Below are 137,686 nucleotides of genomic sequence, written 5' to 3'. Positions count from 1 at the left end.
CCTGTGAAGAAGGTGTTGGGGACAAACAGTCCTCCGGCCAAGCCCTCCACCTCGGGCCGCACTCACGTGCCAGCAGAGCTGGCGGCCCAGGGAAGAGGTCGCTCCCCAGCGTGCCTTCGAGTGGGGAGCGAGCAAAAACACCGCTGTTCACCACAACGCATGAGCCCACAGGCCTCTGCTGCCTCTGTCTTTCATCATCTTTCTGACAATGGGGTGAGACAACCCAGCAGAGAGAGGCTCCCAGTGCTTCAGCAGCAGCTGGGGAGCATCCGACCATCCAACCATCCACCCATCCATCCGTCTGTCCGTTTGTCCAGGGAATGGGTTAAACAGCCCGTGCCTCACCCCACAAGGCCAGCCTGGGCTTCCAGGCATGGGAGGGAGAGGTTTACAGCTGAGGCTCATTATGGGGCAGCCATAAAGAGGGTGGAGACACTTCCTCCCACACTGATCAGACGAGCTTCACAACTGCATGCCCTGGAGCCAAGGGATGAGGTCCAGAGCTTGTTTACCACCTCCTGTGAAACAGGGGAGTTTTTTCCATGCCAAGGAGAAAGCTGGCTGATCCCACCAAGAAGGAATGTGCTACGTGCTTCCCCAAAGTGAGGGGATCACTTCATGACCACTCGGTCTGTTTTGGTCAACTTCTCCAAACCAAAAGGGCCTGATTTGGCTGGCCTGCTTTGGGTTATTTATTCGCCTAATATTACCCGCATCAGGAGGCAAGAGGGATGCTGTGTTCCATAACCTTTTACTGAGGGTCTCCTGCTAATGGAGCCTGTTGACAAGCCACAGGGACAGATGCAATTCTGCTGCGTGAAAACATAAAGCTGAAGTGGCAAAAAGTTCAATTCGCTGCTGTCCTGTGTGGGACTTGCAGAAATCAAAGGAGAAGAAGAGACAGCCTTTCTGGCTTGGCCACAGTGCACTGAAGGATTGACATCAAAATCTCCAGATGCTGAGCTCTCTCTGTTCAGACAGACTGTCTAAAATACTTGGAGATCTCAGAGGAACTTAGCAAAATCCTATGGGATGCACTAACAACAGAGGAACTAAGAAGCAGGCATTTTGTCTTGGGGATGGCACGTTGCCTGGCCATCAACAGATGAATGGAAACCCACGCGCCAAGGGATGCCGGAAGCACGGCCTTTTCCCTTGGAACGACAGGGAGCTCCACATGAAAAATGGATGATTCACTTTCCCGAGCACCGTAGTCAGACATGGAGGGGAGGAGGTTGTGGTACTCCTCCAAGCTCAGCCCCCGCCCCCAAACTTGCCAGATACTGAAATGGGATGTTATGAAACGTGTGGCTGGTCTCCATGTCTCACACCCTTGAGCAACAAAGCTGTGCTGGCTGGTGGAAACCAATAGTGTAGGCACAATCCCCTTTGGTTTCCAGTGAAAGCTGGGAAACCCTGAACAGCCATTTGTAGCTTCTAACGGTTGCTGAGATGGTTGTGTACCTTTTCATCCAGCAGAACTGAACCAACTGCTGGTGCAGTTTTGTCCTGGCTGAGCAAGACAGAGAAAGTACTTTCCAAGATCCGAGCTGTGTTATCCACTCTGACCCCTTTCTCCCTGCTTCCAAGCACAGGGGATTTTGTACTCCCTGTGGGATGGCCTTACCAGCTATTCTTGAGCTGCAATATGATGCCTTGGAGGAAGCTATTCCCCTTGGTTTCATCCTGCACCATTACACAGGGGCGACTCAGCCAAGGAGTTCGGAAGAATTATTTCTTAATGGGTCATGAGATCACTGAAGTCACTCATCTGTGAAACCACCGAGGAGCTGAAAACAGATCATTGGCCTCAGGTCCTTGAAAAATCATATAAATGTGTGGGGAATATCTCTGCTCCAACCCTCATCTGCTCTTGACAGATGTTTACACCATGGTGGCCTCTCTCATCTCAGTGCTGTAATCTGGGCAACGGTCAGCCCTTTCATTGCCAATGCCTCCTTTAATGCGTGTGGTGGGTTGGCTTTTCTGTGTCAATGAGGCTCAGGGTCTAGTTTTTCCAGGCAGCCTCCACCCAGCCCCTGGGAACATGCTTACCCTCTGGCAGAGGCACCCATTTGCTTGAGCCAGCCTTTGCAGAGCATTTGTTTGAAGGGGCAGTTTGCACGCTTCAGCATGGGGCTGGACCAGCACAGCCATAGAGGATTTCCCATACAGACTGTGGCACCAGGCCTATGTAAAAGGGAAGGTAGCCAGGCCCACTCTGAATAGTCTTCTGCAGAAGTCTGGCACAGCTCTGAAGGACTTGTGTGGGTTTGCTTTCTCACTGACCCCTTGGAGAACTCACCAGCTTTAGTGTGTTCTCCTCCTGAAGGACTGCTGCAAGGTCTAGTAGAGACTAATCTTTCTTTCTCCTTCTGTCATGAAAGCTCATTCAAGGACTGATGACTATTCCACGTATGCATCTTACCCTGGATTAGTGATTTAACTTCAGCCACAACAAAGTGTAGGCTTCATCCACCACTTCTCTAAATCTCTACCTGTTATCCAGTCAGCACCACATGAGGGACCCATTCAAAAAGTCTTCTCATCTGTTTCCTGTAGATAGAAATGGGGTACTGAGCCTTTCTGGTTGACCCCCAGTTCTGCAGAGTTAGGAGCCTCCACAGTGCAAATAAACCACTGCATTTCCCAGCAAGAAGTGACAGCAGCCTGCTGTCCTCTGTCAGCTGAAGGGTAGGGTTGTCTGAACAGTGGGTTAAGTCTCTTCTGGGCAACTGAGAGCTTGCTGCTGGTGTTGTGCCAAGTATCCTGCAAGGCTATCCACTTTTTGAAGGAGGGAATATGGTGTGGTATCTGGACAACACGGCAATGTGAGGGGAATCACTGTTCATTGCTTTTCAGAGATGCCCTTCTTGTCAGCCTGGAAAGACCAATTCACTTCTGGAAATGCATGGCTGCACCTTGCCTCGTAATGGTGCATGTCCAAAACCAGTGCACCTGAGAGCTCTGCCAAGTAGGGATACCACTGACTAACACCTTGATTTTGTAAATTTCTAGAGAAGGAGATTGTGTGGTCTCTCCAAGGCACTGTGTCCTACGAGAACAGGAGCCCTTAAGGGCTTAAGGAGCTGAAAAGTATTTCTGGATGTCTACCCTTATGTGTCCTGAAGATGGAGAACAATCCATTCTGTTGCTTTTTCAGACACTTTTTACAACTCTAAAGGTTGTAATCTTTTCCCTTTCCTCTTCTCCTAAGCAGACTAAACAAATGCATTTCTTTCAACCTTTACTCATAGGTCATGGCTACTCGGCTGCTGACCATCTTCCATGGACTGTAATAGGTGTAAGCCTTTCTTGAACTGCATTGCCCAAAACTGGATATATCCAGAAAGTATGAGGCTTTCCTAATGCTGCGTAAAGTGGAATGATTGCAGCACACATAGTGCTTATAGCACTCCTGTTTATACAGCCTAGTGGGGACATTTGTTTTTCTTCACATCTGTATGTTGTCAAGTCACTCAGTAATGACACCCATCACCACTATGACACCCACGTCCCTTTCTGAAGGCCTTGTTGCACCCTTGTATATTCATACAACAAATTATCCTGCTAAGAGCTGTGGCTTGCATTTGCCCTTATGAATTGCATCCTATTTATATCTATTTCACCAATGGCACAATCTGCCTGAACTCCCATCCCAATCTACAAAGTGTCTGCAACTACCATGTGGCCGATCATCAGCAGAAAATGTAATACACATATTTGAAACCGATACTCAGGCTGGCCATGCAAGTAGTTCACAGCATTAGAGCCAGGACACACCTTCCTTTTCTTCTTGCCCTCCAACCCTGCTGCAGAAGGAAATTAGTCCATCACCAAATCCGTGTTGGCTGTTACTTCTCACCTTACTATCATGGTCAGTCTTTCAAATAGGGCATCTGCTGCAGGGCCCTTTTTGGTGTTGAAGGCAGCTTGGTAGGTCCACTGCCCCATGGATCCATTCTCTTTACTCCTTTAAGAACAGGTACTCTCTCTCTACCGTTTTCCCCTAGTCATCTGGAACCTCACCCCGTCTTCATAAGATAATTACTACCACATTTGAGACCGTTTCAGCCAGGATTTCAGCAGGGCCAACTAATCTGAAAGGAAGAGAAAGACTCATATGAGGTCCCTGTCAAAAGGATGAGGGAAGCGGTGACTCTGCCTCGGCTGGGGGACACATCGCTCCAAGGTCTCTGTCCAGCTCAGGGAGCCCACAGGTGTGAGTCCATCACCTCCTGCAGCATGAGGAGGGTACGTGAGCCTGCAGACAGCATCCTGCTGCATCTGGCCTGTTTACATAGCAGGGAGCTTTTGTTAACATCAGGAGGTTGGCCAATGAAGGGAAATTTTACAATTGCACCACAGAGCTCTGTTGACTCGAAAGGAAGAGTTAGCTTCAAAGCAAAACAGGCTCCACGTAGCCAGGCTCACGTAGTCCGGCCAGCTGCACAATGAAGTGTTTCAGTGGAGGGCTGGGAGGCTGCTGGATGGATGCACAACATTCACACGGGGCAGATAGCAGCTCTCACTAGGCAGCTGGCAAACGGGCAGCTCCTGGAGCCAGAGAGCACCCTGGGAAAGGGGCAGGCAGGGGGGGAACAAAGGCTGCAGGGAGGCTGCGGGTGCGATGCTGACATCCTCTCCGTCAGGCAGGAGCTGGCAGCTGCCTCTGGGTACCCAGGAAGGGACAGGGGATGAACGGGCCGCTGAGTTCCCAGGACCCTTGTGGGATGTGACAGTGGTCACACAAAGTGCAGTTCTGTGCATCAGTGAAGGGGGCTGCCCCAGCGTTGTCCTCCCTACCCCAACCGCGCTATTTTCCATTTATTTTCCCAGACAGGAGAGGCCCAGTTCTTTTGTGAATCCTTTTGCCTTGTCCTTACCTTTAGCCACGAATGAATTTATTTTTTGCCACACTTTTTGGTCCAGCAGTTTTCCCAGCCAGGCAGGGAGGCAGGCGGGGGGAACCCTACACCCACCTCTCACTTGCTTCTCCCCTGCCCGCCGCAGAGCCAGGCAGCCCTGCACACCATTAATTACAGGGGACGGAAGTGCCCCGTGCCCGATATCCGGTGGGGCTGAGTGATGACAGCCCACTAATCATTTCCAGAATTTGTGATTGGAATTAAAGGGCTTGGTTCTCCTTCAGCAAGTGTGGGCAAGGCAGCTGGGGGAAGGGAACGGCCTCTGTTTGGGTAGGGAAGAGACCAAGCTGTGCAGAATATTGCTGTGCTGCTGGAGCACTTCAAGCACTGGCCAGCTGAGAGGTGATTTACGAGCCTATGGGACAGCCATAGATGTCCTGTGGGACATCTCATGATAGCGAGCAGTTACAGCTTTGCTGGACACCAACCTTCCTCCCCATCCATCACAGCCAGCACCTCCACTTCCAGCATCACATGGTCCCTCCCCACCTTCTCACGCTCCTGGGAGAGAGCAGGTCCTGCCTCTGCTCTTCCAGCCCTACCAGGCAATCAGTACGGCCTGCTTGCCTGCTTCCCCAACAAGCGCCTGCATGCTCCTTCCCTTCTCACCCACTTGTGCCTGGGAGAGGCTTCTCACACACCCCCTCCAAACCACTTTCTCCACTGTGGTGCTGGAAAGCGCAGGGAGTCCAACCACTTGCTTTATCCCAAGCGGGGACTCACCCCGCTGGATTCCCTGGTGCTCCCCACCTCCCTGGTGGCTGGTGGCCAGGGCTGCTGCTTGGCTGTCTGCTCTAGGAGACGTAGACCCTTGGGAAGGACCCATTCTTCACAGTATTGCAGCTCAGCAGGACTCGGCAGCAGCCCAGAGACTCTGCTTGTACAAGGGGTGCTTGGTCAAAAATGGCCCCATCAGCTCCTCCAGTCCTGACACAAGGTGTGGCCCAGGGGTGCAGGACACCAAAGGCAGCAAAGCCTTTTATTATTATTCATGTCACCAAGAGACAGGCACTCAGAAGAGAAGCAAGCCTGTGCTTGCTGACCTGGCTCATTGGCCTGAAGCCTCCCATCCAAAAGCAGCACTGGGAGGGCCTCTAGGATGCTGCCTTTTCTCAGAACAGAACAGAATTGTTTTCTCCTGGGAACAAGTCACTATCCCCATTTTCCCTCATGCCACTTTTAGGGGCTTCTGACATCTTTGCCTGAAGCTATAGGTCTGGGCTATAAGGCAAGGAAGACCTTCACAGTCTTCCCATACATCTCCACCCTGGGCCTCAGCTATGAAGCTCTTCTGAAGGGAGGCTCAGGGCAAAGTCCTGTGTAGATGAGTTGGAAGGAGCTGTGAAAAAAGAAGCCAGCAAGAGGGTGGGATGCCTGGAGGGCTGCAAAGAAACTTTAAGTAATTGTGTCAGAGGAAGAAGAGATTGGTCTGTGGAAGGGAAATTAATAAGCTGTCTGCAGGGCATGTGCAGGACAGGCTGGAAGCCTTGCGAGCCTCCTGGAACTAGGCAGACAGCTCCTGCAAGAGGGACATCCTATGTAATACCCTTGTGTCAGTGCTACGCAAAGAGCTTTGGTGGTAAGCCCATATATTTTGGGATGAGACTCACTGCCTGACCTCAAGATAAGGATGTGACAGAGATTACTTGCTCCCAATTTCAAACTACTGCACATGTGATGTATTTCCAAACCTCAGGTGGCCACTTTTTCCCAGCTGCCACAGGCAGGGCTGGGACATCCTTTAAGAGAGGTCATCAGTGCGGGGAATTCCTTCCCTGCTTAGCCTGCCGAATGCAGGGTTTGACAGCCTTCTGCAGACCCCGTCTGCCCCAGCTGGGCGAGGGGGATGTTTGCAAAGAGCTCGGGATTAAATCACAGTCTGGGAGGTCTCTTACTCCTCTTTGCAGCCTCAGGGCTAAGCTCAGTGCCCAGCTAGGATCCACTTTATGAGCCATCACTGATGTGAAATCTCCATCCTGAGCCCAGGGCTTGAGATCGAAACAATTAACAGATTTGATGAAATAACCAAGATAAAAGAAGGTGTCTGTTGGATGCCAGGCCAAGCCCTGCCCAGGATCATGCCAACACACACATTTTGGAGAGCAAACATGCATCAGGAGTGGGAATTAATTACCCAGGCTCATTTATCACCTCTCTAGTTCCCTGCCTCTCACAGAGGCTCACACCCTGTCTCAGTGCCAGGCTGCACGTACGGCAGCCGGGCTCTGACTAAAGCTTGCCGAGGGATCTCGGGCAGCGCACTCCCATCTCTGCACCCCGGCTGCCTCCAGCCACGCCAGGCTGGGTGCTCGCTCCCGAGCCTGGCAGGCAGGGCAGAGCCACAGGGCAAGCCAGGCAGGAGGGTGGCAGCCACCCGCTTGTGCCTCTCACCTGCGTGCATGGGACACGCTCCCAGCTGGTGCCAGTTCCTTGCAGGCCGCCATCGGGGATGCAGCTCACTGGCTAATGGGGCCCAGCAGAGTTGGGGGACACAGGGGTGCTGGGGCAGTGCTGGTTATCTTCCAGGAGTGGGATGGTAGTTGCTGACCGTGGGGTCTTTGAGGAGTGATATGAAGGAAAGAGGAGCTGGATCAGCCCTTCTGAGATGGAGAGCAAAGCACAGAGGGACCCCTAAGGACCCAGCAGTGGTGTTGCACTACAGGTGTTGGGACAGGACTGTAGTCGCATCAGCAGGGACAGGGGTGCTCAGAAATCTTGGGGTTTTCTCTGCTCTGATTGCCAGGGCCACACTGAGAGAAGCTTCTTCCCTCTCAAGCCTTTAGTCCCACTTCAGTATGTCCCTTAGCTCACAGCAGAGCTGGCACGTGGGTGCCAGAACAGGACTGTGTGCTTGCGGCAGCGGAGGTGGTGAGGGGTGGGGGGGACCCAGCCCAGACCTCCCGGGATGCAGGCTACCTCCCCCAGGCTAGCCCCATCTCCTGGGCCCTCCCCTGGCTCCTGATGGGCTGCATCTCCCATCACCCCACAGTCGCCTCTTCCACCATTGGCCACCAAGAGCTGAGTCCATCGGTGTTGTTCAGATCAGCCCATCCCAGGTTGTTCCATCCAAGGATGCTACTGAGGAGCTGGAAACAAAGAAAAACCCGTACCACCGCCCAAATATCCCCCGCACGCTCTGAGAGCAAAATCTTTCTGGCTTGTAAGTGAGATGCAGCCACCTTTTGCAGCTTATTTTGCAGACAGCACCCTGTGTTCACCCTCCTAGCACCCCACAGAGGGGCTAGGTCAGAACAAAAACAATAAGGATGTAGTACATTGCTGATGCCTTCGGGCTAAAGAGCCCCACAGCTTTCCGAAACACCTCATGCCCTGCGCACCTACAAACTTCTGCAGGCACTGGCCACGCTGGGACTGCAGCTTGCAGAAGCAGAGGGCCTGGATCTTAAGGAGAACTTGGACAGTGCTAAAATCTTGGGAGACAAAAGACCAGGCTTTGATGTAAAATACTTCAAGGAAGAAAGAAAGCTTGTAACCAGCTCAGGGAGAGCAGCTGGTGGGAGGACAGGGAGCGTGCTCCAAGGGATGGCACAGCGCAAGATCTGCACGCACACAGCACTCGCCTTGTGAACGTGTCCTAAAGCACCCTGCCTGCCACGGGCCCCTTCCCTCCAGCAACACCCACATGTGGACTCAGCACAGCCACAACAGGCAGCCCAGGCACTGGGCAATACAGAGAGCACACGCAAGGCACAGGGACTGAGACAAATGGTGTGCTGCCCCATGCAAAAATGCACCACTTCTCCCCACTCCATGTAAGAATTTATGGCAAATTTATTGACTCCATTGGTATTTCCCTCAAACACATGGCAGAGTACTGATGGAGCGGCTGGGCTCTTAGGATGTTTGTTCCAGACAGCATATGTGCTGTCCTTGCAAATGGCACAGTATGCTGCGAAGGACTCTCTACCAGTCCCAAAGGATGCACCAGCCTAGCATTAAACATAGCTGGCTTGAGTGCCAAGTGCAACAAAGGTCTGGTCCCACAGACTTCAATATGAGTCATTTACCCCCAGCACGGAGCCTGGACCATGTCCTTATGGTGACTAACTATTGGCACCACTAGCTCAGAGGTATCTATATATGTTCTACATGCACCTAGCTGCTGTCCTTTCCTAGAGCGAAGTCATTCTCCCACACAAACAGCCCTTGGGCTCTGCATTTTGTTTTCCTTCTGGAATTCCTTGTCTGGCATTTTGTTTTCCTTGTCAGGGCAGACTACACCAAGCGTTGGGTATTTAAAGAGACACCTCACCAGTCAGTACAAGGTTTCCTTGGCCATCCCAGTCCCACTGACTGATGGCCATTTCACACAATCAATTCACGCTGGTTATTTTTGTTCTGGCCCCAGCTAGTAAGCAGGATGAGTAAAGGGTTCTTCTCCAGGGTCTGCCTGGTGATTTCACCCTTGTTGGTTACTGGGAAATAATATTCCATTGGAAAAGTAAAAGAATAAGTATCCCCGTGTCCCTTCTGTCAGCAAACCTACCCCAAAGACCTCAGCCAGACTGGAGAGACACAGGGGATTCTCACAGCTCTTCCCTCTGGAAGAGAAGTGGCACAAGAGATCTCAGCCAAGCCACAGCTCCCAAAACCCTCCTTCTTCCCCCCTGCTTCACAATACCCACCAGTATCCCCCGCTCCCTCCCTGTCCCTGCCGGGTCAGTCTGTCTGTGCGTGCTGTATGATTAAATCATTTCCTGACATTCAGCCCTGCGCAGGATGACCAGGAGCAGATGTACATGAGAGGAGAAGAGTGGGAGATCTAACACTGCATCCAACAGCATGCTGACAGCGTGTCGGGCGAGGGAAGGGGAAAAAAAAATTTAAAAAAATAAAATAAAAAAAAGAAGAGAAAAAAAAAACACACCACGCACGGCTCAATACTTTCCATGTGCTGCCGCTAAGGAGGAAATCAGGAAATCGCCTCCATTTGCTACGTGCAAAGCCGGGTGTCTGCACAGCCGGGAAGAGAAGGGAGCCTGTTTCCCAGGTGGGGAGGAGGAGGAGGGGCTGCCGGCCGATCCGCGGAAAGGAGGAAGGTGCCTCCCACACCCACGCGGGGCGGGGGTGGCGGGCTGAGCTGCAGGTGCCCGGGGACACACCAAAGGTGGGAGGGTGTGTTGCAGGAGAGCTTCGGGAACAGCGCCAGGTTGGGCGCTGCCTGGATTTCCCCACCGGCTGCTGCAGAACAGGGGAGCGGGGGGAAATCAGGGTGCCCGCTGCACCGCCCCGCTTTCGGCTCTGCCTAAAGGGAGGCAGCCCCGCGGGAAGAGGCAGCCCGGGCTGCCCGGGAGCTCCCACTCCTGCCCGCTCAGCTCCGGGGGCTGCGGGAGACCGGCTCCTTATCCAGCATCCAGTCTTGCATATTGACCTGACCTCGTGGGGTACCGTGTGCTATCTCTCACCCCTCAAAACAAGAACAAGGGGAGGTGAGGACAAATTTTCCACCCCCCTGCCTCCCTCTGAACAGCGGGGAGGGTGGGTGGGACAAGAGCTACAGTGTCCCCCTCCCTTCCCATGACTGCAGCTCTGGTCTCTGCACACCGGGGTGCTGCCAGCCCGGCGGGGCAGCTGCCTGCTGCTGTGCCCCTGTCCCCTCCCTGCACCTCCTGCCCAGCCGTCTCTGGTAGCTCCTGCCCCCACGCCTCCTCCCCGCTGGCAGCCTCCTGCTGCCCTTCCACGGCAGCCTGCTGTGCTGGGGCAGGAGATGGGGAAGGATGCTCCTGCCCAAGGTCCCTGTCAGAGGTGCCCCCAGACTGCTGCCTCCAGGACACTGGTAGAGGATGCAGCATCTGAGAGGAACTAAAGTCCCTCTGGGATTTTGAGGGCTTATCCTGTGAGACACCTGACATCCCCCTCTGGAGCTGAGCACCTCAGAAGATGACAGTCCCCACTGTCCAACCACTCCTTCCTTACTCCCTCCATCCCCACCAACACAGCAACTACCCCTCCTTCACCCACACACTTGTTCTGGGGCTAGTGCCATGGGGTCAACGCTCCTTGCCCTACCCCACAGCACAGCAAGATGTGCTGCAAGCAATCAAACCCACTCTTCCTTGCCTGACCCAGTGCCAGGGTGGGGGCCACCCCACATGCTAGCCTCACCAGGCAGGTAAAGCTTTGTGCCAGGGAGTGGCACCACATCATGTCCTGCACCCAGACCAGGAGGCAAAGTCCCTGATGAGGCAGGGTCTGCCACAATCACACCCAGCCTTTGCAAGCTGGGGAAAGTCCATGGACTATGAGACAAGCAAGGTCAGGCTGGGGCAGGGGGTAGCCCAGGGACCAGGACACAAGACATCCTTCCCCTGCCAGCCCGGGCACCTCAGTGAAAAGCAAGGGGCTCTTTGATGCAGCAGCACCTCTCTCGAGCCCAGGCCCCTGCCTGGCACAGCCCGCAGAGTGCATGGGCTTGACATCTCAACAGGAGACTCCCACATCCAAAACATTTCTCCAACTGTGAGCAGGGACCGCCAGAAAGACTGGGAAAATACCTTCCGCTGTCTGCAGCGTACACCTTGGCTGTAAACTGTAAAGTCAGCCTGTTTCCGCTCCAGACTGCTTAAACACCAGCCCAGACCCCTCAAGCGCCTTCCCCATCATATCTGCAGGCTCCCAGCTGCTGAGGAAGTTACAGCCCTCCCAGCCCCTCACTGGGAAGCCACTGTTTTGTCCTGATTTGACCCACGTCCCCAGGGCCTTGTCTAATCGCGTTTGCACAGGTGTCCCACAGGTGGGGAACCCTTGGAGTCCACAGATCTGCATCCATGCTGGCTAAAGCACAATCAAGCTTTGGGTTGTTGCTGTTCCCTGGGAAAAGACAGGATTAACACAGCCAAATGACAGGAAATCCAATTGGCCCCTTTCAGAAACTGGGTCTTGTGGAGGAAAAGCTAGTGTAGGGGGAAAATATTTTGAAGACTGCGGGGTCTTCATCAAATTCATCAACCATAAAACACAGGGAAGCAAGACTGTGCAGTGCAACCCATACTATTTTGGCTGGTCCACCCCTTTTCTCATAGTCCTGCTTACCCTCAGAAGACACCGTGTGATGGGTGCCATGACCCGTTGCAGGTTTTGGTGTTGCACACTAGCATACAGATCATTTGGCAAAGCCTTCTGTGATATGCAGAGGAAAGCTTCAGGCTGACACACCCAAGACTCCAGCACCCAGTAGAGAGAGGAGGATATCAGTCAAGCTCTCAAAAATGTGTCTTAATTCACCCCCTGAACCACAAGACCCTCTGGGGGTTATGCTGTCTGCAGGGTGCCACAGGAATCAGGATCCTGGGCAGTCCACCCTGAGGCCCTCCCCAACCTTTTGCAAAGAGCAGAACTTACCTCCAAACACCTCCTGACACTTGGGACTCTCCCCATTGAGGTGTCTCACGGTTTCTCTGCAAGATGCCGCAGCTGGAGACCTCCTGTGCACCTACTGCAAGGAAGAAGCCTGTAGGGCGTAGGGTTGTGAGGTTGTCCTAGCTCTGCAGCTGCCAGCCAGCTCCTGCTGGAGGGCCTGTCCAGCTCTGTATTCGCCACCTCCATACTCTATGGGCCGTACCCTGTGGCCAAGAGCTGACGGTGCCTACTGAGGAAGGTCCAGTCCCTCTATCTGCAGGATGGGTGGCCCTCCTCGCCATGTGGAGAGAGCAGAAGCAGCCCCAAAAGTAGCAGAACTGGGTGCAAAACCATGAGACAGTGGCTCGGTTTCTCTTGGGAATCAACATGGTGCCCAGAGGAGTTAGCAGTCTCCAAGCAAAGCACGGGACTTCCAACAGGGACCCCAGTTCATCTTCCAGAAAGGTGTGGCGTGCAGCATCTTCTGCTCTCTGGTGGTGAAGGCACAGTGGCGGTGACAGCACACAACACAGCTTGGGGGGAAAACAGCCCTGAAAGTGGACATCCCCTTCTACTCGGCATCTCTCTTTCTGTTGGTTTATTAATTTATTTTTCATTTTGCCTCCCTCCTCTTCTTCCTCCTCCTCCTTTCCCCCTAATCCATGAACAAGAAAAGTCTCAGAGCTACAAGAGAGGCAAAAACCAGCACAGCTGCAAACACGATCAGCCGGGTGCTGGCAGGCAGCACGCACAGCTGGGAGAGGGGAGCGCGCTCTCACACACACAAAGCAGCACCAAATGGAGTGTGTGGACAAAGGCCAGCAGAGGCTGGTGACTCAGATACCCCAGCCTCCATCAGCTTCGGACAGTGGAACATCAGCAGATGACCAAGGCTGGCAGGAGATACCGCAATGCTGGAGGTGCGCTGAGCACCCGCCACCCACCCAAATCAAGGACAGGCAAACTGTCCTGACCTCAGAGGCTGCTCAACATATCTTGGTGGCAGCCAGATGTAAAGCACCACATTATCTTCTGCAGATCTGAGTCGAAATATTTGTTTCCTCATCCACGTCCTCCCATGTTCTGACAGGTCCCTCCTCACTCCTTCCTTTGCCAAAAGCGTCCATAACACCAGTGGCAAGAGGTGCCTAAATGGGAGAGCACGCTTGGTGCTACAGATTCGGCAGATGGACAGAAAGGACAGCACAGCTTGCTGCTAGCTGAGTGCCAGCCTGGAGAGCCCTTCCCGTGGCAGAGGTGGCAAGAAGGAGGCTGTCGTCGTGAAAACTGCAGCTGCCGCAACACAAGCCCCTGCTCTTGGGGTATTCTCTCCCCTCCCCAAGACACTCCAGCACCACAGTGGGGCCTGTGACGACTGCCAGATTCTCCTTGCTCAGAAGCTATTTAGTCTCCCAGAGAGGAATGACCATCCTTATGGGAGACTGACAGCAGAGAAAAACCAGCACGTCTGAGGACACGCAGCACCTTTGCAAAGGGCAGCACTGCTCCCCAGCCCTGCCTGCACCCACGGCAGCACCACCACGGATGCACCAGCTTCTCGCCTTCCTTGCCCATGACAGCAGTGCCAGGGCACAGCGGCAGTGCCGGAGACAGAGGCGGGGAAAAGGGCCCTGCGCTGATGCAGCATCTATACCCACCTCTCAGAGCATGGTGCTGCAGCAGGTGCTGCTAACTGGGGCCTTCAGGCTTCTTCCATGCTCTTTAACGCTTCCACCGCTGCAGTGCAGCTCTATGCCATTTGCTATGGCCTGGCTATACATCCCAACGCAGGTCTCTTTGCAGTACAAGTTCCTCCCAGCCCTGGGCAGCATTACTTTCATTTGGGATGCTGACTCCCCAGCTTGAGAGAACACAGACGTGCCGCAGAGCACCAGGCGGGAGGCCAGTGAACCACCGTTTCCTCACACTTCACAAAAACGGGAGAGGATACTGTACAGACCTGAGCAGTGGTACAGCCTCACCCAGCCCTGCCTGCCCCTGTAGCACTCATCTGCTGCAATTTCTTCTTGCACAGCCTCGCTTCCCAGCACATGGGTCTGTGCTGTCTGGCTCCCATCTCTCCCCTCCTCCTCACCTTTCCGTGAGGACCACACAGCCTCCTCCTGATGCGGGGTGTGTTGCAGGAGGATACACCACCATTCAGAGCTGTCGTGAGGTGTAAGTTCAAGGGCACTGGAAGGCACTGTGCACAAGCAACCATGCCCAAACCAAGGCTGGAGTTCACAGGTTAAAGACTGGGCACTACCATTCTGGCTTGGGGGAGAAAGAACATGAAGGCAGAAAAGGAGGGAAGTTTTAGGGTTTTTTCCTGCTTCCTTCAGCCCAACCAAACATGATCTCCACTCCAGCAGCTCTGTGAAAGCACAGATACAAGGGAGAGGCGTTGCAGGTAGGTCGCTCCTGCCAAGCACCATCAACATGCTATCACTCTTCCCATGCCAAGCACTGGTTTTCAGCCTGTTTTAGCTTGGCTTTACTTAAACCGTTTGGGTTGAATTTTGTCCCGCTGCTTGGCTGACTAATGCTGAACTATCTATACAAATATAGATATAAAATATATAATTTCAGCCAAAATGATTCATCTGCTTCCAAGAACATTGTAAGGGGAAGTACTTTGGTTTGTCTTGCTTTTGTTACAGAGAAATCTGATGACCTTTTCTTTGAAGAGTTCTCGAAGCTACATGTTTTTGGCATGTGGACTAGAAGTTTGGCAAAAGGAGAAGCAGGGAAGGCCTTTGGTTTAGTCCAGACACACCCTTTGCTGCTGCCAAACGTAGCCAAGTCTTTGAAATATTCCGTTTCACATGTGCTGTGTTAAGTCAGCCTTATAGTGCTCACTGGCTAAATTCCCTGAAACTTTTCCTCTTTCAGGATGCGCCCCAGCCAGGGGCTAGGCCAGATTTCCAGATAAGCAAAGCTGTGGATCACTGAAATCCAGAGCACAAGTCCAGTCCCTCCCTGAGATTAGGCAGCTCCTGCCCCCTCAGACTCCCTGTCCTGGCCCAGGCAGCATGAGCAACGCACACACAGGCATGTGGGGAAAGGAGCCGACCGGACTGAGAGACGAGACCACGGGAACTGCTGGGAAGAGAGAGGATTTGGGATGGGGATTGGGCTGAAGGGAAACTGGCCTGGATCCAGGAGGGAAAAGGAAGGTGAGCCTCCGTGAGGACTCAGCATGAAGAACTGCAACCAACCAAGAGCACAGCATGAGGATGCAGAGGATCTTACAGGATGCAGCTCTGGAGAAAGGCAGGGTATCCCAGGAACCAGAAATGAGGAGCAGGGCGGGAGGAAGGGGGCAGCCAGCTGCTGGGTATCACCAGCACTAAATGAGGCAGGGGCCCTGGCAAAACCAAGAGGTCTTGGACAGCATCACCGGTAGAGGCGACAGCCAAAAGTTGCACAGGGAGCATAACAGCTGATGCTTGGTGGTGTTAGGACAAGACCACATCTGCAAAGTGGTTTCTTTAACACAAGGCATGGAGGAGAAGCTACAGATAATAGCAATATGACCATGAATGCTCATCCTAGTAGGGATGAATCAGTGTGCACCATGACATCAGGGTCCTGCCCTGCAAGTGGAGATCAGCAGAGCTCTGCAATTGTGAGCTGAGGGTCTCATAGAAGTGTGCAGGTTCCACACTCTGAAGACAGAGGAGGGAATTCATTGCAAAGTAAGAAACTGTAAATCAGGACATTACCTCCAAACGAGGAGGGACACGTACTGCTTGGTATGGTTCAAATGAAAACCTCCAGTGTGGCTGAGGCTCAGAATAGCTCCATTTGTTTATTTATTTTCATTGTGATGCTCTGGTTTTGCTTGGAAGCAGCCACACTAAAATCTTCGTAGCTCCGAGGTCTCCAACCTCAGCTCCAGCCCAAAGGAGGGCAGAAGGTTTGGAGACCATCCAGGCAAACATCTGAAGCTCGTGAGCCTCGCTTTGCACTAGCATTAAGAGCCCCCTTCACGGTCATACTTCATTAGCTCTAGGCACCAACGCAAACAGTCTCCCTATGGACGTTAGCTGGCCTTTCATGGGACCGCTGTTCTCCACGGATGAGCAGTCAATGCTACCAGTCTCTGCTTTCACTTTGTTTTTCCCTTAAGGAGGAAAATTTTCTAACCACATTCTTATAACTAAAAAAAAAAAAAAATGAAAACAAAAAACCACCACACAGGAAAAAAACAATCCACTTACACTCACAAAGCAGCAATACCTTTTCCTTTTTCCCCCAGAATCCCACAGGAAGCCCAGGACAAACCCTTCCATCTTTTCTCAGGAAACACATCTCTTCTTCCTTGTTTCATACCTAGGCAAGAGCAGAAAGTTTGCATTCAGGCTGTGTCAGCAGCATAGGGATGACTTGCCCATCTTACAGCCCGGGTGGCAGACAGTGACTCATCTGTGATGGAAATCAGGGAGCATGAAGCAGAAGAAGAATGGAGAAAGCAGTGGTCCATGTTATTCCGAGTGCATCACTCTGCCAGGAGGTATCTTCTTGTGTAGACAGGGTCATGGGCCTTGGCAAACATGATGGGCAGAGCTGGACCTCAAGCTGTGGGGAAACCTGCAGCAGAGAGTGTTTGTGCACATGAGTGTCTTCAAGAAAGGGGGCATCTCTGGGCAGCTCTCCACTTAAATGCTTCCTCTCTGGAACAGCTGGAGATTATCCATTGGAGCTATTTCTTTGTATTGAATCTTGTATTAACAACGGGCTCTGGATTCTGCAGGGAGATTTTACTTTTTAACACAAACCTGAGCTCCTGGAAGCCAGGCAGTTTGGCCAAATGCCCTCCCTCCCCCAGCCCTTCACCCCAAAGCACTGGGGCTGCCTCCTGGTCCCCGAATCCCTGCCTTGCCACGCTCTGCCCTGCCAAATGCTGCTCTGCCTTGCTATGCCATGCTGTCCCCTACCCTGCCATGCCCTGCTGGGCCGGGCTCCCATCCAGCACCATGCTCCTGCCACCACCTTTTGTTAGCAGGGCATCCTGGCGCATGGTGGGATCGGCAGTCCAGCCAGGGTGCTGGGTCTGCAAAAGGGCAAGAGGGCTGCAGCTCCCAGGAGACAGAGCAGCACCAAGGAGTTGTGAGTGTGACTTTTGACAGGAGCTGAGCAGCTGGAGAAGGGGCGATACTTGACCAGCTCCACATTTTAACCTTCCTCCCTAGAGGATGGGCAGGCAGGCATCCAAACCAGGGTAGTCCTCAGAATCTGCACCGAAGAAGTGGGTTCACAGGACCATTTGGCATAGGAAGAAGGACCAGATGAGATTTGGCTGCTGAAGTCCTTCTGCCCTCAACTTCTCCTCTGCAGGCTGGCTCCTGCCAGCTGTTCTTCCATCTCTTTGCCACAGCATTGCCAGCTTTGACCAAGCTGAGAGATGAGTCTTTCCAGCCTCAAAGTGAGGAGCCTGCGGAGGGGAGCCAGATCTTAGCAGAGATCCTTATCCTTGCAAATTGTTCTGAGAGCTCCTCCAAGGGGCAACGGCACCACGGAAAAAACGGTCCACCATCTCTCTCCCACCGCATCCACAGGTGTCTGCAGAGCCATCAGACCTGTGGTGCTCAGTGACCTCGGGCATCTGCTCCACTTTCTCTGGGAGAGATGGCCAGGGCGCTTCCCTGGGCGCGAGCTGCTCCCACGCAGCACGCCAGCACTCGGTGCCAGGGGATGTGTGTGCAGAGCCAGCCGGAGGTAAAATGTGAGCTCGATTTCTCTGAGGCAGCCAGGGCCGAGCTCAGAGGAAGAGGCAAAGAAAGCTTTTGCTGTCAGACCCAGGGTTCACAACCAGCCGTAAATGGCCTCGGTCCCTAAAGTTCCCATGGTGACAGTCCTGCTGGGAACCAAGCTGTGCCTTCTGCCCCGTCCCCACCAGCCCTTCCCAGGTTAGAGGGTGCAGCTGCCTGGTGCAGCCTGGGTGAGAACAACAGCTCCAATACCCCCTGAGATGGGGAACGAAGTGCAGCCCCAGCTCCAGGGGAGCAACAGCCAGGGCACCTTGCACAGCATCCCTCTGGGAGCAGACTGCAAATGCAGCAGCTTTGGGGTTTTCTGCTTCTCATTCGGCTGAGTGCAAGGTTTGATATTTGCTTCCACTCAGGCTCCAAAAGCAAAAGCTCAGTGACAACAGCAGTGGCTGGAGCAGTTCTCCCTGGGACACAGACATAGAACACCTACCACCAAAGCCAAATGCAAGCTTTCTGGAGAGAAAGGCTGTTTGCAACCCAAGATTTTTGCTATAAGTTCCTCTTGAATTCACTAGCTACTTTTATTTGCTGGTGCCTGGCCAACTTGACTTACAACTCTTCCCAGCACATGATATTCCCTTGCTTGTTTTATCAATTTGCTTATTTAATGCATTCCAGTGGGGGAAGGCCCATTGCAGAGGCATCAGTGTGTGATGCAGATCTAGGTTTGCTCCCAGGGAAAGCTTCCCTTTGACCTGCTGTGAGACCATAGGCAAATCACTTGATCCTTCTGTGCCAAAGATTCCTATGCATTAAAAAAAAAAAAGACATAGCTTTTCCCTTACTTTTTCTCTGCCTTCCATGCTGTTAGAGAAAAATCTTGTGGAGACAGATGTACACACCACATCCCACCATGGGAGCTACTCTAGACTCCCTCCAAGTGGGACTGGTCACACCAGATTATCCCCACTGTGGATGGTGCTGCCTGAGCTAATTACCCCAGGCTCCCCATAGAGCTGGTGGGAAGCAAAAGGCATCTTTAGGACTTGATCAAGCTAACCTATTTGAGTTGTCTACTTGAGGATGAAACAACTGATGCCTTCTAAGTGCTGCTGGCTGCCCATGAAGCCCAGGACATCTTGATCACATTAGATGTCTCCACTGCAGAGCCTGAGACGTGGTCACACAACTCGTGCTGGCCACGGCAGCTGCAGTTTAGATGCACAGATGGTGTGATCCCAGTGAGTGAAAAAAGATGACTTTCCCCAGCCATCTTTCTGAGCATAATTCCTCTTAAGGCAGAAGGCCTTGCCTTGGCCGGTTACCGCATCGCTGTGCAACGAACGTGAGTCACTGCTGCAACAGGCTGAATTACGACTCCTTGCTTGCTGAGTTTAAAACAGAGGAAGGCAGCTTAAGCAAACGGAAGCGCCTAAGCATGTGAAAAATGTTCCCTTTTCGAAACTGCCATTAGCCGGTTGAAAATCTTTGTATTTGGGCTGCAAGTCTATGCCAAGTCTCCGTCTGAGGCTGAGTTCAAACACTCAGGCTATATAATCCCTTCCAGTCTGGGCTCATAATGGAAACACCAACAGACCGTTAAGCACAGCGGTATTGCCAGGTTCTACTATAATTAAACACACACAGGAAAGGGTATAAATAACCAGGTTAAATTAAGGCAGGGGTCTGTGACTGAAGGGATCTCCGGGAAAGCCTGCAGCCTGATTGTGTATGACTGGTTCAGGGGTGGTCGACCAGAGACCTGGGGTTTGTGCCTGGCCCAGGTGAGTCCTCTCCAGCAGAGGCTGTGTATTAAAGCAGAGTCAACCAGCTGTGATCATTTGCAGAGCGTGATGTCCCAGCCTCCAGGTCTGTGCTCCTGCAAGCTCATTTCTATAAGGCAAGCTTACAAAAAGCCAGGTGAGGGGCCTTCTGAGCCACGCTCAACCTCGCTGTATTTATCTGCCCCGTTGGGGACCCATGTTTGGTTTTTTGCCACCTTGCCCCCATTTCCACAACAACCAGATGAGGTTGCCTGAGGAAATGATGATGCAGAAGCCATAGACAGAAAAAGTTCAAAATGCAACAAATAAAGAGTGGCAGAGGAGGCAGAGACTTCTTTGGGGAACATTGGTCATCCACAACCCCAGGGTCCTCTGAGGGAAGCACCTCTCTGCAGCATGCAGGTCTTGGAAAGCGGCCAGGAGAGACATGGCAGGTCCCACTCGCCCCTCCCTGCAGTTTGTCATCACTTCCATGTCCCGGCTGTCGGGCAAGAAACTCTCCTGCACCTAGATGCTAGGGAAAGGCAGGACACCCCCTAACAGGACACTGGCCTGGCTGCATCAGCAGACAAGTAAAGACACGAAAAAAAGGTGGATTCACAAGCAAAACATTCCCACACCAGCCTCCTTCCTTGTGCTGATGGGCGCAAGGAGTAACACCACGGGAATGCTGCAGGACTCTCAGGTCAGGCAGTGCAGGCTGCGAGATGCACCAGTGCCACCACACAGCCCCATGCTTGCTTGGGACAGTGGTGCTGGCTCCCGAGCTCCCCAGCAGGATCAGCTGCATGCACACATACCTCCTGGTTTTCCTCTTGTGACTCGCAGCTCAGTTCGACTTGAGTTTTCTGGGCCAACTCTTCTAAATTTATGCAAGTATCCAGGGAGCTTTAGTAAATAACACAGTAAATATTTGTTTTCAATATTTGTCTTTCAAAAAGACAATGAGGCAGCAGCCACACAGCCACACACAAGGACACGGCCATGCGTACGGCCTCGGGTGATCACGGAACACACCACACATCGGAAAACTGAGGCTCACTTTTCTATCTGAAGAAATATCTCCACCACGATTGCATGAAAAAGACCCCCCTTCCTCTGAAACCAGATACACACACACTCCAGCACATATTTATATTTGTGTACATTCGTATATTTTTCTGACCACAGTCATCACGCATCAAATCCTGCACTTTCCAAAAAAAAGAAAAAGCTCATTTCCAGCCTGCAAGACCAACTCTGACCTCAGCCTGTGCTTCCCCAGCTGAGCTAATAATGCTCCCAACCCCCAAAATATGGAGGCAGCTCAGAATGGAAATGTTAAAGAGCCGTAATTCCAGAGGATGTGAATGGCTAATTCTGTACATTCAAATGAAACAGAGGGGAAATATACTGAATGGAGCCCATGTATAAGATCATATGAAATGTAAAAAGACTTGTTGTTCAGCTCACACACTGCCTCTTCAATCTAGTTCTGTTTAAATGCCCATTCTTTTCGTTTGGCATCTCCTTGTCCCTCGATGGCTGAATCAAAAGAGGAATGAAATAATGACACAAAGATTTTAAAAAACTCAGCCCCAGCTGCAGCAGGGAGAAGCCTGAAGCGAAACGTGAGAGCGTACGGCTCTTTGTTAAGGTTTCCTTGGCTATAGAATATGGTATATGAAACGCCTGGCGGATCCCGTTTGGTCCTATGGAGGGAGAGCTCTTAAGGTGGCTCCCTTGGGTTTGGGGAGGGCTGCAGGGGGGCTTCCCCGCATTTGCAGGCAGCAAGCATCCCACCTGCAGAGACCCCAGGGCCTGGCCGGTTCCCCCTCCAAGCACCCCAGGGGCCCAGGGTGCTCTCTCTCCAGACAGTGGGTGGTCCAGCCTTCTTTTTTGTCTTTTTCTTCATTGTAGCTGCCGCTTTACATCAGGAAAACAAACTCAGCGCTTCTTATTGGGAGATGGTTCCAATTTATATAGGTTTCCAGGAAATCAATATTTTTTTCCATGTCTCTGAGATATGTTGTGCGTGCCCATCCCCAGCCAGCAGAGCCGTGCACACACGCAGCTACAAGGTGTTGGCGCCAGCCCTGCACAGCCCACGCTCCCTGGCCACAGCTTTTCCTGAACTCTGCATTTGGACGCTGGTAAAAGAGTTGATGCCCTGATGACTGCAGGGACCCCAGTGTGACCAGCCCAGCAGAATCAGGGCAAGGCTGCCTGTCACCTCCTGACCTCCAGAACCCACGTCCAAGGGAAAGTTCAGCAGGTCCTTGCACTAGATGGCCCCATGACAACCTCCTTGCAAATGCTGCAAGCGAAAACGTCTTTTGGGAGAGGGCATCACCCAGAGCTTCCACTTCTGGGAAGAAAAACCACAATTTGCTCAGCTCTCTGGCTACAAGGAACAACCAGGGAGAGAGTAGAGGAAGAGGCTCATGAGGATGGGGCCAGCTCTCCCCACCACCACCCAGCCACTTGGCCAGTGCCATGAACAGCAACACCAAAAGTAATCTAGTAAGTGCTCAGCTCCCCACAGCTGAGCAGCTTTGAGCCACATTGCTTCATCTAAACAAATGTTCTATGAATGTCAACACTAACTCATTTTCTGTGGGCTGCAGAGTTTTCCTCTCAGAGGCTCTTCCAGCAGCTGTAACTGGTTTCTGCTTGTACACAGCCTGTCTCCCTCAGGATGACCCCCACTTTCGCAGTTACCAAGGTGGTTCTCAGTGTGTCCATTCACGGAACCCAACCCTTGGGACATGCTGGGAGTGGGCTCTTTCCAGTGGTTCCCTGTGGGAAAACCAAGTGATGCTGGGGTGCCCTGAGGTAGCATCAACACTGAAGACCCAGTGGCCAACTCATGCCACCTGGATAGGTACTAAAATTATCCATTGGCTTTGACAGATTCTCTATATTGTGTATTACCTGGGGCAGACTCGGGCTGTGGAGTCCTTGTATGTTGTGCCTAGCCCACCTCACATCTTCTGGGCACCCACCACTGGGCCAGCACAAATGAAGTGCCATGCCCGGCTGGGCAGCAAGAGGCTTCCCCAATGCAAGGAGCACAGGTCTGCTCTGCTCAAGCTTTTTGCCTGGCAGGAGGGTCTTTGCAAACCTCTGGGGAGACGTTTCTGAATGCATCAGGTCACACCAACACCCCTGGATATGTTGGCTAAATCCCAGACACCAGGGGTGCCACAACCACCGCTCCGTCCTTACAGAGCTGCACCCTGTCCACGTGTGCCGCCGGCACATCAGGAGACTTGTCACCTGCCTATCCCCAGGGCTGGTGAAGAGGAGCACGTTTCCCCAGGGCCACTGAAGCCACCTCATGACACTCGCATGCGTGGCTGCCAGGATGCTGGCGCGGTACAGGGGAGGACAGCCAGGGCGGCCATGTGATCCCCCCGCTGCTATTCCTGGTCCCGGGGAGGCTGGAGGACTGTCACATGGAGCAAGAATCACCCGGCTGCAGCATACAAGCCAGGTGAGTCCAGCTGTGGTGACAGCAAATTTCTAATTAGTTCATTGCATCAGACTGGCCAAACACTCACAGTCATTACCCTACGTGCCGGGCAGGGTGTACTCCCCTGATCCCTGCTTCCCAAACTGGGACCAGGAGAGCCAGACTAGCTTGCCCTGGAAAAGGACACGCTGTCTGCTGTGCCCAGCAGGCCAACCAGCTCCAGGGCCCGCAAACCACATGGGGAAAAAACAGTGAGACAAAGTGCCAGGCATGCAGCAAATGGCCTGAGTGTGACTGTCCTACATGGTGAGGTCTCATCCTGCCCCATGCATGGATGTGGAGTGGGTCTCTCCTACCCACAGCCACAGGGACTGGGAATTAGGATGGTGTGGTGCACATCAGTTCTCCTATCCTGCTCCCCTGAGCCTGGGGTGTAGGCAGTCATGACCTGTTCCTTTCTGACGACTTCCCAAGGATGGAGAGCTGGGAGTGTGTTTGGAAGCCTGTCAACACAACGGTAGCGGGGTGAGCTCCCCGCGAGCTTGCTGGCAGCTTTGCAGAGAGGTGCTCTCCCCACGAGCTCAGCCGGACACTGCGTGAGCACTGCTGGTGGGTCTGAGCCCAGCCACACACCCACTCCCAGCAGCATCGGAGGGCAGCAGCTCTGCTGCCTCGGAGGTACCGCAGGCAGGTTTGGCAGGGAAATATGTATCTTGGAGCTGCTTTCCCCGTGGCGGTAGCTGGAGCCGATTCTGAATACTTAGCTGGTTTAATATGCAAACAAAAATCCCTGGACTGTCAGCTCTTCCAAGCAAGGGACCATCCAAGTACTTGGCAAACATGCAGGGTAGGGGGGAGCTGTGGCAGCTGAGCCCCTATAGCCAACGCTGGTCATAGGGTGGAAGTGAGAAACTGCAGGCCCAGCCGAGCACCTTGGGCTGGGCTCTGCTTCATGCTCACTCTGAAGTTTAGCTGTTCTCCTTTGCTCAAGCCAGGCTGGCACAGGGTGGCCCAGTCCTCCCTAGGCTTGTGCCCCATCGAGGTCTGTGCTGCTGGTGGCTTTGAGATGCTGCAAGGTACTGGGCCAGGCAGGGACTTCTTGCCAACCACAGAGTGGAAGCACCCATGCTACTGCAGGATCTCCTGTCCTCCCCATGCATCACCTCATGGCCCTTGGGGCACTTCACTCCACTGGATGAAGATTTCCTCCTCATCTACCCTCTGGATGAGGGATTCTGCAGGATCCAGGATGCCACTGAAGCTTGGACTCCTTTAGAATGGCAGGCAGTAACCACCTCCCAGCACACAGCAATCCCACCTAACTGGTTCCAGTCCCTACAGTGCGCAATCCCAGGTGCAGCTGGAAGCGACTGGCACATGCAACCCCAGGTGATGCCTCAGAGGCCCCAAAGAAAAGAAAAAAGAGCTTTTCCTCTCCTTATCTCAAAGCACTGAGCACTCATCACACCCAGCTTTTCCGCCAGGAAACTGCAGAGAGTGAGCTGCTTCTTCTGGCTTTCCCCACCAAAGGGCGCCGCCAGTGAGAGTGGGAGATCGTGGGAGAGCAGGATGGGGTCTGTAAGCATCCCCCAGGGCATGAAAAAGCTAAAGGGAAGAATGCCCCAGCACTGCCTTACAATGCCAGGCGTGCAAATGGACAGAAGGGAGAAGGGAGTTTGTTCACAGCATAAGGCAGCTGTACCCCAAAAAGCCCAGCCTGCTCCCAGACCCCCCACCCGGGGCTGCCCAAAGCTCTCCAAGGGGCGCGTGAACAGCACCATTGGCCACACCAGGCCCCAAGGTCACAGCAGCAGCCCGGTGTAAAACCCATCAGGCCGCAGTCATCCTAAGCCAGGCTCCGCTCGGGGGGCAGCCAGGGACGTCGGGGTGTCAGGCGGGAAGGAGGGGGTGCAGGCGGCATCTCCACGAGGACACCTTAAAGCCGGTGCCTGCGGGCTGCCTCCCGCCGCCCCGCTCCGCTCCTCGCCGCTCCTCGCTGGGAAGCAGCTGACTCGGGGCGGCTGCCAGCGCTGCTGGCTGCTGGATCCGGCCGCTGCAACGTGCAGCCTGACATGTAAACCCGGGCAGGCCTATGCTAATGGCTGGGGGAGGGCGCCTGGCTCAGCGGCGAGGGAGAACGGAGGTGGAGGCCGGAGCCCAGCCAGCAAATTTCCCCCACACACCCCTCCCCTTCTCCATCACCACCTCCCCGCATCCATCTGCCTCCCCTCCTCCTTCTCCTCCTCCTCCTCCATTCATAAAATCCGGGCGGCACTGCCATCTACCGTAGCGTGTGACGGCCAGCCCCACCGCCCCGCTCGGCCCACCGGGCAGCCCCCAAAGCCCACCGGCCCGCCGGCACCCCCGCCTGCACCCCTGACTCCTGCCCGTGGGTCCCGGCCCCATAGCCAGCCCTCCTCCCAGCAGCGCTCCCAAAGCCCCCCCCCGAGACTTCCCATGGGGCAGCAAGGCAATCCCATCCTTGCCCTTATGCCAAGCTGGGGTCTCTCTGTCCAGCCCCTCACACCTACCCCAGCTGTATTTTGGGGGGAGGTCTCCTCACCACCCTCTGGGGCAGCACAGCCAAGAGCTGAGCAGTCAGCCCCATTGCTGCCAACCAAGCAGCAAGAAATCAGGAGGCAGCAGAGACAACGGTCTCCTACCTATGCTGTCTGGTGTCCCACCCTTAGGAAAACCCTCAGCTCCTGTTTTCAAGCACCTCCTTAAAAACCACAAAGTCCGCTCTCAGCACAGGGAGATAGGGAAGATAAAAGACCAGCTTCTCTTGTAAGGAGCCATGGGCCCGATGCTTTGAGAAAGAAGATGAAAGTAGCAACATGTGCCTGTCGGGAGAACGGTGAGACTTAGCCATCAGCCATAGTCCCTGCTCGGGAAGAAACCCTTCCAGGCCCAAGCAGCCCCCTCCATGAGGAGACGATGAGGGGCACCCCCTTTCCCTCAGCCACCCACTTTCCAATTCCCCACTGGGGAGGGTGTGTGCTCCCGCCCCCCTCTGCTTACAGCATTTTATTCTCCCTCTCAGTATGTAATGGGGCAATCCCTGGCTGGGTCTTATTCCATGTCCCTTTCTTTACTATCACCCACAGGAATTAAGTCCTGCTCTACCCCTCACATCAGGGAACCCCTTCCAATCCCCCATGCCCTTCCTTGCCTTCCCTCCTTCCCCTCGCTAGGGATGGTTATCCCCGGGCAGCAAAGATGGCAACCTCACACCACACTGGGTGGTGAGCAGCCCTGCAGCATGACCAGGGCCAGACCTCGGGGCTCATCGCTGGGTGAGCAGGAGCAGCAGGCTCCCTGGCCAAGTGTGCCCCCAGCAGCATCTCAGCTCTCACCAGCCTCCCTCTTTGTTCACTGCAGCTCCCTCCCCAGGACTGAAGCCTCAGAGGAGCAGGAGAAGGGGAAGGTGGTGAATTTGGATCAGTCAAACAGAACAACCTGCAGGGTGGTCAGCGTGTGCAATGCATGTGCAGGTGGGAGACCTCGTGCTTGAAGTTGAATGGGGAGCACTGTCTGAGCATCTCTACAGGGAAGAGAGAGAGAGAGAGAGGGAGAGAGGGGAAAAAAAATCTTGTGAGTGCAGCGTTTGCAAAATGAGCTGGCGGTAAATAGCTGGAGGATAGACAGCGTCTCTGTACGTGAGGCACGGCACGGAGAGCTGCACCTGAGCGAGGCTGGGCCACTGCTCGTTCTGGCATCACACGTCACTTACTGATGCATCCTCCCCAGCCTGCCCTCTCTCTGCACCGGCTCCCCCGCCTCTGCCACAAAAATGCAGCGGGAAAAATGGGTTCTCCTCAGTTCCTCCCCGGTGCAGCCACAAAACAGAAAGCTGGGAGAGGCACAACTGAACTTGATTCAAGGTCCAGCTCATGCCTACCCCAGTTCCAGAAGGCATTCAGCAGCACAAACCTCCTGATCCCCTTTTCCTGCTGACAACCCACACCCCCGCAACTTCAGCCTCTCCCCACGCCCCTGCTCAGGCGCTTTCTTCCCCGAGCAACAGCAGCCGTGTTGCCAACACTCCCTGCTTGCAAGTGTCTCTCTCACTATCCTAGTCCCTTTGTTCCCCTTGCAGGGCAGCCTTCCTCTGTGTTTTGCAGCAAGAGGCTGAGGCCCAGCACAACTCATCTCTCCTGGGCTGCTTCAGGCAGGAGACCACCTCCTGTCCTCCCCCCTGCTGTGAAAGACCTGGCAAAATTCACACAGCGCCTGAAAAACGTAGCGCCCTTCCTGCGTGCTGTAGGACAAAGAGCAGAAGCCGTCTTTCCCTATAGCTAGGCGCACTCAGGGGTATAGGTTATAGCAAAACCAGACAATTATTTGCCATTTTCCACGGGTTCCTCCCCAGGCCCACGGGGTTTGCCGGTCCCCCGGGTGTTCGCGCCCGGTGCTCGGTGGCACGGCCGGCTCCCGCCTGACACCGTGTGGCCGCCGCCCGCCTTGCAGGGACGCGGGGAGGGCGCCGGAGCCAGCCCGGGGATGGGACGGTGGGGAGGAAGGGAGGGAGGGAAGGGAGGCTGCGAGGGAGTGGGCACACAGGGTCTCGCTCCGAATGACTCTTAGCAGAGCAAAGCGAAGAGGAGAAGGGGGAAATCGCAGACCGAGCACATGCGTGGTTCCTGCCACCCGCCACCCCGGGATAAAACGCTACGTACTTTAATAAACTGATGCACGTGTGTCCCAGCAGTTTCCATAGGTGCTCATGGACTCAGCCCAGCATGTCCAGGCGGAAAAGAATTTCAATTTACTGCTAGCTAATGCTACAGATTCATATAAGCACACAAGACCTAGGGGCAGCATGTGACAGCAGGAGCTGCTACGATAATGCCTCAACAGATGAGAGGCCTCTAAGAACATCTGTATGGGTTTCAAGCCTTTCAGAGAGCCCTCCACATTGTGCGGCAGGGCCTTCCCCCTGCCCTTCCACAGCTTTGCTTACCTCCTGCGAGGAGGCTGAATTTCCACTTCCTGGAGCACAAGGGCTGGCATCTCTCAAGGGACTGGACAGGAGCAAAACCCAGTCATCTGCACCCCACCAACCTGATGTGGTGCCTGTTTGCTGTGCCCACCTATGAAGGGTCAGAGTGGACCCTGTAAGGTGCATGTCCAACACATATCAAGGTACCTGTGCCACGTGTCACACATTCCCGCAAGACACAAAACACCTCAGCAATTTCCCACTGCTTGGAGCTGACCCTACAACACATCTAAGGCACCACCAGCAGCTACAACACTGCAAGGCCCAGCGAAGCTCCACCTGGGCTGGGGCTGGCATTCACAATTCCTGGGGAAGCAGGAGGCATGGCTCCATGCAGCTTCCCAGGGGAGTTACCGATGCTAACCAACCTCATCCTTGGAAACACTGCCAGGATGCTGGGGGCAAGGGGAGGTGTAAATGTTTGCTGAGTGGGCTTTAAGAGCCTACCGGCTTGGAGCAGGCAGCCCTTGCTCCAGGTACTCTCCCAAGTACCTAAGCGAAGCCCTGCAACCTTCATGAAAAGCTTGTCTCCATTTAGGAGGGGATTCTTACCTGCCTCCCTTCTCGATTTTACAAATCCCAATGGTTGTCTCACCCTTACTCCTCCCAGGGCTGTGGGGAAAACCTCCAAATCCCTCCAAGCACTGATGGCCACTAGCTTGGTTGTCCTGCAGGTACATCAGCTGTGCCCAGGGAGCCAGTGACCCCTAACCCTGCCACACTGCTCACAGCATCCACAGCCTCCCCCAGGCATCCCCAGCTCTGCACACCTCTGCAGGGACAGAGACCACTTCTCTTTCCCAGGCATGCTTAGGGCAGAGCTCGCCCCCGCTGTAGAGCTCGCTGGCAGCATGGTGGTGCAGCTATGAGCTGCGTACTCTGCTCCAACTTCAGTTTCTCCAAACTGGCTGTGGCTCAGAGAGATTTTAACATGATATTCTGCCCCAGCATGTCCCTCTGGACTGAGCCCAGCAGGGAGAACCAGAGACACTGAGACGGCACATCACAGGGGAACCATTTTAATTAAAAGTTATGCTCTCATCAGCAGGGCACAGGCTTCTTTGGGGATATGGGGAGGAGAAGTGAGCTGGGTGAGTGACACGGGGGGAAGACATGACTGTCCAGGGTTAGCTTCTGGACTCGACAGCTTTGCAAGGAAGAGAGAACGCAGCAGGATGAGCTGGTCCTCACTTCCCGGTGGCCTCACCATGGGGCTGGTGCTCCTGGCAATGCTCACAGTGCCCAGAAAGCCCAGTTCAAACTGGGGGACAACCTGCCCCAAACTCAAAGCATTTACTGCTTCCAGATACCAATCACTCTCCCAGCAGAGAAGGAGGATATCTCTGCCCTGCTTATGGATGTTTGTGTTTATGGCGGCTTCATGCTGGCTCTCCATCTCTGCCAGTAAAGAAAGCTAAAAGCTCAGGAGGCCCCTGCACCAGAGGGGTTATTGCAGCACGGTGAGGAGCCACCACAGCCACCTCCCAGAGATGGGAACAGCCATTAGGTCTGATGTCCTTCCTGGTGAGCTGCTAAGTCCTGCTGTGCACTCTGCTCAGGCAGCAGAAGGGATCCGTTTCTGCCAGTGCTGTGCTAAGAGGACCAGAAACAAATTGTGAGGGGGAGCAGGGTTTGAAGATGAATCGAGCAAAGGGATTTTTCCTCATGTGGAAGTGTAGGATCCCCAGGGACTGTGAGGCTTGAAAGAGGGCCAAGCCCTGGTGTCCATCCTAAAGAGCCTCTCTCGGGCTGGCCCTGAGCTCAAGCCTAGTCCTTCCTGGGCAGCTGTGATCCTCCCACCTTCACCTGATGCTCCCGAGATGCTCTGGAAAAAAGCCCCCAGACACCAAACCACATGGCTCTGAATCACCAAGAATTTGTTTCCCTCGACGCACCCTCCAGGCCCATTTTCTGCTCCGAGGACAGTTGCAGGAAGCAATGTCAGGGCCCTTCATGCCGTGCCATCTGCAGCCACATCCCAGCAGCAGTCAGAGCTGGAGCAGCCCCCAGCCCCGCACACAGGCAGGTGCTGTGACAGTGACCAGCACCACGGTCCTGTCCCAGCAAGGATGTGTCTTGACACCTCCTCACCTCGGTTAGCAGCAGCCTGGCCATGTGAAACCACAATTACATTGCAGGCAGCGTGGGGAGCACTTCTAGCCCTCGTCGCCAGTCACTGTGAAGAGATGTATTTGCCGACCAACATCAGCGAGATGGAGGGAGCGTGGCAGGAGGATGGGTGGCACAGGATAGAGGTGGCTAAGCTATGCCACTGGTCCTCAGCAATGCCCAGTGAGACAGCAAGGAAAGGGTGGAGAGCAACTACGTGATGCTTCACAGGGAGAACTGATCTTATTAATAAAAGCTGCTTCTTCCCAAGGCCTTGATAATCTCTTCTGCTGCAGATTATTTACAGCTGTGGAATTTAATACTCCAATGAACAAAGCTCCCCAAAGCAGAGAGAGACAGAGCGGACTGTTAACCCTTCTGCATGGCACCAGGGGTTTTCAGCACGAGTTTGATATCTCAATGCAGTGGAGCCACAGGCTGCCACAGCTCCACCAGATCTCAGCACCTTGTGGCCAGCACCCAAGCCATGCTCATACTTGGCAGAAAGTCAACCCAAAGCCCATTCAAACACCTGGGTGGGGAGAACACCTCTTCATTAAAAAGACAGGCTGGTCAGTAGCCCTTGGAGGCAGAGCCCAGGCAGGGCTGGGGGCTGTGTTGTCAGTGAGGTGGTGTTGCATTAGCACCCTCGGGTAAGCACTTGACCCTACAGGTACTGGGCCAACAAACTCAGCCCCCAGACTGAGAAGATTGCTGGCCCCAGCTAAGTTGTCCACCCCACATGCCCTGTGCCAGGCATGTGTGAAATGGAATCAGCTAACACCAGAGAGCCTTGTTCCAGGTCTGCAACACCAGCAGGATCACAAACCACAGTACAGAGCTCCCTTCATCCTCCCTGTTAACAGAAAGCCCATGGTTAAAGTATATGCTTTATCATGCTCTGAAATGTACCTCCTTCCTCAGCTTGACTTGAAATTTAGTGCATCTCAGGATGAGGGCATAGGACCCATCAGACTTGGCTTATTTGACTAAACAGTCCCTTAGAAACAGCTGATTTGGAGGGAAAGAGAATGGGGTGGGCTTGAGGCACAGCCTGGTGAAAGCAGGTGTGAGAGGGATGTATAGGAAGGACAGGTTAATCATATGGGCTGGTCGCCCCACTAGTGTCAGAGCCTGGTTTGATTGTATTCTTTGCTGAAGCACAAGAGAGCAGCCAGGGGAAGGGCTAGGAGAAAGAAAGGCAAACACCAGCCCTCATGCACTAAAATACACTAACAACCCCATAACGAAGTGGTGGATTGTGAAGCTGTAAATGCAGCCTGCTTTGGATCTCCATCTCTCTTAGCAAGCCTGTACTTCAGGCATTCCCCAAGGACCACACAAATCCCTTGTCCAGTTCTGCACAGCACAGTTTAAAGGGTCACAGTAGCAACCCTACTGTAAACTACAAAACTATAATCCCCAGGCATGATAAACAGTCCCTACCCACCCCACATAGCACACGTAGGAAAAAGCAGAGCTATGGCAGAATTCAGGTGGGATTTGCTATCCTCCCAGCAAAATCCCAGCTTCCTAAGTGCAGGAAACACAGACCTCACACACTAACTCACGTTCTCTCTTAGGATGGCAGCCTCTCTGTTTCTCAGCACCACCCGGCCTTTCAGCAGAGCCAGAACAGCCTACACCTGCCCTAAAACTACAGTATGTGCCTCCCAGGCTATGTAGCCCCTTTGCTCTTGACTTGCAACACTCCTCCCTACAGCCCCTCTCCCACCCGTGTGATGCCGTCTGGCAAGGATCTCTCAGGGTTCTTCCCCATCCTTCAACCACCCTGCATAAAAGGAACTGGAGGTTGTAGAAAGGAGGTCAGCCCAGCCTCAGGTGGCCCGATATTGCACAGGACAGCCCATTAACTCTGCATTTCCCCATACTTTCAAGTCTTAAAGTTTGCTCAACTTTCTGCAGAAACACAAGATACCACCTGCCAGCCCCCACTCTACAGTGGCAGACCCCTTTGCCATTGAGTTTGCCAGCAAGCGATGCGGGTGGCTCTGAGCATGCTGAGTGGAGACACCAGTCATCAAGGGAGCCCAGGGAGCAGGGAGAGGATGGATCTTGCCCTGCAGAGCCTGACAGGTGTTTGGAGACCCTCTCTCACAGGCAGGAGGCTGGCCTGGCTTCCTCCTCCCCTGATCCCAGTGCCTTCCAGGAGGGAACTGCCTCTGTGGGTCCTGGTTCATTGCCCCGGAGGTCCCAATGTCCTCATCTCACCCTGCTGCTGGTGAGGTCTCCTGGGGACCCGACCCTCCTCCACACGGCAGAGCAGAGGCACATCAAGGGCAAAGTGGCAGACCTGAGCTGCCAGTTAAACCAGCCATTTACTGCTCTTAGCATCATGAAACGTAGATTCAAGGCTTCCTAGAGCTGTCTAGGGACTCTGGGAGAAGGGCCAAGAGCGGAGCATCAACCTCAGGAAATAAGAGCAGAGATAACATCTACCATTCTACCACCTCCTGTCCTCACTTTATTTACCACTCCCAGCAATGAGTTTTGTGCTGTCAGTGAACTGGAGCCTTTCCCACCCCCCTCCAGATACATGCAGGGGATCTTGGGCCTTGTTCTAGAGAGGAACATGGTTAGGAGCAAAGCTCATCTCACGACACAGCACACAACCATTTTCTCTTCTCCAGGCATGCATGAACACAAAAGCCCAAAAGCTCATCACACAGAAGCAATAGGCCCTCCTGCACTGGAGACTGAGGCCACCAAGCTCTCCCTGACCCTCCTGTGCATCCCAGTCAGCTTGACCAGGCCATGGGGCCAAGTATGAGAGCCAAGACAAAAACAGCACCTGGGGGCCTCCAGGCAGGGCTCCCCTAGGGATGGCCTGAAGGACTTTCAGCAGCACTGGAAAGCACCAGCCACAGTGATAAGAAGTGATAAGCACTTTGGCCTGTTTGGCTTCTGCTAGCCCCCTGTGAAGAGTGGTCTGAGGTCATCAGTGCCTCCAGGGAGCTGCTGCTGGGCCAGCAGTGTGGCTTGGGCATCCCTCACACCTCTGTATCTCACCCCCCATCCCAGCACAGGGTGCCTGTTTGGGTTAGCAGGACCAGGCTTGGCAGGAGCAACATCAAGGAACACGAGCTCTTCCTGCATCCCAGATGCAGGAGGTGGAACATGCTCCCCAGCAGTACCTGCTGCCCCTAGTGCTCGACTGCTGCTTTCCCAACCCACAAATCATTCCTTGTTTCAGAGCCCAGAAGGCACCACTATGATTTCCAATCCCTCCATTATATCACCCTGGAAACCAGAGGAAGGGCTTTTTTACCTCCTCTGTGGTCACACCCCAGCCTCGCAAGCAAGAGCAACAAATCCTTTGATTCTAAGAGGTGCATCTAATACAGGGAATCAGAGGAGCCATATTGGGTTGCCATGGTCACAACTGGGGTCCCATCAGAGGAGGAGGTTTGGTTCAGAGTCTGGGCTGAAAGGCTGTGGTTGTGAGGTCTGTGATGGCACTCTGTGGCCAGGGGTGGATGTCACAGGGTGAGGTTATTGGACCTGGGGGTTTTCAGCTCTCAAGGGCTGAAGGTCAGCCACCATCCACATACATATGGGGCAGCTGGAGCAGCAGTCAGGAAGCCCATCAAAACATTGCTCTTGGTTTTGGTACAACAGCCCCAGCTGGAGGGCTCACTACAGAAGGGGTAGGAGATGAGAACTTCCTTGAGATAGCTCATTCCTCCTCCTGCTCTGCCCTGGTAGATTCCAGCAGAAAGAACAGCTGGTGGGCTCTGAATGCCACTTCTCACCTCCCCACACTCCACAGGCAGCGTAGCGTACAGCTGCTGCAGGTCACTGCTGGAAGCACCCCAGTACCTGCGACAGGATGTCCACAGAACCCTTCCCAGAGCTACAGTCCTTCAGCAGGCTGGGATGCTGGCAGAGCTCACCCTGACATGCTTTGGGGCAAGCAGAGGGCTAGCCTCACCATACAGGAGCTGTGGAATCATCACATCCTGGCCTTGGTCCTGGGGAACACTAACCAGTGTTCCCCTCACTGTACAGCTCCATGCTCAAGTGCTACAAGGTCATAAATATGAAGAGCAGCTCATTTGAGAGCGAGAGAGCAAGGTCTGGAGTACAATCTTATACCATATGAACCTGGATTTTCTTCACAGGCACAGGACACTTGGTCCGTGTTGTATCTTGGGGCTCACATGTTTATTTTTAAAGAACCACATCATGTTCATGTAGTTTACAGCCTTCAGACATTTTCAAAGCATGCTCATATTTCAGATGCCCAAGTGACAGCCTGTCTTTGGTATCTATGCCACAATAACTGGGCACATCACTTCTCCACATTTTTGGGGAGGATGTGTGTACTACTCATACTAAGCACACTCACTGTAGCTGGCATAGAGGTAAGTGTCCAGGTTCATTTTGACCTGTAGAACTAGTGAAGCTCACTGATGTCCTGGAGCAATGAATTTCATGGGACAATTTGTGCTCTGGGTGACAGGAAAAATGAAAAAAACTAATTCTATTTCCCCCACCAGCCTGTTTGATTGAATGTCACCTCTACTGCACTCTCAGGCAGTGTGAATGGATGTGCCTGATGTGCTTTCTCCACATCCTTTTTATCCTTCTGTCATGAGCCCTCATTAATCTTCTTTCTCTCCAGGCTAGACGCTCCTGAGCTTTCCAATTCTATTTTCTTGTTAGAGGGTGTATCTGTGAGAGGCCTAGGAAAATTCCCATCCTCTACCCCTGACAGCTTCTGAGATAAGCTGACCAGCCTGGCATGCTCCAGCTCACTTGAGGCTCCACCACCGAATTACACAACACCATTAAGAACAGATTCAGCATCATTCACCACCTCATTCCTTATGCTGGAGAATGGGAGAAACTACTCAGAAAACAAGTCTGCAAGGCTGCAGTCAGTGCTAACTCATTCATGGTAGAGCCCTTTGGGCAGCGACCACACAAGCTTTGACCCTGGGACTCTGCCCTAGCAGCGGTGCCGGTCCCAACCTTTCCCTGCTTCTGGTTCTTCACCCCTTGGGCTTTCCCAATACAAGTGTCTGGCCCATACCAGGTCCCCCTGATGGATACTCTCCCCTTGCCCTTGCCTATCTATCTCAAACAGTAGCTTCAGGATATAAACAAGAGAGGCACCAGACTCAGCTGTTTCCCCACCTCTTTTCAATCCCTGGGTCACGCAGATGCTAAACAGCACAGCTACATCCACAAGACAAGCAGACGGCTAAAAAAATGTTTTAAAAAAATGATAACCCTCATCAGAAGAGCTCAGCAGGGTCCTCTGCCTCCCCACCAGTGGCCAGGTGGAAAACACTGCTCAGGCTGCACACCCTGCTCGCTGCCTGAGGCTTGGCAAGCCTCTCCCTGAAGGAAGGGGATTTGGCATCTGCCTCTTGGTGACAGGCACTGACAGGGGGTTTCAATGTGGTTTGAATGGATGTTGTGCAACAGGAAAGTGGCCCAGCTCAGGGTTTCCCAAGGGAGCCAGGCTGTGCCTCCCCACTGCCCAGCCCTGTCCCCTGCTTTGCAGCCCCCGGCCACATGAGCCAGAATCCCACCACTGAGCAGGGCATCATGTCCCTGCTATCCCCACCCCAAGTCCTGTGGGAGTCACGGCACTGCTCTGATACCCATCTTTCTATTGATTTCTCTAGCCCAGCCTGCCCTCAGCAAAATGGGATGGGGGTTAGATGTGACCCTGCCACCCCCAGGCACTTAACACCCTTGTGTGGAGACAGGGCTCAGCCTTGTTCAGAGCCCACTGGCTCTTGCTGGGTCTTTCCTCAAGGGACTGGGGCAGGCTCAATTGCCCCAAAGTCTCCATCTTCCTCTCCTCGCCAGCCATGGCTCCTCTGCCCTGCTGGGGTCCGGCTGCTGGGGAACATGCTGACAGAGGGAGATTTCAGCTTTAGCATGTCAGTCAGGCTTAGGGGCCCGCCAAGCAGTGTGGGGGCTGCGGGGGCAGGCTGCTGAGCGCACTGTCACAGCCACATTGCCATCTAGCCTCCTGCTCTGGGATGTGCAGCTCACCGCCCTCACCCCGGCCAACCCAGCAATGCTCACTTTGGACCAATGTCTGGACTCTGGCCCCTAGTTTGGCGGCGGTTTGGCGGTCTCCCCCTCCTCCCAGCCCCCAAAGTTACTAGCTGCCTCCCCCAGCTCTGCGGTCCATCCACCCTGCTGGCACAGAGCCATGAGATGGGGCCTCCTGTCTCCCAGCCTTGGTCTCCAAGCAGATGGAAGACATCAGCTCCCCGCTGCATCCCTCCATGATAGTCTGTCTTGCCTGCTTCCTTTCGGGGACACCCCTTCTCACAGCCAGCTAATCCCCAGGGCTCGCTCGGCTTTTTCCAGCCCCTGGCCCTTGCCAGAGAGCCCCGTCACATGTCTTTTCTGGGTGAGCATCTTCCCAAAGGCCATCTCTCCCTACCCATTGCAGGATGCCATAAAAAAAGACTGGTCTCCCCCACCTCCCATGGAAGAATGGTTGGGCACAAAGTCCCCACTGTCACCAGGGGAACCGGCACTCTCTTGGGAGCGACAGAAACCCCATCTGTAAACACATGGGAATGGACACTAACCCAGGGACCCAGTTGGAGCTGACCAGGGAGGCACATTTGTAACGGGTCAAGAGGACTCTGCCTTTGGCTTCCCCTTCCCTCTGCAGCAGGTGACAGCTCGCCCAGAGGCTGCTTAGGAGGTGAGAGGATTCTTCCTAAGCATCATCTCATGCTGGGAAATTTTCCCATTTACCATATAAAATCATGCTAATGGCAGAATAATAAACATAAATAGGGAGCAGGGAAGAGAATGACCTTCTGGCAGCAGCTGAGGTAGATGCTGGTTTGGTTTCTCTTTCCTCCCCTTATGGAGTCATCCCACCTGCCTGCAGTCATCCTTCAAGAAAAGGACCTGCAAGAATTGCAACCCACAGAGGAAAACACATCTGATTTCCCAGCAGGATGGACGCACAAGGGAAAGCCTCCCATTTGGAGAGAGCAGAGTCTCCCAAAGATGGATCCCTCAAGCTGGAGCCCAGGAAACCCAGCAGCTGCTCCTGGGACACCACCACCTCACTGCTCAGAAGGCTCTGGCACAGTCAGGACACAGCGGTGGCCAGTCTGGAAGTGAGAACAAGCAGGTATAATCCCCAGTGCTGAAACAAAAGGGAAGACCTGGAATGTGGTGCCTGCTGAAAAGGGAGAGAGCCTGGAGAACCCACACCACCCTGTGCTGCTGGCAAGGTGACACCTATCTGCTCCTGCCTGTGCGGGCTCCACCGCTGGAGCAGTGCCGGAGCAGTCAGGATCTGACCATCCTGCAAGCACAGAAGGGCCAAATTCAGCAGGATGGGTGGGAGCCAGCTAAGGGCTCGTCCAGGAGCCAGGCCCCTTCCCCTCAGAGAGATGCTGCTACAGGCAGCGCCTGGAATTTGCCAAGCACAGAGCTGTCACCGCGAGCCGGGAATTTCTGCTGAGGCTACATTCCTCATTAGGCAAAGATGGGTAAAAACTGCAGGAGACACTCTACAGGATATGCTTAGCTTAGCTGTCTGCATGTCTGCTTATTAAGCTCTGAGGTTAAAGATTTAGTTCCACATATCAGTTTACTTGGAAATAAAGCATCTCTTCACATTTTAATCTCAAGTATGCTGCATTGTCTTGCCTGCTTCCTCTCGTGCCCTCTCCCCACGACCTCTTCTCCAGCAAAATGCTGGAAAGTTATTAGCAGATATTCTGTGAAATATTTAATATCCAAACAGCAGGATCCACGCATCCCATGAGAGACTCATGGCCCTTATGGTCAGGAGAAGAAAAACAAGAATTGTTTGCAGGCCCCCAGGTCCTACTGGGAGACACTTTGAGGCTGGAGTTGTTGCCAAGCAGAAACCTCACAGTAAAGCAGCCCTTTAGATGAATTATAAACCAGGCTGGCTGGGAACAAGCCATTCCAGCTTGGGATGGACCCCGCTTCTATCATGCCCAAAGCTTTTGCACAGAAACAAAATATCCCATACAAGTGATATTCAAACGTATATTTTTCAGCCTTACATTGGAAGAAGTCATCTCCCTATTCTGTTCTCAAAAGAATTTACACTGAGGAAGTCTGAGGTCCTCCTGTCTGCAGGAAGAGCACGACAGACATGTCAATCAGCTTAGGATTTGTTTATAAAAAACATATTCAAGTATTTGTTTATATGTGTATTGGGATTGGGGGACTTCAAAGGCTGCGGAAGGTTTTCAAAGGAAAAGCGCAGAGCTATTCAGTGGTGTAAACACTTTCCCTAAATACACATAAAAACATACACCCTTTTTTTACTTGAAATACTTTAGCCTGCTACTGGAATGAACTTGGAAAAAGCTAAAAAACACACCTAAACTGAGCTATGAAGATTTATCTGCCATAATTAGGGCACAATGCTGACTTTTCCACCCCTTAGCCAAACTCAAGTAGATCAGCACCCTGCAGCCCTCCAAAACACTTCCCTGGTGCTGGGATCTGACCTGTGCACCCAGCACTTGCTGAAGCTCCTCGACCTTGTGCAGAGCCAAGCTAAGTCCCATGTCCCCAGCCTGACTCTGCTCCTGAAGCCAGGGCTGCAGGCAGAGGGCCCTGCTGTCCCACTGGAGGGTGCTGGTGCAGGACAGAACTCACCACTGTGACCAGCGCGCAGTTTGTTCACTGTCCTGCTTTGCAAAGTGGCATCAACATCACCTCTGAGCACTGCAAGTTCCTCCTGGAAATCAACTCCACTCGGATAGACTGGAAAGACTGACATCAGCCAGACGAGCATCCGCTCCGCCAGTGGGCAGAAGCCCAAGAAGTAAACAGGCTGATGGCTTAACGGCAATGCTCACGGGGTTCAGGAGGATTCAGAGCAGCAGACCCAGTGTCCACTGGCCCATGGACAACAACAAACAAGGAATGTGCTGCCAGCAGCTGTCAATTCTGCTTTCCCACTGAACTGGGCAGCAGACAGGCTTGGGCACCTCCAGTTCACAGGGAAGTTTTATAAATGGGGACAGTGCCATTACTTAAAGGTTGACACTGAATTTAAATTTGAAGTATCATCTTATCTGCGTTACCTGGAGTAATGGGGTACAAGGGGATCCAGGGCTCACCTTTTCCCTGGGGAATGTGGATTTCCCAGTGGGGAGCATGGGGCAGATATATCTGCTAGGAATAACTAGGTAAAGTGTGGGACAGCTCAGCACTGCAGTCTTCAGATCTTTGCATAGGCACAATGCAGGGCCAAGGCAAGGAGCTTTCCCAGCACAAGGACATGGAAGGACAAGGCGAAGCCAGCTGCCACTGCCACCAGACCTGTGAGGACTGGGCTCGGGGGCCTGAAGCTGGCCAGACTCCCACTGGCTGCCTGCCCGGCAGCATCTTCCCCAGCACTATTTGCAGGAGTGCCCTGCCCCGATGTCCCTTTATCTGACACAGACGTGAAGTTCTACTGCTCAGTTCCATGTAAATGCAGCTGTTTGGCTCCTGGACCACAGCTGGCCCTGAAAGTAACACAGTAGCATTCCCCACGATTGTGCCCGAGCTTAGGAAGCACCGCTGGAGAACAGCCAGTCTAACCAAACAACATCACAGATAATGTCTGATGCAGTCCCAAAAAGCAGTGAAGAAATTTTTCCTAGTATCCAATCTGAACCTTCCCTGGTACAACTTGAGGTCACTTGCTCTCGTCCTATCACTTGCTACTTGGGAGAAGAGACCAACACCCTCCATGCTACAACCTCCTTTCAGGTAGTTGTAGACAGTGATAAGGTCTCCCCTCAGCCTCCTTTTCTCCAGGCTAAACAGCCCCAGTTCCCTCAGCTGCTCCTCATCAGACTTGTGCTCCAGGCCCCTCACCAGCCTGGTCACCCTCCTGTGAACTCTCTCCAGCATCTCAATGTCTTTCTCGTAGTGAGGGGCCCAAAACTGAACACAGGATTCCAGGTGGAGCCTCACCAGCACTGAGTACAGTGACACAATCACTTCCCTAAGCCCTGCTGGCCACACTATTCCTGATACAAGTCAGGATGCTGTTGGCCTTTTTGGCCACCTGGGCACACTGCTGGCTCATATTGCTCCTTAAGACTTTTCTCAGGTAAAGATGTAGAAAGTAATCCTTTTACTGAATATGCCCAAGGCACCAATAGTTCATTATATCTCTCTCCCACTCCATTCCATGTGAATCCATTTTGTAGACCCCAGTGTCACTGGGCCAGGGACTGCGCTTTGTGTCTTGCTCCTGGGAACTGGAAAAGGCAAACCTAGGGAAAAGAAAGCATAAGCAGTACAAATCAAGAAGGATTTTCATGTTCTCATTTAATGATTAGAGGCCAAATTAACATCACAGCAGTAAGACTGAAGGAGCATTTCCCTAGCACACTGCAGAAGTTCTGCAAAACAAATCAGCCTTATTTTGGAGAAAAACAAGATACATCAATATTTAAACTAGTTGTTTGTAATTCTTAAACAGGAAGAGAGACTCTTGGTAAACCTCAACTTTTTCACATTTCACCACATCCTAGAGAATGACCAAGGAACAGCTACTGTATGAAAGGATATAAACAGGATTGCCAGAAACCTGTCTTAGCCCTCATACAAAGTTGCGGGCAATGGCCAATACTTTGGAGAACTCTCCTTCTCTCTGTCGCAGGATATAGGGTATTGGTGTTTTTATTCTAGTCCCTATTGGATTTCCATTGTCTTCTATGAGTACCACATTGTTGGAATCAAATCTAGGTGTCATGGTGGCGCCAGGCATCTTGTGCCCTACAATCAAAGCCTTCTTCTTTTCTCCTTTGATAGCCAGAAGAATCTTATCTCCTACTTTGCCAACTCCGGTCTTGTTATACACATGGATACATTTTGGTGGTCGGTGGTACGGCGTGTTTCCCAAGGCACTGTTGTCCACCACTCGCACGCGGGTGAGCTTCTGTATTGCTAGGGATGCTCCAGTGATACTAGCAAAAGACAGGAAAGAATGAGACAGACCTTCTCAATAATCCTTGGAGAGCAAGGGCAAACCCAGCACAGGATCTTGTCATTACACAAACCACTCGGAAGGCGCCAGCAACAAATACAAATCATATGGGTGACACATTGACTGCATTCAATGTGCTCTTTGAAAGCCAGATGTGACATTGGGCTTTGCACACTCTTTACTAAATGTGAAACATAAGACCACCATTCTACTCTGGAACACAACTAGAAGATGGCGTGAAGAATGGCTTGCATTTACTGGGCTTTTTAGCAACTGCAGATGATGCTATTCAACTTCAATTTACAAGCAAAAAAAAAAGTGCTTGCTTCTGCTACAAGCAGCCTACAGGAAGCTGAGACTCAAGTCAGGCTCTTTCAATCTTCTACACAGTCCCCAGCAATAAGGACTTTTCTGACCAATCATCAGTGAAGTCTATGAGGGTCTCCTGTCTTATTCTGCTCTCAGTGAGACCTCTGAGGTCCTTCTGTGGCTGTGATAAGCTGCCACCAACTGCAATCTAACAGATCATCAACTTCCCCATGTGGGAGGAACCCAGAGAGACGCAGCCTCTTCTGTATCAGTTTGCTCTATGCAATTATCAACAGTAAGAAACAACAGAAATAAACTGCAAGTTGTTAGATGTGACTCTGAATACGCCTGGTAACAGCAGGAAAAAACTGAGAAGAAATTCAACCTCCCTTTCAGGAAAGGCTATTCTTTCATCCAGTAAGCTCAAATTCAAGTGATTTGTTGCTTCTCTTCAAAGGACACCCAAACACAGACAACTGGAAAAGCAGGAAGATCCTTTCTACTGGTAAACAACTGCTTTGCACTAAGATACTAGAAACCTGCTGGCCAGACAGCTGCAGGAATGCCAAGCTGCTGTCAGCTGAACTACTCAAACAGACAGCACATGGAGTCAACCTAACCATTCACCTTGTTTTGCAGAGCAGCAACATATAGTAAATACAGACCAATGGGGACCAGCAGCACTTATTGAAGACAAAGGACCTGTATTTGCAATGCTGCCTAAAACAAGAGCAAGGCACCCCCTGTGTATCAAACACAGCATGGATGGACATCAGTTGCAGCAGACATTTTTACATGTAGTCAGGGAAGGCCGGCTGCATCAGTCCACATTATTCTTAACTGCTCCAGAGGCCCAGTTCTGACTTTCAAGATTTATTTCCCACATTAGGGGCCTATGCCAGCCTTCCCCTATAAGCAGACACCTCTCTTCTCTCTCAGAAGTCACTCACCTCTGCAAAAAAAACACACCACATCCAAAGCAGGCCCACCACAAAGGAAAGGTTTCCCCATTAAGACTGCTGATGTCCTCCAGTAACACTGCTCCCCTCTGTGGGCTTGGCCTTCCTCTCACTGTCCATGTATATAAATCCTTTAAATGTCTGCTGGGCAATGCTCTCGTGCAGTCCATTTGCAAAAAAAGCCAGTAAGACTTAGATACCTCCTTGAGATAGCTCATGGGACTATCACACAACATAGCCCTAAGCATTTTTTTAATTCCCTCTCTAGACCACAGTCATGTGAATTACTATTCTCACCCTATAAACTGAAGCCCTGACCCTTCAAAGAGCTGTATGCTAGAGATTCCCCATACACACACCGAGTGTACCGTGGGATTAGGCTCTAAGCTTTGTGCAAGGCATTGTAAAACATGAGGTCCATAAATTTAAGAAGCTTTAAATGCCTTGAGCCTGGAACAAGGACCTAAAGAAAAATAACAAAACAGACACTGTTAAGGCAGAAAGCAATATTTTTTCCAGGTTACTTTTGCTCTAAATAGCTGAAATGATAAACTCTGGAATAATTTTAAACATGTAATTGGCTTTACATCAGCAGGGGCTGGCTGCTGCTTTTTTGGACTTGGCTGGGAAACACAGTCACTTTAAACTTCTGCTTGCAGGCCATTGCAGCACCCTCAAAGGCCTAAAAGTCTCCTTACAAGCATACAAAAATGCAGAGTTCAGACCGCACTCAGACTGCCAGGAAATCTGTTGTTGTGTTCGGGCTGACTTTACAACCTGTGAAGAGACAACTACAAAATTTTGTTGTATTATATTACCCTTTTTGAATGAAAAATACTGTATATTATACTTGACCTACTTAACAACATCTCTTTCAATCTGGAAATTTTCTCAAGAAGACAAAAGCAAAAGCAGGATTTGAAAATTACCTGAAGTGTCGCTGAATCACTGCGCTGCTTAGATGGGTTAAGGATAAACCCAATTGCTGAGTCCAGAGAGCCATTTGGATTCTGGTAACCCACTCTGCAAATAAAGCAAGAAAACTATGAACTCTGGAAAATGGACAAAATTTTTTTTGCTTCCTTTCCCTTTCATGAATCACACACTGGAGCCTCAGCACCTCTTTAGAAGTTGCAATCCACAGCACACAGAGTGGTAACAGCGTCCATGGCATGCTACAAGCAGATCAACAACCCCTGCCTGAATTCAGCAGACAACATAATTCAGATGCATATACTACAAAGCTGGATTCAGTACTGCTGCACTGCAGCTTCCTGTGCACGGAGCTAAGGGCCCTTCTGCAGGCACTGCGAACCATGTAACAACCAGCAGGTTTGAGAACCCTGGATGTGAACTGAGTTTCTAATTTAGAGGCCACGGTGACCAGTAAAAGCTACCATAGTTACTTGTTAAAAGTACTGACGTTACCTATAAAACCAAGAAAAAGCCAGAGACACTCTGCAGACTGGCATCAGAGCTTCAGGAAACAATTTGCCAGGCGAGGGACAAAGCCAAATACCACTGGTGAGGACATTTTCCCCTTCAGCATACACAAGGTGTTCGACAGCCTGTGTTTAGAGATCAGAATCACACCTATGCCAACCTTGCCCTGTTAAGGCCACCCAGATGAAGCAATTCCCTGTACCTTTATGATGCTCGCTCAAGCCAACACGAACCACCCCCCACCTGCAGCAGCGCTGGGTTACAGGGCAACCTCTGAGCGAGTTCACCACCTCCTCTTCCCTGACTACATCTGTGGGGTTTCCCTCACCTCATTCTCTCAGACTGACGGGGAACAGCTTCTACTCAAAATTGTAAAGGCTTCGCTGAAGCCAGATCCTCTTGCCAGACATCAGTGAGGGAGCAATGACCCAGGCAGCCATGCCAGTAGATCCAAGTGAAGGGATAAAACAGTGTGGACCTAGAGCCAGTCCTCTTTCAGGCCAGCTAAGGTAGAACTAAGACTTTCCATCAGACTGCAACTACCATAGTGTGACATTGCTTCCTTAAGCCTTGGCAGTGTAAGCAACACATGCTCCACTTCCTTCTAGAATAAACAATAAAAATACATTGACCTTCTATCTCCCTTTGCCAGTTTTGATGAGCTCAGGGCCAAACTGTAGCAGTACATTGTAAAGCCATTTTCTTAACTTTTATTTTAAAACCAAAGCTGACCTAACTTCTCCAGGAAGAAAAAAATGCCCACAAAGCCTCTGACAGGCAATGCCATAGCTGTCCTTACTACAACCAAGTAAAGCCCTGGCTAAATATTCACTCTTTATTGTTTTGGGTTTTTTTCTCCCCAGTGTGTTTGCTTACTTGGGGATGTATTTTTTAGGATTTGCAGTCGTTCTACAGAGCAAGCATTACCTGATAGCAGGACAAGAAACTCTGGAGATGTGCACCATGGCAATTTTGTAGCAGTGCTCCCTGAGCAAAGCACACAACATGTGGCAAACTGTCTCACCTGTCACGCAGGTTTGGAAGAGATCAGCAAAAGCCAAAGCTTGCATTTATTGCTAAACAAAGCCACTTTTCCATGAGGTAGAAGATCTCCAAATGAATTTGGAGCTTTCCTTCAGAGCCTGCCGGTACTGTTCCCTCTCTGAAATGCAATTCCAAGAAGGCTGTGTTTTTGCCACAGCTCCTCACCTAGCTGTGCAACCCACACGAGAACAAGGCCCTGTGCGTTTACAGTGCTGCTGTCAATCAAGATCCAGTTACCCAGGCCTTGCTGCTGCTGGGGTTTCTAAACAAGTTCAACTACTCTGTCTTGCTGTAAGCCCACAGCCCGTCCTGGCAGGGAGGACAGCCTGTGTCCCGTTTCTACACTTGGGTCTACTGTTTCCCATGTGAAACTCAAACCTGGTGGGTAACACTGCTCCGACTTCCTCCAGAGGCTTTGGATCCCTCTAGAAAACCCAAACCAGCAGCAGCAAATTGGCCTCCCTGTTGTCTTTGATGGACACTTCTCAGGGAATTCATCTGCCACCGACGCCCCTGCCTCTATTCCCCTGGCAGGCGTGGTGGCCTTGATAGCAGGAAAGGACAGGCTGCTCATCCTCACCACTACAGAAGACCGATTGGAGAGGTCTGCTGGCTGGTGGCAGGGACGGGCACGAGCTCTGCCCACTGTCAGAGGGACATCAAGGCCACGACCAGCACAGCTGGCTGTGCGGAAGGCCGTGCGTCAGAGGCCTACAGCGCTGCCTGAACTCTGAGCTCACTCCCCACTCCGGAGAGGAGTCACTGTTTGTTTCTGCCCTGTGGCAGCAGTGAAGGTTTGAAGTCACAAAACTACCGGCAGAAGCACCAACAGCGTTAAGCATCCAAGGACTGTTTATTTTTCCAGATGACTCAGTACCCCCTTCTTGGCTAAGAATTATTCCTCAGCACATTAAGATGTGTCACAAGCTAAGAAACTTTGTATGATTGATTACTTGGTATGAAGCATCCTGTTAGGAACGGAGTAAACAGGGGGGATGCTTCCAATTAGCAGGATGGTTTGGGCTAGAGGGAATGCACCTGTGGCATGCAGCATGCAAGGGTGCAAGTGGGTTCACCTAGACTGAATCACACCTTCAGCTGCTCTAACATGCCAGCTTCCCCCCCTTGAAACACATACCCAATAGTTTGGGTCTGTCTCCAGGTGCTCCTCAACCAGACCCAGTCTCAACTTGCTCCCTCTGTGGCTGTAAACAGGGCACTTCATCTCCTCCACCCTCAGTTTTCCCCTCTGGGGAGCGGCTAATTACTAAACTCCAAAGGGCAGAGAAGCCACTCACTCTGCCACACTGGGTGCTGCCACACAAACGCTCCGGGTTGGTGCCAAATCTGCAGAGCCGCTATAAAGCAAAGAAAGCCATCGGCTCCAGCACAACCAGCACCTCTCTCCTCCCCAGCGCTGACGCTGCCTCACACCAGGAGGCTTTCAAAAGGCTCCAAGGAGGCTGCACATAGCACTGGCACAGGGAACACAAGTGACCCGAGTTTACTTCTGAAGGTGGCTCTCCCAGGGTTGTCCCTGAGCAGCCTGCAGTGCTCAGATGTCTGTGGGAAGAGTAACCCCATAACCCTCAAACACAGGAAGATTTGTGGGAGTTCCCAGACATCTGCTGTCAGCATTGCCCAACTGATAGGAGTGCACCTTGCAATACCCTGGACAGGCAAAACACCGCCACTGCTTAGTACTTAGTCCCTAATACACTCCTGACCAAGGAATTATCTTGGAAGGGACTTCTGGAGGTCATCTATTCCAATCTCCCCTTCAAGAAGGATTAATTTCCAAGTTCCTCATGCCAGGCAAGAGCAGTATTTAAACAGACACTGTCCTAAAATGAAAGGCCCAACACTAATACAACTATTGATATAGCATAGATAACAGGTAGCTGCACCAAAACAATGATAAAGAACCATGCAGAGTAACCTCTCTGCAACTCCTGCCCTGCTGCGCCTAAATTCTAGCAGTGGCTCTCTCTCATGATTAGAGACTAATTCCTTAAAACCAGAATTGTAGAGACTCTTTGCTTCTCTCTGCTCCCCATATCAGTTAAAAGTTAGCACAGGCCTCAGACTGAGTTCAGAGTAAGATTCAGAAAGGGTGAAGGAGACTGTTAATCAAATATTCGTAAAAATGACCCAATTTCTACTTCACTGAATAAGCCTGAGCATGCAATAAGCTGCTGCAGCAAACACTCCCTTCTCAAGGGCCCTTCAGCCATACCCCATTCAATCCAACAGACCAACATCAAATTCCAACACCGTACAACAAAGGAACTCTTCACCAGTTATAAACCTCTGGAAGTTATTTACCTATTGCACCATTTTCAAGTGCCATACTAAAGCTACCACCTTCACCATTTTTCCTTGAGATTAAAGAACTAATGTATTTACTGCAATCTTGAGTGGTTTTTGAAAGGAGGAGTTCTGGAAAATTTCATCCCAGCCAACAGAAGCGAGCCACATAGAATATTTTCCTCAAATGCATGCAAACACGTGAGTAGACCACCTCAAGGAGCTGACACAAAGCAAGGACATCTTCCAGATAAAGAGAACAGGATTACATGCTCACTTTGAAGCAACGTCAGGGCACACAGTACCAAGAAAGGAAGCCCTGTGTCCCCCCAACACACATTTCCATCACCTCCCTTATGCTGGCTCCAGCATTCATGCAAATCAGTCACAGTTTTCAGCTAGATCAGTTCCCTGATCCGACTCATCCCATGGTTGCACAAATGCTGGTGTGAGGGAAAATGTCAAAACACAAGACCAGGACTTCTCCTTTCACTGCCAACCCAGACTAGCGTCGTGACAGCATCCCCAGAGAAACACCAGGGGATTTGGACATGAAAGCATCTCTTTCATTTCAGCAAAAATACTGATGTGCTCCACAAGAATGGTCTCTGTGAATCTGCACTATAAACGCAGCCATGGGAGCACTAAAAAGGTCTGTGCCTGAACACTCAAGAGGCCGGTGCAATGGCTCTGACCAGGTTTTTAGCAGTGGTTTATACCCTAAAAAACAGTCAAGGTGCCATTCTTAGCCTGCCTGCATCCTAGAGTACTTTTAAATATTGTTGTTACCTAGCAATCCAGTAGTACTTTCCTTTTTAATCAAAAGTTTTGGAAATAACACCTGCTCCCTATATTGCCCTCAAGATCTGCAGTTCCACAACCATGCGGCTCTTTCTTTTCCTTCTTTCTGCTAGTAACTCATCCACACAAACAGGCACCAGGGAAAAACAGTGGATGTTGCACGACAAATGCTGAGGCCTACTACCCAAAGCTTTCTGTCAAACATACCAAATAAAAATGGGAAAAATATTATTCGCTTTAATAGTTGTAACCTGATCTGCACAGTCAAACAGTAGAGGCAAAGATCTCCTCTATCCTTCTAAGAGAACGAAACAGCCATGCTCTAGGCACCACGAAGATTTGAACTGCATCTGTCATCTATCATTAAAACACAGGAAATAAATCGAAGACAACATGCATGATGCAAATACCTAAACCCCTACTCTGCCACTGCAGGTTTATTTATAGACCGTCTGCCAGGGTGAGCTGCAAGAGCCAACTGTGAACTACAGGACTCAATCCATTCACAGCTCTCCTCATAAAGGAAACAATGTGATTAAGAGCTTGTGTGTGTTAAAAATACACAAGATATTCATTACCAAGACATAATTGGTTTTACATTAATGACAGCCAGAAAGGCTAGGATTCACAAGACGAATTAAGTCTTTTCAAATTCCATTTATGAATAGGATTAGCTATTAAACAGGATATTTATTGATCTATGTTACCAACAGAAACTCATTACAGGTACATCTGTTAACAATTTTGAAGGAAAAAACACTAACCACATTTTCCAGATCAAAATCAGGAAAGGCAGATTAAAAAAAATAAAAAAAAAAAAAAAAAGAGCTGAATACCTTTAATGGAAAACTTACTTTGGACATTTTAAGTATCCACAAGTCCGAGCTCCAAGGTACTTATGACTCTTATCATTCTAGTATCCGAGCACCTTAAACTATCCATATATTCATATTCACAGCATTGTAATAAAATAGGAAGGGATTATTCCCAGTGCACCAGCAGGAAATTAAGCTACAGAGAGGAAAACTTCCTGTGTGAGGTGAAAGGAAAGGAGCAGCAGAGAAGGTACCTAACCCCAGAAGCTCTGCTCTGGTAGTCTGTGGGACTGAAGTGCAGCAAGGGCCCTCCCTGCTTCTGCCTTCTAGAATCACACGTGGATTCAGAGAACTGGCCACATTCCCGTAACTTTGTGCTGCTATCACCTCTCAAGTGTATCTTTACTATTTCTAAAAGTACCAAGGTCTCAGTAACAGGCCAATAGGCGCCAAGCCACAAGACCACAATCGGTTCCCAGCCCCAACCTGGGTGACTAGGTCCCAAGCACCAAGCTGTGATCACAAACCAGATAGCGGTAACCATGCCAGGGGGAGTTGTGGCAGGGCGAAGGACGCAAACAAGAAGGAAGAGAAGGTGGCTCAACAATAAAAAAAAACTCAGGAACCACTGACCTAGGCTAGTCATTCACAGAACAAAGAACAATAGTGGCTCTAGGCCTTCCTGATAAAGTTATACCAGAAAAGGATGCCCAATAAAGACAGAACTCAGGCCTAAGAGAAACCTAACCTAGAGACAAAGGCACACAAAGGCTACCTGCAGCTTTGCTGGAATAAGCCTTGCTTTTCACTCAAAAACTTCCCTTAAATCAGTTTCTTTTCTTCCAAACAAGACTGTTCCATGTCAGCTTGAGAAGCTTTTGAACCAGGCAAGCGAATGCAGCTCAGATGAGCATCCATGTCCTGGTTTTATAAGGGCTGGCTGCACGTCTGCTTTTACTACAAGGAGCAAGTCTTTCACCCTTATAAGAAACCTGTCATGCAGTCTGCTTCCCCAAATTGCATCCCCTTACTCACCGGACCTCCAAAAGAGTTTCTTGGAGAATAACCAGCAAAGCACAGACTAGCGCCCACACTTCCTGAGTCTCCGTGACACACACCAGTAAATGCTACATTTGTCAGGACGCAGGAATTTTGGTCCAACTTTGCTGCATGACTACTCATACCCACACAAGGATAATCCCAACAGCACAACCCCCCATTCTGAAGCTAAGAAAGGCTCTGAAGGACACATGTGCAGGAGTGTCAGAGAGTGTTTTCCTCCTCCTCCAGGCCAGACTGCTGGTGCACAGGCTGAGCCTCACAGGAACAGAGGCCGCTGTCTGCCAGAGAGGCAAGATCAGCCCATCAGCAGTGCCATGTGTGCAGGTGACACACAGGCTCTGGCTCCCAGCTTCTTATACAAGTTGTCACATCTATCTGTCCTGCCGTGTGCTGCTCAACCCACATGCCATCTTGAGGGCCAGCATTTCTCAGTCTTTTTAGAGCATGCTCAAGGTTTAGAGGTTTCGGGCCCTTTGCACAGAGCAGCAGCAACGCCTACAAACGGCTCCTTACGAGGGACAGGCAGCAGGGCCGGTGCCCGGGGGGAGGGAGGACCCGGACAGCGCGGGCGCCGCAGGGCCCACCCCGAGCACGGCGGCCACGGCCCGCTCTCCCCCAGCGCCTGGGGACTGAAGGGGGACCGGCCTGCGCCCCGAGCAGCTCCGAGCGACAGCCAGCACCCCAGGAGCAGCCCGGCCCGGCGGCGGGGCAAGGCCACCCACAAGCCGCCGGGTCCGCAGGCCGCGGCCGGCCCCGCCCGGGAGGCCTGAGGCCCCGCGACGCCGGCGCCGCAGCTCAGGGGCGGGACGCCCGCTGCCGCACGGCTGCCCGAGCCGGCACCCGCTTCCCCCCGGCCCGGCCCGGCCCGGCCCGGCGGCGCTCCCAGGGCCGCCTGAGCCCCCCGCCCACACAGAACGCAGCCCCAGGCCTCCCCACGCCCCCCACCGCGCACCTCCGAGGGGAACGCAGGGCCTCCGGCCGCGCGCAAGCGCCGCCGGCCCCACCCACCGCCGTGCGGGACCGGCGCCTCCGCGCCCCGCCCACCCGGGGCCCCGCCCCGCGCCGAGCCCAGCCGAACCGAGCCGAGCCGAGCTCAGCCGGGCGGTCGCCGCTGCCTCCCTTGCGCGGCGCAGCGCGGTACCGCAGCGCCTGGCCCGGCGGGGCCAAGCGGAGCGGCAGCCCCGGAGGACCCAGTCCGCGCCTGACACGGGTAAGCAAGCCGCCGCTGCGGTGGGGTGCGGTGGCTGCGGCTCCGGCTCCTCCAGGCCAGGCGGGCCCGGGGCCGCAACCCGTCGCCTCGGTGTTTGTCGGCTTGGGGGGTCAACATCCGCGCCTCGGGCCTCCGGAGGGCGGAGCGGGCCGGGCCGGGCGGCGCGGCCGTGGCGCGGAGCCCAGCAGCGGGGGCGGCCTGGGGCGGGGGGGCGCCGCCTGCCATCTTGGGGCGGCGCGGAGCGGGGCGGGGGGCGCGCCGGGCGCGGCGGCTGCGGAGCGGGTCGTGTTCCCCCTCCCAGGGCTGTGTGGCAGCGGGGCGGCTCGGGTCTGGGGGGCTTCTCGGCCGCCTCCCGGGTGCCCGTCCTCCGCCGTCCCTCGGCTCGTCCGCTGCCGGGCAGTGGGGCTTCTGCACCACGGGGGTCGGTGGACCCGTTTCTGCGGGGTGGCACCGGCTGCCTTATCACCTGCGATCGCCGTCGGGTGTGCTGAGGCAGCTTTTGTGTGTGCTCGGTCTTGGAGAGCTGCCTGTCCTCCTCCTCCCTGCGTCTCTTCTCCAGGCACCGCTGTGACCGCGAGTTGCAGGGAGGGAGGAGGGATGTTTCAAGGGTGGGAACAGCAGGCAAATTTGTAATATTGCCCTTAAATTTCTACTACTGCTCTGCCTTTGGTTCCCTGGAGGGCTTAGCAAAGAGCTGTCAGATGGGGCTTGTGTCTGTGCTCATGCAGCCAGGCAGTCCGTTTCTGTTCTTGTCTTGATTACCAGCCCCTCCAAATCAGCAAACCATGGTTTTTCCTCCTGTCCTAGAGTGCACCCTGGATGTTTGTATGTAGCTACCTTCTGAAGGCATCGTGCCAAAAATCTGTGACGTGGTTGCAGTCAGCCCGGTGCCCATAGCAGGTTTGAGAGCTCCCAGCTGGATGGAGACCAGGTGTTTGGGGAATTTGGGATTTTGGGCACCTCCCTTGCTCTTCCCTTGATAGCAGGCCTTGTAAGCAAAAGGCCTATCACTGCATGGCTAATTTGGTTGTGCATTGTTCACGAGGAGCCCCCCACCCTCCATTTGTCTGTCACTCTAGAAGCGTCCTGCTCCATTGTGTTCTCCTCTGGAGTAAGCACATCTGGAAAGCCACAGGCTGAAGGGCAGGAGCATCCCATTAGCAGCTGTCACAGAGCCACTGAAGGGTCGTGCAGCACAAGTACCTCTTGGATGGCCCTGCAGTTGCCCCACCCAGGCATGGGACAAAGACTCTGCAAGTGCATTGCAGGGACCAGTACCCTTCCCATCCAAACACCTGTGCTGTGCGGTCCCTAATAGCCTTTTATTCTCTTAATGCTTCTGAGAGAGCTGAAAGCAAACCACTCAGCTCTTAACTGGAGAACTCCATTGAAACCAGAAATAGCAAAGCATTAAGGACGTTGCTTCTAATGACTGCAATTAGCTGGTATCTACCTAGGAAAGGCCTTTCTCATCTTGAGCCTTTTAGCAGTAGGAATACACTGTCTTTACAGGGACAGAAGTCCTTTCTGCAGTCTTTACCTGGATACCATAGGAGCAAGATAAACATGAAAGAAGATGCCTTTGAGGGGGTTGGGAAGAGACTCTGGTTTGGCTCATGAATATGTTTTGTTGCACTAAGTTTGCTCTATTTTTGTCTGTTCCTGTCTTCAGTAACCTTGGAAGGAACTGAAGCTACTGTATTTTCTGAGGGTGTCGGTTTTCTTGTCAAGAAGGCATTGCCATGAGGCTTTGCAATGCTCCGTTCTCTTCCCCTTTGACCTGAGCATGGTGCAACTATCCTGAAATGTCCTGAAGTCATGAGCTGAGCCAAAAAAAGAAAAATACTGAGTGCTTTGCTTGTTGTTTGTTTTTTGTTTTCCCTTCTGGGCTTTTAAAATATCCTTGTCATATTTTTTAGCTTTCTTCAGCAATAAAATGGGCTAGAAACTTGCTTGTTGTTTTTTTTTTTTTCCCCAATAAATTTTTACGTTAAAAAAAATATCCTCGTGCAATAGCTTCGTTCTGAGAGCTAGGACTTTACGAAAAGCTCAGGTAGCATGAGATGTGCAATAAAAGCCTGTGAGCTGGCAGTGCCAAGGGCCTGCTTTTATTCTGTTGCTAATTGTGCTTTTCTTGAGCTGGGGGTAGCTGGGGTGCCTCGAATCATGGGGAGCCCCACAGCCTCCTGCCACCAGCTCCTCTGCCACCCTCCCCATCCATACCAAGGTGCAAGGCCAGCGTGCATCCTTTTTGTGGGTGCCCCATCTCTATCCTTGTGGCCAGGGTGACACTGTGTGCTAGGGGCTCTGCAGGCAGCACCTCCTGTTCCCAGGAAAGACAGCTGGGACCTGTGCTGTCTGACGTGAAGCCACGGGGTGCCTGCTCTTGTGCTGGAGGAGGCCCTGGGTGTAGGATACTCTGTTCAGTTTGCCATTAATTAGAGACGGTGCTGGTTATGGATCTGGTGGCTAATTTGCATATCAAAGCATCTGAGAGCTCTGTGGTGGGTAATGGAGGCAGGGATGATAGGGCTTGCTGGAGGCTGGGGCCAGATCTTCCCCGGGGCTTTTTGTAGGACGTAGATGAGACAAGATGATGGAGATGTTTGGAAAATTGAGATTGCCTACATGCCCTTGAATGACAGCACCGTTAAGGCTTTTTTAATCTAGCAGCTGCTTTCCAGGGGGGTGGGAACCAAGGAGAAAGGGAGCAGTCCTTGGTGGCAGTCCCTTGGGCTGCTCCTGCCCTACCTCCTTCCAACCAGTGACAGCTTGCAGGGCAGCCCACTGTGTGCAGACCCCAACAGCCCCACACTGCCCTCCAGCAGCTGTCCCCAGGGCCGGCAGCTTCTGCGGCAAGCGACCAGTGTGCCAGCCCGCTGCTTGTTCTCCATGCTGTGTCTCACGCAAGGAAGCAGAGGCCCCGCTTGGAGCCTATAGCAAAAGGCCAGGTTTGTTACCACCTGAACTGGCTCTGCAGGGCCCCAGGTCTTACCTGATGGCTCAGGAGCCATTGTTTGAGGAGCAGCAGAGCCTCGAATGGGGCATGTCCTCTGGGATGCTGTGTGAGTCAGAGGAAGGTTTGCCTGTATCTGGTCTCGGCAGAGCTGTCTCCTGCTCCTCCTGGCTCTGGAAACTAGCCTGGGGAACTCTGAGCTTGCTTGCAGCCTGGGCTGGAAACCAAAATGCAGGTTTTCAACAGGCAGAGAGGAAGAGTGTCCCTGCGTCCCTCTGCCGCTTTGATCTTCACAAGTGCGTTACTAGTCCTGATGCTCTAGCTTTGAAGGACCATGACATGGGGCAGCTGACCTCTCTGAAGGTAGCTCTGTGTTCATTGCAGGCCTGTGTGTTGCCTGGAACTGCAGCCCTTGACCTCTCTTCCACGCCTATGCAGCTCAGGTTCTTGCTGGGAAGGACTCCTCATCTTGCCAGCCATATGGGAAGTTGGTGTGTGCAGGAACTGCTTCAAGCTTGACCTCCTAAGGAGGCACCTCTTCCGCCTGAAGCCCTTGTCCTGTTGGCAGTTCTCCAGCTCACTCATGAGAGTGAGTTTGGGGGGACAGGCCTGATGCATGGGGTAGAAAGTTGGTTAAAAGGAGAAAAACAAGAATCGAGGAATTAAAAAGAAAAGCGCATGTGTGTGCGCACTCTGCAACAGAGAGAGGGCGAGACTCATGAAGCCGATGCCATAGAGCAAAGGTTTGCAGTATGAAATGGCTTTTCTCTGAGCCTGCAGGCCTGCAGTTGGCACTGCCTTCTCGCTTCATGTCCTTCCAGCATAGAGCTGGGTGTCTGCCCTCTGCTCCAAATACAGATTAGATGTGGGAAGTCCTTCCTTGCTAAGTGTGAGATGCAGAACATTTTCCTCTGTGCTTCTCTGGGCAGCTTTTACTGCACTTCACAGGGTTATCTTTGCATGCTTGTTACATGTTCCCCGCATATGATTGCTATGCGGTGCTGCAAATACATCAGTTCTCTCCGTGGCTCTTGCACGTTGATATTGCCTGCTTGCCGTTCTCCCTCTTCTGCTTTAAGGTCCCTTCCTCTCCAACCCTCATAAAGCCAAGTGAGGGAGTGGGAATGCTTTCCCGGCATCCCAGTGCTCCCCTTAGGCCAAGCTCTTATAGTGGCTATGCAGCTTGTATGGGCAAGATGGGGATCCTGCTGGCATAGCCCACTGCATCTTTTGAGCAGGGTCTGCTGTTCTTGATGTGCTTTTGTCTAATTATCAATGCCAGCAGCTTCTGCCCACATGGTTATTGTGCTGGGAAGTAAGAGTGGTCTTGTTTTATTCATGCTGTTTTTCCCCAGAGAAACTGGCAGTTGGTTGTATGGGTTTGGCTTAAAGGGAAGTTCTGAAGATTCCCATTTGCGTTGCCTGATCAGGGAAATTGTTTGTGCTATTGCATTAAAGAAAGGGGCTGGGTCTCTTAAGGAACTGTGTATTTGAAAGGCGGCACATTGCATCAGCACCAGGAGAAAGCAGTTGCAGGCAGGATTAACGTCTGGCTGTTTTCAGTATGTTCTGCGATTGCTTTCCTGAAGCACCACAACCGTGCTGCCTCTGAGCAGCAAGCCAAAAGAACCTCCCTCTCTTTGTCTGCCTGGGAGAGTGGCTCCTGTGGACCTTTCTTGCCTGGCCATTGCCTGTCACTCCCTAGAAGGACTGTATGTTCCCAGAGCTACTCCTACGAGTCCCTGTGTTGGGTGTGCTTGTCCCCTCAGTACCCCTGTAATTCTGTGTGCAGAGCAGTCGCTTGTTTTGACACCACCTTCCCTTTCCCCTTGGGATGTTCCTGCTGGTTTCCATGCAGGTCTCGGCTCCTGGCCCAGTGCAGAGCCTCGCCCTGCAGACAGCCAGCTGCCACCGCTGTGGCACCAGCTGTGACCTCTGGCTCTGTCACGCCAACAAGGAGGCCATGTGGTGTTGCTCTTGGGGAGGTGTTATGCTCTCTCCTGTTGACCTGCATAGAAGAGCAGCTCTGATGGGTTCCCTTAGAGCATCCAACTGTCTCATGATGTGTTGCTGACATGTGTCAGGGGGAGGGCGCTACTCCCTACGAATGTATTTTCTCATAAGAGTGCATTTAGTAGGAGAGTTGTGTGTTGGCCTGGCCTGCTTTTGCTAATTAAACAGTAGCCTTTAGTATGTTCTCAGGTCCCTTCAAAGCCAGGGGATGAGACAATCTTGGCATAATCTTGTACTTAAAGGAAACTCAGATGGCAGCAGGCCTTGTTTCCTTCTTGAAATTATTATCAGCATCTGATGTCTTCTACTTGGAAGTCAGAGAGAATCTGGCAGTGACACAGGCTGGGGAAGGTCTCGCAGCTGACCTTGGGCTCTTGAGCCAAAAATTTAGTGCCTTTGGGTCCCAAGGAAGATCTTGAAAGGGATTCATCCCTCAACTCCCTGTGCAAATGGTCTAGACTCCCTTTGTGTGAAACTGTTGGACTCTGGAGGCTCTCAGGTGATGCTGGTAAAGCTGACATCTTCTCCAGGATGACTGTATGCAAGTTGGTGGTTTGGTTTTGCTGGGCTCTTGTCTATGCTTGAGGCATAGACCTGGAAATGAATTATTGTGTGTCTGCTGAACTGCGGTAGCTGCCCAGGGGCTCGCTATTACTCACAACAGAGAAAAGGCAGCTTGAGTTGGCATCAGTCGCAAAGTTATAAAGCGGGGAGGAAGGAATCAGATTTGCAGTGAATGAGAAACTCAGTGTGAACTCTCAGCTAGGGCAAAAGTAGCTGGTGCAGCTATTGGATAGAAGGAGGCTGCTTGGAAAAAAAGGAACAAATAAAATGTGACAATAAGAACTTGTGTCTTCACCTTGCAAAGAAGGTCAGGGTGACAAGGTACTTAAAGGAGTTAATTTTAAAAAGTGAATCCAAGCACAAGTCAGAACAGGTGGCAAGACTATTTAGGTAATTTAGATGCGGTCATGTGGGCAAAGCCTTACCAAACTTCCATGGAAGTACTTAAAGAATAGAAGTACAGGGAGAAAGAATGGGACTACAACCAGCCTGTCTAAATAATCTGGAATGAACAGTTAAGCAGTTAGTGTTTATCCTGTTAAGGAGGTGGGAGAATCCTCTGATTAAAAATCCACTAGTGTGATTTTATCTGGAACGTACCATGTCAAGTAGGTCAATCCCTTTGCCTGAAAAGATCGCTTGCTGAGTGGCTGAGTGGGAGCGATGGAGGTAATAGATCGTGACTTAAACCTGTGTCACTGACCCAAGTGTCAGCCTCATAAACAAACAAGAAAAGGGTAGGAGGTAGGAAGCATCCCTCAGGTTGATCCATAACCAGTTGAAAAGCTGTATTCAAAAGGGTTCTATTTGATAAGGAGACCCTGACTATGCAGAGCAGGGGAAAATGTTGGTATTACTGAAGTTCAGGAGTAGGATGAGTTAGTGCTCTGCTGGGGAGGAGGAAAACACAAGGTAAACCTTGTGACAAGCTGTATGAGGAGCAACACCTCTAAGATACAGGAAGCAATTATTGTTCTCAACACAGAAGAAGTGTTGCTGAAGAGCCAGGCTCAGACGTAGATGCAACCCTTGGAGAAGGATGTGCGCAAACAAGAGAGTATCCAGGAAAGCAACAGAAATGATTAAGTTCTTTAGAAATGCGGTGTGGGAGGAAGGATGAGAAGAACTAGGACTGTGTAGCCTGAGGAAGAAAAGATGGAAGAGGGAACTTCATGATCTTCAAGGATGTACAGCAATGTACTTCTAGAAGACTGTAGTTGTGATGGACAGGGCAGGAAGCCACTCTATCTGTGATAAGGGAGTTCAGAATTTATGGTTTTCCATAATATCATTTGGGATAGTGAGGCAGGAGAGGAGGCTATCTTGAAGGGGCTTTTTGGTTTTTGTTTGTTTTTTGGGGCTGGAGGTAGTTTGTTTTAGAACAAATTAGCCAAAAGTCTGTAGATATAGATGAGTTGCAGCTGGCTGTGCCTCAAGAAAAGAATCTCGCCAGATTACCTATTAAGGGCCCGTCAAGCCTGGCAGTTTTGTGAAACATTTGACACCTGGAAAGGCATTAGTGAGCAGCCCTAGGATTGAGACTTTACTGCTGTAGGAGGTGCTGGGGAGACTGGTACTAAAATATGCTGTCTAAATCCAGTGTCAGTGCTCAGAAAAGGATGCTGAAAAAATGAAGAGAATGCAGCAGAGTTACAAAATAATCTGAGGGCTGGAGAGAAAGCTTTATGGTGAGAAATATAAGGAGATCAATCTGTTTGTCTGATCAAGGAAAAGATTAGGGTGAGACTTAGTTATCCTCTATAAGCATAACATATCATTAGATTGGTAGAGTAGAAATGCCAGGCCATGTAGAGCGGCAAGAAAAACCTGTGATGAGATGCTGGGGCTGTGGTCACCTTCAGAGCTGTGCAGCCAGCTCTGCCTTCTCCTCTTACACAAGTGGAGGTCCCTGTCTTTGCCCCTTGCCACTTTCTCAGTGCATCCCTGTTCTCCGGGTTTCAAAGCTCTCCTTGTTTGTTGTTCCTGCCTTGGTATCTAAGCCCTTTCCTTGAGACTCCTCTACCTTATGAGGAGGCATCTCCAGTAGAAGAAAGCACTAGCCTGGCCCCAGCTAATGTAGAGTGGTGCCCTGACAAACCTAAGCCCACCCTCTATTTGCGTGCCTCTGGAATTGTTCCCTGCCTCTCCTTGCCCCAGTCTGTCATCTGCCTCTGAGTGATTTACACCATCCCTTCCCCTGTGGCACCTGGCTTCTTGGCCAAACAGGTACCTGGGAGCAGACAGGACCTACCACCTCCCCAAACTCAGCACCCTAGCTGATGAAAATGATGAATGAAACCAAACGTCACCCTTGCCACTGATTTCTGCCAGCATGCAGTCCAGCATTCTGTCACTTATAGCTGCTGGTTTATTTAGGGTCATTATACCCATTTTCGGTTCGCAAGGTAATGTTTCTGCTTTAGCCCGCTGAACAAACCTTGAGATGAGAGATTGGGTGAGATGCTGCAGCAGATGGCTTGCTAAAATCTTGCTAGATCCACAACTTCCCTTTCACCCACTAACGCTATAGTGCTGTTAAAAATAAAGATGATCCAGTGTGCCTGACAGGATGTATCCCGTGTAAATCCCTACTGCCTAGTGCTCCTGGAACCTCACGCTCTCATATCTTCATGTTTTGTCATTGCCTGGGGTAGGAGGGGAATTTCAAAGCTAGGAGATAGCTCCTGACTGTGGTTGTGAGTCAGGGGAAAGCTAAGGCTTTGATGTGCTTAAGAGAGAAGCAGTGAAAAACTTGCAGTGTTTCACTCCTTTATTTTGTTTTATCTCAAGCTTTGTCCCATTTGATGGGAGCAGAGCTTTGGTTTGTAGGTAATAACCCTGGTCAGTGTTTGTGTCTTCCTCTGGGGAGTCAAGTGCTACGTGGTGGAACGGCCCAAGTTATTCCCAAAGAGTCTTATGGAGTAGCAGCCATAGCTCAGTGCTCCCCTGCTGGATATATGAGGCGAGGGATGCACCTTTGCAAATCAAAGGCATAGAAACATGGTATAACAGCAGTATTTGAGCATGGTCTGGGTCATGTCTCTAGGGTGCATTAGGTGCCTCCCTCGAAGCACCTGCAACTTCTTGTCTACTTGAAGTATAGGATTGCCTGCTTGGATTGCTCTGCTGATACGTTGTTTTGGCAAAAATGCTCCTGCTTCCCAGTCTGGTTTTATTCCACTACCTCAAAAGACACAGAAGCAGTTTTGCCAGTATAACTGCACCTCCATCAGCAGACTTATGCCTGTGGAGACACGTTGATCGCTTGGGTCTTTGCCTTTGTCTGATACAGTTGTGCTTGCAGATATCTGTGGGGCTGGCTGGATCAAATAGGACCTCTAGTTGGAGTTCAGAAATCTAGGGAAGAGGTGGGGCAATCAAAGTAGAGGAGGTGTGTGGTTTTAATGAGCCTGTTTTCAAAATACATGGGAGTGACTGATGTCTGGGTACGGAAGCAGTGCTGAAGTGTGTGGCTGGTAAACAGAGAACAAAGCAGGTTTCGGACAGCTTGGAGAAAAAGGGGGCTTTGCTGTTTGGACTGCAGCTCTGTCTCTTGTTTGCACTGCATTTCTTGGAGCAAGAAAAGGGAATTTTAAGCTCATTTAGTGAAGGTAGGCTCCAGCCTATCTGAGCAGTGATGCAGGTGGAGCTGTGCAATGTGGCTGAATGTATGCATTGACTGGAAGCTCCCAGCCTACTCCTGGAAAGCTACTGCAGGGTGGTGAGCCTGTCTGGCCCATAGCAAGCCCACCCGCCTCCTCTTCCTTCTGCTCCCCTCCCTGGCCCCTGGCTGTTCCCAGCCCGTCAAGTATCATGATCAACCGCTAATTGGTGCCCAGCCCACCCCAGCGTTGTAGAGCATCCTTTGACTTGCAAGTTGATTGTGAAGCCTGCCCTTCCTACCAACCCTTCCTTGCAGAGCTGGCTCTGGAGGCTCCAAGCAGAGCTCTGGGGCAACACCCTCTCTTCCTACCCCAGTGCTGGGGCTCGACTGCCTTGTTATTCCTGCTCTGCCTCCCCACTTAGAGGTGTGTGCCTTTTAGTGCCCTGTTTTGCCTGCAGGAGCCTCATGGTGGGTGGATTTCTGGATCAATGAGGGTTGGAGACTTGAACATGGCTGGAGGGGGAGTGGTTTGGGCTTGGATAGTTTTTTTGGTTTTTTTGATCTGCCCCTTCTCCTTCTTAAGCCGTGTGCATTGGGGATGGTGGGACAAGAACTACACCAGCCCTTGGTAATCCAGCAGGGGAGAAGGTCCAGGAGGAGGCCACGCTGGCACACACTGCTGCCTCTCATGCTGGAGGAGGAACCTCCTGCTCCTTTCCCAGCACCGTGGTACCAAAACAAACATCAAAGGGAATAGTTGAGATGTGGCTTCTACGCATTTAATCCAGTGACTGCGGATGCTGTAGGAGGAGTGGACCGCCAAAAGCGATCAGGCATATGTGCTGTCCCTGTTGGGATCCCCTCGTAGGGCTGGGGATTGGCAGGAGGCCCGTGACTCAGGCCACAGGTGGAGGGGTGAGTGGTTTATTCCTTCTTTCTTGTTCCTTGAGACAAACTTGCTGCTCCCTCCATTGAGGGCAGGGAGCGTACATGGTCCTGAAGAGCCTAAGCACTGACCTTGCATAGAATATTAAACTAGCAGTGGCAAAACTTCATAAGGTGCACTGCTGCCCGCTGGGGCATCTCCCAGGCTGCTGGGAGCTGACTTGAGCTGGTGGAGGTGGCATGAAGCTTGTGCTCTTGCAGTTACCCCAGCAAGCAGCTGGGGAAATCATCCAAAAGCTCTGTGATTTTAATCCTGTGGCTGGTGATGCTCTCAAGTAGGGACAGGACAGGTGTTGTTCGCCCAGGAAACAGGTAAATCCAAAAGCCCCAGCAGAGGAAGGGGCACCAGGGCAGTGACAGAATCCTGCTGCTTCCCTGGACCTTACCAATGGGAGCAGAGGACCATAGCTCCAGGACATACCCTTCACTCCTAGTAATTCAACAGGGATTTCAGCTGACTGTGAGGGTACAAACAGCAAGAAGTACTTGTGTGCTGCTGGTACATGTAATCTGGAAAGTGCAGTGTCTTTCTAGTGCTGGTGAATTAACGATGTGACTTCCCTGGGAGGGGTTGTGTGTGATTCTGATGGACAGAAGCAGAGGCACGGGGCATGCAGCAGGTCGGGGTGGGATGCAGAGCAGAGCCAGGCTGTTCTGCGCCGTGAGTCCACGCTGCTTCTCTGCCACTCTCTAAAACAGAGTGCTGATGCCTCACCCTGTGACTTGGGGTGGCAGGGACACCGCAGGTGAGCTGGATGCGTGGTCCTGAGCAGCGGGGAGTGAGTCAGCACCGGGGGCGGGTGAATCGGTGCCGGGAGGAGCGAGTGGGATGGGGCATGGGTGGGGATGGCCGGGAGCTGCCATGTGGATGAGTGGGAAGCTGGCAGAGAGCAGGAGTCCAGCAGTGGGTACCAGGGTTAGCTGGGAGGATAAAGAGAACAAAGGGTCATCTTGGGCACAGGCAGCACCATTGGTACCTCTGCTGGCACGTGGAGTGGAGAACCCTGCACCCACACAGAGCCCACGGCTTGTCAGTGGGGAGGAGCCGTGCCGAAGGGATGGCACATGAGGGAAGGCTGAGTGGACAGCTTATAGTCAAAACTCATTGTTCAGTTGACCGGCAGTCCCTGGGCCCTATGTGTGATGAGAATGTCCTGTGTTGCTGTCACTAAGATGGTATGCTCTGGGCACACCTCTGGACCCCAAGCTTTGGCTGAACAAACACCAAGCTCCAGATGGGGCTTTCTGATAAACTCCGTAGGACAACCATCCCCATACCTGTTCAAAGGTTAAAAACTCAGAAATCGATCCAGACTCTTAATGTAAGTGCACAACCTCGCCAGCCCATGTGGGGTTGGTAAGTACAATGGTATAGGAGATGGATCTGTGAAATTATGGAGGGGAACAGGGCCAGGAGGTCCATTACCAGTTTGGTAGGGTAGAAGTGCTGTTGGCTATTTGAGGACAGGAAAGCAATAACTTTATGGAAGACAGAGAGGAAAACGTGAGGCTATAGAAGTGAGCCTGGCACCAGGAGGAGGCTGGGTGCAGATGGGAGGGAGGAATGGAAAATGCGGTGGTAGCTTTGGGAGGAGCCAAGGGCTGGCACCCGCTCTTTCGCCTGGATGGGCTTCAAGACTCTGATCTGCCACCATATGGGTGTGCAGCTCAATAACATCACATGGGGTCTGTTTCCAGCCACCCAGGTGGGGGTATAGCTTGGACACTGGAGAAAGTCTGCAAAATTTAAGGAGCCCTAGGAGGTACTCATGTCTTGCCTTCTGTTGCTCAGGAGCATATCCCTGGACAGTATCCTGAACATGAGACACTGCCAAGGAAGCCTGGGGTTGTAACCTCTTTCCCCTTAATACCGCTTGAGACCCATAGCTTGCCATAGCAGTTGGATGTCCCTGCTTTATGCCGCCCCGTAAAACTGAGTTTTCCCAGGAGTGCTGAGCAAATGGATGGAGTGACCATCCGGAGGGGAGGCTGGGTGAGGGTGAGCAGTGGAAGCTACCTTCCCACCCTCCCACCAGAGGAACACCAGCTGGCAGGGTTGTGGTTCCCCTGGGGATGGGAACTGCCTGAAGAAGCCGTGTCAAAGTGTAGCAACCAGAAGCCCTTCATTGAGCTACTGGAAGAGGGTCCCAGGAGCTGTCAGTAGGCTTTTTGGAGACCTTATGTTAAATCTGTTCTTCAGTACCTGCTGGCAGTTGGTGCAGGCTGCAAGGGGGTGCTGGCGCACTCCTGTGTGCTGGATGTGATCTCACCCTTTCACAGGAAGATCTTCCCAGAGCTTAAGGATCTGACATAAAAAAAAATAATTCCAAGCATGCCCTCGAGTACACTTCTGTTGGCAAGGGAACTATAGATGATGAGCCATGCTGCAGCACCCAGCCCTAAGTAACCCTCCCACGGTCCCCTCATCTTCTCATGGCAGGACAAAGGTCCCTTGCTCATGCTCCTTTGACTCATCTCGTCCTCCGCTTCCAACAAGACTGCGCTTGGTGTTGGTAAATAGCATGTTATAAATAAGCAACTGATGCTATATTGGGAGGAGTTTCCTCTGCTGGTGATCACAGGTGTAGTGGGGCCTGGGCCTGGAAGCTGTGAGCTCAGCTGGCAGGCATGTAGAGGCACTGGTGGCCCCTCATCAAGGAGCTGCTCTGGCCATGGCTTGAGGAGGCTGCCTGGGCACCAGCTCTGTCCCCTGGCCCTGGGAAGCCATCCACAACCTCCCACTGCTGCTGACATGTGAATGGTGGGGGCATTGGAGAAGAGGCTTGAAAGCAGCTAGGATTCAGGAGAAAGGAGCGAGATGCATGTGGTTGTGTTGAGCTTATCTGTATAAGGCTACAGGTGTTTCATGTAGGGACAAAAATGATGATGAAATGATTGCTGGCTCAGGAGAAGGTATGTAGCCAGCATCTGGGCGAGACTCGTGATGAGCGGGTGACTGCCCAGGGCTCCTCTGCAGTGCTACTGGAGTTCTAGGTGGAAGATACTGAGTGAGGGATCTCTCTTTGGTTGCTGCCTGGTCGCACACATGCATGTCCCTGTGCCACCTGGAGAGTAAGTGTTGACCTTAAAGCGCTGCTAGGGCTGCAGTAAATCAGTCAGCCCTCAGGTGTGTGCGTGACACCGAGCTCAGCAGAGCTGTGTGCGGATGGGTTGATCTTGGAGGTCCCAGCACTGACCCTGATAGGACATGTCCTCTTGCCACCAGACCTGGCAGTTGGTCCTGACAGCCATGCCTGGCACTGGAGCCTCAGCAGAGGCCTGATTTCCGCGTGTGGGGATTCCTCGTAGGCTTTGACCGGGATGCCGGTCAGGTGGTGTAAGCAGAGGGCAGGGTGCCAGGGGTGAAATTCCAGCCTCCCCGCAAATTTACAGGGCTGTAGTAGGACTGCTGTGGCAACGCTCGGGTGTAAACAGGCAGGCAGGGCAGCAGTGGTGGGGCTGGCCACCCTGGAGAAGAGGCTAGAGGAGGTACTGCCCTCCTGTGTCCCTGTACTTTCCCATTTCAGGCCCTGCAGGAGCTAAGCTTGGCTGCCAGGTTCGCTCTGGGAGCAGCTGGGCACCTTCCCCTCTGGAGGCTGGCCTGGGGGGTGTGCTCCCAGCCCCACAGTGCAGGGTGGAGAGGGGATATCCCCATCACAGGCAGCTCTGATGCAAGGAGGAGCTGCGAGTTGGCATGCCTGTGATCCACCTCCTGCTAGCGTGATGCTGAAGCAGGTGACTGCTGATTTTTGCAGCCTTCCCACCGCCCCCATCAAACAGGGGAGGGTGACTGGGAGGAAGGAGGAGCTGGGCTTGCCTGAGAGCTCTTTGGAGGGTGGCAGTGGCTTGCAAAGGGCAAACTGAATCTGAAAGCTCTTGCAGTTTGAGGAGTGGAGGCTTTGCTTGGTCCATTGCTCAGATAAGCAGCATTGTCTGGCCTTACTCTGTGTTGTCCAAGTTGTGTTTTAAGCCATGTAAACCAAAAGCTGCCTGGTGTTTTCCTGTGAAGTATCAAGCTGGCTCCTCAGAGCCGACTGGGATGTGCTGGAAGAGCCATGCAAAAGGCATCCCAGGAACAGCCTGACCTGCATGTGAGATGAGGCACTGTGGTTGCACTTTCTTCATTGATAAAATGCTAAATGCCCTGTAAGAGCCTCCTGCCTTATCTCCAGTGAGTAGCACGTCTTTCCACACCATGAACCAAAAAGCAAATGTTAGGAAGTCTCTTCTCTGTCATGTGGTAATTGAGTTTGCCTCTACCTCTGGTTTCTGTAGATCACCTACCCCAGTGAGGGTGCAGGAGACCTGAAATCATACAGCTGCTTGGGGAAACTCTGAGGTACTCGAGTGCTTTAGTGCAGGAGAGCTTTTCAAAATACCCCATAACAGCAATGGAAACACAAAGGCCATGTTGGCTATGTGGCAGCATTTGACAGAAGCCAGACAAGCCCTGATGCTAATGCTGGTGATTGTTAGCAAGTACATCAACAAGGTTCAGGTGTGTCTCACTATGTAAAAATGGGACAACTAGGATGTCTGAATGGCTGCTGATATAAATGGGAAAACTGAAGTTCACCAAGTAACAGCTGTCACTTGCCAAACTACTGTGTTTTTTGTTTTGTTTTAAAGAGCTTGTTTCCCCTTTCTGCTGTGGGCAGTTTGGGCATGGTGGGAGGCAGCTGTGCCGGAAGGAAATGGGAAGTGAGAGGACCAGCTAGAATGACAGGGTATAGGGGTTTAAATATTTGGCCACGATGTGACTGAAAGAGAACTCCTTGGCTTCTCAGACTATGAATGCACAGGAGTTGTGCTGCCAAGCAAGGAGACCACAATACCATTCTCCCTCTGCTTCTGGCCATATCCATGCTGGGGACATGCAGGCACAATGCAGCTAGAAAGATGCTGACCATACAGGTAGACATCAGCCATGGGAACAGAGCCTGGAAAGGTGTGCTCAGAAGGATGCCAGGTACACAGAGCATAGCTTAAGGAGAGCAGAGGCAGCTGAGATGTCTCCTGACAACAAGGGATCTTCAGTCCCCTTGCTAAGAAGGGTGAGCAGTATTTTTGGAGGAGCAGCCAGAAGCAGAAGTATTGAGATTTACAAACAGAATCAGGAGGAATGGCATGCCTTTCAAGCCTGCCAGAGCCATTTCCCCATGAACAGAAGAAAGCTTTCCAGTCTAGGATCATTTATTTAACCAGTCATTGTAGAGTATACAGCAGGAACCTGTTTCTCATCCTCAAAGAAAAATTCTTGGTTAAGCTACTTGACCTTTGCTGCCTCTACCCCGAGATGCTAAACTGGGGCTGGGTTGATAACCAGTGCACATAGCCAGCATTCAGAGAATGGTCTTGGAAAACATCTGGTGCTTGAAGCAGAGCACAGTGCTCAAGCCTGTCCCTTTTTAGGTAAACACTTTAATTTAGCCATCCACTTAAGTTATTATGACTTCAATGAGAGCATTTCAAGATAAGTATGTACATTGGCGCTTTCTTGAGTAGGGGTAATTTCTTTTTGCATGAAGATCCTTGGAGAAATACCTTAACAAGCATTAGCATACAGCTGCCAAAGCTAGATTTGCATTGGGAGAAATGCTAGGTGGTAACCCTATCTGGGTTATTAATTAGTGATTAATCTTGGAATGCCATAATCTACTAATTATTTTTATACTCCTGCTCCTGTGATACATTTGGGAAGGCCAGGCAAACTTCACACCTAGAAGGGAAATTCTGGAGGAACTGCTTGCTGTTCTGTCATGTTTTATCAGAGATGTCAGCCATAGCTTTAACAAAAGATTTGTCTTTTTGTGCAATACATGTGGTATGTTGTCGTGATCCAGAAATGAGGTATGACACAGCGTATTCACCCTTTCCAGCCTGTGAACCACCAAAAAAAAGTCTTGTTGTCTGTAGGTACCCTGATTGTCTTTGAGGTCCACTGGCTCCTTTTTATTTGGATGTACTGCCCTTCCTGCCCACCACTGTGATGCTGCACTTCACATCGGTCCATACAGCCAGATGCCTCTTCCATGGAAGGGGAACAGCCAGGACTGTGATTTCTTGGTGGAAACCTATGGCATTTTTTGGCACATCCTTGCACTGTTGCGCTGTGTGCTGCTGTCCCTGTCCAGGGGAGAGTTAGGGTTGGGGGTACAGAGTGACCTTGAAACTTCAAGGCTTCACCCAAGGATGGAGACAAAAAGTCAGAGATTAGATTGACCCCAGGCTTGGGGCACCTGGACCTCAGCCATCAGTGCCATCATGCTGTTTGCTTTTGGCATTAGAAGTTGCATGTGGAAGCACAGGGTACAAGGGGGGGCTTTGGGAGGGAGGGGTTGTCTTGGGAAACATGGCTGGGAAAAGTAATGGATCTTGTCTCCCACTGACACATAAGGACAAAGGATGAAGTGCAGACGGCAGAAGTGGTGGGATGGGAGCAGCATAGTTCTTCTGAGCATTGTCCCTCTTGGGGCTGCTGCTGTGGCCCCACTGATTTGCACTCTGTTTAGGGCAGCGCTTTCCATAGAGAGCAGCCTTCAGGTATTCAGGCCGCCTTAGAGCAGCCCCAGGCCATGGTGTTTACCTGCTCCTGGGTGTTCTCCAGACTCAAGGCCATGGAAAGCACCCGCTGTGTTTTCCTTTCAGTGCCCCAGACTGGAGGAGCAGATCCCAGGAGATGCCATGGCTGCCTGGCAAGCATGCCTGAGGGGGCATCTGAGCACAAGGGCCCTTCCTGACTTCAGTTCCAGCAGCCCTTGGTGCACAGTATGTGGTGTGCTCCACATTGCTTCTGGGTGATTGTCAAGCCATCTGCTTCATGTCAAGGCAGGATTTCAGTGACTTTAGTGGATGTGAGCACTCTGGCTTCAGCTGGGGCTGCAGGCAAGAGGAGCCCAGGTTACCAGCTGCAAGTCTTTAGTGGACTTTCATAGGCTTGATATTTGCTCTTGTGGAGCTGTGCTCTGTGGATAAACAGTGACTCAGAGCAGCTCTTGCCCAGTTAAAGTACTGTTTCTTTGCTTGCCTTAGCGTTGAGATAGAGTCCTGATGACACGAGGCTTGCACTGCCATGTCTTACTGGAAACTTGGTGCACTCCTCCAAGTCCGAGCAGCCACGTTATCTCTGACACCTTTATCTGGGGGTCTGGGAGCTGGGGTGCTCACCTTGGAGTGCCACTTGAGTGTTCCTTGGTCTTGGCTGGGCACTGTCATTTCTGTGCCCAGAGCCCCACCGGCGCTTTGTTCCCTGCGTTCCCAAGCCCAGCCCAGCTCCTCTTGCCAAGCCCCATGGGGTGGAGAGAGACCATTGAAAAGAAGAGCCTGGTCAGCATCTCTAAAGTGCCGGTTGCTGGCGGAGAGCCCAGTGTCCCCAGCCTGGTGCGTGCGAGTGACTCCTACCCTCAGACTCCAGCCCCAGCAGTCCAAGGCAGGCAGAGCTGCCTTAGAAACTCAAGAAGAGGTGTTCAACCCTCATTATTCCCAGCAGGTGAAGGCTTCTGGGGAGCTGTCTCTAGGATAGATCCCTTTGGCAGAATCAGAGCAAACATCTTGCAGAAGTGGGATTTGGACATCTTTGAGCACTGATATGACAAGTGGGTTCCAGTGGTTCTCTGTAGTGTAGATGAGTTGCTCAGGAACAAGGACAGTCTCAAAGCTGTGTTTAATGTCCATCTCGCTCTGCTGTGACCTTTGTTATTTATTCAGTGCTCAGCAGAAGCTCGAAACTGGTCTCCTGCAGCCTCTGTCTCCATTGTTGGAGTTCAGTAGCTGCTGGGACAGAGTGAGTAAGGGGAATGGTGTGCCATAAAGCCTCAAGGTTTTTCCAGCATCGCAGTGTCCTAGTTTGGGCACCCTTGTGGCAAAGGCTGTCCTGCTGTTCTTGACTGTGCTGGGTGCTGTGCCAGCCCTGTGCGCGGTGCCCTGGTGCTGTGCTGTGGCTTGGGCTGTGCTGCTGTTGCCAGAACTCTGGCTCCTGTCATGGTTTCCCCAGCAGATGCAGGATGCTGATTCCTAGATGTTCTTCTATGACTGTCGTGGCTTGCTGGCTGCATCCAGACTTCTTACCGCGAGAGTCCTTTGCTGATGTCTGCTGTCACTGAGGAACAATTGACTTCTTTCTTCCTCCTGCTGTGGCTGCTGAATCTCTTCTCAGCATGGAGTCGTAAAGGGAGCTGGATTCTCTCTGCTGCAGGGTGGAGATTACCTCGACCTTTGTTGCTTGCCTGTGCTGTGAGTCCTTTGTAGACTAACCCTGCAAGGCAAGCACTACTCTAGCAGTGCTGTAAGAGAGGTGAGGAAAAGGACTCAGCCTGCAAAAAGCGAACACTTGGAGCTGCGGTCTGCTTAAGGACCTTTGAAAAGGATTAGCCTTTATTACAGGAGGGGCGCAGGTGCTAGGGTTTGGAGTGGATGTTCCTCTTGTTGTAGGAGCAACACTGAAAAGTTGCTCCTGCTGCATGTCATGCAGCATCTTGGCTTTCTGCCCCATGGTGCCTGCAAAGGAAGGAGTTTCCCTGTTGGCTTCCTGGTTTTATCTCCCATGTGTTTGCTGCTGGGTGAGAGAGCCAGGCTGGTGGGCCCTGTGCTGCTAAACATCTTTTCCAGGGATGCTGTTCTGAGCAACCCATGAATCTGCTTTGCCACCGTTCCTGAATTATAGAATCATAGTTGGAAGAGACCCTCAGGATCATGAAGTCCAACCATAACCTAAGTCTAGCACTAAACCATGTCCCTAAGAACCTAATCTAAAAACCTTTTAAACACTTCCAGGGATGGTGACTCTACCACTTCCCTGGGCAGCCTGTTCCAACACCTGACGCAGAGTTTCCATTTTCCTGGATCTCTGTAGAGCATTTGCTAAAAGCAGGGGCATGAGGCTTTTCTACAGTACCATCCAAGAGAGATACTGCCCTAACCCTGTGCATGCTGAGTGCCGTGGTATCTGTGCTTAGGGCTGGTGGCAAGGAAGAAGCTTGCCCCCAATACCCTCTGAGTGAGCAACTTGTGTGCTGCAGGGTAAGGAGCAGGGATGCTCCCAGGGATGACAAAGGATGTCCTGACACCCCCTGGTGAGGAACCAGCTGTGGAGCCTTGAGAGATGGCTTAGACAGCTTTGTGAGACGCTCCATGGTACTGCTTGGTGACTTGCATCACCTGGGGTTTTCTTTGTGGAAAGTGCTGATCACACTGTGTAGATAAGCGATTGTAATCATGCCCAGTGGAAAAAGTTCCTGTGTCTTTGAGTGCTGTGCTGTAAGGAGGTAAAGACTCCTGTCATGCAGGAGTGAGGAGGATGAAACAGTCAATGTGACTTTGAGAGACTAGCTCAAAAAAAAATATTTTATGAGAGACACACATTTGTTTCACTCAAGAGGAAAAGCAAGGTGCAGATGAAAATACCTGGTCTGTGATGACTGGTAGGGGACAGAGGCATGAGGGAAGGCAAGTATGTTAATATTCCCGATGCACAAGAGGATTAAGACTGGAGATAAACAAGAAGCTCTAAGATGAGCATGCTGATAAAGGAAAAAGGGACGAAAGCTGGGAGAGGTGCAAAGCTGCTGCTAAAAATGTGTACCTGCACAAAACAGACAAGGTGGTATTTGGTCGCTTAAAAAACACAGGGGAAGATGTGAAAAATCAGAGTAAATAAGGCATCACCATGGAGATGGGCTCATGTTTCAGCCAAGCCAGAGGCCATGCACCTGAACAGCTCTCCTTAACAGCACTTGAAAGCTGAAGTATTTGTGCAGTAAAGATCCTGTATGGTTACTCTCACCTAAAGAATGAAGTATGGGAGAGCTAACCTGGGGCAGGCCCATAGATATTTTGCAAGGAAAGTGCAGACCACGTGCAAGTAGCTTAAGTGCTGATAACAGACTTTCAGGAGATGACCAAGAAGGCAGCCCCGGAGGAACAGCCCATGGGCTACTGGGATCTGTAAGCCAGAGGCTGAAAAGCACTGCGGTTGAGAGATGGTGGGGTCTCCATCCTTGGGTACATGACCGTGGGAATTAGGAGAGTTGCTGCTGCCGAGGTATTAGGTGATAGATGAGGAAGCCCTGTTTCCTGTGACTTACCAGGACTTGGTTGCCATATGGCCACTGCTCTGCAGAATATACAGCATGAAGTCCAGCGCCTCACCACCTAAATTATTTATTAACATGTTGCGTTTGCTGTATCGCTACCAGCATATGCCTACAGGAAACAAGGGAAGCCAAACAGTAAACGGTATTTCTTTATAAAGTACAAGCTGGCAGACAAACTTGATTTTTTCTGGTAGATTTACAGCCCAGGAGTTTGAAGGGAAGGTGACAGGTAGATATATTTGGAACTTAAGTGTTTGATTTGGTGACTCATGAAATCTAACACTCAAAATTTAATGCAAATCAGGTTGGCTGTGACTCTGCCATGCAGACTGAGAGCTGATTGATGTGGAGAACTGTTGGGTAGGTTTGGGCTTCCTCTTGATAGCAGAGGAGGAGATGGGCCCTTCCTGTGGACATATGGATGGGACCCTGGGGGTGTCCCAGTGGCATTGAGAGTCTGTACTCTTTGTCAGGATTCAAACAAGGTGGGCCTGCGTTGGTTCCTTGTAGCTGGATGGAGTCAGTCGGGCTGTCTTCCTCACAGCAGAGATGCAGCACAGTGTTGCGTGGGTGCTGCTCTTCCAGCTGACCAATGAACCTGTAGGAGGGACCAAAGAACCTTTAAGCTGAGGGCAGATTAGCCAGCTGAGAGGAGCATGAACCACAGCATACCAGGGTTTTGAGCCATGGTACAGCCCCTCTTGGCATGGTACGTTATGTTCAGGGCACCATACGACTTGAAAGTGCTACCAACAGATTGGAGGGAGTTCCTGTAAAAAAGGGAGATAAACAAGACCTAGCTGTCTGGAGCTAAATCCGTATCTCTTGGCAAGGCAGATGGTTTCCAGTGGGCGAAGGCAGCATGAAGGGCTTTGCTGCTGTTCAAAGGCAAGGTTTTGTGATTGCCTGTCCTGGGTGACCTTCAAAACAACAGAGGTATGAGATGGACAGGTTCCCTGACCTTGGTGCAAGTTAGCAACCAAAACCTCTCTGTTGAAAATCATGGATGAGAGAATAACCTCCAAGAAAGAAGAGGGGTTATGTGGCCTGGTCAAGGGAGGACTGGCATGATGAAGCTGTGGAAATAAAATGGCTTGGTTTCACCTGAAACTTGAGGATTTCCCTGATGCTGAGGTTCCCCAGCTTGCTGAATGGTTCTTCCCAGGGAAGGGAATTCTTCAAACAGCCCTGTTTCAAGCCTTTGAAATGAACGAGATGCAGTACTGAGCCACAGGAAGCAACCAGAACATCTGTATCCCTTCAGGATCACCCTCTAGCAGGTTCATGACAAAATATGGGGAGGAGTCCCCCTCCTTCCAGGTGAGAAACCCAAGCTTCCTTCCTGTTTAGCTCATGTAGTGAGCTGTATAGGTGTTGGTTGCCTTTAGGAGAAAATCAAATGCAAGTTTTTTGTGGATCCAAAGGCTCTCTACTGTTAGAGTCTCCTTCCACCCCTGTCAGGCACCATGCCAGTGCAGATGAGCCACTTGTGTGGTCGGCTGTGCCTACAGCTGTGCCGGGGACAGGACCAGGGGTTCCCAAGCAGTGGATGTATGCAGCCAACAGTTTGCAGACTGCTGCAAAGCATTGCTCTGAGCAGCCTGGGGCCAGCAGCTGGCCGTGACACTGAAGGTACCTTCCAGCACTGGGGCTGTGAGCTGATACACACAAAGAAAGGTGTCATGCCCTTTGCTGGTAGATATTGGAGGCCTGATGCAAAGCCAGCTGCAAGGACTTTGGACCCAGGGCAAGGGTGCGCTTAGTTTTTGCTTTGAAGCAGTGGAGCCTGCCTGATCAAAGCATTGGGGGCCCGGTGTCTGCTTGGCTAGCTCATACAGACAATGAAGCATGCAGGGAGCTTTGTATGTTGACAGGAAGAGATGGAGAGGAGGCAGAGAGATGCAGGGCTTTGGCAGGCCCTCCTCCTTCCTGGTGATACAGGACTGATCACTGTTGTATGCTTGTTGGTGCTTTGCCCAGGCTTGTTTGAAATGCACCGGTAGCATATTTGCTTCTTGATTTTTTTTTTTTTTTTTTTTTTTTTTTTTTTTTTTTTTTCCCCCCTTGGCTTGCAGATCATGTTCCTCCTCGCTGCATCCAGCACATCAGCACTTCTCCGGCCCTCAGCTGCCTGAAAGCCCTGTGCCAGGTCTGCAGCGTGGCACGAGGCAGATTCACCGCTGCTCAGTCTGCACCAAGAGTGCTCTTTACCCCTTCTCTTTGCTGCTGTACTCTGGGAAAGGCTTTCAGCTAATTCACAAGCCCCTGTCTATGCATCTCTCCTGAGGCTTTTCCCTACTTGCTCACCAAGAGTCAGACTGTTCTTCACGTCTTCTTTTTGTGGCTGCTAGTGGTTTGTCCAGAGCTCTGCCAGGCTTTGCCACTGAGGTGCAGGTAACCTAGGTAGGTGTTTGGGGGGTGAAAAGGCTTCCTCAGCCCTGGGTGCCAGCTGCTGCCTGAGGGTCCCCAAGTGCTCAGTGCAGGCAGGTCTGTGTTCCCCGGACAGGGCCTTAGGGTGGCACAACCTCTGGGCTCAAGTCCTGCTGTCACAGCCTGGACCACCCGTGGTGCTTGGGAGACCAAGGGGACACCAAAGGTGCAGGTCTGCAAGGGACAGGCCATGCCCCCAGCACCCTCTGGAGACAGGAACCAAAATCTACCTCACCTCCCTGAATGTTGTGAAGTTTGGAATTGTCGCAGGGTTTTTGTTGGGTTGGTTTGTTTGAGTTTTGGGGGGTTTGGTGGGATGTGGGTTTGTGTGTTTGGTTTGGTTTTGGGGAAGGAGGAGTTGGTGTTGTTTTGGGATTTTTGACTCTGGAGATCTCTAGTCTTCTAACACCAGACCTGCTGGTATCCGCCTGCCTGTCTCTATGTCCCCAGCCTGTTGTGAGACTGTCACATTTCCGTAAACTAATGCGTCTCTACCAGAGCACAATATCACTGTTCTAATTAATGTTTAGTGGTGAGAAAACAAACAAATGTGGCTTGTGTGCTTACATCATTCTGGCTGCAAGCGCAGGCATACGCTCTCTTGATTTATGCTTTCCTGCAAGCGTTTCTCGGGCCACCTCCTCATGTCTGGCTGACATCAGCAGTGTGGCTGGAAGAACACAGCCAGACACTTGCCCATGTCAGTGCCTCTGTTTGCTTGCAAGCCAGCTGTCCAGTTTCTGCATCACTCCTGCCTGAGTCCTAGCAAAGTGCTTTCTCTTTCTTCTTTCTTCCTGGTGCCAGGGGTTTGGCAGGGGATGCAAGCGCTGGGCCTGAGGAGCAGAGACTCCAGGATGAGCTGGCAAGGAGGATGGGAAGAGCTGCATTTGGGGATGGCCTGCAGTGCTGTTTTTGTGTGCTGTGGCAGAGTTCAGCATAGGGCAGGCAGCCTCCAGGCTGCCTCGCAAGAGCTCCTTGGGGCTCTGCTGCGTGTCACCCCCTGCCCAGAGTGGGACATGGCTCTGTGAGCATCCTGGTGAGCACTATCCGTAGCTCAGCCTGCAAGGGCCGAGGCATGTCATCCTGGCCTTGCCAGCCTCATGCTGCCACCTTCTGTCTTTCTCTTTGTGATGGACAGGCAGGAGCTTGGAGGCTTGCTTGGCTCCTACACAGGTGCTCATCCAAGAGGTAGACCCATCAGGCTGTGCTGACCTGCAGGCCAAGGGCAAAGACCAGGAAAAGACTGAGGAGAGCCCCTGCCCTGCTGTGTCTGCCAAGGGCCTGTGCTTGGAAACTGCATGCCCTGCAGCACGCAAGGGGCTGGCTGTGCTTTAGGGACTTCAGCTAGGAAGCGGGATGCCCCCACTCCTGACACATGTGGGTAGAAACATGGAGCAGCGTGGACATGCTGATCCTGCTGGGGTTGTAGAGGCTGTGGTGCCTGGTGGGGAGCAGGCTTCTCTGGGGAGGCCTGCTCCCTGCCATTCCTCCCTCACCCTTCCTGCTGCTGATAGAGAAGGGGATGGAGTCCAGTATTGCTGAATAAGAGCCTTTTGGCAATTCTTCCTGTGCTGTCCTTGCTGTTTTGAGGAAGTTGGCATTACACGTGCAGGTTTCTGGAGAGGAAGGCTCTGAGGCTTCTGTGGGACCTCGTCCTGCTGTTACCACCTCCTTGGCCCTGCTCTTTGCAGTGGTAGGAAACTGTGCTTGTGGTCAAGAAAGGGCTTAGATGCCTGGGGCTAGTTCCTACCATCCCAGCCCTCACCAACAGCTTCCCACCAGCTCCCAGTATCCTGGTTCTTTTGAGGAGCAGGAGTTCAAGCTGATGTTGGTATCCCAGACCAAGCAGAGCCAAGCTCACCCTGTCCTACAGCCTGCAAGGGGACGGAGGGACCAGGAAAGGCACCTTCGACCTCATCCCCTTCCTGGTGCAGCACGGCCTGCATGGTCATGGGCTGCCTTACCTGCGGTGTCAGCATCGATATGAAGAGGCAGGCAGTGGGATCTGAATAGAAAGCTTGGCAAAACCATCTGTGTCATGGGAGGAGTCAGGGCATCAGGTGTGTGTTTGGGGAGGAGGGCAGTTGTTGCTGTAACAGCTACCTTTTCCCTCCTGCACTGCTGGAGGAGATGTCCTTTCTGTCGCTGGAAAGCATGCTGCTGTGCCACAGGACTGCACTTGCTGTGAGCACTGCCTTTCCTTCCCGCTAGTGATTTGCTTAAAACACTTGACATTGACTTCCTCCAGGACCAGCCCTCCACCTTGCAGTGCAGGACATGGTGCCACCCGTCCTGGCCAGTTGAGGATGAGGACAGAGGGTCCTCTGGAGCAGCCATCTGAGACCAAGGTGCAAACTGAGGATGAGGACAGAGGTATTCCCAGGCCCACAGGTTGCACTGTGCCTGGCAGGACCAACCAGCCTCCTGCTCAGCTGATAGGCTCCTGGGGAAGGTCTTTGGATGCAGGATACTAGGTAGGCACTATCAAGCCTGCAGAGATGGTCACTGAGCTTTTGCTTAGTTGACTGGTTCGTGTGTTAACCCCAGAAGAAGTTGGGCACCTTGGCTGACCTGAATGGCAGGTCACCTCCAGCCTGCTGCCAGGTGTGCTTGCAGCTGGGGGAGTTGGAAAGACAGAACTGCTCTGGACATCTCTGCCAGCTCTCCCAGCCTTCCCATACACCTGAAGCACCTCCGTCTCCATGGGGAGCCCCTTCTTGTGCTCACTAGCCAGGCAGGAGGCTGCATACCCTAGGGATGGTGCTGACTGCCACTGTGCCACCTGGCTGGGCTGATGAAAATGCCATGTAAGCCTTGGGCATATACCGCAGCTTTTCCATTGCTGGATGTCCTGTGTGGGTTACTGGAGAGACTAGGAAGGTTTATCTCCAGTCTTTTTCAGTCTGTCCTCTAGGCTTTAGGAAAACAAATATATCTCTGGGACCTGTCTCTGTGAAATGTGGCTTGGATTACCTGTAGACTTGCAAAGTTTGTCTTGAACGGGTAATGGTCTGTATAAATAATTATTATGGTAGGGTGATGGGCAATGTGAGCATATGAGCCTTGTTTCTTTTAGAAAGACAACTGGAAAATGGGGCTATAAAACATGCAGGAATGAGGTAAACAGTTTGTTCTCTGCGGAAGAAAATCATACTTCCCTGATCTGTTGCAAGTCTTTCAGTACTTCAGTAAAATAATGGGTAATAGTTAGCCAGCTTGTGTGATTTGCTTGGATGTTCAGAAAACCTCTGAAATTCCTCACAAAACACCATTAAGATAACTGTTCACCTGAAAACATATAGAGTCCTGTATCAAAAACTGACTGAGGGTCCACAAACAAAGCGTAGGAGTGAATGAGGCATTTCAGTGTGAGGAGCAGAGGTATGAGATCCTTTGCTATTAATGACCTGGAAAAGATGACGCACAGTGAGGTACACAAAGTCTCTGAAAATCCTGGGGTTGTTCAGATTTGTCAAGATGAAGCAAATCCAGAGTGACACCATGTGAAGCAAAGTGGTGTGAGGCGAGGAGAAAGTGAGTACTGAAAGCATGCAGACGGGTGTGTTGGAAGGAATTATTTGTTCTGGGACGTGGCTGGCTTCTAAATTACTGTGGCTACTTGGGGCAGCAGCACTGGTTGCAGAGATGTTTTTCTTCCAAGTTGCCATCAGAGAAGTAAATCATGCTCAGCCACATGCAGAGTAGCATAAGGAGAGATGCTGAGAGCATCAGGATGCTGTTCTGGGAGTCAAGGTCATTTCCCTACCCAGGATATCGTATGAGGTTCTGGTCACCTTTCTGTAGGGTCAAAAGAGAGCAGACTATGTTGGGGCTGTATGATGAGAGAGGCAGAGCTGGGAGACATCTTGTGTAATGGGAAGGAGGGGGCACTTAAAAGTGATGAGCTTAGTAGGTCTAGAAAAGCAAAGGCATTTATTGTTTGCCTTTTCTCACTATGCAAGGAGAACTGAAGGCTGTGGAGTTGCAGTGGGATTGTAGTCTTTTACTCAACAGCTGGAATTTATTGCTGCAAGATACCATTTACAACCTAAAAGTTTCTAGGATTCCCAAAAAGAGGAATGAGAGTCATTTCTCTTGCCAATGAGTCCATTCAGGCTAGCACTTCAGTGGTAAAAACAGAGGGGTAAAACGGTTCCCCCTCCAAAGTGTGTGACTTCCCTTTGGTGAGTCTCCTGCCATCATTTCTTCCCACCCCTCCGCTGTAGCTTTGAGTCTCTCATTAATTCTACCAGGTGAATTATTTTGCTTGGCTCCTTGTTTGGTTCCAAACTGTGATCCCATGGCTTGGCTTTGTTCTCCTGCTTTTCCATTCCCTTTTTCCCCCTCTTAGCAGCCCTGCTCCAGTACTGTACCTGCGAATATCTCTTGCTTGTTGGCTTTTCCGATTTGGCTGACCCCACTCAGTGCCTGTACACAGTTGGGCCTTTGCACGTCATGGTGTCCTTTGTCACCGTGCTTCAGCTGGTTTGCAGCGGTGCATCCGTACCAGCTGATCTGGGAGGGATTGTGTTGAACTGAGCTCTCTAGGACACCACAGTGAAGGGTTTGGTGGTGATTATCCAGCCAGCATTGTGCTGTGATGGTGATCAGTCTCTGCAGCCAGGTGGGAGATTGCCAGGATATGCCTGTGAGCTAGAGGGAAGAGCCCTGCACCCTTGCTGCTAATGTCACCATCCAACACAGAGCTTAGAAGGGTAGGGCTGGTGGCAGGGGACATCTCTGGGACAAGAGGCTGAAACCTGAAGAGGGCAGTAGTGGTAGCTTCCTCATGCTTTGGGTGAGTGGCTGCTCTTTTGCCCAGCCCACCAGGACAGTGTTTCTGGGCTTGGGTAAGCAGCCCCTGAGCATTGCCCAGCAGTGATGCTGTGCCAGCCTTTCTGCATGGAACGTAGTGGTAGGAAAGGATTTGGAGTGGTTGGTGGGTGCTGGATCATAGATTGGCAGCCTGATTAGATGTTCCCGTCTGTTATCGCTGCTTCCTTCTGCAGCTGATGGGGTTTTCTCTCCCCTCTTCCACAAAGCAGTTGTGGTTCTGCTGTTGATTTGCTGTTTCTAGACTCCCCAGTGATGCTCAATTTGCATTTATCCATTGCTAGTGTGGTCATCTTCATGCTTCCCATGGAGCTGCTCTGTATGGGAGGAATGTCTCCCCATGTCCAAGCGGTGATGCTACAGTGAGGCTGACCTGCCCCCAGCTGCAAGTCTCATAGCAATCTGGGGAGGGCACTGAAATAAAAATATTTGACCACCTAAATAGTAGAGCCTCAACCTCCTCCCTGCCCTCTGTGTGCTTGCATTTCAATGTATTCAAGTCAGAAGGAGGAAAGAAAACAAGCAGGGGATGTAACCAGCCCCTGATGGGTGCCCTGGGGGCTGGGGCTCATGGAAGGTGATGATTCAGCCTAACAAAGCTGGTGGCATGCAGCCAGGCAAAGGAAAGTGTGGGATCATGATGCAGCAACTGTCCCGTAGCGCTTTGTTTCTGTCATCCAGACGTGACCTCATGTCCCCACCACCCCACCCCTTTGTTCTTTCCTGTACCTAAATGTTCTCTCTGAGGGGCAGGGGCTGAGACACCAGGTCCTCAGGAAGAGGAGTAGTTGGTGAGAAGGAGGTGCACCTAAATGGTGTGAGCGTGGGGTAACAAGGAAGAGAGCTCTGGGCCTGTGCGTGGTGTGACCACAGCTGCTGAAGCACCTACGCTCTTCCAGCACTCTCCAAACTCAGCAGGCTTCTCCAGATGATATTGTCCCTGGACACTGCTTCCCAGGGAAATTCTGTAGTGCAGAGGAGCCTGAGAGAGCAGGCAAAGTTGGCCCCTGACTCCAACAGGGCTACACTGTTGTCCAGCTGATGTGTGTCTAACCAGGCCTTTCTCTCCTTTTCCTAGAGAAGACGATGAAGCTGTAGAGATGCTTCCCTACGTGATTGCCACCCTGGGCTCGGCAGGGGCCACCTGCAAAGCCTCCACATGCAGCAACAGCACCAAGGACTACTGCTACAGCGCCCGCATTCGCAGCACTGTGCTGCAGGGGCTGCCCTTCGGTGGGGTGCCCACCGTCCTAGCCCTTGACTTTATGTGCTTTCTCGTAAGTCTACCTGCTATTCCTTCAGCACCTTCTCCCCTATTTAGCTGTGAAGGGAGAACTATGGTCGGGTGGTTAGAGTTGAGGGCCTCAGATGCCATCCCGGACTTCACCGCTGGCTGATTTTACAGTGCTGATCATGCCCCTTAGACACTACTGACTTGATGCCAGTACCACCACACTGAGCCCATGGAAGGGTTTTGCAGATTTTCCTGAGAACATGGGTCAGGTTAGGGAAGTCCTGTGTCCCAAAACACAATGCTTGTGGTGCCAAGTCCCTGCATCTTTATCCACCCAAAGCCTTTGCCTGTTCGTTCTTGGGAACTGCAGGACCACAGATACTATAGCCATAATTTCACCTCCTTGGGACCAGGGGGCATTTTGATCCTGTGGCTAACTTAGTTGCTGTGTGCTGCATCCTGGACCTCTACCTCCCACAGCCATCCAGACAATCTGATCTTGAACAGCCCTGGGGAACTTGTGCTGTCCCATGGCCTCTGTGTGCCTTTAGCTGTCCTCCCTGTTGCTCTGGCTCTGCACACAGAGGACAAGGACAGAGCTGGACAATGCCTCATCTCACAGCTCTTCCTTTGCTCTCTTCCAGGCACTGTTGTTTGTCTTCTCAATTTTGCGTAAAGTTGCTTGGGACTATGGACGCCTGGCCCTGGTGACTGATGCTGACAGGTAAGCCTGGGAGCAGACCAGGAAAACAAGGCATGAGTGGTACTCTTCTTTGCTGTGGGGAAGAAGGGATAAATCCCCTTGCATGTGACAGAGGCAACTGGGGAAGAGAGGCAAGCATGCCAGTTGCATCCTCTGAGCTCCAGGAACAGGAAAAATCCCCACTTACCAGCTTTTTTGTTACAGCATTCTTCTTCCAAAACAGAGAATGGTCCCTGCTGGCTCCAAATCGCTTATGGTCCCTACCACTGTAGGTGTGCAGGGGCCCTTACAGAGGAACAGCAGATGGAGGGAGGAGAGAGAGGAAAAGAGGTCATAGGGAAGGTGAAGACTACCACAGTGAAGGTTTTGTTAAGCTTCTGAGGGTGTCTTTGTGGCTCTGCTGGATGCAGTTCTTGTTAAGAACACTTGAAAGCTGTAGGCTCTGTTTTGAGGTGTGGCACTGCTGTGCTAATGTGAGTTTAGCTGGCTGGTGAGTCGGTCTGGGTATGGATCCTTCCTGCCCAATGCATTTGTGGGCTACAGTGTCTGTCGGCAAAAGCCAGGGCCCATCTGGGATAGCAGCTCCACAGCAGAGTGAAATGCTATTCTTGTTTCCGCTGTCAGCAGCAGGAAGGACAATGATTATTTTCTACCAGTTCAGAACAAAGAGCTCTCCTTGATAAAGCTAGAGAGGTTGTACAGCTAGTTCACCTCTCTCCAAGGGTGGTTTGCTGTGCCTGTGGTTCTTTGTCAAGTGCTGGAGGCAACGTGTGGCTTCTGAAGGCTGGCTGTGGTAGGTTCATCTTCCCCTTGATCAGCTCCACAAGCTCATTGTGCCCAAAGGCTTGGATGGGGCTGAGCGCTGGCCTCTTTGGTTCCTTTGGCAATACAGATTCCAGCAAGCTGCTCTTGAGCACTTCCCTGCACAGCAGTGGAAAGAGTTGTTTTCTTCCATCATTGAACCAGGAACTCTTCTCATTTAGATAAGCTGTCCTGGGTAGTCTTAGATAAGCAGCTGTGTCCCAGTGGCTCCTCTGCCCCTCCCTCTGCCTGGCTGGGGAAATCAGCAATGCAGGGGCACTGGGGGAATGTGAGGAGAAGAGAACAGCCATTTGAGACCTCACTGGGGAGAGGGCAGCAGCTTCCTGGGCTGAAGCTCTCTGGGCCCAGGCACTGGCCAGTGGCCACAGGGGCTGCACAGCTCTGACCTGCAGTGCGGTGCGAGGGCTGGCCCTTCTCAGAGGCAGTGCCCGAGCTCCCTGGGTGCAAGGGAGGGGGAGCAGTGCTTGTAGGCAGAGAGGTGCCAGCTGTTTGGTGAGGAAGAGTTGGTAAGCGCAGGGAGGGGGACAGCATGACTGTGGTAAGGGCTGCAGATCACCAGGACTGGGTTCCCAGGGAAAAGTCCCTGCTGCTTGGCCTGGCTGCAGCCTGGGATGTGAGCGTTTTGGGAGGGTGGAATGCAAGCATGTTGGTTGCCTGGGTGGGACAGAGAGGCATGGAAGGGGAGCTCAGATGGCAGCTGGGCAGGCCCGGCAGGCTGTCCTGCCTAGCCTTGTCCCTCAGGAGCTCCCTGGGTGCCCACAGTGTGGAGCCAGGCCAGCTTGCCTTGAGCTGACAGCAAAGCCATGGGGGCTCCGGGTTGTTGTGGCTTAGGGGGGCAGTGGGCTCTGAAAGGAGGTTCTTCTCCAGCCTGACCATCAGCAGGTTTCTCTTCCTCAGGACATGTGGAGCTCTGTTAGGTGCGTAGCTCCCTGCGATGGAGGAGACCCAGCGCCTGCTCCTATGGTTGTAACCTCTCCTTTTCTGTTTCTGTGCCCCCAGGCGCCGACACTGGCAGACGGAGCGAGAGGAGCGGGAATAGTATGTTGTTTTTTCAGGGTCTCGTTTCATCTCTCCTTCTTGCTTGCGCTCTTTTTCTCCTTTTCTTTTCCAGTTTTCTGTCTCACTTCTGAACTAATTTAAGTGGTTGGGAATTCAGGCTGGGATTTGTGCCTCTTGGTGGATTTATCCTCTTCTCTTTCCCTTCCCTTTGTGTCAGCCACTACCACAACTGAATGCACACTGGTTTTCCCCTAGTAGCTCTTAAATACCTCCTGAGGGCAGTAATGCCAAGGAGCTCCCAGGCCTGGCTGAGGCAATGGGTGCTACATCACATACCCTGCTCTACCTGCCTGTGTCCAGCTCTCCTGCCTTACAACAAAGAAAATAAAGCTGGTTGCCTGAGCCCACAGCATGCTTAGGTCACCCAGGTGCAGAGGTTGTCACCAGTTTGCAAGACCGCTCTTTTTCCTTTACCCCATGAGGCTGCTGGCACCAGGGCAAGTGTTGGCCCTTATCCCTTGCCACCTGCCCCTGTCTGGCAGCACATCCAGCAAGGCAACACACTTCTCCTTTGTCTCCAACTGCAGGAGCAAACTTTGTTCCTCAGCACTGCTGAGAGCATCCTCCAGCACCTTGGCCTGACGTTGCCCATTAAGCACTGCCATGGACCCTCTCTCCCTGCTCTTCACTCCTTGCTGCTTTTACACCTAAGAAAAGAGCATCCCCTGGGTCTTGCTGACTGGCTGGGTGGTACATGCTGCGAAGGAGATGACCAGCTGGTGGTGCAGAGCCTGCAATGGTCTCTCCAACCAGGAGACACATGTCTGAGGGCCAGGGCAGCAAGCTGCAGCCTCACTTCTCATACTCCATCACTTGCAAAGCTGGGGCCTGCCACTGCTACTGCCTTGAAAAGGTACAGGAGTGCTCCTATTTTTGTGGTTGTTCTTGCTCCCAAAAGGAGCAGAGCCATTGGAGCTGTGAAAACAGAGGTGATGTTAGCTTAGGTATCTGGCATAGATGGGACCTCTCACTCGTGCTTGAATGCTGCACTAGTGATTGGCCTTGCTTCAGGTGTGTCTGGCAACTTTTCACTGCTAACACTTTGTGGGGGAATTAAGGCAGATGTAGCAGAGCCATTGTGCTCTGAGACTTTTTAGGGTGGCCACTTCAGTTATCCTCACAAGTTCTTGTCCCTCCAGGGTGCTGCTTCTTCCTGCTCCCATTCTTCATCTGAGCTTGCTGGAGCCCTCTGCTGATGCACCTTCCCACCCATCTCACTCTGCCTAAAACCTGCTGCTTGAGTTGGGACAATGTTGGTAGCCAGAAATTTCCAAAAGCCTGTGGAGCTAAGTGGGGAAACCTTGTCCTGGCTGTGCTCCTCCAAGGCTGGTGGCACCTTCCCATCCCAGCTTTTCTCTGTGCTGGAGCATGGTGGCAGGTGGTGGCGAGTTAAGGACATGTGTATGCCACCTGCTGCTCCCAGCCCTTGACTGTGCACCATCCATCATGGTGGGAGAGGGCATCCTCCTCAGACTTGTCCCTTTGCCTGAGAACTGGCATAGTGCCCTTGTCCTGCCCCTCGCCAGGGCTTGCGGTAGCCATCAGCACTCTTAAATGGTGACTCAATCTGCACCAGGAGCTTGCGGCAACCTACCTGCACCTCTGTGTATAAGGGTAGTGATCACAGAGCCCTGTGGGGCTTGCCACCCTCACAGTCCCCTCCTGCCTCCCACCACAGCAAGCCTTTTCCATGACATGCCTGGCCTCACTGCCCAGAGTGAGCAGTTGCCTTGGGCTGTGGCTAGCCGTGCCTCGAACCTCATCCTTCTCCTTCCCTGGCGGGGCTGGCACCAAACCTGGGGCAGCAGACAGGGTCTCATCTTAATCTTCTTGCTGTTTAGGGCAACCTTGCTTCCACCCACTTGCTTTGTTAGTGCTTTGCTTTAAAAAGCCTTCAGCTGGGTACAGGCACAGTTGGAGCTCCCTCTGTCAGCTTCTCATCTTCGGCAAGGTTTGGCTTCCTCTGTCTTCTCAGCACTACTGGTCATGTTGATGATCTTCTGTGCATCCTCTTGAATGAAGCTGAGTTAGCCTGATCATCTCGTAACATGGCACTCTTCTTAGTAGTTCCCTCCAGCGCTGCTTCTGCTCTGCCCTCTGCTTTTCCAGTACCAAGAAGCCAAAGTGCACCCTGTCATCCTGTCTGGGCTCTCCTTGGGGCTGCAGACAGCAGAAATTCATCCTCACTCCTTGCACCCACCTGCACAGCCTCTGGGATTTTTAAAGGGCTGAAGGTCTGAGAGCTTGGTTGAAGCTAACTCTGTCTCTCCAGCTTAGCAGGGTGCTGGGCTGTGCAGTCGCAAGGCTGCTTACCGCTGTCTAATCTGCACTGCTGTAGTCCCATGACCTTCAGCTAATCTCCTTTCCCTTTCTCCATTACTCCCAGCTAGGGACTCACCAGGTGCTGCTCTGCTCTGAGGGAGGCCACAAGTCCCATCCTCTTTCTTTCAGCAGGGTCTTTGCTTGTTCTCTTTCCTATAGTGTCATCCACCTTGTCTCTGGAACTTGTCTCTTAGCTACTTTTTCTCTGGGTTCTTATCTATCTGATCCTTCTTGAGCCTGTGCTGGCTATAGGGAGACAATGTTTTCATCTGGTTTCTTTGTTTTCTTCTATCCTTCAGATCAGCCCTATCTCTTCTTGTACCTCCGGGGTCCCGACCTGCTGTTGTCATCTTGCAAGTGCTGTTTAATTTAGGTCTCTGGACCATTTTCCCATTTCCTTTGCCAGCTGCCCTCCATCTCCATTTGTAGTGGGCATTATTGTCTGCCTTGGATGCTTCAGCTGCAGGTTCTTCATCTAGGTCCCTGGCTGTGCTGAGTTAGAGTGGTCTGGAATATTCACCTCTCTTGCTTTCCTGTCTTTTAGCCTGCAGTTGTTCACTTCTAGCTGCCTGCCCTGCTCCTGCTGGAGGGATTTCCAGGCAGTTGCCCCAGCTGCAGCTGTGGAGCAGGTTGGGCTGAGCCTGGCTCTGGGCAGCACAGCCACTGGGGCTCAGCTGCCTTCCTCCTCCTGGGTTTCCCTGCATCCACAGCCAAGGCCATGGGGGCTGCCGGGCTCTGGTTGCCATCTGAGGAGGGAGTCTCTGCTTACTGCTACCTCTGCTCTCTGATCTCGCCTCTCTCCATCTCACCTGGGGCAAACTGACCTGAATTAACCACTGATCTTCTGGGTGCTCTTGGTTCCCTGGCTGGGCTGCCTCCTCGCATCTTCTAACTTTCTCCCTCACCTCCCACTTGTCATTTTAGCGTAGCCTCCGCCCTGCACTCCGACAACCATGACCGCTACGAGCGCCTCACCTCCGTCTCCAGCTCTGTGGACTTTGACCAGAGGGACAATGTGAGTAACAGCAGGAGTTAAACACCTTGCCTTTGAGTGGCCAGGAGCCCACAGCTTGTCTGAACCAAGGGCTCTTCAGAAGAAACACTGTTTGCCCATCCCTGGGCCTTAGGTCCCACACCTTGCAGTGTGCCAGTGTGGTATAGAACTCAAGGAGATATTTAAGCACATGTCTAGAAGCCATGTAATTATAAGTAGGCTATACACTTCTGTGACTTAATGGACATCTCTCCAATACTTGCCAGCTCCCCCTCACACTGCTGTCTACCTCCACTGCTGTTTTCCTCTCTAAAGGGGAATCACAGTTCAGGAGGATAATGGGGTGTGATGGTTGGGTAGTAAGGTGAAGCTCTCAGGAAATATTCCTCCCTGAGTTGTCCTTTGAGGAACACTGGCTCAACCCAGCCTGTCTTCCCAGTTCCTGCAGAGCTCCTCTTAGCCAGGATGATGTCTAAAGTACCTGTATGGTGAATTTTCTGGGTGTCCCTAGGCTGTGGAGAGCTTCCATGCTAGCCAGGAGCCTGTAGATCGCCTGGGAGGTTGAGCTGATGGTTGACAGGGAACAGCCACGTGGCAGAGTCCAGCCTGTGTTGTGCCCCATGGAGTAGCACTGTCATCTCCTTGGCCCATCCATGGCTCTGCATGTTCTGTGTGCTCATGGTCTGTCTCCCCCCAGCCATGTCTGTGGAGGGGCAAGAACACCAGCCTGACCCCTGAGCATTTGAAAGAGAGAGCAGGGATGAGGAAACACAGCGTGATGGGAGACCCTTCTGTCTTGTTTCTGCACAGGGTTTCTGCTCCTGGCTGACAGCCATCTTCAGGATAAAGTAAGTGCTCCAGGACCTGCACAGGGGACCCATGTGGGAAGAAGAAGAGCTAATGCAGGGCAGTGGGATACCCAGCACAGTACAACTGTGTGAAGGCACTGCCCTTGCTGCAGCCCCTTCTCTGAAGAGCACAAGCAAAGTGTCCCCTGGAGAGGACAAGCAGAGATGGGACTAGATGAGGAGTCCTAAAGCCAGAACTAAGGTCACACAGCAGGTCTGTGACAGAGGAGAGCACCCGGCCCAGCTCTCCCCTGCCTCAGTCCCATCTTAGAAACACTGTCTGCTGCTCTGCAGAGATGCTTCTCTGCCTGGGACTCTTGCTAGGGGCACTGCTGTCCAAGGAATGGCTACAAATGGGGACTAGAGGTTGCAGGGAGACACCTGCAATCTGATGGTGCTTATTACTAGTCTCCTAGGCATTCCTTGGCTTCAGAGCACTGTGGGATAGTCAGCCATCCTAGATCTCAGCAGGGGAGGCAAGGTGCCCCAGAAGGGTGTGAGGCGGCGTATATGTGTGTGCAGCTGCCTGGCGGAGGAGGAGCGGGGGATGAGGGTGCAGAGGGCACGGCTATGGGCAGTGGGGCTGCAGTAAGCATTGCAGGGGCAGTTTTCTGCCCAGGCTGGTTCAAGGCTTGGTCCTGGGCTCCCTACCCCAGGGCCTGGCCACAGCTCTGTAGAGCAGAACCAGGGGTGCTGTGTGGCCTCAAACCAGGAGGGCAGCTGTGACCCTGCGCTTCTGTCCAGCACTTGAGGAAATGTAGAAGGTTGTCTGATGGCCTTTCTCTTCCTGGCAGGGATGATGAGATCCGGGACAAGTGCGGGGGTGATGCAGTGCACTACCTGTCCTTCCAGAGGCACATCATTGGGCTGCTGGTGGCCGTGGGTGTGCTCTCCGTGGGCATCGTGTTGCCTGTCAACTTCTCAGGGGACCTGCTAGGTGAGAGCAGGGAGCTTCTGGCTGGGCTGGGGGAGCTGCTTTCAACACCGTGTCCCAGGCCACTGGAGACCAGCGGAGGGCAGGACAGGACTAACACGACAAATCCTGACAGCTGTCCCACTTCGAGCACGGTGCATCCAGAGGGTCATCCTGGGCAAGCTTGGGTTTTGGAGTGCTCTGCACCCAAGTGGTGCTCTGTGCCAGTCAGTGTAACTGAACGTGCTCATGTCTGCCTCTTTCTCCCTAGAAAACAACGCCTACAGCTTTGGGAGGACAACTATCGCTAACTTGAATTCTGGGTATGTGTGGGCAGGGGTGAGATGGTAATTGAGGGCCTCAGGGGGGTATTTTTAAAATATCCACTTGCTGCGGAGCCTCAGCTCCTTGGAGGTTGCGTTTCTGCCCTCACTGTGAGGTTACTGTCCCTACTCCAATTTCCAGGCTGAGCTGCTGCAAGTTGGTTGTAGGGCATGTGGGTACTATGCAGGTTATATTGCTCATGGCCCCATTGCCCTCAGGGCCTGAACAGCCATATGCAGACTTGTAGCGTCAACCTTGCCTTGACCTCTATGGTCTCCGTTGTCACAGGAATAATCTGCTGTGGCTGCACACATCTTTTGCCTTCCTGTACCTGCTGCTGACGGTGTACAGCATGCGCCGGCACACCTCCAAGATGCGCTACAAAGAGGATGACTTGGTGAGCAGGATCTGGCCACTCTCCCAGACACATTTTCCTGTGCCCTTCCATCAAGCCAGGTGGCCTCAGAGCCAGTGCTGAGCACCCCACTTCCCACAGCAATTTGGGGCTGTATTGTTTTGGCTGTTCTTTTACTCCACCTGGCCAAAGGCAGATCTCCAGAGCAGCAGCCCTGGGTGCATGTGGGGAAGCAGGAGAGGCCTGCGCTGTGTGAACATGTCAGGGGGACCCCATACCTTCCTCAGGGGTTGCTCCAGCTGCTTTTGCTTTCTTCATTTCTTAAGGGTACCTCCTGTTTCTGTTGAGACACTGGAGTGTAAGCCCCTAGCCTGTCAATCTGCAGTGCACCAGGATGCCGGCAGCTAGTGGAAGCAGAGGAGAAGGGCAGCCCTGGGTGCTAGAAGTCATGGGGCTGCCCTTTCCCACCACTGACACAGGCGTTGGGGGCAGTGTTGCTGCAGTCTGGTCTTTCACCTGCCATCTCCTTTTTTTATTTCTTTCCTTCCAGGTTAAGCGAACTCTCTTCATCAATGGGATCTCAAAATATGCTGAGCCAGAGAAGATCAAGAAGCATTTTGAGTGAGCCTCACTGTGTCCCTAATTAAAAACATCCCTGTTACAGGGCAGACTTTAATTGGGGTAGTGCTAGTGTTACCTGGAATGGCAATAATACATTGAGAGCAGAAAGCTAGTTAAAATCCCTGAATGTGTTTACTTTGGGCATCTTGCTGTTATTTTTTATCTGAGAGTGTGGTGTCCTTGGTTTTGTGCCTTGGAATGTTGCTCATCTACCTCTTGCAGAGCCATAGGGGGTCAGCATGTTAAGTAGTGGACAGGGCATGTCTTGAGATGTAGTCAAGCTCAGACATGAGATGCAGGCAGGAGGCGCTCAAGCAGTGACTATGGGATGTTGTGCTGCTGCGTTTGCCCTGATCGCAGTGCTTGTAGAGAAGTAGATTTTTCTTTTTAACAAAAACATTAAATTCCTCTTCCATCAGGACTTCAATGAACACACTGTCAGGGCCATGTTCAGAGGCACCATGGGGAGAGGAGAAATGCTTTGTACCCTTTGTGAACCCTTCTGCCTATTTCTGACCCCAAGTCCTGTGATCCATGAAGGCAGAGAGGGGGTGTGGGGTCAGAGGGGTGCCATGCTACCACAAGGCAAAAGTCCAAAGAGGCTCCTCATGCCAGAGCCCAGAGGATATGGCCTTTGCCCCATATGTGGTTTCCACTATAGGGGACAGAGCCTGCAGGCTCCCCTGCTACCCCCAGCAAGCTCTTGCTGTGCATCATGACACTTAGCCCAGGGCAGGAAAGAAGTCCTGGGTGCATGGGTTTGCTTGAGGGTACAGCCTTTGGTGCTGGGTGTAATGAGCTGATGGTTCCCGTCCTCAGGGAGGCCTATGCCAACTGCACTGTTCTGGAGGCCCGTCCCTGCTATGATGTGGCCCGGCTGATGTTCCTCGATGCAGAGAGGTAAGCCCTGGTTTGGCAGAGAGAAGACAGGAGGAGCTGATGCCATGGTCCCCCCCTCGAGTCTGGTGCCACAGGAGCATTTCTGAGCCACCCTCTTTCTTACTTTCTTCCCTTCCACCTCGTCCACTCTCCCCTTTCAGGAAGAAAGCTGAGCGTGGGCGAATCTACTTCACCAACCTGCAGACCAAGGAGAACACCCCATCCATGATTAACCCCAAGCCCTGTGGCCACCTGTGCTGCTGTGTCATCAGGGGCTGTGAGGAGGTGGGGAAAGAGCTGAAGGTGTTGGGTGGCAGGGCATATGGGTGCTTGAGTCCCCAGGTCTCTGCTCTGACCACTGTCCCCCTGCCCAGGTGGAGGCCATTGAGTACTATACCAAGCTGGAGGAGAAACTCAAAGATGACTACAAGCGGGAGAAGGAGAAGGTGAATGAAAAGCCTCTGGGGATGGCCTTTGTCACCTTCCACAATGAAACCATCACAGCCATGTGAGTGAAAAGGATCCTGTCCTCCCCAGGAGGGTGACCTGTCCCAGCTCTTGCCTTAAATAAGAGGAATGCCAGCACTAAAGCATCCCACTCACCTTGTCCCTGCCAGCCCTCTGTGTCAGTGTCTCCTTCTTTCTCTTCTCCAGAATCCTCAAAGATTTCAATGCTTGTAAGTGCCAGGGCTGTGCATGCCGTGGGGAGCCCAGGGCCTCCTCCTGCAGCGAGTCCCTTCACGTCTCCAACTGGACCGTCAGCTACGCCCCTGACCCACAGAACATCTACTGGTGAGCAGCTCTGTGGGGCTCAGCAGGCCCTGCTGATGGGAAAGGGGTGCACCCTCCCCGTCTTCCTTCCCATCTGCTCCTCTGGTAACTGAGTTGCTTCTGCTGAAGCCCAGCCTGGCTGAGCCAGAGGTCTGATCTGACTTGGAGGGGCAGAGCCTTGAGCTGGTACCCCAAGTGCTGTTTGTGCAGGCTGGGCCATGGTGTGTATGTGAGACCCCGGACCTGCCCTTCTCCCCCACGCAGCCCTCCTGATGCCTGCCTTCCCCTTTCCTAGGGAGCACCTCTCTATCCGGGGCTTCATCTGGTGGATCCGCTGCCTCGTGATCAATGTGGTCCTCTTCATCCTCCTCTTCTTCCTCACCACCCCTGCTATCATCATCACCACTATGGACAAGTTCAATGTCACCAAGCCTGTGGAGTACCTCAATGTAAGGCCTTGGGAGACGGGTGCAGGATAGGTAGCACGGGAACCACCCCAAGGCACAACAGTCCCTGCAAAGGAGGGGGTAGGGAAAGAGACTGTCAGCGTTTCCCAGGTCCTGTCAGCCTGACCATGAGGAGGTGCTGAGCCTGGCCAGGGTGCAGTGGCAGCCATGGTGCTGGGGACCTGGTGTCAGAAAAGGCAGCTGAACCTGTGGCTGGTGCAAGAGCTGCCGCACCCTGTAACACACTCTCTGCCTCGTTACAGAACCCCATCATCACCCAGTTCTTCCCCACCCTGCTGCTGTGGTGCTTCTCTGCTCTGCTGCCCACCATCGTATATTACTCTGCCTTCTTCGAAGCGCACTGGACCAGGTAAGGACAGCCAGCGCCTGTTCTTAGTCACGCCAGCATGCTGTCTGGCCACTAGACACTTCTCCAGCTCCTAGCTGGATCCTTCTGCTTGAACTTCTGTCTCCCACTCCAAGCATGATGTTATGTTGCACCTCTTGGACACCTGGGGTCTGCTGTGGACAGCTGTTTTGCCAGTCCTTAGCTGTTGTTTTGCAGTGTGGTTGTCTGAGCAGAGCTTGATGTAGGTCTGCAAGAAGAAGAAAGCTGGGAGGAGCTGGAGCTGGTCACTGTGAGAAGTGCTAGTAGTGAGGGAAGCCTTGCCTCGGGTGAGCAGACAGGGTGGTGTGCCTGTACCCATGGAAGTCATGGCGTTTCCAGGGGAAAATCACCTTTGTTGCTGTGGCTTCTGGCCATAGGGAAGGCATTTAAAGTCCATAGCACTAGAAACGTGCTGCTTGTGAGGCACATTCCCCAGAGAACAAACGATGTAAGGTTTGTTTTCTGCTCTATGTTGCAAAGACTGGTGGGGAGGATGTCACCAGCTCTGAGAATTGCAGGTCAAGAGAGGCAACTGCAGGGTCTCCGCTAAAGATGTGAGGGGTGGGAGGGCCTCTGAGACAAGGGGAGAGGATCTGGGACTTGCTAGACCTCAGGCACACCAAAGGGAAAGGACACATTCATGTACCAATAGTGGACAGGGTGGGATTCCAGTTAGATACTGGGAAGTGCTCTCTGAGAAGGCAATGGGGCACACTGTTCCTGGGGCTGGCGGGGCGAGAGTGAAAGGTTAACAGCATTATCTCTGCCCACAGGTCTGGAGAGAACAGGACAACCATGCACAAGTGTTACACCTTTCTCATCTTCATGGTCCTGCTGCTGCCATCGCTGGGCCTGAGCAGGTAGGGGCAGTGTAAGGGGAAAGCAAGTGCAGAGGCCTGGAAAATGGGGAGGGTTGAGGTGCACCCTGGTTGTTCTCCTACATTACATCCTTTCCCCACTGCACAAGTGCCCTGGCCACCATCCCTTTGGGAACGTGGCATTTAGTTCTGGTTGAGGGGGCAGGCCAGACCATGCCTGTCTGGGTCTATAGGAGCTTATAGAATCAATCTGCAGACACATTGACATGTGCCATGGTGTTATGTATAATGCAGCAAAAATTGGCACAGCTGATGGACACATATGAAAAGTCTGATCGAGGTCTGCTGGTGAAGGAGGCACTTTCCGCCTCTGTGTTCGGTATGCAGTCTGAATTTTGCATAAAACTTGTGAATTCCCTGTTTGAGCCAGAACTGAGTCAGTTGTACTGCTTGGCTGGCTGGGCTAGTTATGTGTAAACTGCAGCAATGCAGCTATTTGGATGTGAGCCCCAAATCTTCCTGCAGGGGTTATAGAAATGCCTGGTGGCAAACAAGAGGTGCCAGCCATCAGCATGGGCTTCCAGCACTGAACACTGGCTGAGTAGGGAAGCAGTGTGAGAAAAGAAAAACAAGGGCTGGGATAGGGGGTTCTCACTGTGGTAGGGAGTTTCTTACACATTGTAGGGTGAAGGATCTATACCCCCCTAAATTCAGGGTTTGGGATACAACCCCTCAGTGGTGAAGTCAGGCAGCTCCTGAGCATAGACAAACCCTCTGATAGAGGCAGAAGAATAGTCGTCCATCTAAGTGGGGGTGACTACAGCAACATTTCCCAGCCAGATTAAAAATGCCTGGTTGCATATAACATACAGCCCAGGCGGGGGAATGCTCTTGGAAGGTTTGCTTTTTGACCAGATACCATTAAACACACCACATTTCCTTGGACTCGGTCCCCCTGCTGTTGCCCCTGGACCTCTGTCCACCAGTACCTGAGGTGCCAGAGGATTGGATGATTTCATATAAAAAAATCAGAATTGAGGAAAATGTGAGTTTCTCCTAAGGGTTTGGGGTTGGTTGTTTTTTTTTGTTTTGGGGTTTTTTGGGGTTGTTTGTTCTTTTGTTTTTCATTTTAGTCTGTGTCGGAGGGTACCATGTACCTGAGCTGTTTCTTCAGCAGAGTCAGTCACCTGTTCCTTGCATGGACGTTGTGCCCAAACAGAGAGAAGAGGAAAATACTTCACCTATAGTAAAGGGAAAAGGGATAAGTACACACATGAGAGTGGGAAGCTTTCCATCCCTTTTTGGGTGCTGCACTCGTTTTCCCAGTGTCTGATTTACATAATTGCTGGTGACACATCCCAAGAGGGAACAAAGCAGCCTCTGGTCAGAGCTGTGGGTCTTCCTAGAGCAGCTTCCACATAGTTGCATGTGCATGTCTGTGTATCGCTGCTTCTGACTGTTCTTCTTTTCTTCTTGCCTCCTCCGTCACAGCTTGGATGTGTTTTTCCGCTGGTTATTTGACAAAAAATTCCTTGCCGAAGCTGCCGTGCGATTTGAGTAAGTGGAGTTGGGCAGAAGGCCCTTCTTTGCGACAGGGGGAGGTTCTTGTTGGCATCCAAAGGTTCTGGGGTCTCCCAGCTGCTGCCCTGCGAGGAGGGAGCAGCCCCTGCAGTCTGCTCTCCCCATTCCTCCCCAGGTGCGTGTTCCTGCCAGACAACGGGGCCTTCTTCGTCAACTACGTCATCGCCTCTGCCTTCATCGGGAACGCCATGGACCTGCTGCGCATCCCCGGCTTGCTCATGTACATGATTCGCCTCTGCCTGGCCCGCTCGGCTGCTGAGCGGAGGAACGTCAAACGCGTACGTAGCGGGGCTGAGGGCTGGGTTGTGGCCTCCGTGGGCAATGAGAGTGCTGTGGTGAGGTCCTAATGCCGTGTGTATGGCGGGGTGTGCTGCTCACCCCCGCTCAGCTCTCAGGGCCATGTTGACGGGTCCCTGTTCCTTCTTGCAGCACCAGGCCTACGAGTTCCAGTTTGGGGCTGCTTACGCCTGGATGATGTGTGTCTTCACTGTGGTCATGACATACAGCATCACCTGCCCCATCATCGTCCCTTTTGGTAAGTGATACCCCTCCACCTCCCTGTGTCAGAGACTGGGGAGAGCTCAAGGCAAGGAGGCAAGAAGTGTGGTTTGGGGGAGACACTCCCTGTCAGTCAGAGGCACTGGGAAAGAGGACGATTCCCCACTCTGCTGGCATCCCTCCCTTTCTGCCAGGGCTCATGTACATGCTGCTTAAGCACCTGGTGGACCGATACAACCTGTATTATGCTTACCTGCCTGCCAAGCTGGACAAGAAGATCCATTCAGGGGCTGTGAACCAGGTGGTGGCGGCCCCCATCCTCTGCCTCTTCTGGCTTCTCTTCTTCTCCACCATGCGCACAGGTGAGCTCTGGGCTGGGCTGCCAGTCCCTGGTCTCCTGCAGAGTCGCTTCCCTGGCCAGGCTGTGGTCCTGGCAGCACAGTCAGGGTCCCTCTGACACACCACCACCTTGGTTTTCCTTTGCCCCAGGGTTCCTGGCCCCCACTTCCATGTTCACCTTTGTGGTCCTTGTGATCACCATTGTGATCTGCCTGTGTCACGTCTGCTTCGGGCACTTCAAATACCTCAGCGCTCACAACTACAAGGTGAGGGGGAGTGATGGGTTGTGGGTATGGGACCCTTCTCCTTGGCTGCACAGCTCAGACACAAAACAGCAGGGGCTCTGGGGGAGGTCCCAGCCTGCTCCCTGGCAGAGCTTCTTAACCCTGGCTTCAGGGAAAAGACAGTCCCAAGGCTGTCCAAGCTGCCTGGATACTGCTTCTGTGGTGGGACAGCAAATGTGTTCCGCCCAGCAGCCTCTCAGTTTCTCTTTTCCTTTCCAGATTGACCACACGGAGGTGGACACTATAGAAAACAGGCAGAACGGAAGACCTGCCACCAGTCTGCCAGCTCCCAAATCAGCTGTGAGTCCCTGTCCCAAACTCCATGCCCTGGTGTGCTCCATACCCAGGTTTGGGAAGGGCGAGGGAAGTCCCTGTCTGAGTATCTCTCTCCTCACCCCTCTGAGGGGTGCCCCTCACCTGAGCTGGATGATGAGGTGTAACCCCCACACACACAGATGCACAACCCTTTCCTGCTGCTCCTCAGACATTGCGCATTTACTCTCTGCCCTGCTCTCGGCTGGGACAGTGAAACCACCCGGGTCAGTCTTCCTTCTCATTCTGCATCTTTGCACGCTTGCCTGTCAGAAGCAGTTGTCACCCACCCGGCTGGTCCTATTGCCAACACACAGGGATCTCTGTGGGCCTTGCCTTGAAGGCCATGAAAGTGCTCTGAGGGCTCCCCCCTCCCCTGCCCAACTCTGAGATCCCAGAGTTAGTTATCTGAACTTCTCCTTGGTTCACTGGTTCATTCCAGCTGCATCCTTCCACCATGAGATTTTTCTAGTTTGAGTATGTGCAGAGCTGTTCAGGGGGTGCATGGAGATTTGGGGTAAAGCAGAGCCTCCTGCTTCTTCAGGAGAGCAGGGCTGGGGTGTGCACGTGGAATCCAGGCTCCTTCCTCGTCTCCACGTCCCTAAGGGTGGTGACATCTCTCCAGAAGGAGATTCCCTATAGGAGGCAAGTACAGCATCCCAGTCCACATGGGCTCCAAAGAGCTGAAAAGCCTTGTGGTGTCCCTGCCCTGGCTTCCTGGAGGTGCTGCCTGTCCCAGGATGCTGGGATTTGGCACGTGCACTGTTGCAGGGCCAGGCCAGCCTTGCTTTTACCCTCTCTCTCGGTACATCCCATGGAGTCTGGACACTCCCTTGCCCTCCCAGCGTATCCCCATGCTCAGCCTTTCTCACGGTGCTTTGCGGGTTGTGCTCTGCTGCCACAAGAAGCCCCCCAGGCTCACGTGTGTTTCTGCTCTCCCCTCGCCCACCCCGGCAGAAGTACATCGCCCAGGTGCTGCAGGACTCCTCGCCGGAGGGCGAAGCAACAGAGTCGGAGGAGCAGGGGTCGCAGGATGAGGAGCTCATCAACGCGGATGGCATGAACGACACGGATTTCCAATCGTGTGAGGACAGCCTGATAGAGAACGAGATCCACCAGTAGGGACCTCGGAGGGAGGGAGGGAAGGGAAAGAGGCCCAGGAGTGGGGCAGGCTGTGCGCATGGAGAATTTGGGAAGAGGCACTGAGGGTGCTGGCCGCTGTCCTTGCCCACCCATGCCCCATGGCTGCTGCCTTCAGCAAGCTCTCTGTTCCCCTGCCCCTCCAGCCCTGTACCAGCGCAGCAGCTCAGCGGGCATGCTCATTACTAGCTACCTTCTTCAAGGTGTCCCTGGACCCCAAAGCCCCAGGGGCTCGGGCGGAGGGGGACTGTGATCCCTGCAGTGCTGCTCTGGACCCGCAGGGAGGGAGAAGGCTGGGTGCTTTGTGGGGAGGGGCACAAGCGGAATCTTTGAGGGCCCCTTCTCTTCCCCATCCTCCTGGCAAGAAACACTAATAATTTATTAGATTTGCAAGAAGGTGACAAACAAAAAGCTTTAGTTGATGTATTGGAAGTGCCCCCTAGGTAGGGGGGTGGCTTTTGTTGCACCTTCTCCCCATGCCCCTGTGTGTCCTTTCTCAGCCCCTTGCAGCATCCCATTGGTGGGACATGCCAGGAGCAGGCCCAGGCACAGGGGTTGGTGACAGAGACCTCCCCCAGGTGACAGCCTGGTCCTGCGGTCGGGGTGACATCAGCCTGGGGAAGGGTTGGTGTGAACTGGGCCGCCCCTCGCAGGGTGAGGGTCGCTAAGGGCATTTCTGGTGTGCAGGAGGAGGCGCAGGCAGCCTCTGCCCCAGGTCCTGTCCCCTCCTCCCTCAGGGGCAGAGGTGGGGGATTGCAGCATCATTTTAAGCGGCATTTATTTGCACATATTTCTCCCTTTTCAAACAAATCAACGTGACCCCTGTGTGGTACAGTGGCCCCCTTTGCTGCCCCGTGTCTGCACGGCAGAGTCAGGCCTGGGAATGGGGGGGCTGTGCTGGCGGTCTCCTGGGTGCTAAGAAGAGGGGAGAAAGGGTCCTGGACTGCAAGCCCTGGGCACCCTGTGGGGGCATCACTGCCTGGTTGTGACAGGACTCCATGGGCTACCTTCCCTGAGCTGCTGTGGGATCTTCCCCAAGCTGAGGTGGTTGGAGAGGGAGGGAGCCCTGGAAGAGCAGCCCCTGGGAGCCCTCTGCAAGCAAGACCACCACCTTCAGAAGCACAAAAGCCTGTGGGGCTGTGCTGGCTTTCATCACCTGCCCTGTCTGGGTGGAGGCTCCCCTGGCATTGCCCAGCCTGAGAGAGGGGGGCTGTTCCTCCCCTACCTCTGCCCTTGCCCCCTGCCTGGTGATGGCTGTGTCTCAGAGGCAGGCAGGGGACAGGATGGATGGGAGAGGTGGACTGGAGCCCCTAGCACCTGCAAGGAGGTCTGACCCTGTTTAAAAGGCTCTTTGTGAGGAGGTTTCTGGTCAGGATCAGTTTCCCTCAATTGTTTCCCCCTTCTCCTTGTGTAAAATATAAAGGAAAATGATAAATCTCCCTGCTATTGAGCTATATTTATTTCCCTCAACCCCCTGCCACCATCCTGTTTGGTGCTCATTGCAGACACTACCACCCATCCCTTTGCCTGTCATCTGCAGGCAATGCTCTGGCTCACTGGGGCCAAGCTCAGTGCCCTCCAGGGTCTGCTGGGGCCGGGTGGAAGGGAACAGTCATTTCCCTGTTCAATCACCTGTGCTGGCCCTGGAGCTCCAAGCACCTTAATAGACCTGAACAAGCAAAGCGTCAGCCCTGCCCAGCTCTGCTGTGGGGAAGGGGGGTCACATCCCATGGCTTTTCTCCCCCTCACCTCCCAGTAGAAGAGGGGAGCTGGACCCACAGAGCCAAGCGGGGGCTGCTCTGGGGAGGATATAGCTGACTTTCCTGTACACCTCTCTATAGGAATCCCAGGCCTGGAGGAAAGGGGGGATGGAATGGAAGAGATGTGGGTCTTTGATGCATGGGAAGGGCAGGCCACCCCACCTCCCAGGGCTCTGCTGGGGCTGGAGCACATGCGGGTGCAGACGGGCATGGTGAGTGTCACCCATCCCCTCCAGGGATGGGCTGGAGATGAAATGAGCATGTGAGCTGGGAGCTCCTGGTCTGCTCCCAGCCTGGGGCGGGGAGGTTGTTGATCCTGCTTCTCTTCCACCTACCTACCACCTTTGCCTCCGGTCCAGCAGGCAGGCTGGGATGCTCCAGTCGCTGTAGGTACAGCTGTGGCCTGGGGCTGCCTCTGTGGCTGGGGGGGCTTTGCCTGTGGAGAGCGGTGTGTTCCGAGTGGCACTGTCTGTGTAGAGATGTGTATTATACCCTGTATATATTTGTGTACAAAAGAAAAAAAGGGAAAAAAATGAGCTGTTGTTCCTGCAGTCTTTTCTTTGTGGAGCGGGTTGGGGGCTGGGACCTGGGAGGAGAGGACCCCAGCTGCGGCAGGGATGCAGGAGCATGCGTGGTGCAAAAGGAGGAGTGGGGGGTTTGTGCACTCCCTCTGTGCAAGCACAAGCCCTGCCTGGCTGCCAGGAGCCCAGCTGCTGCTCGTGGGCTCTCCCAGCCCAAGCAGGCTCTCCATCCATCTTGCAGAGGCGTCAAAGGTTTGCTGATAAAAGCAGGTGGATGAGGAGCCGCGTGCAAGTGGGGCTGGAATGCTTTGGGAATGGTGTGGGAGGGGAGTGGCCTCGGTGACAGATGTCAGCCCAACCTTAATGGTCCCAATAGCAATGTATGTTGCCATCTGCATCCAGGAGCCTGTCTCCTTGCCTGGCTTGGGTGGGCAGCTATAGCCTTTGGGAAAGGGTGAGGGGTGCCAGGGCCCTGGGGCTCCGCTTGGCTGGGAGTGCCTTCTGGCCATGCAAAGCTGCTTGTAGCTCAGCCATCTCCAAAGCACAGGGGCAGGCAGCAAGCAGCTGGCCCTCAGGACTGCTCCCTGCTGCTCTCCATGCTGCCTGGGGCTGGGGTGGTTCCCAAGCAGCTGCTGCGTGTTCACTAATTTGTGTACAGTGGCCGTTGCTTGGAGCATGGCACAACGGAGAGGCAAGGTGTGGAGCAGGCCTCTGAGAGACGGATGAGTGACCCCAGCTCTGTTCCCGCCTCGCTGCATTCAGGTTCTGTGGCTCCATGTGCCAGCAGCACGGTGTAACTGAAGGGACAAAAAGCTCTACTTCCCCTGGCAGCCTGCAGCCAAAGGTCTGGGGAGAGGCAATGGCTGGGCACAAAGAGAACCAAAGACCAAAAGAAGAATGGTGCTTACTGCCAAGTCTCTACAGGCATCTCTCCAAAGGGAAGCTTAGGGGAAGAGAAAAAGGAAATTTCACAGGTAATGGTGCAGGTGCTTGATGGAAGCTGCTCCCAAGCACAAGGGGCAGGACACAGGACAGCCTGCATGCTGGATTACACAGCAGCTCTCTCCTAACCCAGGACAGTCAGCTGTGAAAGCGGCTTTAAAGGCCACAGAGGGATAAAGAGGCAAAACCTGAGCAGGAGGAGAATGGGCTCACAAGAAGGATGGCACTGTCCTGGGTGGATCTGAGCGGGCAGGGTTCACGGCCAGAGAAAAAGCTGGCAGAGCTGTCCAGGCACAAGCCCAAAGCAGGAATAAGCCCTGGCATTGCAGATTTCTGATTTTCTGAAAGCACGTTGCTGCCTGTAGCTCGGTGCAGAGCTGGCTGGGGACTCAACCAGGGCCCCCCCTACACTTTCAGCCTGCAGGCAGTGATGCAGCTGTGTTCTGCCTGAGAATAAGATGGAATGGGTGCTGCTGCACTCCAGAGCAGGGCACCCCAAAGCCTCTTCTGTACCAGGGTGGGCAGAGCAAGCTCCCTGTGCCAGGCTCTCCTAAGTGGGAATGGGCCCTGGCCCAGGCCGGAGTGCTCCTGTGTAGGTGCGGCAGCAGGACCATGCCACAGCTGCATTTGAATGGCCTGGTTGCCCTTCCCTTGGGAAGGGCACACAGCTCCTGCCTTCACGTGCAACCTGCTCCCTGCTTAGCAAGGATTTGCCCTCCTGGAGCAAAGTGGGGTGGGTTAGAAAGCAGGCACTCTGTGAAGCCTGAGGGGCCAGCTGGGTGCTGCAGTGAGGTGGTACAGGCACAGCCTCCCCAGCTGCAACCAGGCATGAGCGTTGGAGAAGGACCCCCACGTTTGGTGGCACCCATTGGGATCACTGAGTTCAACCCTGGCACCAAAAGGATGGCAGTGCAGGGCTTCTTCCTGGACCTGGGGCAGGTGAGGCTGGGCCATGCCATGCCAAACTGAGCTGAGCTGGACATGCCAAACCACACCACGCTGTGCTGAGCCATGTTGTCTATGCTGGGCTAAGCCACACCAGGCTAAGCTGTGCCTGTCCATGCTGGGCCACGTTAGGCCAGACATAACCAACATTGCACCTCACTGGGTTGCATGAGGCAGTGGTAGGCCCTGCTGTGGCCATGCCTGTTGGCAATGGCACCACCCAGCATAGCCACACCGTGAGTCATGGAGGGCATGCACCGGCAGCCCTGCTGTGGGAAGCCCCAGGGGAGTGGGACCTGCTTGGGATGGGCTCTGCTGGCACCCAGCACCAAAGGGCAGCCGGTGGGGTGGGTGCTGGCCATGGCAGACAGGGCTTGCAGGAGTGAGGTGGTGCTGGCATAGCCTCCCCAGACACAAGGGGCAGAGAAGGGACCCCAGTGGTTGGGTGACACCCCATGGGACCACCAAGTCAACAAAACATTGGACAAGGTGCAGTGCAGGGCTTCACCTAGCTAAGCTGAGGGGCCAGCAGCACCTCCAGTGCCATGTCACCTCCAGCGCCAGCAGCACCAGTCAGTGCCATGTCACTCCCAAACCTTTTCCCAGGTGAAAGTTGCTTCCTCTTCTCCTTCCAGCCCCAGTTTCCATGTGCATTGAGCCCTTTGTTTGCAGCAAAGGTGGAGAAGCACGCCCAGCCCGGCTGTACCCCCCTCCCATCCCCAGGAGCTGGGGAGTGGTGACAGCAGCCAGGACCGCACCAGCAGGCCCAGTCAATCCCCTCCCGGTAGTTGTGAACGGTTGCTGCGCCTTTAATTCCCCCTCCCACCGCCCTCCCGCCTTTGCTGGTACATCCTGCCCGCCCAAACCCCACCTTCCGCGGGGCCGAGCCGGGCTGGGCTGGGCTGCAGCGGGCAGGGCGGTGGCGGCGGCAGCTTCCGTAAGTCCATCCCCCCCATCCCTGTTCTCACCCTTTTCCGACCCCCAGGTCGGGGTTAGCACCGGGGGGACCCCCGCCGCTGGGCGGGCAGGAGTCCTTAGCGGAGCCCCCGCGGTGGGGGAGCCCCACCCGCCCGACGGCGGGGGCCCGTCCGGCTGCTCTCCCCGGGCTCTGAGCTGCTCCGGGCTTGCCTGTCCCCTCCCTTTTTATCCGCGGGGATTTTTGCATTAGGTAACAGAGCCGCAGAGACCTGGAGGCATCGCAATCAGGGCGGCGTGTAAACTGGCTACCGCAGCAACCCGAGATGCGATGCTGACCCCAAGCCAACGCCGCATCTCATCGAGGGGATGCGGGAACATAAAGGGGAACTTGTAGGAAATTAGGACCTTTGGCACCGGACGGCCGGGAAGGGGCTGATTGTTGCCTACACACTGTAGGACTCTATGGGCGGCTGCGGCTCCTTGCCCCGAGCTGAGTATGCGGCAGGATGCGGTGTCTGGGCTCGGCCTAGCTGGTTTTGAGGAAGGGAGCTCCCCCTTTCTTTCGATTTCCCAGAGCAGCTGACGAATCAGAGGTCTGCAGAGATTTTTGGCTGGACTTCAGCATTGATGCTGTCCAAGAGTCTTTCAGTGTGTGCTAAGTTACATGAGCTATCAGGGACCCTGTGGGGACCAGCGTGTATTTCTGCTCTCACCTAGAAGGGATCAGAAGTGCTTCTGATACTGGGAAGCATCATATTGCGGTTGGATATTGCCTGGTGTGGAGAAGTGCCCTGGGGGCTTGTCTTGTCTCTGCACGCCCTTTCCTCCCCATGTCTCCACCTGCAGTGTCCATCAGCATCAGCCTGGGGGGGGTGTCAGTAACTGACCCCATTGCCTAAAGCCCCACGTGGTTCCTGTCCCATCCTGGGGTCTCAAATGTTTTTTCTCTCTCTGCGCTTGCGTGACCTACGTCTGCCACTGAGCCCAACCTTCCCCGAGTATTTTGAGCCACAGAGCTAAGAATAACTCTCATGGTGCCCGTGTCTGGTCTGCACGCCGCTCTCCATGTCCGCGGCCATGTCCAGTGCCGGTAGGCTGGGCAGGAGAGGGTGCACGGAGCCGGGCAGGGGGAGTTCCCCAGCCCTCGGCAGGCCGTGGTGTGGGTGCTGGGAGGCTGGTGAGGTGGGAGCTGGAGGCTGTGCGGGTGGCTGTGTTTGAAATTCTTCCTCCCACACCCGCCCTGGGCGCTGGGCAGCGGCTCTGACCAAAGGAGCCTTCCCACCAGCTCTGCAGGCAGCGAGTGCCTCGCTGCTGGGAGAGGCTGCCAGCGTGCTGGCTGCAGAGCAGGTGTCAGAGGGAGGAGATGATGGAAAAGGCTGAGAGAAGGATAGTGGGTTTAGAGCATCCCAGGGCAGGTGGAGCAATGGATGGTGAGGCAGCAAGCCAGCACTGGCACCTTAGCCCACTGCTCTGAGTGGGTTGCTGGCTCCCGGGTTATTTACCCGAGGACTGCTCTGCTGCTTCACATGGAGAAACCTCCGGAGTATTCAGCACCAACCCTGCCAAGCAATAGCTGAGAAGGCTGGGGAGTGGGCTGGGGTAACCTGCAAATGCTGGTGGGCCCATGGTGGTGGCACCTGGCCCACAGCCCTTCTGCAGGTGACTCTGCTTGCATGGGGGCTTGGACCACACGGCCCCCGGAGGCCCGTTCCTGCTTGGGCGCTGCGGTGGACACGAGTGCCAGCTCCTGCCACGGGTGCCTGAGCAGGGCCGAGGGCAGCTGGGTGCAGGGAGGGGAGCTGGGGCTTGCCCCACGGCAGCGGGGCAGGGCTGCAGGGCCAGGCATGCCTGGCAGCTGTGTCACGTCAGTTTGAAGCGCTCAGCCATGAGCTGCTGGTTAAAGCCTCCAGGCAGAAAGCCTGTGGCAAGCCTTTTGCCAGAGCGAGGGACTAGGATCTGCCCTGTCTCGGTCTCCTGGTGCTGGGGTGCCCTGCTGCACTCTGTGTCCCTTCCCCGGAGCTTGAGTCACCCTGGCTGTGTGTGCTGGGAAGGGCCGTCCCGCCTCTTCCTTCCCTCGTCCTTCCCTGGCCCCATAGATAGCGCTGTCTCTGCGCTGCACTGGGCTCCTCCCGGCCCGGCCCTATTGACTCAGTGCTCAGGCAGCCGGGGCGGCTTTCGAGGGAGAGGCGCCCAGGGCTGCGAGAAGCTGCGGGGTGGCTGTGACGCCCTCCTGGCTGCGACAGGCGAGGAGGAGCCGGGATGAGGGAAGGTCCCGGAAAACTGCATCGGGAGGAGAGGCTGTTGGGGGCGGAAAGCGGCTGAAATTCCTCCAGGCTCGACCTTTCTGTGCGGCAGCAACTGGAGAGCTGTGTTTGGGCTGCCAAGGGGCTGCTTCCTCCCCGCCGTCCCTCAAAGCCGCTCTGCCCCTTCCGCGTCCCCTAAAGACAGCACGGCTGCGATGGCTGGGTTGGAGGCCGTGGCTCAGAATGGGTCTGCTGCCAAGGATGGGATTTGGGGAGGTACTCCTGGTACATTAACCCAGCCCAGGGATGCTCTGTGTGCCAGCTCTGCTCACTGCCCTGGAGCAATGCTGGCAGAGAAGGTCCCTGATGTGGGGGGTGGTGGGGAATTTGGGATCTGTCTGCCCAGCCTGGCACCTTGTGAAATGGCTGATGTCCCCAGGGGATTGCACGGGTGCTGAGCCCTGCCTCATGCCACCCGTGCCTGTTTCATTGCAGGGAGAGGAGCTGAAGGTAGCGCTGCCGGTGCCCGGCTATGATGCCCTTTGGTGGGATGGCTGCCCGTCTGCAGAGAGACCGCCTGAGGGCCGAGGGGCTCGGCCAACACAACAACGCCATCAAGTACCTCAACCAGGACTATGAGGCCCTCAAACAGGAGTGCCTTGAGAGCGGCACCCTCTTTAGGGACCCCCAGTTCCCAGCTGGCCCCTCTGCCCTTGGATTCAAGGAGCTGGGGCCTCACTCCAGCAAGACGCGGGGGGTGGAGTGGAAGCGTCCGTCGGTAAGTGCTGGGCTTGCTTCTCCTGGGGCTGGGCTGCAACATCTGCCCTGCAGTGCCTGCAGTGATGTGGTTTGCCAAGCTGCAGCCTGGCTCCTCTCAGTTCTCAAGTTCCCTCGAGTGCTTCACAGCCTTCTTTCCCAAGGACCTAGAGCAATGCCCCATGAGTGTCTGCTCAGAAAAGCATCATTCCTGGCAGGCTCTGCTTCCATGGGGCAGCAGAGGGTGGGTTTTAAAATGGGTGGGCTACGTCAGTGCTTCTGGGTATCATGGCACTGATGCGTCACCCTTGGTGACTGAGGCTTTTGAGGGTGTATATCCCCTGCTGCCACGAGTGCAAGGGGAATGCCATTAGCCGATCTAGCTATGTCCTCCCATGGCTGCAGCAGATCTTGCCCCCCCTTACTGTGATGGGCTTGCAGTCAAGCCATTTTCTCTGGCAGAGGGCAGGTGGGGAGTGTCTCTTGGAGACCATACACCCTCCCAAGTCAGAGCTGCAGTGGGTGCCAGCCCCCCAGAAGCCCAGGCCCTGCCAAGATCCAGCACCAGCATCTGATTCTTCTCTCCTCCTGCAGGAATTAGTGGGTGATCCTCAGTTCATTGTTGGTGGTGCAACCAGGACAGACATCTGCCAGGGGGCTCTGGGTGAGTGCTGGACCTCTGTCCCCGGACCCTGGTCTGGAGAGCAGTGGCTGGGCAGGGCTTCTGTGGTGGGAGAAGATGTAATTGTGTGAAGTTGAGAGTGGAGTGGTTTACAGCACCTTTCCCCAGGCCCGTGCAGTGCATTTTCATGCCAGCCACTGCACAAACATCTCTGTTGGGCTCCCTTCCCATTTAGTGTGGTGGAAACTGGAAGGCAGGGGTCACCCTGTGCCTCCTGGTGGCTCTCGTTAAGGCTTCAGAAAAACGAGTTGGTGTGTGCACAGCTTGACCATGCTAAGATCAGGGGAAATGTTGAGTGGACCCATGTCTGAAGACATGCTGACAACACCACCAGGAGCTGCTCCAAAGAGCTCCCTGTTTTGGTAAATGGTGAGGGAGGGTAGCTTGATAACAGTAACAAGCTGAAGTGGGGATGTGCTGGTCAGGACAAAGCGCTTGCAAAGCAACATGGTATGGCAGAAGGGGATGAAAGTTGAGCTATGGAGTACGAGGGGTGGTTTGTAATTTCTCCAGGGGTGTCTCCCAAGGCAAAGGCACTGACACAAGGAGAGCAGTGTTAACGAGCTGGGTAGGCTGGCAGGGCTGGCAACTGGGATTTCATGGCCATTGGAACCAGATCTGGGTACCACCAAGAGTGTCGTCCTGGGTCAGGTTGGGCATTTGACTGGGAGTATCATGTACCTGAGCACACATAGCACGCTGGTTTCAGGGCTGACCACATTTAATCCATCCAGTAATTAGGACAAATTTGAGGTGTTGACTGGAGCACGTAACAGCCCAGAGCACTGCAGCAGTGTTCAGTCAGTCATTAAAAAGTCTGAAATGCCATTTTGTCAAACCACAGCCCAGTACAGGTTATCCAGACTCAGGCTAAGGTGTGACAGGCTTCAAAGTCAAAAGAGAAAGTGAAACGAAGGCGAAGAATTTAAAGTGCAGTGCTAGCCTGGAGCAGCATTTGTGGTTAAGAGCACTTGGAAGGAAAAGTGCAGTGATGTTGCTTACAATTTGAGAAGCCAGGGCAGCAGCATTAAACATCCAGCTTGATAAAATGCTTTTTCAAATGCAGTTTGAAAATTGCAGTGTAATTCCACTGCAGAGCTCACTATCTGAGATGTGGAAGGCAATCATACAAATGAGTTCCAGGAGAATCTAGATAAACAGCTGCAGGAGGGGGCTGTTGGTGCTGACTGTATGTGGTGGTCTGGATACAGGCTCCAGGTCAGGGAGGATTGTTCCCAGTTGCCTTGCACTAACGCTGCTGTCCAGGGCAGGCTGAACGAGCCTGGCTCCCTGAGCTCCGTTTGTCTGCTGGACACTCTGATTTTTTCACGTGCTTTTTGAGCTGGGAAGCCCCAGACATTTGCAAGGAGGGCATGCCACGGCCTCCTGCAAAGCCACTGCCTACCCCCCCAGCTAGGGAGGTGGTGGGTGCTCACAGTGGCTCCTCTCCATCCCCAGGGGACTGCTGGCTGCTGGCTGCCATCGGCTCCCTCACGCTCAATGAGGAGCTCCTGCACCGCGTGGTGCCCCATGGGCAGAGCTTCCAGGAGGACTATGCTGGCATCTTCCACTTCCAGGTGGGCTAGGAGCTCCTGGCCCTCCATGGCTGGTGGGCTGGGGTGGGAGGAAGGGTGGTGGGTTGAGGTAATCCCTCAGTGGTAGGGATAAGCAAGTTGTGTGATGCTCCAAGCTCACCCCACTCTCTCCTGACCCCCTAGATCTGGCAGTTTGGTGAGTGGGTGGACGTGGTGGTGGATGACCAGCTGCCCACCAAGGACGGGGAGCTCCTGTTTGTGCACTCAGCAGAGTGCACTGAGTTCTGGAGTGCTCTGCTGGAGAAGGCCTATGCCAAGTGGGTACCCCCATGGTGGGCACGTGGGTGGGTGGGGGCCAGGGGACCTCGCTGCGTGAGGCAGAGTAGAGGTGGTAATTTCTCTCTCTGGCCCTGCTTGTGCTGCATGCCTGGGGAGCAGCAGTGTGTTACGTCCTTGTTACCTCACGTGCCCCTCTTGCTTCCTGGTGCACAGGCTGAACGGCTGCTATGAGGCACTCTCGGGGGGCAGCACCACCGAGGGCTTCGAGGACTTCACCGGCGGTGTGGCAGAGATGTATGACCTCAAGCGGCCGCCACGCAACATGGCCCACATCATCCGCAAGGCGCTGGAGAGGGGGTCCCTGCTGGGCTGCTCCATTGACGTAAGTGGTGTGCTGGATGAGCCAGGGGCTCTGCCGCAGCGATGGTCTCACAGCCTGAAATTGTGTCAACAGTCGCTTCTCTAGGACACCAAGTGGGAGGTTACTTCTTTCCCCTCTTACCAGAGCCCCCTTTCCAGAGGCAGCGTGACAGCCTGGGGGCACAGTGTGTGGGGCTGCAGCCCAGCTGCTGGGAACAGGCTCCTTTGGGTGGAGTGGGAATGTCCATTTCGAGCATGGGCTGTTGAACAAGAGTCTGCCTATAACTCCCGCCATGTCTTACATCAGCATCTGAGAGTTACCTGGAGTGGGGTTTTCCATCTGTTGCTTCTTGTGAAATCCTTTTCTTGCTTTCTGGAGTTTGGGTGGTTCCCTGATGGATCTTCAGGGTCTTCAGGCTGGGAAAATCTGTTTACATTGTCCTAAGCCAGCAGCCTTTGAGCAGAGGGTGCTGGTACCTGCTGCTTCATGTGGCTGGAGCACCACAAAGCAAGGGGATTTCTCCACATGGTGGAGGGAAGGGGTAGGGATAGCATTACATGAATTTAATCATATTCACTTGAGCTTTGCATGTTCTCCTTAGATCACAAGTGCATTTGATATGGAAGCAGTGACCTTCAAGAAGCTGGTGAAGGGCCATGCCTATTCTGTCACAGGCTTCAGAGATGTGAGTCTTTATGTGAGACTTTAATAGCAATAAAATAGTCTGGCCAGTGGCGTGGGCTCAACCTCCTGTGTCTGGTCGACAGGTGAATTACCGGGGTCAGCAGGAACAGCTCATCCGCATCAGGAACCCCTGGGGTCAGGTGGAGTGGACTGGAGCCTGGAGCGATGGGTGAGTTCGACAGATGGGACGTTAGTCCCACCACGGGCAGGCCAGCAGGCACTGCACACACATCAGCCAAGTGCACAGCACTGCTGTGGGTATATTTGCAGCGTGCAGTGAGGGGGACAGTCGAGGGCCTGCTCTGAAGTGTTCTTGATTCACCTTTAGTAGTCCTCATCTAATTGTCTCTCTTCTGCTAATGCAGCTCCTCCGAGTGGAACAACATTGACCCTGATGAGAGGGAAGAGCTGCAGCTGAAGATGGAGGATGGAGAGTTCTGGTGAGTGCCAGAGCAAAGTGCTGCTCTTCTTCAGCAGCCAGCCTGGCAAGGAGCAGAGGAGCTGGGACCCCACAGTTCTGCTTCACCTGAAACACATGACCTGCCTTTATGAATTGGGTTTCCAGCACTGGAGAGCCTGCTGGCATTTTCTCATCTGATCTAGTTAATAATTTTCCTCCCTTCAGGGGAGCCCAACTAAATCCACAATAAACATCTAGGAAGGGTAAACATACCTTCTTTCCCAAACTCAGCTTTAAATGAGCTATAACTACTCAGGGTAAAAGATCTTGCTGTCACTTAATTCTTCCAAAATGTTGTCTGGGTCCAGAGGCACTTGTGCCCTCCTCCCTGCCCCCCAGCAGTGCCCTGGCCCCAGCCCCTGCCTGCTTCCCACAGGATGTCTTTCCGGGACTTCATGAGGGAGTTCTCCAGGCTGGAGATCTGCAACCTGACCCCCGACGCCCTCACCAAGGACGAGCTCAGCAGGTGGCACACGCAGGTGTTTGAGGGCACGTGGCGCCGGGGGAGCACTGCTGGGGGCTGCAGGAATCACCCAGGTACCTCTTCCCCCTGTATCTCTGCTCTTGGCGGCACAACTGAGCTGGGTGTCTCATCCACGTGTCCTCTTTCTCCCAGCCACATTCTGGATCAACCCCCAGTTTAAGATCAAGCTGCTGGAGGAGGATGATGACCCTGGGGATGATGAGGTGGCCTGCAGCTTCCTGGTGGCTCTGATGCAGAAGGACCGGCGGCGGGAGCGGCGAGTGGGGGGCGACATGCACACCATCGGCTTCGCTGTCTACGAGGTAACCCCCGCCCCCACCCCAATTCTGCTTCCTTGGGACCAGCTCAGCCTTGCCAGTGCTGCCTGGACCTGGCATCGCAGTCCTCAAGGAAACCTTTCCCACCTGCTTTGTTTGGTGTGTGGGTTAATGTCCCCTGTTCCATGCTCTCCACGCTGTAAAGGATGGGGGCAGGTACTGGGATTCTGATTTTTCTTTTTTTTTCTTCCCCTTTTCTCTCCTCCCTGCAGGTTCCTGAGGAGGTAATTGCTGAGACACCGGAGACTACTTCCTCTTGGAGGGGAGCACAAGAGTGGGCAGGAATGGGTTAAGGCACATGCATGCATGTGCACCTTGTGACAGTGACAAGGGCACTAATGGGTGCTGGGCATCTTCCTGCAGGAGGGATGGCTCCTGCTGGGATGGGCAGGGTTGTCCTGTCCAATGGGGCTGGCTCTAGTCCCATCATGCCCTGTGGGTCTCCCCCATTTCGGGGCGGTGGTCCACAAGCGGGTTCATTCCCCCAGGCCCAGGGCAGCCAGCACGTGCACTTGAAGAAGGACTTCTTCCTGCGAAACCAGTCACGGGCACGGTCCGAGACCTTCATCAACCTGCGGGAGGTGAGCAACCAGATCCGGCTGCCCCCTGGCGAGTACATCGTTGTGCCTTCTACCTTTGAGCCACACAAGGAGGCTGACTTCATCTTGCGAGTCTTCACGGAGAAGCAGTCGGACACAGCGTGAGTCCCTGCGTGGCCAGGGGACACCCTGTGTCTGTGAGCGGGGGAACATTTCCCCACCGCAGGGAGCTTGCTGGCTGGGAACCCCGCTCATCACTTTGGTTTCCTCCTTTCTGCCCCCAGGGAGCTGGACGAGGAGATCTCGGCAGATCTGGCAGATGAGGTAGGAGCTGCTGCTTTGGTTGGGTTGGTGGTGGGGCTTGGAAGGGCAAGCTGCAGGCAGGAGGTGGCTGCCTGGGTTTGGGATGTCACTGTGGCTGGAGAGGGGCTGGCAGGGTCATGGTGATAGGTATGTGGGAAGTAACAAAGGTGAGAAGAACGAAGAGCTTTCCTTCCAGTATGGGTTTGCTGAGCCTGGGAGGCAGGGCAGAGCCCAGATTTGACCACTAACCTCTTCTTTCTGGTCCACATCACCCCAGGAGGAAATAACTGAGGATGACATAGAGGACGGCTTCAAGAACATGTTCCAGCAGCTGGCAGGGGAGGTGGGTACAGCTGTGCTGAGCTCTGGGGGGCCCTAGCCTGGGAGGGGATGGGACCTGTGGCCAGGAGAGCTCCAGTCCACCCCATGCTTGCTCAGTCCAATCCTGCAACAGGTCCATCTCTGCCACGACTCAGCCCAGCTGCCCCCAGGGGTGATGTGATGGGAGCAGATCTGGGGAAGAGGCATCCAGCTGTGGCCCAAACTCTTCTGGGCATGCAGAAAATGCAATGGCACCCTGATGTTTTGTGACTAAGGCAGAGATGTTTAAGCAGGAGCAGGGGGATGGCCACTAGTTGGGTAGAGAGCAGGCAAGGGGTGCTGCTAACTCTTCTCCTGCTGCAGGACATGGAAATCAGTGTCTTCGAGCTCCGGACTATTCTGAACAGAGTCATCGCTAGACGTGAGCACTACCCTTCCTGCCCCTTGCTCCTCACAGCCCAGGCCTGCTCAGCAGGTTGGGTTTTGATGCATGTGCTCAACCTTCTCCTTCCTCCTCAGACAAAGATCTGAAGACAGATGGGTTCAGCCTGGACTCCTGCCGCAACATGGTCAACCTGATGGATGTATCTTCTTGGTGCTGTGGGCAGGGACCAGCTTCCCTGGTGCTCAGCCTGCCAGCAGCAAGACTTCTCCACAGGAGCTGGGGCTTGGCTCTCCAACCATGCTGAGGCATGCTGGTGCAGGGAGGCAGGGAGGGATCCTTGTTGCTTCAGGGCCACCTGCCCTACACCCCTGGACTTTAGCAGCAGGTTCTTTGGAAAGGGCTGTCAGTTCCCCTGCTTGCTTTGCACCCTGGCTCTGCCACCAGAAGCACAGCCCAGCCCCACCAGTGCCTTCAGGCTTCCCTTCCAAGAATAAGTGCCCTGTGCTTCCCTTTCCTCCAGGCTCCCCAGCCTGATGTGACATGACGCCATCCAGATTTCAAGGCACTTCTGGAAGTGAATGAGGGCTGTTGAGCTTCTTTCCCCCCAAACCATCCTGTCCAGCAGTTGAGGATGAGAGGTGTGAAGCAACAGGTGCCAGGGCTCGTGTTCCTGCTTGCACAAGGACATGCAGTTGAGGGGTCAGGTGAGGGTAGAGGAGCACCTCCAAGCCTTACTTCATCCTGGCCCTGCAGCATCTCCTGTTGCTGCAGGCCAGCCCAGTTTTGCTCTGAGGACACCACAGTGATGTGCTTCCTAGAGAGCAGCACAGCTGTTCCCAGGGGGTCGCACAGCAACTAGGCTAAGTGTTGCACTTTTCCCCGCTGGGTTGCAGGCTCTGATCTTGCTGATGCTGCAAAGCAGACAGGAGGTTGGGGGGAAAATTGGGTAGGTCAAGTGTGGCCAGGCTTTTCTCATGTCAGATGGCTGCGATCTGATGGCTTTTCTATTATGCCACCCCCTTTGCTGGCTGCTTTCTCCTTGACCCTCTGCTTCCCAGAAAGATGGCAGTGCCCGCCTTGGGCTGGTGGAGTTCCAGATCCTGTGGAACAAGATCCGGAGCTGGCTGGTAAGGAGGAGCAGGGGGCATGGTGCACTGCAGCAAGGTGAGGGGACAGCCAGGCTGGAAGCCACAGGAGAGCCTGCCCTTCACCTCCTCTGTGATGTTTTTGCAGATGATCTTCCGCCAGCATGACCTGGATAAGTCAGGCACCATGAGCTCTTATGAGATGCGCTTGGCTCTGGAGTCAGCCGGTAGGTCTGGAGAAGGATGGGGCTGGGCTGGGAGCTGGGGAGGGTGCTTCTGCTGTCTGAGCCCAGTCCCAAGTAGCTGGAGAAGAGTGAAACCAGCCTATGCTGCTTGCTTGGAGCCAACCTGTCATGGTAGTGAGATGTGGCCCATGTCTGCAGTGGGCTCTCTCCATCCCAGCTATGCCAAGTGCTGCAGCCTCAGAGTTAGTGACACACGCAAGGTGGTCCCAGCCTCTGTCCTCCTCTGACCTGCAGGGTCCCATCCTGGCACAGCAGAGGCCTGAGAAGGATCAGTGAGATAACTAGTCATATGGCTCCAGGGAGAGCATCCCCTCTCCCTGCTGAGGCAGAACAAGCTGTCCCTTCGGGTGGGGGCGTGGACTTTCGTAGCTACACCCGCCTCTTCTGCCTTCTTGGGGTGCTGAGCGCTCTCTGCCTTGCAGGTTTCAAGCTGAACAACAGGCTGCACCAGGTTGTGGTGGCCCGCTATGCAGACACTGACATGGGTGTGGACTTCGACAACTTTGTCTGCTGCCTTGTGAAGCTGGAGGCCATGTTCAGTGAGTGGTGGCTTTAGGGCAGGGAGGGCAGGAACAGAGGGATGTGTTGCTCACCTTGCTTTTGTGCCCCTGCAGGATTCTTCCACAGCATGGACCGTGAAGGCACTGGTACTGCCGTCATGAACCTAACTGAGGTGAGAGCTCAGCCTAGTGGGAGGTGGGGTGGGAGACAAGGTGACAAGGCATCAGGGTGAATGGGGCACCTGGGGTAGGTGGCAGAAAGCCCTCCAGCCCTTTGGGTAGGGAAAGAACCCGTGAAAGATCAGGATGAGAGGATGAGAAAACGTGATTGCTGAAGGCTCCGTGCTTAGGGTGGGTGTCGAGGATGGGACCAAACTCTTTTCAGTGGTGCCTAACAACAGAATGAGGGGCAATGGGGACAGACTGAAGCACAGGAGGTTCCCTCTGACTATGAGGAGAAACTCCTTTACTTTAAGGGTGAAAGGACTGGAACAGGCTGCCCAGAGAGGCTGTGGAGTCTCCTTCTCTGGAGACATTCAAAACCTGCCTGGACACATTCCTGTGCAATCTGCTCTGGGCATACCTGCTTTAGCAGGTGGGTTGGACTAAATGATCTCCAGAGGTCCCTTCCAATTCCAAACATTTTGTCATTCTGTGTTTCTTGGAAGGCTGTCAGAGTTGACACGAGGGCACGTCAAAAATGCATGAGCCCCTGCTCATCCCTTCTCCCTTTCTTTCCTAGTGGCTGTTGCTGACAATGTGCGGCTAGGAGCCACAACAGATCCGCTGTGGCTGGGACACCCCAGCGAGCCAGGCCCCTTCCAAGTGCCTCCCCTTGGATCTGTGGACACAGGATACTCCTCTCCCTCGCTCCATCCCATGCTGAGCCACCAGCCCTGCCTCTCAGCAAGTCTCACGCCACCCTCTCTGGTGGACCAGGGGTCAAGGCAGGCAGGGGATGTCCTTCTTCTCTTCTGGGTTGGACTTCTGTCTACTCCCCCCTCCTCTCTCCCCACCCCAGAACAGGAGGAGGGCAAGCAGCATGGGGTACCTGTGCATCCCTGCACCAAGCTTGGCAGGAGTGAAGGAGCAGGCTGGGGGGCGGATAGAGAGCAGAGAGAGGCAGGAGCTGCAGAGGGAAGAGAGGGGAGACTCATACCGCTTGCTCTAGTTCTGTCCCAACCCTGCTGGCACATGTTGCCTGTCTCTGCACACGCCTGGGAGCATCAGCGGCTACTGCCTTGCTCAGGCAGAGGCAGCGTGTTCCTGAGGAACCAGAGTGGCCTTCTGGGAGGAGGAAGGGCCATACTCTTCTTCTTGAAGCCCTTGCACTGCACTCATCACCACTAAGCACGACCAAAGCATGGAGCCCACTGGCTCTTTCTGCGTGGCCTTCAACACATCACTCCCACCTCCATGCCCCTGCCTTTGCCCCATCAGTGGGTCAAGCCCTGAAACTTAAGCACTGAATGTTTGGGGGCTCCCTTGCCACGGGAACATGTGCCACCCTCTAGTGCAGCAGAAGCTCATCTTCCACTTGGGCACAGCAATGCCACCACCATCACAGCGGTTTGGCCTCCCCTCCCAGCCCTGGGGGCTCCTGGGGCATCCTCTGACCCTGCTTATGGCCCACACAACAGGGCTGGGGGGGGGCAGCACCCACGAGAGAAGGGGGGGGGTGGTTTGGGGGGTGTTCTCCTGCACACAGTTGGGTTTTTTCCCTCCTTTACCCTCCCACACTGTTGCACTCTCCTCTTCCCTTGGGCTCCTTTGCCCAGTGTGAATGGGCTCCAGTGCCAACATATTTCCACTTCTCTGTGCTCCTCCACTCCCCTTCACCTTTTTCTGGGGTAACGGGGTGGCTCTAGCTTGGTGGTGAGCAACAGCCCATCCTTTGCCCTGTAGAGGCAGGCAGGCAGGCAGCTGGCTTCCTCAGACCCCTGTCGTCACTGGAGGATGTACCTGCAGCAATAACTAACCACTGCTGCCCGCCCGGCAGCTCCGCTTCCTCACCCCGCTCACTGCGCACTCCGGGAATAAACCGAGATCTGTTGGACGTGTGGCCTGGGTGTCGCATCCACCCTCCCCTCGCCACGGCCCGGGCTGGGGGGATGAGATGCAGGGCCAAGCCCAAAGCACACTGTTTGCCCAGCCTGGGCCATGGGTGAAGGAGCATCACCAAGTACAGGTCTTGTCGTGGGGATGTGGGGGTCTATATCCCCTATGATTTTTTTCAAAATTCACCTCTTCCTTTGCAGGTGAGTCTTAATGCTGATACAGAGGGGCAGCACCATGTAGGAGGTATAATGGAGCACTGCTCTTCAAAGTGAGAGCAAGCAGCGTGCTGTTGCCAGGGCTGTTTGATTATCCCAGGGATTTTTCAAGTGGAGGAAAAGCCGGTGCTTGCTCCCTGGTGCGGGTGGGAAGAGGAGTGTGTCAGTGCCGGGCTGGGGTGGGAGGCTGGGACAGCTTCACCGCAGTCTCTGCCCCAGGGATGTGGTGCAGCCACACTTCTGCTCACCTAGGGTAGCCCTGGGTCTGGCCACAGTGTCCCAAATGGCTCCCTAGGGCACTGCCATGTGCCTCTGCCATGGGAGCTGCTGGAGCAGTTTAATCTCACCCTCCTCCTGTCTCACCAGCAGCTTGGCAGTGGCTGGAGACAGCCGGTCAGGCTGGGTTTGACCTGGCAGACTTTGTGCTGGGGTGGATGAATGTTAGTTGTGGTTTGCTGCCCTGGCCTGTCCCTTGCCCGGGGCCCTTCTGCTGGGGGCAGAGCTGGGGTCTGCTCTTAAAGGAAGGGGGAGCAGGAGGGGCTGGGGAGGGGAAAGACGGTCTGCTTTGGTAGGATGGAGTTAACTGTGGAGTGGCTGGGAGTGGAGGGCAGCCTGGACCTCTGGACAGGGACCACACCAGGTATGTGACACTGGGTAGGGGCTGTGGGAGGCTGGTGTTTTCCCTTGGCCATGCAGGCTACAGCTGGAGGCAAAAGTTTTCCTGGAAAACTGCTGTGGAGGGCTGGGTGGTGAGGCTTTTCACAATATGTCTCAGAGCAGGACTCCTCCCTGTGTGCATCCTGCCCCTTGCTGACACGCCGGAGGGGCATCACAGCCCACATGGCCCCAAGGGTGCTCAGCATTTGGAAGCAGACTGCCCTTGCGCACTTTATTCCCCCACTGGCATCTCAATATCCCTTGTGTGGGTGCCCTTTGTGCCAGCCCAGCTCCCTGGGACCACTCTCATGGTGGGGCAGCACCCGGCCCTGGTGCGAGCCAACCTGGCTCAGAGCACAGAAGGAGACAAGGTGTGACAGCAGTAGGGAGCATCTCCCCAGCCTGCCTGTCTTCGGAGGCTCCCCAGGGCTAGGTGGCCGTGGGCTACTTGCACTTGGCTCGTGGCTACCTGTGAGCTGACCTGCCCTGGATGGGGTGGGGGTACATTGGGGCGTGCCAGCTTGGGCTCCCCCGCTCCTCCTTGCAACCCCAAAGCCTCTGGGAAACAACAGCTCAGGGGGGATGAGACACAGGGGCAAACATGCAGGGCTGTCATCACTGTCCCAGCTGCGGCGCCTCGTGCACACAGAGACCTGATTGTAGGGCATGGTGCTGCCCTGGCTTTGGAATGACAGGTGCCCCCAGCATAGCCTTACTAGAAGCCCCCATCCCTCCCTCCCTCAGGCGCCAGCTGGCAGATCCCTTCCCTCACTGGCCCCCACAGCTGACAGCCCACTATTTGCGGGGGTCGGCAGCTGGGGCCTCCCCAGCTGCCAGCTAATGCCACAAAGAGTAGCCTGGCTCATCCCCCTCCTTGCAAAGGAGGACAAAGAGGAGGCTCAGCAGAGTCCTTAAGTGCTGGCATAAGGTGAGGAGCAAGAGCGGCTGGGGGCCAAATGTGGCCAAAACTGCTCTCAGCAGTGCTTAGTGGGCACTAGGCAGCAAGAGCCAGCCCGCTCCCACCTGTCCCACACCTGCCCCCAGGTCTGTGTTGGGTGGGAGTGCACAAGGTGGGCAGGCAGCACCCATAGGTGCACAGCACTACTGCTCCTGCTCCCCATCGTCATGGCATCTCCTCCTGCACCCCATGCCCTGTGTCTCTGCCTCCTGCAGCCCAGAGCTGCCTGTCCATCCTGAGGGTCCCTCTCTCTCACCACCAGCTGCTCACGTCCATCCTTCAGGCATGGCATGGGGGGACAAGACCACAGCTTGTCCCCACCTGGCCCCACCAGCTGCCCTGGCAGCTGGGCTCTGGCTCTGTCTCCTCCTCGGCTGCACTTTGCTCTGTCCTGGGCCTGCAGGAATGTCAGTCCTGTGGGCACAAGGGGCCTTTGTGCAAGTGGGGGTCTGTGGCCCAGCCCAGCATCCCCAGCCGGGGCTGTGGAGGGACACAGATGAGGGCACATGCGTGGGCAGCAGCTGACACCAGCATGGCGTCACAGCTCCCAGCCAGGCTCTGCGGTGTCCCTGCTGCCGCAAGGGCTGTCAGGAAGGAAAGCCCTCTTCCCATCCCCCTCGCCCCTCCGGCACCAGCAGCTGGGTGGCAGGAGCATCCTGCAGCCACTGCCAGCTTGGGAGCAGTGCCAACACCAGCACAGAGCTGGCACCTCCTTGGCGAGCCTCGGTGCCCGTGCCAAGGGACACTGTGGGCTCAGCCACCCTGCGGGGGTGAGCATGGGGCGGGGGCCGAGAGCACCAGGCAGCAGCTGCTGGATTCGGCCTTTTTCAACAGCTGCCGTCTCAGCACCAGCAGCAGGGAATGTGCATGGGCTGGGGCTTTCCACGGCCTGGCCATGGTGCATTAAACAAACTATTTATAGCGCTCATGTTGCTCCCCAGAAGGAATGGCACACATTCCTCCTGCATGGGGCTGGGTGCTCGGGTGCCACTGGTGTCCCCAACACCAACACCTTCTCAGGTCCCTGCCAGAAGGGTGAGGTCTCCTTAGAGAAAGGACTCTCGGCTGCCTCTCAGCTTCTTTCCCCCCATTTCTGTTAGCTCCCGGTGCTAGACCCAGAGCAAGATTTGCAGCATATCTCACACACCTCATAAAGAGATGCCCAAAGCCCATGCCCTTCTTTCCAGCACCCCTGCTCCCTGCTAAATCCTCTAGAGCCTTTGCCATGTGTCAGCCACTTCGAGCACTGGCAGGTGCTGATGGTTGCTCTGTCCCCTGCGCCTGCCCCTGAGGCTGCAGAAGGGTCTCACTCCCCATGAAGTGAATCAAATCCCTAGGGCTTTGGAACAGCAGGGAGGAGAAGACACGACGACAGCTCTTCACAGTTCTGTCACAATTCTGGGGACAGCCCTTGCAGCTGGGCTGCTTCCATGCTTCCAGCCCTCTTCTCCCATCACCAGCACTGCTTCATCGCAGGCTTCCAACGACCCCACAATTGCCTTGTGCCACCCAGGGGCATCTCCTGCTGCTTGTTTGCTGATGTCCAACTGCCTGCTGACCATCTGAGAGAAGTGCTATGGAGGGGTACACGGTCCCTGTTTGGGCTCAGGAAGTGGATCCTAGCTCTCCATGGCAATTAAATAGGGGATACTTGGTTGAGATTGGTATGATAAAGGGAATGGATGCCTGAAAGGAAGTGGCCTTGATGGCCAGTGGCAAAAAAGGAGCCAGCCACCTAGTGAGGGATTTTGAGCTCCTTGGCGAACAGTGACAAAGGATAGACAATAAAAAGCATTGAGAGACAGAGCAGTGGCTGCAGGAGCAAAACATCCTCTGTGGATCAGAGAAGTTACAGCAAGGCTCTACACGCCTTGACCCAGGAAACACACAGGCACAGGACTCCGGTGGCCTAAATCTTGTGTTTGGAAGTAGATACTGGCGGGATTTAATTTTCTTTGGAGGTTGCATTCTCATCCCAGCTCTGTGCCTGACTCAGCAAAGGAACAGGGTTAAGTCCCTTCACCTCCCTGGGCTATGCTTTTGCCCAACTGTGGAGGATAGGCTAAAGCCCCTGACCTTCCAGATGGGGAAAGCAGCTTGGCAACATCTCTACATTTTTGGCACGAGACAAAAATCTGCCTCTTTACAAGTCCCAAGAGCTTGGCAAACAAGCCCTGCCCCACTTTCCACCCAGTGCTCGGATGTTGCAAGCATCTGGCTCTTACACCAGGATAACTCCTCCTGCTGTAACCTGTGCTGGATCCCTGGGAAGGAGCAGGATTCTGCAGAGGCCATGCACTGAAGCCCCTTTGTTCCCCAGGGATTTTCCATCCCCTCCGCTTGTGTGTCTCTGCCACATACGCCTCACACACAATGCCCCCAGGAATGTGCTGCAACATTTCTGCTGCAACACCTCTGCACCTGGGCAGCACCTCCCTTTCCCTGTGGCACTGAAGGACAGGATTATCCCAGCAGGCAGGGAAGGATGGGCGGTTCCCCTGGCTCAGGCACAGCTTTTCCTTGGAGTAGGTAAGGCTCCCTGGGGAATAAGATCTCCATTCCCCTCCATCACTGCAGTCACTACTGCTGGCCAGGGTCACTGCACTTTTCATCCCAGTGGTCCCCAGCCTGTTCAGAGGCAGGATGCTGCAAGGGTCTTCTGCACAGGGAAGGGATAGTCCCACTGGGGCTCTACTGCTGGGGAAATTGAGGCACTGAGCAAGGCAAAAACTTAAGCTGGGGTCAGTCACAGCACAGCGAACCCAGGAGTCACAAGAGCAGGCCAAGCACCACACTCACTGTCTCCCTGATAAAAGGGGAGAAGCTCCCTCCCAGGGAGGCATAAATCCTGACACAGCTGCAGCAAAGTTTTGGCTCCTGCTTCCTTCGCCCTGGCTCTTCCCATTCCCCATAACACAGCGGCGCGGGGCCGGTGCCAGCACGCAGCAGAGCGGTGCGCCTGCGCTGGAGCTCTCTGACCGCGGCAGACCCATAGCCCAGAAGGCTCCGGGAGCCTCGGGGAGGCCAGTCCCAAGGGCCTGACGTCAGCCCCGGTCCTTGCAGCTCCCAGCCCTGGAGCTGAGCCGTAGGGAAGCTGTTTCTGGTTTCGGCGCATAGTGTCTCTGTGCTGAGACACGGCCAGTCCGCTTTCCTCATCCATGGCTGGCTCCCCAAGAGGAATCCGCAGGGCTGGGAAAGGTCACCCTGGCTGAACTAACCACCCTTAGATCAGACTTGCTGGGCAAGGGACAGCTTGCATGAGGCAGGCTGGGAGATGGAGCAGTAGCTTTCGGTCCCTTGTGTCTGTTCATTCTCCTAAATTCCGCTTGAGTGGGAGCCAAGAGTAGGGCCTTGGCAGGGTTTTTGAAGGGGACAACAAGGGGAGGAAATGAAGCCAGACAGCCACCAGGAACAAAACAAAGTTTAGGCACAGGAGGGAAGACGAAGGGCACAGACTTGAGGCATGGACCTTCCTGCCTGCACCCTCACCTTGGCTAGCTCGCGCTCCCCTGGACTGCAGGGCCCTGGCCGCTTGCTCTAAGCAGGCTTAGCTTGGAAGCACAGCTGGAAAGCACAGGACACTGGTTGCCAGCCTGCTCTGGAGCCCTGTGTGAAGCCAGATCACAGCTCTTCCCCAATGGAGTGCCCCATCTGCTCCTTAGTGTTTCGTGCCCTAGGGCATCCTTGCCGGCATTCCGCCTGGTCTGCATTCCTGGCCCTTGTGGGAGCAGGGTGGCAACTGCTGGTGCTCGAAGAGAATGACAGGCAAGCATATTTTGGACCCAGCTGCCTGCTCAGGGGCTTCAGCAAAGCCTTGTAGTGAAATAGGACCTGGTCCAGTCAGCCCACATTTCTGCGGTGGGCAGATGTTCCTCCCTTGCCCCCCTTATTCCCACAGCACCGCCACCCTGACAAATGGGGTCCTGGGCTCAGGGAGCATGTGTCTGGCCTGGGAGGAGGGAGCATTTAAATGGGCAGCTGATTTTTTTGTTGTTGTTGTCCCTTGCTCTGGAGCTGTTCCTGCCATTTGGACTGGTGGAAGCTCCACGTGGGGGGAACTGAGCAGTACAGGCTCCTCAAGGAGAAAGGGCTGAGCAGTGTGTCCCAGAGCGGGAAGGACCCCAAGGAGGGTAAGAGTGACCAGGGGAAGAGGTGAGGAGGAGAGCCGTTCCTTCCAGTGGTTCTCGCCCAAGCAGCACTCTGCTCCCAGAGAGGTGCAGATCCTCCGAGCACCGCGCTCGGGCTCCCGCGTCCCGTTCGGGTCGGAAGCTCTGAAGCGTGAAGAGTTCCCGGGCTTCCCCCGACCCAGCAAGGCACCTCGTGGGGCGGAGAGCAGAGGGAGCTGCCGGTGCGCCCGCAGGCCCGGGGGGCAGCATGCCCGCCCCGCCGCTGGCCGCCCCGCTGCTGCGCGCCCTGCTCGCCCGCCTGCTGCCGCTGGCCCGCAAGCGCCTCCTGCCGCCGCTCCGCCGCCTGGGGCGCCGGTTGCGCTCCCGGGAGAGCCGCCAGGCCCTGCTCACCTGCCTGCTCTGCCTCCTGAACCTGCGCAAGAAGGTGGACGACTGACAGAAGCCGGACGGGGAAAGGCAGGGCAGGGCGCGGCGGCTCCCTCCCGCCTCCCCTGCCCGCCGCGGAAGGAGGGACCCGGCGAGGGGAGGGGAGGGAACGCGCCCCGGCGGGGGCGGAGGGTCCGCCCAGGCAGCCGAGGCTGGACGGTCGCCCGCGCCTTTGCCGCTCCGGCCATGGGAGCCGGGCCGCCCCCCGCGCCGCTGCCCCCCGCCGCGGGGCCGCCCCGCTGAGCGCCCCCGCGGGAAGGGGCGGCCCCGGCGCCGCCCGCCCCGGGGAAGGAGCCGGCGCCGCCCGGGCGGTCTCCATCACCGGCGCTCCCGGGCCGCCGGGGCCCCGCGCTGCCGCTGCGCCCCGCGGTGCCCGGGCCGGGTCCCCCGGCTGTCCCCCTGCCCGCCGGCGGCGGCAGGGAGGGCGAGGATGTCCGGCAGCACGGCGAGGAAGGTCCAGCCCTTCACCATCAGCACCAAGCTCTCGCTGCCCAAGTGTGCCGCCGACTTCCCCGGGGACGCCTGCTCCGGCATCGCGCTCGCCTCCGCTCTGGACAACCACCACGGCCTCCGCCGCAGCCTCAACGAGCGCATCTCCCTCTACCTGGCCCAAGCCCGGGCCAGCCCCGCCGTCCCCCAGAGCCAGCCCCGCAACCCCAGCCCCGGCGAGGAAGGGGGGACCGACGAGGAGCGACTGAACTGCAACTCCCTCACCCGCTCCATTAAGAAGATCACACTGTCCAACTGGCACGGGGAGGCTGGCGTGGGGAACGCAGGGGGACCCGGGGACCCTGGCCGGACTGGCAGTGAAAGGAACCACAATAACAACAACAGCAGGCCAGGGAAATCTCAGTTCAAGGTAAGTGCTCTCCATACCTTGCTCTCTGCTCTCTCATTTCCCTGCGATTCCCAGTTCCTGGCTGCCAAGGCCCGGATAGGTCCTGGGGAGGCTGTGTCCTGGTAGGGGATCCTTGCTGCCCTGTCCCCCTACCCTCCCGGCAGCACTCGCTACAGGTCTCCTGGGGTAGTTGCTTTTCTCCCACATCCCCTCCATGCACTTCTCTGTACTGTAGGCTGGAGGGCAAGACGTCTTCGTGGATGAGCTGAAGATGAGCTTTCCGTAGGGCTAAGATGACCCAGAAAAGCTCTGACCCAGAGCCTGGCTATGGAGGGCTCAGCTCACAGAATACCCATGATGATGCAGTTATGTGTGGGGAGCTGGGAACTTGCTCTCCCATTCACTGGAGGGGAAACAGAGGCTGGGAGATGGGAAGTGACTCACGAAGGGCCACACAGCCAGGCAGAGCTGGGACAACTCTAGGAGCAAGACCCAGGGCTCCCAGCACCCCGCCCTTCGGGTGTGAGTGCTAGCAGGCATGGAGATCTGAATTAGTCAGTGCCAGAGCCCAGGAGACCCCCTGTGTGGCTGGGATGGGGCAGAAGGTGGTTTGGAGACCATCACTGGCAAGAGCAAGCAGGAACTCTGTGGGATTTAACCCTGACCTGCAACAGCTGGTTTCCCGGCAGGATAGCACTAGGGAGAGCTGCACAGCCCACTGCCAAAACCCTTGTCTTCATTGCCAATAAAGGCCAGGCATGGCCTCGTAAGAGCTGCTGCTTCCTCCGGCACGCAGGCAGCTCCTCGCTGGGCAGCGGAGTCTGCGCAGCCCAAGGGGCATCAACACAAGGGCTCCCCTCTTTCATATAAGGTAGCGACACAGGCTCAGCGCAGTGGTGTGGTGCAGGACTCTCGGGAGGGTGCCAGGATTGGCCCCTCTTCCCTGTCCGGCCTGGGGGGGTGGAGCTGGGAGGGGAGGACAGGCTACAAGATGGAGCTTTGGGAGGAAGAGACAGAGCCAGAGCACAGGGCAAAGCATGCATTAGGCAGGATGGCAGCCGGAGGAGGGAAGAGAATGCTGTCCCCTGCACGTGTCATGTTAGGGCTTTCCCAAGCGTGTCCCCTGGTCCGTGGCTCTGCCCTTCACTCCTGCCCTGTAGGAATGGGAGACTCCTCTTGGAGGAGCACAATACAGCCTGGGAGGGTCTGTCCCCACTTGTCTTGCTTGTGGGAAGTCACTGGCACACTCTCTTCTATGGGAATACGGCGAGCGTACGTGCTGTGTTAATTTTTTTCACAGAGGAGGCAGCTGAGGCCGTTGCGCTCATTTCACATGTGGCTTTGGTCACGTTTCGAAGCCTGGGGTCCTGCTGGGGAGCGGTTAACACAGCACCTCACGGATAGCGAGGAAGGCCTTTGGTTGCTGCCAGAGTTTGTTGTTTTGCCCGAGCAAGGACCCAGCTCTGGCCAGAGGGACCGCGGAGGAGGGGCAGTCCCAGTGGAGCAGCTCTGTGGGAAGGATGAAGTCATCCTTGTGCCGGCAGCCCTGTTTTCCTGTGGCTGACGGATCGCAAGATGGGGACTTTAAATAAAGCTCCCGCCTCACCTGCAGGCTTCTTTCCCACGGCTAAGCCGGGGGGGGGGACACACACTCATGAGCTGCAGCTGGTGTGGGAGCTGCTGTCTAGAAGGGTTTCCTGGGGTCTTATGCTCTGTAAGGACTTCACGTTTAGCTCCCTGCCATTCCCTAAACAGACATCCAAACCTCTCGGCCTCATGGTTGGGCAGGGATATGCCTTCTCTTTCTGGCACCCACCTGCCAAAGGTGCTGAGCTCTTGCTGTGCCAGCTAGGCTGTGATTCAGCCTCGCTCTCTGCCCTCTCTTCCAGCTCTGGTTGGGGTGTTGTGGGATGGTGCTGTGCTCTGTCCTCTGCAGCCACCAGCCAGGCTCTGCAGCCCCCTGGAAAGGTCCAGTGGTGCTGGTCTCCCAGGGTTGTTGGTCTGTTTGATGGGCTCTGAGACTTTCTGGTTGCAGCAGCTCTAGTGTCGGGGGGAATGCCATCCGTGTTTGAATTCTTCTTCAGTCCTGCAGAGATGGTAGGAAGCCACTTTCTGTGCAGGGGCAGGAGTCCTGCTTCACCTGGGTTGGTTCCCCTTGCACACTGTCCCTAGTCTGGAGTGGTTCGAGCGGTGGTGGGCTGGGTCCAGCTCTGTCTGACCCACGACCCCATTTGTTGTGGTCTCAGAGAAAACCAGGAAGGGGGGATCACACGTTGCCTTCCGCCTTGTGCTGCCCTGTGCACGCTTGGATGGCTGTTATAGAGACAACAAGGTGGCCCTTGGGAGGGACTGGAAAGAGGTCCTGAGATTGGCCTGCAGTATTCAGCGGCCCAAGAAAAGATCCACCCATAGAGGATGAGAGTGACTGCCCTTGTGCATGATCCAAACAATCCCACGCACCTCTCCTCCTGGCGCTGGGCTCTGTTAAGGGTAAGGTAACGTGGAGTTCATCCTGGACCTCCTCTTTGTGCCTGGCTGCAACTCCTGAACTTCCTTCCTCCTGCTTCTCCTGTTCCCAGTCCTGAGGGAGCCCTTCCCTGCAAGTCAGCCACCCCCTTAACTCTTGCTTCCCAGACAGGCCAAGGTCAGGGATCAGCAGCTGAGAGGACTCAGATTCCTGCCCGTGGGGTTATTGTCCTCCTGTACCCTTGTGCCTCTACCCTGCTTTCCTAGAGATGAGTGGTGGGGCTGACCCTGAGAGTCCTTAGGTGACCTGGGGTGACCACTGAATGGGTTTCTGCTGTCTTTGGAGTCAATTCAAAGGGAAAATGGGTGCGTGTGTGTGAGTGAAAGTGGAGAAGGCACTGATCAAAGCAAGCTTAGGAGCTCTTGCCACTTGCTGAGTGTGTGGTAGGAACCACAGGTGCTGCCTGGAGGAGCCTGTCCTGGGTGCCTAAGGAAGGACAGCCAAACAGTGTCTGTGTACCGCTGGCAGCCTCCTCTGGCCAGGGCAGGGGCAGGCAGGGGCATGCTCCTTTGTCCCCTTGGCTGCTGGGACAGTCAAGCACTTCCAGGCTCATGGCTGTGCCTTCCCCTCTCTAGGTTTTCCTCAGGAAGGATGTGGATGTGGAGAATGAGCAGCAGGAGACCGGGAGTCCCCGGGCCGGTGGTTTCTGCTCTCCAGTGGACAGAGGTTCTCCCTTCTATGCGGTATGTCCCGCTGCCCTCACCGATTAGAGAGTCTGACCCCAAGGGTGCGGCTTGGGGCTGAACAAGCAAGAGTGGCCACTGGTCATTGCCTGGGTGTGGAGTTCGATGCAGCCTTGCTGCTCTAAATGAGCAACGGGACAAGCTGGGCATGGGCAAGGGAACAACCCCAGGCCAGCACCCAGAGGTTTTATCATATCCAAGAGAAACTGGATTATGGGCTCCTTCAGCCCTGGCCATGTCGGGAGATGGAAGATCTTGGAGTCACAGGAGGGCCTGAGAATGTCTGTTGCTATTAAAAAAAAAAAAAAAAAAAAGACAGAGGATTTCTCTAATTCTTGTGGTTAGGCAGAAAGGCTTTGAAAAGTGACTCCTGTGCCGTCAGCGGGGCAGCACATGCCAGAGTGCTTAGAGAGCCTGAAAGTTGCCCAAACCCTGCTTGCTGCTCTGCAGACTCCTGGGAGATTGCACCCTGATGGGGTCAGGGGCAGCTGGGACCCCATGGGGCAGCTTGCACCAAGGTCACTCGGGGAGAGAGGGCTATCCCAGCCCCTTCCCAGGAGCAACTTCTGCCTGGTGACAGGAGGCAGCGAGCTCTGTGCCTTCAGATTTCTCCTGAAGATGCTCAGGCTCCTGTTTGCCACCAATTAGTGTGCAGTCAGGTCCCTGTCCCTGGGCAGCAGGGTGGGAACAGAGTGCCCGGGTGGCTGTGCCGTCCCCTGGGCTGTGTGCAGCTGGGCCTGGGGCTGAGCTTGGAGGGGGGCCAGCACTTTTGCTGGCTGACCTTTGCCGTCACCTCTGGCAGAACTGGAGTCCTGACAGAGGGTTTCGTCAGCAGTGGCTGCTCGGGAGGCCAAGCCCCAGGGGGAGATGTGGCGCTTCCTGCCCCTCTGCCACTGCTCGCTTGGGATGGGGTTCTCCGGGTGCCCCTGAAGGAGCACTGGGCTGAGCTTGTCAGGGACCTGCCCCATGGTCCTCCCATCCCATCACCTGGCAGTGTCTCCTGGGATGACACCAAACACATGCTGCAGACACAAATGCTTCTTGCAGGGGTGCGCAGCCTCAGGCTGGGTGGGCAACAAGTGCCACGTCTGCCTCCGAAGTGGGTGCGGGGACCAGCCTGGGTGCTGGGTGCCATCCCACCAGCCTGGAGTAGTCCAGCACCTAGGGACAGCCTGGCGACCTACTGCTGGGGCTGCAAAAGCCATCAGCATGGCCTCGGGGGACCCGTGCCTTGGGGTCCTGGCAGACAACCCCAAATATGTCAGTGAAGGAGTAGGATTGGGGATGAGGCTGGCTGACATAATTAATTTGGGTTTCCGAAACACTCCTAGGAGGTGATGGGGAGGGGTCCCTGGGGCAGCACACTGACCCCTCCACCTCTGCCTATCCCAGCTGGCAGGACCTTTGTTATCATCACCCCGGAAAGAGAGCCCCAAGGGCAAGGAGCTCACAGCGGCACTGAGATGCACTGGGCAAAGCAGCGCAAGAGCATCCCCCCTCCTAGACCCGAGCCCTCTGGTAGCCCAGTTCAACCGGGAGATGCTGCAGGTGAGGCCAGCTGGGGCACCTGCCCGAGGGGCTGCGTGGGGAGCGGGGCGGGGGGCCACCGGCAGCCTTTCATGTGAGCTGCGGGGTGGGGTGCGCGCTGGGGAGGGCTGAACTCCCGGCCCCGAGCGAAGCCATGGTTGTGGCATGAGATCATGTTTGGCCGCCTCTCCCTGGCTGTCAGCCCCAGGGAGAGGGGGTCAGCCTGCATCAGGGCCCTGCTTCCTCCCCACGTGCGCATGCTCCTCCCATCCCTCCTCCTCCTCCCAGCCCCTGTCCCTCCTAGCAGTGTGGGAATGGGGATGGTGCAGGGAGGCTGCCACCGTGCGTGCTGGGTAGGGTACATGGGTGCTTATACAGAGGAGATGAGCATGAGAAGAGGACATGCTACATGCAGGGATGTCCCGTACAGAGACCCCCAGTCTGACCTGCGGTAAGGGCCCCAGCTTCTTCTGCTGGGCTGGGGCAGGCAGGTGCTGGAAAGAGGCGAGATGCCGCTTGTCTTCCTGTCTTCATCACCCCTCTTGCCATACTGAGCCTCTTCGCTGGTCCGTTCTTGCTCAGAGCAAACGGGTTGTGAGCTGAAAGGGTGCCCTCCGGTCCATGTTGTGGCTTTGGAGGGGTTTGGGCTTGCGTCCCCAAAGCCTCGTCCTTGGGGCTTTGGCAGAAACATCCAGCCACGTGGCTTTTGCCACCTCGCAGGCGGAGGGCTGGGTGCGCAGCAAGCTGCGAGACCTGAAGGACGGCTGCGACCTCCAGGACTGGGAGGAGGTGGCTCAGACCCTGCAGCGGGACATGAAGGATTTTGAGAACACGCTGATAAAGCTCAACCAGGTCAGGCCAGGTGGTGGCACAGCTCCCATTCCCCTCAGCACCCATGTCCCAGGGCTCTCCACAGTGGGGGGTGCCTGGGAGCCCATGATGCTGAGCAGGTCCCTTGGCCCCACAGATGGGCGAGCAGCTGATGTGGCGGGCGAGCCCCAGCACCGAGGGAGTGCGGAGGCAGCTGCTGGCCCTGCGAGACCAGTGGCAGCTCCTGAAGCAGACAGCTGCCAGCCAGAGCAAAGCCCTGGGGGGGCTGCGGAGCCTGCAGGACTTCAACAGGAAAGCCGAGCGGCTGGAGGCGTGGATCAGGCACAAGGTGTGGGGCATGGGGAGCGTGGTCTGGGGAGGGGAACAGCCTGGCTGCTCCCCACCTTCTCACACCCTCCCCTGGCCCAGGAGGAGAAGCCCTCCCTGGCAGCCCTTCTGCAGGAAAGCCCGGACAAGATCCAGCTCACCCGCCGCATCCTTGACTTGAAGCAGGTGAGAGGCTGCTGGGAGGCTGCTGGCATGCTGGGGAGCCCTGAACCCTGCCAGCCTTGGGGTCCCAATGCTGGGGTATGGGCACAGGTCCCTGAGATGGGGGTTGGAGAGACAGCCAAGTGATGCTGATGTCTGTCTCTGCTTGGGCCAGGAGGAGCAGCAGTTCCAGAACCTGCACGAGGAGCTGAACAGCCTGGCCCAGAAGCTGGAGAAACAAGGCAAGAGTGAGAGCAGGAGCATCTCAGCCCGGCGCAAGCACCTCAACAAAACGTGAGTGGAGGACGCATGGGCTAAGCAGGGATGAGCTGGGCAGCAGGAGCTGATGTACTGGGAGGCAGGATCTCCCACAAATCTCTTGCCTCCCTCCCCTCAACCCAGCTCTGCGTGGTTCTCCAGGGGGAACCCTTCATCTCTTCCTCTGCACCCATGCAGGTGGCTGCGGCTGCAGGGGACCCTGAAGGAGCACCACGAGGCTCTGCAGCTGGCCCTGGAGGTGGCTGCCTTCCTCCAGCAAGCAGATACCCTGCTTGGGGCCATCCATGCCAAGGTACTGGCACTGGAGCTGGGGTCAGCCTGGTGCAGGGCTATTACAAGGCCACAGTGAAACTGAGCGGGCAGCACCTCGCTCTAGTCCCCTGCATGGGAACTGCTGTGGTCCCAGCACCCTCAGCCTGGGGCTCAGGGAGAGAACTGGGGAACGGAGCCTGATGTAAGATGGCAAGCCAGAGCAGCAAGCTCAGCTTTGCAGTGTCCCTTTCTCCTGGAGCTGAGGGCAGGGCCCCATCCTCCTTCCGCCGCTTACTGCAGCTTCCCCTTACAGCAGAGGAGTGTCTGCAGTACGGGGAATCCAGGGGAGGGTGAGCCAGGTCAGGATCGGGACGTCAGGGACATAGCCAGCCAGGTGATGGTAAGTCCAAGGCTCTTCCTCGTCCTCAGAGCCCTGGGGAGCATCCTGATGGAGGGGGAGATGTGTGCCTTCCCGGGTCAGCATCGGCACCAGCGGGGCTGGGGGCCCAGTGTACACCCCGTGGCCATGTGGGGTGGCCAGGGCTGTGTGATGGACGCAGGAGCTGCCTCAGGGGCAGCAGGGGACCGGGCTTGGTGTCTGCCACCTCTCCTGCAGGGCTAGTGGTGGGTTGCCATCACGCACTCGCACTGCAAATGCAGTGGCTTGTCCCTCATCAGCCCTGCCATCACTCCCTGGCTGCTCTCTCCTCCAGATGCTGGATGTGACTGTGTCCCAGCTCCTCAGCCTGCAGCCCAGCCTGGCAGCCCGAGTGGTCCCAAAGCACCGAGATGTCAAGGAGAGCTGGGCACACCTCCAGCAGGCGCTGAGGTAGGGCAGAGCCTGGCAGGAGCCCCAGGGCCTCAACCCTTGGGGAAAGACCTGGGTTAACCCCTGGAAGGCACTCTGGGGCACCAGCTCCACTTAAGGTCTCTCTTTTCTCCATTCTCTGCTCCCCTGGGCCTCCCTTGTGCCCCTTTCCCAGGACAGAGAAGTCTCCAGCACTGGTGAGCAGCTCACCGAGGCGTGAAGCTACGGCTCCAAGCACGGAGCCCCGAGCAGATGATCACAGTCGTGGGATCATGGGGAAGGAAGCAGGAGACAAATGGACAAGAGGACCTGGGAGCATGGTGAGCATGGATGTCAGCCTTCTTCCAGCACCTCCACCATGGGAAGGTGTGGGAGCTTGTGGGAACATGATGCACACTTTGTGCTGGCAAAGGAGGAATGGAAGCCTTTGTGCCGTAGGTGCTGAAGGATGTGCCAGAGAAGGTGGCAGAGCGTGGGAGAGGTGAGGAGGGCAGCCCTGTCCCTCCAGCAATGGGGCAGCCCCCTCATGGAGGGGACAGCAAAAGGTACTGGCTTGTGGAAGTGGCTGTGGGGAGCAGGATGGAGCTGGGGGGGATGTGGTTCCTCCATGCAAGGGGCAAGCTGGCCCGACTGTCCCCATCTCTGCAGGAGGAGGAGAGAGGCTGAGGCTGAGTGGGGGATGCAGCAGCCGGAGGCCCAGGTGCAGGACATCTGCCTGGCAGCGAATGTGGTAATGCTCCCTAAGAGTCCCCTTCGCTTCCAGCCTGGCCTGGGGAGCCAGTGTTGCAGGGAGAACCCCCTGCCCTGACCCCCTCCATGCACGCTTGTGTCCCTGTTCTGGGCACTAATGCACCATGTCTCCCCACTCCTCAGCAGATGGTGTCCCCGCACAAGAAGAACACAGGTCCCAGCATCCTCCCATGTTCAGTGGGGGATGTAGAGAGCCTGGAGGCAGCTCAGACACAGCGGGAGCTCCTGAACTCCAGTTCCAGACCTGGAGCTGTGGTCCTGGTGAGCACCCTCGAGGGTGGGATGTGGGATGCACACCAGGCAGGGCCCATCCTCAACAGCCTCCCTGCTTCCTAGGAGGGGCAGGCACCAGGGGGGCCCCCAGGGAGCCCACAGGTGGAGGCCATGCTGCGGGAGCTGGGGGAGCTGTGGGAGGACCTGCAGAAGAAACACCAGGAGAACGGCGCCATGCTGCGGGAAATCGATAAGGTATGTGGAGGCAGGGCTGGGGTGGGCACAGGGACATGTCCTGATTGCAGTAGCTTGCTGGAGATTGGCAAGTGAGGCCAGTGCCCATGAGGACGGGATCTGCAGTGTTGGCACCAACATCTCTGACCAGGCTTACAGCCTATGCGCTGCTCCAACTGTGCCACCCGAGCTGCCAGCACCCAGGGTACATGCAGTGGGATGGCAGTGTGGCTTCTGCTTCCCCTGCATGGCTCAGAGTGAGGCTGATGGACTCCCCGCTCTCCCTGCAGGCACTGAGGCTGGTGGGGGAGCTGGACAAGGCTGAGCGGTGGCTGCAGTCTGTGGCCGGGTCCCTCTCAGAGCCAGCCACCATGAGAAGCCCAGCAGAGCTGCGCCAGGACCTGGAGGAGACGGGCCAGTTGGAGAGGCAGCTTGTGCTCTGTGGCCTCAAGCTCCAGGCACTGCGGGAGGAGGCGGTGGGAGAGCCGCCCACCGAGCATGATGGAGCAAGGAAGATGCAGAGGAAGGTGGAGATGGTGGAGGAGAAGTGAGTCCCAGGGAAAGGTGCCTCCTCTCTGGTCTCTGGGAAGGGCAGGCAGGAGGATGCTCACCCCAACGAGGTGAAGAGGGTGCTGGCACTTGTGACAGGCACCTGTCCCTGCAGGTTGGCACACGTGCAGGCAGCCCTGCGGCGCCGGGCGGCAGACCTGCGTGACTCCCTAGTGCTGTCTGAGTTCCTCCAGGACCTCCAAGAGGAGGAGGCACGGAGCCGACAGGGACCTACAGCGGTGAGCAAAGGGGCCAGATGTCCCTTGGGATGAGCCGGCACCTGGGACTGGCCCAGGGGTTGGTCTGTGGCTGGCAGAAGGACCCCATGGCTGCCTCCTTCTGGCCCAGCTGCCTGGGGTCGCTCCCCATTTCCCTCACGCCCAGTGTTTCTGTTGTCTTCAGCCAGGGAGCAGGCATTGTGGCTCGCAGGGGTCTTTTCCCCTGCTCTCGGCCCAGGCCAGGCAGCCGTCAAGCAACAAGGACATGAGCCACCCCTTGGGAGACCTGCAGGAGGCTGTGCAGATGCTGAATGATGCAGCGAAGGAGCGGGAGCGGGTCATGGAAGTGGCAGCGGAGACGGAGAACCTGGGGCGCCTGGTAGGGGCTGGAGGTGGGGGGTCTGGGGATGCAGCTGAGTGGCCCGCCTGCAACTGGACATGCTGGCTAGTTGGGACAGGGCACACACCTTGGCTGGCCCCAGTGGGACACAAGGGTATTGGGAGACTTTCGGACTGCTCTGTGCAAGGCGGATATCCACATCCCTCCCGTGGCTGGTGTTCCCTGCCCTTTTGCAGGCACGTGGCAGAATGCCCCCAGGCTGGGGTGGGCTGGGGCCACATGGTGAGTGGTGGCATAGGGGGTCCTATGCCAGGGCTCATCTCTTTTCCTCCCACACTGCCCATCCAGGTGGCAGAGGTTTCCCCATGCCTGGAGGCCCTTCGACGCAGAGCTGAGGCGCTGGCTCGCGACACTGCCCAAGCAGAGAGCGGCTTCACTGCGGTGAAGAGCGAGAAGGACCTGCAGGGGCTGCAGGGCTTGCTGAGCCAGCAGCAGGAGATGGAGGTGAGACTCAGGGAGCACTGTGTCCAGCTGTGCCCATGGCAGGGAGGTGTCACAGCTGGTTAGGGCTGTCCCAGGGAGGTGCTGGACCCCCTGGGGCCCAGGCGTTGTAAGCCTTGGCACATGGCAGTGGCCTGGGCTGGAGTTTTCTAGTGGAGCCAAACCCTGCCGCACTCCACTGCCCTCTGCCAGCGCGGGCCAGGCAAGAGGATGGAGCTTGTGCAGCCTTCTGTGTGCCAGCACATGGCTGCCAGCAACTTGCTCATCTTCCCACTGATGGGGAGGTGAATCAGATGGGCAGAGTGAGGAAAGCAGGCAGCCCTCTGCTCTGCCCATCCTCCCCACCAAGGGTGGCTCTGCCCGTTCCCCACAGCCCCTGTGCCAGCATCCTCCCCTCCCTCCCTGCATCCTTCCCTGCATCCTCCTCTCCATCCCTGCATCCTGGGATGCAGGGAAGTCCAGACTGGGCACAGAGGGGTTGGATGCATCCTGAACATTTTCTGCCTTTAGCGTGTGGTGTCAGAGACCCTGCAGGGGCAGCTGGAGGAGCTGGAGAGGGCAGCTGCCCACTTGCAAGAGCTCTGCCCTGCTCAACTGTGCCCCATCAGCCGGGAGGTGCAGGGGACGCTACGAGCCTGGACACAGCTGCAGGAACTGCTGCAGAAAACCCGGGCTCGGGTGCAGCAGGCAGGCCGTCTGCGGCACTTCTTCAAGGACTACTTAGCCATGATGTAAGTGGCCACGAGCCATCGGGATTGCTTCTGCGATGGCTGGGGGGAGCTGGTGTTGCCGGAGTACAGGGTGCTGGCGAGTATGTGGGCAGTGCTGGAGCTGGAGCCAGGCAGGACCATGGGGAGCCTGGAACAAAGGGCTGTGCCAGGCCTGCCTGCTGTGGGGCAGCCCCATGGCATCTTGCCCTTTCCCACCAGGCTTGCCACTACCCCAGCGAGCTGCTTCCAGCCATCTCTGAGCATGGGAATGGCTTCCTGGGGCCCTGCAGGGCTGAGGAGAGGCTGGGTCGTTCCTCAGCCCCCCTCAACCCATCTTTCACGTGCACACAGCTCCTGGATGGAGGACACGCGGGCTCAGATCTTCTCTGAAAGCCCCAGCGGCCATGGCGTCCAGGAGACTCCGTGTGAGGAGCTGGAGAGGAGGATTGAAGGGAAGCTCAAAGAGTTTGAGGTGCTGGCAGCATCAGGGCAGCAGCTGGTGTCTGAGGAGCACTACCTGAGCGCGACAGTAAGGATGGGGAAATGGGGTCAGGGAAACCCTTAGCAGCCCCCAAAATCCTCTGGGGACAGTCCCTGGAGGAGAGAGCAAGGTGTGGGTGCAGAGCCCCAGTGAGCAGTATGGGACCAGCCCCACATCCCTGGGGCTGCTCAAGCCAGAGAGGCATTTTGGCCAGCAGTTGATGCTGAGACCTGAGGTGATGTGACTATGTCCCACTCACAAACACTTCCTAAACTGCTCCATAGTGAGGTGTCCTGGTAGGCCCAGTGTCCCTGGGCCAGGGGTCCTGCGGGTTGCCCAGCATCTCTCCTCCCTTCAGATAAAGGAGCGCTTGGAGGAGCTGCAGAGCATGCTGGGCTGGGTGCTGGTGCGCTGGCGAGCACAGAGGCACCAGCGGGACCCAGGGAGCAAGCAGGAGGACAGAAGGGACCAGGAGAGCCCCTCTGGCACGTCCCCCACTGGCCACGTGAGTACCCAGCTGTGTTGAGACTTTCAAGGAGAAGGACCAGCCTCAAGGCTGAGGGTAGCAGAGGCACCAGACCGAGTGGGTGATCCAGAAGTAGGGGAGGGATGTGTGCCAATACCTCTGGGACTCTCTGTGGTTCAGACAGGGCAAAAGAGAAAATTGTCTTGAGAAGATGCTGAGCCCTGGCAACCCTTCCTCAACGTTGTGTCTCTTGACTTTCTTCCCAGGAGCAGCATGTCCCTTGTGCTGAGCCTCAACCAGAGGGCATCCCCAGCCCAGTGGAGTTCATACCCTGCTCCCTCCTAGAGCCCATGCAAAGATCGAAGCCACGGCTGCCAGAGGGAATGGCTGTCTCCACACCAGCATCGCCCCTCTCAGATGCGCCATCAGGAGTGGAGAAGAGCTGTGGAGAGCGCAGCAGCTCAACACCCCACAGTGGAGGACCCCCCAAGGAGGCTGTCATCTGGGATCCCGCCGAGACCTCCACGCTGCTGCTGCCACCACGGGGCCCCGGTGGGCTCGGGGGGACAGTCAACCTCATCCTCAGCATCGGCAAGAAGGGCGAGAAGAAAAAGGCGCGGCCAGTGGCCGGCAGTGAGCGGCTGGGGGAGGAGGCACTGTGGACGGTACGTGGGGGACGGTAGGCAGCTTCAGCAGAACCATGGGTGAGCACGCAGCGCTCCTGTCCCAAGGCTGGCCACCGCCATGCAGCCAGGGCAGCTCCCCACAGCTGTGCCCCCTCGCAGGCTGGGAGGCTTTGAGGGCTGCAGGGTGGCCCCCATGCTGGGACCCCCATGGACTCTTTTCCAAGCAAGCTGTTGGGGCTGTGTCAGTCTCAGGAGAGGTACCTTTGGCTGTGCCAATGCCAAGCGATGCCCAAGGGCTGAGGACCAGCTTGCACCACCTCCTCTGCCTGCACTGTCCTGCTGTGGCTCCTCGCCCGCTCTGTCCTCAATTCTCTGTGTCTCTCTCTCCCGCTGCTCAGCTCCCCGCCACTAAACCCTCAAGCTGTAAAACCTTTTGGAAGCGTTGCCAGGGGCTTTTAGGAAACACTTGGGGTAGTTTAAAGCGAAAAAGAAAGCCGCCTCGCCAGCCTGTGGAAGAGGTAATGTCCCCAGGGAGGCTGCATGCCGGGCAGAGTGGCTGCATGGCGTGAACCCGCTGCTACTGACCCTCCTGGCCGTGCCACTGTGCCCTGCCACTGGTGTTCACTTGGGAGAGCAGAAACCCTCCCAGTGCCACAGGCTACAGAGTGTGGGTGCCAGGGCATGTGATGAAGGGACTCAGATGGGGCTGGCTGCAGTTTTACCCTCCTGAGTAAGTGGTTTTGGTGACCATGGGACACAGAGCAAGCTGGCAGCTCCATTGCTGGGGGCAGCAGCAGCCCCTTGCACAGCCGACTGTAGGAGGCAAGTGTGGATGAGACCATGTGAGGGTGCATGTTTTGGGGGGTGCTTGCTCTGGGTTGCATGGCTTGTAACCCCAGGGCTGAGAGCCTGGCATTTTGTTGGGGCTTGCATCCATTTGTTGGTCTGGAGCCCACACGAAGGGCTGTGTGTGAGGAGTCCGGAGGGCGGCCATGGCTGGGCCCCTTCTGCAGCCGGACTGGGTAGCCTGAGGGGCAGGGCAGGGGGCTGGAGAGGCCAGAGGGTATTGAGGTAGGGCAAGGGGCTGCTAGGCTGCCAGGAGGGTTTTGGTAATGGGCACCCTTCAGCCTAAGGGATACAGGAGGACACTGCTCCAGCTCCTGCAGCCAGAGCCCTTTGCTTTCATCCTTGCAGCTGTGGAAACTCAGGAGAGGGGCTGCGGCTGGGCTGGAGAGGGTGTCTGCAGGGAAGGGGAGGGGAAAGGAATATGATAAGCCCCTGCCCTTGCATTCACCTGCTCTGCTGCCTGGGATCACACAGGGATGGCAGGGATGGGTAACAGTAACTGCTATGTCTCCGTAGCCACCCAAAAGTGGTGGATTGGAGGGCAGCAGTGACGGGGGAGAGCTGTAGGCTTTTGGGGTAAAGTAGCCCCCACTGTACCACACCTGGGGGCCTCCATCATGGGCAGAGGTTCCCCTGCCTGCCTCATCTTTGTCTGCACGGAGGTGGGAGCAGCCTCGGGGGGCTGAGGTGGAGCCATGCCACTCCCAGCTCAGGATGGCAAGGCTCTGGGCATGGGGGTCACCCCCCTCTCCTTCTCTGTATCCACAGGCACAGGTGGAGACTGGGAAAACCTCCATCTCAAAGCGGCCACCTGCCATCACCCGCCACCCTCCGGCATCCAGCGGTGGGACGCCAGCCACCTCTCACACCCTGCCCAAGGCCGGGGCCGGATCCCTCTTCAACAGCCTGCAGCGGCGGGAGCGGGCAAGGGCCGAGCAGGCCCGGCTGCTGACCCTGCAGGGCATCATGGGCTCCAGCTCCCTGCAGCCCGCGCCCGAGGAGTGCCACGGCCCCAGCAACACATGGCCTCAGAAGTGTGGCCGGAGGAAGGGGGGGCCGGGGGCAGCTGCTCCTGGACCCCAGCTTGGGGAGCTGCTGCTCTACGTCAGGAACCCGCTGGTGCGGGACATTGAGGCCGAGTGTGCGGCGGCCCCTGGGAACGCCCGCCTCTCCTCCCCAAAACCCACATGCCCACACGTTTCCCTGGGCTCTGTGCTCAGCCTGGAGCTGCCCAGGGATGTGGCAGTCCTGGGGTGCCACCGAGGGGTGGTGGCGCAGCGAGAGGAGGCAGAGGGGCAGGAGCAGAGGCAGGGTGAGGGAGTGAGGCGGTGGGATCCTGTGGGCAGGCGTGGGGCTGGATGGCAGGAGGAGGTGGATGTGGATGGGCACAGACCCCAGGGGCCCAATGAGGGCCTGGGGATGTCCCCCAAAGGTGAGGGAGGAACGTGGTTCGAGGAGGTGAGCTTCAACCCCAGCTACAGCCAGCACAGGGCACACCGTGCCAGGGAGGGGTGCTGGAGCCCGCAGTGCCCTGGCAGCACCAGTGAAGACCTGGACTTGAGGCCGAGCAGGCCATCCTGTGTCGGTGTGCTGCACCAGTGTGTCGGCCAGGAGGGTGATGAGCTGGCGGCCCAGCTGGACCGAGTCGGCAGCCCCAGCACCACCAGCAGGGCCAGGCATCATGAAGCCACTTGTCTGGAGCTTGGGCCATCCCTGGCCAGCACCCCAGGCAGGGCAGGAGCCATCCTCAGTGCTGCCTGCACACAGCAGCCAGCTGGCAGTGGCCAGCCCCAGGAGTGCCCGGCTTCCCCTGCTGCCCCCACCCAACTCTCTGTCTTCAAGTGGGCACTGGGGTCCCCACAGCCCCCCAGCCCTGTGCTGGGCTCTGGGGAGGTTTGCCACCCAGCCCACGGGCAGTTTGAGGAAGAGGAGGAAGAGCTGCAGGCCATCTGGGATGGGGCAGGCGAGCAGCAGGCACCCAGCCCACCAGCAGGCAGCCGTGCCCGTTGTCGGCGGGGGAGCGGAGCAGACAGCCTACCCAGCCCTGACACCGCTGCTGGTGGGCCTCTCATCCTCTCGGCAGCCAACAATGTCCTGGTGGCCAAGTTCACACTTCCCACCGCTGCCCGGCTCCTCCACAGCCCAGGGGGAGAGAAGAGCCCCAACGTGGGGCACAGCAGCAGTGGCAGCCCCAGCAGGCACAGGGGGTCCCCACACACAGAAGAGCTGGTGTCCACAGCCCCCCTGGACAGCCCAGGTGCCTGGAATCGGCAGAGGCATGAGGAAGAGAGAGAGACCAGCAAGGTGAGAGCTGTGGGTCAGGGGCTCTCTCTCAGGGTCAAGGGGACACCCCAGGTAGCAGCTGGGGTTACCTGCTCCAGCAAATGTGACCTGTGTTTGGGGACTCCCTGACTCAGGTGACCCCTTTGCTTCACCCCAAAAGCCTACAAACAACC

The 137,686-nt window shown here is 54.6% G+C and overlaps 4 protein-coding genes across 12 annotated transcripts in view; 3 read left to right on the top strand and 1 right to left on the bottom strand.

Moving 5' to 3' along the window:
• Window positions 1-40,659: 40,659 nt before the first annotated feature.
• Window positions 40,660-51,135, bottom strand: MRPL14 (mitochondrial ribosomal protein L14). The gene is made up of 3 exons (XM_082048319.1): window positions 51,033-51,135; window positions 43,538-43,631; window positions 40,660-41,320 (listed from the first exon to the last, which is right to left on the bottom strand). The coding sequence occupies exons 2-3, from the start codon at window positions 43,609-43,611 to the stop codon at window positions 40,954-40,956; spliced, it is 441 nt and encodes a 146-aa protein (XP_081904445.1). The 5' UTR covers window positions 43,612-43,631; window positions 51,033-51,135; the 3' UTR covers window positions 40,660-40,953.
• A 14-nt stretch (window positions 51,136-51,149) lies between these two features.
• On the top strand, window positions 51,150-98,660 carry TMEM63B (transmembrane protein 63B). 6 transcript variants are annotated; one of them, XM_082048313.1, is made up of 26 exons: window positions 51,150-51,290; window positions 79,805-80,003; window positions 80,605-80,684; window positions 82,485-82,523; window positions 85,791-85,881; window positions 86,671-86,708; window positions 87,503-87,645; window positions 87,893-87,944; window positions 88,234-88,342; window positions 88,851-88,921; window positions 89,741-89,821; window positions 89,962-90,085; window positions 90,175-90,308; window positions 90,455-90,592; window positions 90,867-91,020; window positions 91,281-91,387; window positions 92,179-92,265; window positions 93,715-93,780; window positions 93,920-94,082; window positions 94,234-94,339; window positions 94,497-94,664; window positions 94,792-94,907; window positions 95,145-95,225; window positions 95,381-95,464; window positions 96,195-96,319; window positions 98,219-98,660. In XM_082048313.1, the coding sequence occupies exons 2-26, from the start codon at window positions 79,827-79,829 to the stop codon at window positions 98,271-98,273; spliced, it is 2,589 nt and encodes an 862-aa protein (XP_081904439.1). In that variant the 5' UTR covers window positions 51,150-51,290; window positions 79,805-79,826; the 3' UTR covers window positions 98,274-98,660. The 6 variants fall into 6 exon arrangements, with proteins under 6 accessions (XP_081904439.1, XP_081904442.1, XP_081904443.1 ...); XM_082048314.1 differs by having other exon boundaries at window positions 51,176-51,290; window positions 79,810-80,003; XM_082048316.1 differs by lacking the exon at window positions 82,485-82,523.
• A 2,743-nt stretch (window positions 98,661-101,403) lies between these two features.
• Window positions 101,404-114,698, top strand: CAPN11 (calpain 11). 2 transcript variants are annotated; one of them, XM_082049244.1, is made up of 22 exons: window positions 101,404-101,482; window positions 104,202-104,484; window positions 105,057-105,126; window positions 106,603-106,721; window positions 106,863-106,996; window positions 107,172-107,340; window positions 107,921-108,004; window positions 108,087-108,172; window positions 108,369-108,443; window positions 108,840-109,000; window positions 109,080-109,249; window positions 109,477-109,488; window positions 109,753-109,964; window positions 110,088-110,127; window positions 110,384-110,449; window positions 110,791-110,848; window positions 110,947-111,011; window positions 111,871-111,939; window positions 112,046-112,124; window positions 112,565-112,681; window positions 112,757-112,815; window positions 113,385-114,698. In XM_082049244.1, the coding sequence occupies exons 2-22, from the start codon at window positions 104,239-104,241 to the stop codon at window positions 113,409-113,411; spliced, it is 2,118 nt and encodes a 705-aa protein (XP_081905370.1). In that variant the 5' UTR covers window positions 101,404-101,482; window positions 104,202-104,238; the 3' UTR covers window positions 113,412-114,698. The 2 variants fall into 2 exon arrangements, with proteins under 2 accessions (XP_081905370.1, XP_081905371.1); XM_082049245.1 differs by lacking the exon at window positions 101,404-101,482 and adding an exon at window positions 102,426-102,553.
• Window positions 114,699-121,350: 6,652 nt separating this feature from the next.
• Window positions 121,351-137,686, top strand: part of LOC309438284 (uncharacterized protein) — a 19,542-nt gene continuing 3,206 nt past the window's right edge. The window contains exons 1-24 of one of the 3 annotated variants that reach the window (XM_082049433.1): window positions 121,351-121,942; window positions 125,024-125,131; window positions 126,524-126,679; window positions 127,379-127,510; window positions 127,626-127,817; window positions 127,898-127,981; window positions 128,133-128,251; window positions 128,414-128,528; window positions 128,805-128,888; window positions 129,202-129,317; window positions 129,472-129,616; window positions 129,735-129,841; window positions 129,945-130,026; window positions 130,170-130,307; window positions 130,383-130,514; window positions 130,784-131,040; window positions 131,158-131,281; window positions 131,445-131,639; window positions 131,949-132,104; window positions 132,612-132,832; window positions 133,163-133,340; window positions 133,651-133,797; window positions 134,025-134,423; window positions 135,999-137,534. In XM_082049433.1, coding sequence (XP_081905559.1) covers window positions 121,514-121,942; window positions 125,024-125,131; window positions 126,524-126,679; window positions 127,379-127,510; window positions 127,626-127,817; window positions 127,898-127,981; window positions 128,133-128,251; window positions 128,414-128,528; window positions 128,805-128,888; window positions 129,202-129,317; window positions 129,472-129,616; window positions 129,735-129,841; window positions 129,945-130,026; window positions 130,170-130,307; window positions 130,383-130,514; window positions 130,784-131,040; window positions 131,158-131,281; window positions 131,445-131,639; window positions 131,949-132,104; window positions 132,612-132,832; window positions 133,163-133,340; window positions 133,651-133,797; window positions 134,025-134,423; window positions 135,999-137,534 — 5,352 coding nt within the window. In that variant the 5' untranslated portion in view covers window positions 121,351-121,513. Of the gene's footprint in view, window positions 121,943-125,023; window positions 125,132-126,523; window positions 126,680-127,378; window positions 127,511-127,625; window positions 127,818-127,897; window positions 127,982-128,132; window positions 128,252-128,413; window positions 128,529-128,801; window positions 128,889-129,201; window positions 129,318-129,471; window positions 129,617-129,734; window positions 129,842-129,944; window positions 130,027-130,169; window positions 130,308-130,382; window positions 130,515-130,783; window positions 131,041-131,157; window positions 131,282-131,444; window positions 131,640-131,948; window positions 132,105-132,611; window positions 132,833-133,162; window positions 133,341-133,650; window positions 133,798-134,024; window positions 134,424-135,998; window positions 137,535-137,686 lie in introns of all 3 variants that reach the window. The other 2 variants (XM_082049432.1, XM_082049431.1) reach the window with 2 other exon arrangements.

This window comes from Streptopelia decaocto, assembly GCF_964273445.1.
Source record: "Streptopelia decaocto genome assembly, chromosome: 3".
Lineage (NCBI taxonomy): Eukaryota > Metazoa > Chordata > Aves > Columbiformes > Columbidae > Streptopelia > Streptopelia decaocto.
Note: the sequence above shows the minus strand (reverse complement) of the source record. Positions and strands in the feature narration are given on the sequence as shown.

What these genes read in the sequence shown, in the direction of transcription:
- MRPL14 (XM_082048319.1), bottom strand. Translation starts at nt 43,611, where the DNA reads ATGGCTCTCTGGACTCAGCAATTGGGTTTATCCTTAACCCATCTAAGC. An exon ending in GTGATTCAGCGACACTTCAG is followed by an intron (nt 41,321 to 43,537) that starts GTAATTTTCAAA and finishes GTCTTTTGCTAG; the next exon opens with TATCACTGGAGCATCCCTAG.
- CAPN11 (XM_082049244.1), top strand. Translation starts at nt 104,239, where the DNA reads ATGATGCCCTTTGGTGGGATGGCTGCCCGTCTGCAGAGAGACCGCCTG. An exon ending in TGCTGGGCTGCTCCATTGAC is followed by an intron (nt 107,341 to 107,920) that starts GTAAGTGGTGTG and finishes TGTTCTCCTTAG; the next exon opens with ATCACAAGTGCATTTGATAT. An exon ending in CTGTCACAGGCTTCAGAGAT is followed by an intron (nt 108,005 to 108,086) that starts GTGAGTCTTTAT and finishes TCTGGTCGACAG; the next exon opens with GTGAATTACCGGGGTCAGCA.
- TMEM63B (XM_082048313.1), top strand. Translation starts at nt 79,827, where the DNA reads ATGCTTCCCTACGTGATTGCCACCCTGGGCTCGGCAGGGGCCACCTGC. An exon ending in CCATCGCTGGGCCTGAGCAG is followed by an intron (nt 92,266 to 93,714) that starts GTAGGGGCAGTG and finishes CCTCCGTCACAG; the next exon opens with CTTGGATGTGTTTTTCCGCT. An exon ending in AACGACACGGATTTCCAATC is followed by an intron (nt 96,320 to 98,218) that starts GTGTGAGGACAG and finishes ACCTCTCTATAG; the next exon opens with GAATCCCAGGCCTGGAGGAA.